The sequence below is a fragment of the Macrosteles quadrilineatus genome, unplaced genomic scaffold (genome assembly GCF_028750875.1).
Source record: "Macrosteles quadrilineatus isolate MER2022 unplaced genomic scaffold, UCM_ALF_1.0 Scaffold_17__1_contigs__length_3442018, whole genome shotgun sequence".
In the NCBI taxonomy this organism is placed as follows: Eukaryota; Metazoa; Arthropoda; class Insecta; order Hemiptera; family Cicadellidae; genus Macrosteles; species Macrosteles quadrilineatus.
The window spans coordinates 116,189-251,601 of record NW_026542610.1 but is presented as its reverse complement, the minus strand read 5'-3'; the positions used below and the strand labels follow the sequence as shown (position 1 = coordinate 251,601).

Here is a 135,413-nt window from a genome sequence, read left to right as displayed (position 1 = left end):
AAAAACAATCGAATGAGTGTAGGACGTCAAGTAAAGTGCAGCCAAATGGTAATTTTAAATTCCCATGTTATTCTTATGGAGAATATTGTAAAATTTTGTAGTTGGCTTGTTTATGGATATATTTTTATCAAACTTGGCGGATTTATTTATTTCATACTAAGCTATTGATATTTTAATAAAAAAAACACACTTTATTCGTTTAGGTACTCGTTAAACATAAATGTTAATTTAATAGATTTGAAAATCAATCCAGGCAAATGGAAATTCGCTTAGTCGACAGGTTTGCTGCAGCGGGGGTTTTTAAGTTAACAATGGTCCAGTCCACAAGGAATTCAATATAGGCACACTTATTTTTATAACGTGTGACGTGTGGGGGGCCACCAGTTGACCGACAAGATACTTGGTCGTCTTGCCACTAGACCGTCTTTTTTAATTAAATAGATAAATACTGAAAACCAGTACGTCGACAAGTTATTTCATCGTCAGTCCAGTTGACCGGCCTGTAAATCTAAATTATTATATACGAGAAACCAACTTGTCGTCAATCCTCCCGACCGACTTACCACTTGCTCGTCTTTTAGGTGGGGATGTGTTGAGCGGCAGTGCCAGCGGCGCGCGCAGCTGTGGAGGGCACTGCAGGCGTACCAACTTCTGTATCTTGTAGCGGCGGTTTTCATTCCGACGATTTTCAGCTATCACAATGCAGCGGACTAGCGAGGTTCTTATTACGTGTAATTGTTTGTTTCTCAATCGATATTTTGTTATACACAGTACAGTGAATATAAATAGGCCTATATTAGTTTACTTCAATGAAATAAATGTTTTATTTAGCTAAATAAATAAAAATACGCCGATTGAACAAATAAAATTGTTACAGACAACAGGAAGTCCTTAATATGATCAAAAAAGTGTTTATCTTTATTAAAAAATTACTGAAATTTGTAAACTTACTGCTGGCGACAAGGGTGGTGCCATACATAGGTTTATCAATAAATAAGATAAACATGGACAACCTTATGCAGCTATAAGTCAGGAAACATTTGTAGAAACATTAAAAAGCAATACCAATTTATGAAATATGATAAAATATTTACAGGAAATGTTGATTACTGTATATACATCGTGAGTATCTCCAGCAGTTACACACTGGTGATCTTTGAGTTGACTCTTTTAAACTCATTGATTATTACTTTTTTTCGTTTTGAAATAAATTCTGTATTACTTTGAAATTGCTCGAATTCGAGCAACATGTACACGAGTTTGAATATTAAATTAACTAACATATTTATGTAATAGGAGGGTCAAATATTGTTAACAGTGGTGAGGTAACTACCGTTACATTTATTCAATTGAGAGATAAATACAAATTGATAATACCGGTTATTTAAAGCTTTGTTGTCTATTTTTCCCTCTCTTAAAAAAATAAAATAAAGAATGAATTTAGACTTTTGGTGACATTAGTTTGTACTATTTCTCCTTAAATGACACTGCTGTCTTGGTAAGCAATAGTTATCTCGGTAAACTATTTATTTGCTGAAGTGCACAGTGTGCTACTTAGCCTGAGAAACATTTTTTGTTTTATGATTTTGTTGTAGGCCTATTGAAAACCTTGTCTAGAAGGAATTCCCATTGCCTGTGTTACCGGGGAGAAGTTTTTCTTAGTAAAGTCTGTAGACGTCTTCGGTTTTACACAGAAACATGTAATTATAATTGAAGAAGTACATGTTTTATCCTCTCACGTTGTTGCGTGGACAATACTATGGTGATTCAATTCTGTGTACTTCAATTGTCTAACTGGCCCTAACTGACGCATCCTTGTTTTTTTTTTTACTAAATAATGTAGTCTTTACTTCCGTGGATCTTTGCGTTTTATTGTTTAACTGTCCTCAAGTAAGTCTGTGTTCTGAGTAAGTACTTCAAATGCACGGCACTACTGTATATTCAGATTTTCTAATGAACTATCATAGATAAAAGGAGTATAGACATGTATGTATGACAGAGTATGTCTACTCCTTTTATCTATGGTACTATTTCCAAGTTCATCTGGACGACCCTGCAAATCGTTTCTATTAAAAAAATTGTATTTGGTTTATGTTTATGATCTTGTATGAGTGTTGTTAACTAAAGCTAAATTCACATCAAATTAATTAATTTAATTTATTTTAATAGTATTTCTAATTAATTTCAGTTTTAAGAACATATAGTAAATAAATCCTTCTTGAAACGGCTGTACTATCCATGCAATTATTGTCAAACTATATGTTCAAAGATTCCTGGACGGCAATGTTATAATACTAGTTGGAGCAGAGGTACTGGATCTAGGGTTAATACAGTTTTGTGACGTGTAAGGTATATCACTGCAGAAGTAGTTAGCTCAAGAATTATGACGCGGATGACAAAGATTGGTAGCTTTTGCTATAATTAAAAAAAAAAAACCAAGTACATAAAATCATTCACAGTTTTTTTTCACAGTCTATTGAATAGCCTGCAGTTAAGTTCACTCTAATGAAGAATATAGACGTGGCCAGAGTTCCAAACGATTTAACCCTTTCAGTGCTAGGCCAATAATTCATATTTTATAAGACTTTTTTGTTTGCCTTTTAATTCCATTACCCGTTGTTGAATTTTAACTGTCATGTTGTCACTATTTTATTAATTAGGCTAATTTTGAATAATAACACAATAAGAAAATATATAAAAAAGATAAATCCCGGTATTTGTAGTAAACATCAAATAAAACTTAGTTTTTGTTGTAATTTTCCTGGTTTTCCTATAAATTTTTATGTTCTGATAGCATTATTTGAAACCGAAATCTCACAAAATCAAAAGACATATAGTTTACAATTTAATATTGAATTTAACCCTGATTTAGTTGGACGAGGTTATTGTAATATAGCAATTTTAGGGAAACTAATGTTTTGCAGCAAAGTCTCAGGAACACATTTACTACTACTAAAACTAAAAGATTGCATCTAAATAGTCCGTGACTAGCTGGTGCTGCTACCTAGTAACGCATTGAACAACTATCTGCAGCGCCATCTGTTCGCAATCGGTGGCGACAGCTTAAATACCGGGTTTTGACTCCCCAGTCTTCAAGCACAGATAGCCGAGAAGGCTAGGGCGTGTGTCACTTGGCCGGTGGCATTCGTCTGCTCGGGTTCGAATCCCGTCCTGTGTGGCAAATAATTGGTGACCTGTGTGTTTGTAGCGATATACTACAACCACTGGGGCATAGTGAGGTGTTCATAATCCTTGGTTTAGACATACACCTCGAAATCATCGGATTGGGCGAATCTTTTAGCTAAGTGGTTGGTAGTGTATCCTATGAACATGCAGGTCACCAATGGCCGTTTTGCTATTTTTTTTTTAAATAACCTTCCTCTCTATATCCCTTAGGGTTTTTTTAAAACAACGATATATCGTTTCATAGCACTGAAAGGGTTAAGCAACAACTGTTTACATGAACTATCCTATATGTAAGTTTTTTTTTATAGTGTGCAATGTACTTATTGAATTTTCATTAGTAATATATCATGGCTATATCGTTTATGTAAAAGTATCAAAAGATAGTAAAACGAAAACGAAACAATCAACCAAGACCAGTGACCGAAACAAGTGTCGAGCTGGCGGCGCCGCGCCTACCTCGGGATTCCCCGAGGGCAATAATTCATCTTTGAAGTAACACCGGTAACACTGACTCACTGGCCGACACGGATACCCGCCTACCACCCCCTTTGTGTCGTCACCCTATGACCACCGGTCGGTCAGCCACCCATCCAAGGAAACTCTAGACATCGGCGGCTCTTTGTCGTTCGTTGACCAGCGTATTTTCTAGAGTTGAATGTATACCCTCACTCACACCAGGGAATAAGTAAACTGTAGTAGTTTTCTTGTTTATGAAAATATTTGCATTAAATTAGAAAAAAATCATTTATTTATTTATAAAATGTTATTATTTTACAAAAAAAAACACACTTTTACCCTCCCTGTTGCAGCAAACCTAAGTACTTGTTAAACTTATTCTATTTAAATATGGAATAACTATGATATTTTCAAAAAGTCATTTTAGTGTAAATCCAATCAGGCAAATAGAAATTAAATAGTCTGCAGGTTTGTTGCGGTGGGGGTATATTTCGTCATAAACTCTTTTGCCACTTAAGAATCTTCAATAGTAAAGTGGCAACTAAAACGCGACTCCAGCGACCCAATTCTGGCGGCGCTCTAGAACTACCCGAAGGCCTTTTCCGGTATTACGCGTGCCGCATCACACAAGTAGTTTTCCCGCGCCCCTATTCAAACGCTTGTAGGCGAAGAAAAAGAAAGCGAGTTGACGACCGAGGCTAGGTCGACCCGATCGACTTCGACAGCTGTTTTACTGTCTCTCTCCCTCTCTCTCTCTGTCTTTGGATGTGTAGGGTTGGCGAGGGTTGTAAAATTGCTGAAAGTGAAAGGGACGTGGCTAGCGCTACGTTCCTAGTTTTTGGCCTCTTGATGCTAACACTGGGTCGGCTACTCGAGATCAAACAACAGCGTGTGTTTAGTACAAAATTGGGTCCACAGTCACATCTATCTATATCTATCTATATATTAATAGGCAAGCATGTTTCTTTAAAACCTTTTTTCTCAGCTCGTGTGCATCGTAGGGAAAATCTACGCATACCGTTGGAAAGCTATTTTCCTGTAGGTGTGCAGAATCCCTTTATAAATTTAAATAGGCTCAAAGATAAGCACAAAAAATAAGTTTAAAAGTTTTAAAAAATTAACATGGATTTTATGCGTTGCTATGCTGGTTACGAAATAACAACTAAATATAAACAGAAAATCAAAACAAATGGAGGAAACTCCAATCACATGTTTTATTTACAGTGTGGGGTGAAAATAGTTAAGTGAGTACATTACATATTTTTGGTCGAGTTTCGACCACTGGACGACCTCTCGTACTTATTTAATACGCAAGCAGGTTTTTTGTGACAATTACTCCTCCGAAACTACTGAACCGATTTACATGTTCTTGGTGTCATTGGAAAGAGTGTAACGTGAAGTTGTGCAGGAAACTTTCTTTTTAGGGAAATAATTAGAGAGTGATGCCCTGGGGCCCTTTAAAGTTTCGTATTTCTCCATAAGATTAACATGGGAAACAAATATTGTTATGAAACTCCAGCTGTTGTCAGAAATTAAAAGTGAGAAGAAGAGCATATGTTAATTGTAAACAGTCAGTAAGTTTGCTAATTTTAACAGTTAAGTTTGCCAGTGCCACAAACATTTTCTCGGTTAAAATGAAATAGTTACTATTTTAATTTGGGTTGGCGTAATTATTACAATGGGAAAAAACGAGAGAGCCTGGATAAATTTATATACAGTACTAAAAAGAAAACTGGATTAACACTGTGCAGCATTTCTTAGTAATCATTGAAAGAGCCGATTTGCAAACTATGGAAACATAGGAAAGTCATAGAACATCACCAATGGGAAGAAATAGAAATAATGTGTGTTATAAACACTAAAAAACAAAATCAGCTTTCGAAAAATGATAACATATTTACAAGAAATGTGGATTATATCGATCTGTTATGTACATCTTGAGTATTCCATAATCTTTGAGTCGAATCTTTTATAGTCATAAAAAATATGACCGTTTTTCGTTTTAAAATAACGCCTGTAATACTTAGCAATTGCTCGATTTCGAGCAACAGGGACACTAGTACTTATTTAATACGCAAGCAGGATTTTTGTGACAATTATTCCTCCGAAACTACTGAACCGATTGACATGTTTTTGGTGTCATTGGAAAGAGCGTAACGTGAAGTTGTGCAGGAAACTTTCTTTTTAGGTAAATAATTAGAGAGTGAGGCCCTGGGACCCTTTAAAGTTTCGTATTTCTCCATAAGATTAACACATTGTTTTGACATTGTTTGGCATTGTTTTGAAACTCCAGCTGTTGTCAGGAATTAAATATTAATAATTAGTTGCTCCCCATGGAAGCATGAGAGTTCTGTAGAGTTTGTAGCCTACACCTTATTGTCTACAAATTGGCTAAATAACTTAGGTACAGTACATTATAAAAGCTGACAGACTTTTTATTTTGACTTAAATTGTAAGCTTACCATTTCCCGTCCATGGGCAGTTTGATAGTTAAAAAATAACCCTTTAAACTGGAATAGGACTGTTATGTAAATTGTGAGTATTTCCATTAGTTAATAATCTTTTAGTTGGCTCTTTTAAAATCATCGGAAATTATGACTGTTATTAGTTTTTTAACAAGTCATTTGTTTATATGTAACTCCTGTACTTCTTTGCAATTGCTCGATTTCGAGCAACATGTACACTAGTTAAGCTATAATTTTATACAATAGCTAAGATATTCCACATTCCAACCAAATATCTGGCCGAAAGTAGTTTTTGATTGCATTTTAATTGAATAATTTGTAACGAATCGAATTAAACCACGAATCGGACATACCATGATCCGTATGTCAAAATGTATGTTTTAATAGGTGAGGAATCCGATTATGGTATTTTTAAACTTTCGAAAATGTATGGTTTAGGCTGTAGAGATAAAATTACGGTGAAAATCAAATATATAATTTAAACGATTTTTTGTGTTGAAATTCTAAAATAAAATTCTTAACTCCTACCCCAAAATATACCGATTCATAATGTTTATTACAACTACGATCGATGATGTAGCCATAAGGTCGATACAAATTCTTATATTTCGCGCGACGAATATGAAAATATATAGATTTTTATTAAGGAACGGATTGTACAAATATATTGATCCGTATGTCAAAATGTATGTTTTAATGAAGGAATCCGATTATGGTATTTTTAAACTTTCGAAAATGTATGGTTTAAGCTGTAGAGAGAAAATTACGGAGAAAATGAAATATTGATTTTAAAAGATTTTTTGTGTTGAAATTCAAATATAAAATTCTTAACTCCTACCCCAAAATATGCCGATTCATAATGTTTATTACAACTATGATCGATAATGTAGCCATAAGGTCAATACAAATTCTTATATTTCGCGCGACGATTATGAAAATATATAGGGTTTTATTAAGGAACGGATTGTACAAATATATTGATCCGTATGTCGAAATGTATGTTTTAGTAGGTGAGGAATACGATTTTGGTATTTTCAAAGTTTCGAAAATGTATGGTTTAAGCTGTAGAGAGAAAATTACGGAGAAAATCAAATATTGATTTTAAAAGATTTTTTGCGTTGAAATTCAAATATAAAATTCTTAACTCCTACCCCAAAATATGCCGATTCATAATGTTTATTACAACTAACTATGATCGAAATTTAAACTGTGTCTATTTAAACTGTGCGTGACACAATGATGATAATATCTTACTTTTGTCATTTTTGGCTAAGCCACTACGGATGATTATTGTCATGATTGTAATACTCTGTTTATTTCTTATGTACTGTACTGTAAAATACTTATGGCTGCTTCACCGCAGGTGAAGCCTTGGGTTGTATTTACTATGCCATTAGATAAGCTAATACGATAAAAATCAATGGCAGCGTTATTAAGAAATGTAAGCATTTCAAGTTGATCGAATAGTGGAACTAATTATGTGGAATGTTTGCTGAATAGCATTAGACACTATGACGTTTGACTTATTTCCAAAGTCAACGAACACTGATAACCAGTGCAAATTTTAATCCAATATACCATGTGGTCCTATTGTGGTTTAATGTCAAATGCTCTTTCATTTTCAAGATGAGCTCGCTCGCATCAATCAAACACGTCCTGGTTGATGTTCGTTTACTACGCTCAATCCGGATATTGTGGCTACACAAATACCAATAAAAATAATCAATTATAATCAGCTATTCGCTTAGTTAATTTTGAAATATTTAAATTGTTCAGATCAGACAAATTGACAACAAAAATTGCGTTGTAAAAAGTCACTATGAGATATTGCTGATGAAGGTATGCGAAGGGGTGGCAAGGTCATCCAACGCGGCTTCTCTTTCATCTACGCAGTTCTAGGCTTCTCTGGACTTCCCCAATACTTTCGTTCTCACGCCGATGAAGGACAGGTCAGGTTGATTGGAAATGGAAAGAAGTTGTAAAAGGTGCTTGTCATATTTATGATAGTCTCTATTCATTTAGGGCTTATAAGGGTGTTGTTAAGTTAGGGAAAGCAGACGCGGTGGCGTTCTTTTGAAGATATTGACCGCCCTAGTGGCGAGTCCTGCACCCGTGGACTTTCCCCAAGACTTCGGATCTCACAGTGATGTACGTCCAGAGAATTGTAAATTAAAACTGATTTATATAAGTTCCTCGTTATTTTTACGATAGTACCTTACCTATTCGGTGAAGGTTTTTAGGGGTGTTCTTAAGTAAGAGAATAGGGATGACAGACACGGTGGCGTTCTTTAGAAGTGGTAGGTCCCGCTCCCGTCAACTTAAATATTTGAAGGGTTTGGTATTTTTTTTGTTTGGAGCGAATATAAGCATTTGTCAATTATATAAGGCAAGGACTATACAGATCTTAGCATACACAGCATATACAGCATATACAGACATTATTTTCTTCCGCGTTCTCTTCCCATTGCGATTACTTATATAGTTAAGTCTTTTTTGTTTTACTTGCGATATCAGTAATGCTCCTTATTTATTATGTTGCCAATTTATTGTTAATTTGTATTTTTCAAGTTTCTATGTTAGTTTTACCTGATATTCTCACAGCAATGGCCTTTTCGAACAGAAACAAGTAATATTGGCACGGGCTTGGAAATATGTTTCAAATCAGGCGAAAGTACTTGGAATCACACGATTAGCCGACATTTATGTTATAGAAAGGATTTCATGTGTTCTAAATAACAATCTCTCTAGACATCGCCAGAAGTTATTTTACCATCCATGCGATTCGGGCAACTTTGTCTAGCGATCCTTTAAGCTCGTGATACCCAACATCTGTTGACCGTTATTAAGTCACTGGTATCGCGGTTGGTTAGTAAGTATTCCTTTGGTTAGTAATACATCATAAAACCCAAATACATTAAATAATCAATGCTCAATAGCATTCATAGGAATGCCCTTTTCCTTTGTATTGTATTTTGTAATTTGTTACTCTAGTATAGACTAGTTGTTTCCAGTTAATATTAACTATACAGTACCTATTTAAAAATCATTAAAAAAATTTAATTACCTTTTAACTTCTCAATACAAAAAAAGGAAGAATTTTAAGCGCTTAACTTTTAACTAACCGTAAATAAAAATCTTAAGCTCAATACTGTTTTGATAAAGGTTTTAACAGAGTAGGCTTAGAATACTGACTGACAGACCAGTTAAAATGTTTATCTTACTTTTAAAATGTTAAATAAGAAACTCTTCACATACCATGTCTTTTTGTAAACACTCTAACGTCTTCAGCCAAATGACCTTGGTTTCGTTGTTCTTTAACCATTATTTTTAGATCATCAAAAGCGCGGCATCTTGAAATTGTTACGTACAATTCCCCATGCTGTAAGCAGGGGATGCAGCTCTAGCAGATAAAGACCAACTTTTCGAGGACGAATTTTAGAGGAACACTCGTTTTCCAGCTGAACTTCAAGTAATAATTTCAAGACTTCATCATTCATAACTTTCGCCATTAATCTGGTTCTATTAACCAGTCCTTTTTTGGATTTAATTTTCTTAGTAAAATTACAATTACACCTTTTTTGACATAACTTGCGAGGAGGTAAACCCTTATCGAGGAGGAAAATATGTCATTCTGAACAGTGTACAGACAAAACTCTAATTTTATTTGCAGATATTTTATATACAGCACCATTTGATTAACTGTATTTTTTCACTTCTATAACAGATTTCGTTTCTCATGACGCTTGATGAACGACTTATACACCTAATAACAACTTACTTAAATAGGCAATCCTAACGAACTACTGTTGCAGTAAACTTAACTGTTACACATGTTTGAAATTTACAACATCTTGCATAATTACAATACTTTGTGCCTGTTGGCTACTATGAATCGTTTGGATTAATTTAAGATATTAAACTTTTTTGATATAGGCCTACACAAGGTAAATTGACCTCCATGTTACCCAAAATTATACACAGGTCCTATATATATACTAGTGTACATGTTGCTCAAATTCAAGCAATTGCAAAGTATTACAGGGGTTATTTCAAAACCAATAACAGTCATATTTAAAAAAGTTTAACTCAAAGTTTAAAAAGAGTTTAAAAAGAGTCAACTCAAATATTACCATTGTGTAACTCAGACCCTGATTACCTAAATCCCTGATCTTCGTTATTGATAAACCTTAAGCATTCCGGCTGGTTTTCTCCTTCTCAAAATGCCTCGCTGTACAGGCAACACATGTCATTGATAGAGGGTCAAATTGAGAACGAAAAGTCTTTTAGGGGTAGTGTTAGCTCGCATTCGTAACCTAATAGTTGAGATTGTCCAGGGTCAGGTGCTGACGTGTACGCCTCCTTTCTATGTTTCGTTGTTGTCGCGTCGGAGGCATTTAAAAGAAAAAAAACAACAAATAAACAAATTATAGCTACACAAAACAACGATAAATGCACAAATTTAAGTTACAATCATGCTAACACGATCTGTCATAGCGACACAAAGCAACGATAAATATATAAATTCAAGATACAACCATACTGACACGGTCCGTTTTCGTTTTGGGGGTTATGTTTACACAAACTCAAATCTATATAAATAAAATTAGAGTTTTGTCTGTACATTGCTTAGAATAATGAACTTTTTGGTTATTTTTACATTTCATAGGTCAGAGAAACCGAATCAAACCTTATCTCAATTTCTGTCTGTCTGTCTGTCTGTCTGTCTGTCTGTCTATCTGTCATTCTCTTGGTAACGCTAAAATACGCACTTTATTACAACTACTCCTCAATAACTATAGCACTGTCCCGCCTGAAACTTATTTTCCAAATACTATACATATATGAGATGGTTTTAGACGTATTTCATCGAATATGAGACAGTTAGATATTTAACAGTAAACCCTTGAAAATCAAGTTTTTGTCGATTTTTGACGTGGAATTTCTGGAAGCCCATGTTAACCTTATGAGAAATGAAATTATTGAATCTTAACAGCTGTTTCAATTAAACAAGTTGGTTCTGTTCTGTGATGTTCAATAGCATTAAAGTTACAAGGATTACCAACAGGGTGCAGCACTAGCACTATTATTTCTTTTACATTTATGACAACAGCTAATTTGCAACCTGGAGGCGAGTGAGCGTAGCGAACGAGCTAACCTGAAGGCAAGTGAGCGTAGCGAACGAGCTAACCTGAAGGAAAGTGAGCGCAGCGAACGAGCTCCAACATACAGGTGAGTGAGCGTAGCGAACGAACTTCAACCAGGACGTGATTGAGCCATGCAAACGAGATCAGATAGTAAAAATAAAAGTAAGCCTACCGTTATAGGATCGACCGGCAGACACAGAGGTAATTTAACCTTTTATTTATTGTCATACCGATCCGGAACAACAAAAAACAACATAAAATGAAGCTATGTATAATAGTTTGGCCAGCATATCTTAAAATATGCAAACCAACTGCTGTTCGTTATATAAGAAGGTTTCAACTGAATATTATAAGATCCCCGTGCGTAGAACGGGTACACAGCTAGTAGTAAATAAATTTACTCAATGCGTTTCATTGAATCGAAAAATAAATAACAGTAATTAAATTATACAGCTGATCAAAATGTAAACAATTATGTTCTTCATAAGGATAACATGGGAACTTTCAAAGCCACTGGGGCAGAACCCAAGGGACTTTGTAAAAAATGTAAGGCCAGTTGGCAAATCTACGCGACACGCTCTTTCCAATGAGATGTCAATGGATAAAATCGGTTAAGAAATGGCGGAGGAGTTCAACCGACAAAGTTTCATGTAGCGTATTAATTATATATATATATATACACCATATTACCACACTACAAATGTAATTCTACAATATACGGTACGTAGTTTTATCCAAACAAACGATCAAAACCCCCTAATGATATTGTTATTTGATTCAATAGTCAATGCACATAAGCGAGTCTTATCTTTCAAAGCAGATTAAATAATACATAGGCAGAGGAATGCGCGAGAACGAGGTCACTATAGAAACGGTTGCTATAGAAACGACGAAACTATCCATTAGAATTGCGCGCCAACGTAAACTAAACTCCAGACTGTATAAACACGCCGAGTGTGTAGTGTTCGACGAAGCTAGGCTACTTTCAGTTGGCAAGACTGGCTTCTAGCCTCGAGCGACGTGGTTCAACCACGAGAAGCGCCTCAAACTCCTGGGTAATCCCCGGTTAGCTCCTCCCACTCTGCCCCCTATCCCCACCTAAAAGACGAGCAAGTGGTAAGTCGGTCGGGTCGATTGACGACAAGTAGGTTTCTCGTATATAATAATTTAGTTTTACAGGCCGGTCAACTGGAATGACGATGAAATAACTTGTCGACGTACTGGTTTTCAGTATTTATCTATTTAATTAAAAAAGACGGTCTAGTGGCCAGACGACCAAGTATCTTGTCGGTCTACTGGTAGGCTCCCGTGACGTGTATGTTTTAAAATCATTTATAAACATGTTTTATAATCATTCTAACTTAGCAATAAATTTAAAGTTAAACCAAACTCTTGTTAATTTCTTGTTCTTATTTTGTTAACACAAATAAATAAATGCTGTAAAAAATTAATAAAAACATCTGTCATATGACAGATGTTATGTTATTAAGTATTAAACAACACAGTTACTCACTTTTACATCAATCTACAACATAGAACACTTTTACATCTTGTTAAATAAATAGTTTCAATTGTATCAATCTTTCAATCATAAACTCAAACAAAATATGCGTGCACCACACAGGGCTATGGGACTAATAGGCTAATAAAGAATAAATTATAATAAAACACTCCCGAACTATATTGAAGGAAAAGCAGCCACGTGTCTGTCCATTGCTCCTAAAATCTACTTATCGCTTCCGCTGTCTGATCCTGATCGCTCGATCGCTCTCTATATATGTCATACCGATCGCCCCCAACTTTGCCGATCGTTTCCGAGTTCCAATTCTACCAAACGTGCTACTGTAATGGCTTAAAATGGAAAACCCTTACTTGGCCACTCAAACCTAAGAAGTTTTTTGGCCTCCGTCAACATCAAGCTGTCTCCACTGCTGCCGGTCTGCCGCTGAGTCCAGCCTCCAGGGAAGCACCCATTCGTTGTAAATCCCTCTGTACTTTTTCTCTCCATCGCAACTAACGGTCGAGTGCCTTGTGGTTGAAATGAAATGAGATGAAATGAAAATGCTTCTTTATGTGGTTGTCAATTTGAGACCCTTTTAAGTAAGCAATTTTTCTCTTCTTTCCACATGACATGCCCATCTTAGTCTCCTACTATTTACTTTTGCCACAATGTCAGGATCTTTACAATTCTCGGAGATCACGGTTTTTTTCTTATTCTTTATTTCTTATTCGTATTATAAAAACGCGGCATACTTAGATAGTTGTATGGTAACATTTCCCTAGCGTTCCACAAACTAGCAACGTTTTTATATTACTCAAGTACTGTCATATATAAAACATATATGCTAATTTACATTTTCCTATTTAGGTGTTAAAAGTCTCGTGTAATTGACCGCACTGCACTTTAATTAAATTACATATGCTCAATTGAATTGTATAAGCATAGTAATTGGTATGTGTAAACCACGTTTTATCTATGGTGTAAACTCAATGATAGAGTATATACAACTGTTTTAGTTGTAATTTCATTTAAAGTTGTCTACCCTGTCTGTCATCGTCATCGTCTGCTGGCTAGTGTAAGTGTAGTGTTTGTATGTTGTGTGTGTTGTGGTTGATTTTTTTTGTTTTTGATTGCAGGATAAGGAAATCTGATTCATAAATGATAAAAGAATATTGTGTCTTTTTGCGATGCAGCAGGAATTCTAGGCCAAAAGTTATTTTTCAATGATAAAAAAATGTGAAAACATGAATTAGGCCTAGGCCTAAGTCAAGTTTTTGAATATTTTTCACTAGGCTAGGCCTTGTTCATCAAAAATACACCAGGTAAATATTATCACCTATGTTATTGTTTGTGTAGAATTTGCAGTTTTTGGCATAATACTTTTTTTTACTGCTTTTATGATTTAATTTTCTCAGCCACAACATTTTCTAGGGAATGAATAAGTTTAAATGCAGTTCAATTAAGAATAAAGTTTGGTTAAGTTAAGTTATTATCTGTTATTCTTGGCCCTACCAATTGAAATATTACTGTTCAAGTGTTTTTGTGGAACAGTTTTAAAGCTTAAAGTAATATAAGGTTGGTACCTAATAAGTAAGTTATGCCTTATACAAAAATAATTAAATATAGACCATCAGCTGTGCTGCGGTTACCATAGGTTCTGGCGCACACCACTGGGAGCGCTATGTAGTTACAGACTACACACTACGTAACTACACTGTGCTACCAGCGGTGTGCGCCAGAACATATGGTAACCACAGCACGGCTGACAGTCTATATTTAATTATTTTTGTCTATGGTTATGCTATTAAAACATAGGGAAAATAGATTATAAACCTTTAGTGGAACAAGCTCAGCTGATAGAGACTAATCCAGACTACGCTCGCATCAAGTAAAATATAATGATCGTAGAGAGGCTCTGGTATTGGTGCGACAAATTTGCTGAAGCTTTCCAACAAGAGGATGAGCCTGTGACTTCGGAAAATCCCAGTCAAGAACTAGATCATGTTCTACAAGACCTGAGACGTGAATCTAACCTGCTTCAACCTGAAGTTGGGAATTCTATTTAATCTGAAATTGAAACAAACATGCGCCGTTCCACTAGAGTCAGAAGGCATCCCACCTATCTAATAGATTTAATTTCATTTCATTTATTTCCCACGGTTAAACCAATTTTACAAATTTGTCTACATCAAGATGATAATACAATAACAATAACAATAATAAACAATAACAATAACAAGAATAACAATTTACAATTCTAAAATGCATAGCAAAACAACCATAACAATATAATATTCAATGCAGTAGCAACAAATATAAATAGAAAATTGGAAATTACATAACAATAACATGACTGTATCAGCACTTGTAACTTTTGGTTGTGAATCAATCATTGTTTACAAGTAAATACAGGTGATTTACAAGTTTAATAAGCAAGCGCTACAAAAAAACATTGATAATTATTCAATACAATAGCAACAGATAATAAAGAGGATACTCAAAGATAACATAATTATTTACAGCATTATATTACATGATTAAAAATACAGTAGCAGAACAGATGGCACCAATAATAAGTAGGAGAAGTGTGTTTGGAGGAAAAGTGAGGAGACCATGCCCTCACAGACACTGGTGTAGCCCTTTAACGCAGCTACCAAAAGATAACAAACACACTACATTAAAAACTATGAAAAGTGAGGAGACCATGCCCCCACTAAAAAAAAAACAAAACACAAACACTTAGATGTGGCCCTTTAACGCAGCCACCAAACACCCAGCACTACACAGAAGCTCAATTCCACCACCAACGGACCCAGCCACTTCGTACTGTACTTGAAGAAGACTTTCCATCTATCACTGCTCCAAGTAGAGGACTGAGCGTCTAAACGTACCCAAGGAGTCCGAGAAGAAATCCACCAGATTGCAGACCTCGTTACCAGCTCTCAGCATTCTAGGAATAGGACTATGACGAAGGTAGTTAGTGCTTCTGAGTTTCAGCTCAAAAAGGCATTGTGCTCTGGTAGGTGAAGGGGTCCTGAAGTTGACCAGATGAAGCAGGTAGGGGCAATCAGTAACTCCATTTATCAGCTTAAAGAGAAATACCAAATCAGCAATCAGGCGTCTAGAAGACAGAGACGGTAAACTTAGGTTGATTTCGAGCTCGGCAATAGGAACCTCTCTGTAGGCATAGCCATTCTTCACTCCCAGTATTCTTATGAATCTTCTCTGTATTGACTGAAGCTTATCAATTTGTCCCAGCTGATATGGAGACCATATCGAGGAAGCATATTCCAGGATCGGTCTAACTAATGACTTGTATAACAATGTCATAGTCCGGGTGTTGAGGCCGAATTTTCCCAGCCTAAAGACCAAACCCATCATTCTTGATGCTCTTAAACAAATACCATCAATGTGAGTTACTGAAGTTCAGAGAGGAATCCATATACACACCAAGATCTCTCACAATATTGCACCTTTCAATGAGATCACCACCCAAGTACAGGTCCTTGGCAATTGGAGATTTTGTTCTATGAAAAGTAATGTGCTTGGACTTGGAAGGATTTATTTCCATCAGGTTTGAATCACACCAATTGGAGAGTTGGTGGAGCGAAGCCTGCAGCAAACGAAAGTCATCATCTGTTCTTATTGTCTGGTATAGCTTGACATCATCAGCAAACAATGAATATCTAACGCTCAAGTTTTTACTAATGTCGTTGATGAACAGCACAAATAAGAGTGGTCCTAGCAGTGAGCCTTGAGGAACACCTGACGTGGCAATAAAGGAAGCTGACACGTTAGAGCCATATTTTACAGCTAAAGTCCGATTCTGTAAGTAACTACCGAACCACTGCCACAGATTCCCAACAATTCCATAACCCTGCAACTTGGCAAGAAGGTAGCTATGGCTGACCTTGTCAAAGGCTTTAGCGAAATCAATGTATATAACATCCACCTGATTTCCAACGCTAAATGCTTCCAAAATGTAGTCCTGGAAAACCAGTAAATTAGAGATTGTAGATCTGCCCAATGTAAATCCATGTTGCTCTTCCACGACCACTTGCCTAAAACAGGGCTTGATAAAATCCAGCACCAGACCTTCAAAAACTTTACCCACTGCTGATTGGATGACAATGGGTCGGTAATTCCTGACGTTAGAAGGATCGCCCGACTTTAGGATGGGTACAACATAGCTGTGTTTAAGTAATGGTGGAAAGCAGCCGCCAGATAATGAAGCATTGAATAATTTAACAAGAACAGGAGCAAGCTGACTGCTGCAATGCTTCCGCTGGTGTTATACCATCCGGCCCAGCTCCTTTAGTCGGATCAAGAGAATCCAGCTTCTTCACGACTTCATCTAGTGTTACAGTGCATTTAGATATGTTTATATTAGTCTTAAAATAGATTACATTAGATTACATCTATATAAATAAAATTAGAGTTTTGTCTGTACTTTGCTCAGAATTATATACTTTTAGGTTATTTTTACGTTTTATACATTAAAGAAGCAGAAACGAGTCTTATCTGTATTTCTGTCTGTCTGTCTGTCTGTCTGTCTGTCTTTCCCTTTGTCTGTAACACTCAAGATGGCATTTTACGCAATCTTCTCCGTGAAAACCAGAGTACCTATCAAGATCCAAGTCATTTTAATGTATTCACTGGATTGGCGAAAGTGTCTTTAGTGATTTAAATATAGCCTCACTACTTTGTAAATAAAATTACGGACGTTCAAAAATGCAGTTTTGTGTGATTTTTTTCAAATTTTCGTTCAATTTTTATCACATAATCGTCTATGAAATAACGAACAGCTGTTCGGATCAAGATTATTTTTTCTAGCTGTCAATGATATGTTTACAAATATTGTTTACAAATACCGCAACCATTTCGAATCACGTTTTGAAAGCAAATCCCAACCAAGTGAGATTAAAAGTGTTTTTCTTACATAACGGATTTAATTTATCGCAAGTGCAATAATATAGTCTAATAGTGTAACCGTAAATGAAATTAAATAACTAGACATCGTCCAAATCGGAACCAGAAATTCTTTGAGTATAAAATGTTTCTTGAGTTTTGACAACCAGAAAGAAGACCTTGAATCAGTGTTGTATAGGGCTGGGACACTGAAATGATCGTCGCCAATAGCTTACAAAAAAGGTTTCCACTCATTGACGGCGGTTGTGTAAAGTGTAAAGTAAAAAATCACAACTGCAGTGGGTGATTGTAACAGAGGTTTAACAGAGGAAGTGCTAAACTCGCTTTTCCAATGTGTCACTTTCTGTTTCTACTCACTGTGTGATGCAATCGCTGGACCATACAGCCAATAGGCCCATAGCTCATATCTTGGGTACGTAAGCCTACATATTTATTTATTCATAACAACCTTTTTGACGACGATCCTTGATACCGGTACTTTTCCATAGAATACATGGCCTACCTACTTAAGAAATATAATTACAAATGACCAAAACCCCAACATTGTGTGATTTTTGTCACATTTCCTTCTAATGTTAATAGATATACTAATCATTGTTTAGAGAATGCGTAATCTATTAAATAACAAAAAGTTGTTTGGGTAAGGTTGTTTTTTTTTCAAGCTGACACCGATAAGTTTACGCTATAACTTTTTACAAGAAAATCCAAAAGCAAGAGATCAATAACCTCGGGACTAGATATTAATGTATTTAATTGGTCGGATGTACTATAGTTCTTAGGTAGGTTCTTACGTAGGTACTGGTTCTTTTCCTTAGAACCGTTAGTAGCTGCTAGAATCATTTTTACGTAGGTACCAACACATCACTGTAGTTTACAAATTAGTTATCGTTGGTGTTGCACCTTATTTATTAGAGCTGTCCGTATTCAATTTAAGTGATGTCTTAACTCTGTATAAGTTTTGCTTTTTCTGTCTGGATTCCAAATCTTAGCTTACCCGGTATGCTAAGAAAATGATAACCTATTTGAGTAAAACATTTGTTGGGCAAACCATCATGAATTGTTTACGCCTTTATATTGTTTATGTATCAATAGTTCGTGGCCTTTTTTGGATTGTTGTGTTTATGTCTGTTGGTAACGCATTAATGTCCTTATTTCTCAGTGTTTCACGGAATGGACAAGAGCACCTTTGATACTGAAAATGTCAACCGGAATAAAGTGTTAAATGGTGAGGTTGAGGTAGTACTTTAAATACGTTTAAGTTAACCGATGTGGAAAGTAACTTTCAATTATAGGCCTACTTTAGGGCTACGCTTCATGGATCTATAAAACATTTTTTAGTTTAATCATTGGACATATGGACCATAACGATCCGGGTGACATTTAATTGCGAAGCATTTATTTTGGCTTGAACTGTCAGATACTGTATTTGCGAAGGTTTATATATAATAGTTTTGCCAGCATATCTGCAAATATGCAAACTAACTGCTGTTCTTAATGTTAATATAAGAAGGTTTCAACTGACTACTATAAGATCCCCGTGCGTAGAACGGGCACACAGCTAGTTTAAAAAAAAGATGGGGTAATGTTATGTTATGTGATTTCTATTGTACTGTCAAATATTTCATCAGCTGTTTTATTTAAGATTGTTTTTGTTTATGTACCTATGTAATGTTTACACTTTTGTGTTAATTCTCTAATATAAAATGTAGCAGATTTTTAAGTTGAATAAAACCATATAAATTTGGTACACTTCCATATCTGTTGGCACAAACAACCGAATGAAAATATCAATCTATATATCGATTTAGGTAAGGTTAACATAACCTAACTAACCAAACGATATAAAATCAAATAATCAATATTACTCATTAGGTTGTTTATGCCAACAGATATGGAAGTGTACCCTTGGTCTCTAAACATTTCTTTTCATAACATTGTTGTTTTTTTATTTTTTTATGACAAAAGATCGAGAAGGAGGTAATAAGAGGTTAACTATTCTTAACATTCTTAAACATTTTACTAACTTATAGGCTACATTTGTTTAAATTGTCTTCTTCTGTTTTAGGATGAAGTGAGTAGCTTAAAAACGTCTTTTTTTAGAAGAATTAAAAGCGATTAATAACAATGGAACTGCTACTTGAAAATGCTCTAAATCCAACAGTTCACCGAATGTTAGTGAATGATTTAAACAACAATGATCGTTGGCTGAACATCGTAGAAAAACTAAGAACTTACAGGTAGGCCATAGTCATTTTTCCTCAAGATTTGTTTTCATTTATGTTTTCTGTTAAACAAATGTATGTTTCTAATAGTATTATGGTTTAGAATATAAAAACCTAAGCAGCACTGCAAAGTTTCTTGGTTTGGGTTTAGATAGGCTGCTCAACTCTTATGACCATATAGAGCTCATATCCAGAAGACTTAGCTCAGGAATTTTCGTGAAAAGAGGTCTTTCAGGTGTACCTTGAGTGCCTATTATGGATCGATTTATCCATTCTTGTCGTATTTAATGGCAGTCTGAAGCTTTGTGAGTGTTCGATCAAAGTTTGTCTTCTGTCTCCAGAAAAAAGCTCTAAGAGCAGCATTTAGAATATCCGGTTGTACTTCTTACAATCCTCTCTTCAAGGAATACAATATTCTTACATTTCTGCCATATACATAATGAGTTGTCTGTCGTTTAAAAAAATAAATTATCTTTATCAACCGCAGTACCATCCAATGCACAGTATTTACGCTCTCAGACACAAAAACAATATTAAGCTATACCTAGGCACAGGCCAATATTCTTTAAAGACACCTCTTTTACAACAGTACGGTACCGTATCAGGTTCTTCAATGGGCTACCTGAACCCCTTAAAGTGGAGCAAGTCAGCGAAAAATTTGGGAGAGCGGTGAAACTTATAGGACTACTTCTAGAACGAGCTCCCTACTCTATAAAATATTTCTTATTTTGCCCTTTGAATTGGGTTGTTACATTTTAGTTTTCATAGTATTTAGAATTTAGTTTTATTACATTTTTGTGAGGCTATTATAGCCTACAGATTTTCTGTACAAAATAAAGATGATTTGACTTGACTTAAGATTTTGTCATAAAAAGCTTAAAGTATGCTTAATTTGTATAAATATTTTAGAATCCCCGTGTTCCTTAACGTCAATAGAGCAAGAGAGCTGGAGAGAAGGGGAATTAGTGCGGCCCAATGGCTTCTCGAGGAGCTGTTTGATAGGGAATGTTCGTACAATGAGTTTTGTGCCATGCTGCGAGAATTTGATATGTTAGAAGAGTTGTCCCTACTAACTCACGCAGGTATATCATTACATTTTTAATTTCCCATTATTTACAACTAGATCTAGGCTATAAGTAACGTTTCATACTGAAGTAGGTAGATCTAACTAACGAAGGTTGAAATGGGGAATGACTAAATGATCCTTTTTTATGTACCTGTGGTGATTGTCAGAATATAAATACCTTAGTTGATGGTGGTTGCTCTTGGTAGATTACCCACTCTTTATAGTATGGGTAAAGCTTAAAACAGTTTCTTTGTAAAATCTGTATATTCCATAATCAAAATCTTTTTTATAGAAACATTGGTGGTTTACATTCATTCAGGGCCGTATTTTAAATTCCGGCGGCTCACACTAGAGATAGCCCCACAAATCTGATACTTCAGTGAGTAAAAATAAGAATAAGACATATTTATTTCCATTGATCTTTATAAATGAAATAGGACACATAATTTTTTGTTAACATATGTACAAAGTGATTCCATGTTTACAGTAATATATCTAAAATTGTAATAATTAACTCAAATAAAAACGAAAGCTTTATTTTAACTTACTCTTCAAAATGTAATATTTATTTCACAACTTATATAATCATCAATTTTGTAAAAAGGATTTTAACCATCCAGTCATATAGTTTATTTTTTTAAATACTGTAGGTAAGAAACTAATTTTGCTTCTTCAGGTAGCTTATTAAAAAACTGTATACAATTTAATTTATGTGAATTTTCTGTTTTTGCCAATCTGTATCTATTTTCTCCCTTGACCAGCCTTTACATTTTTAGATGACAGGAGTACAAAGATTACTCACAAATTCACGAAAGGTGCTATTGACTGGCTCTTTTCTTTTAAGATATTCCATTACCCTGATAGGCCTAGTTTTTTTCTGCTTAATGAGTACTACTCAATGCTTTATCTAAATTAGTTTTTGCTGTTGCTCCATATAGAGCATTTCTGTATGTGAATGAATTATAATGAGAAATAAAAACTCTTAGAGTCTCTAAACTGCATATTCTGGACGTATGTCAGAACATTTCATGGCCCTCCCAAGATAGATGTTTATCGATAATAAGTATCAAATTATCGATAATTAGATATATTATTGTCACTCCCAAACCCATATTGATTTTCACTTAACATTTTGCACTGGTGGATATAGACAACAAGTTGGTCTTTAAAAAATGTTCTCTAATATTTTAGCAATTACACTTAACAAATATACCAGACGATAGTTACTCATATCTGTAAAACCATTGGACTTGTGCAATGGAAGTATTTTGGCCAAATTCAGTTCATCTGAAAAAAACCAGTTATCAAAAATGTCAAGTTATCAATCAATCAGTGAACCAATTACTTGCGGCTTACCAATGCGGCTTGATTCAGAACAGAACGTACAGATACATTGTGTTAAGATTAACAATGTACAGGAAGGGAGCTCACAGAGAATAGATGTTTTCTTTGAGAACCAAGGCCAAGATACTATCAAAGCCCCTGGATGTAACCTACAGTGTTGAATGTTAAGTTAGTGTTGAGTGAGTAGCAGGTGTCTTTTACAACTGAAGCTCCGCCTGAATTGTTTGAGTTGGACAATTCAGAACCCACCAAATTAAAAAAATTATTAAATTAATTTGTTATTTTAATCTCATTGTTATATGCCCTTTAGTCGAGTCAAAATCAGGTTATGTTCAAAATTGTTGATTTAAAAAAATACTAACTTGTTATACTATAAACTGTTTGAACAGTTTTGCAATTGTCAGTAGGGAAATATGGTCCTGTTTACGTTAAGTAAGGATATTGGACTAACACTGCCTCAAATTGCTGAGCGCGGCTATTATTTTTCATCAATATGAATGTTTCCAGAGCCTATGATTATCCAAGTACAGCCGGGGGGAGGAGAGGACATAGTGAGAGTGGAGAGTGGCAGTGTGTTAGAGCTGACTTGTGTGGCTTCTGGGATACCTCGACCAACGTATCAGTGGTACTACCATAACAATGTGTTACCTGGCCAGAGCAACAACACGCTCACCATATCTCCCTTCAGGTACATAGATGTTATAGTTAAAAGGAAATCCAGATATATATGCTTACTCCGAGATGTGGGTATTTTGCAATGTAATGTGTGAGCTCTTTATTCAGCCCAAACTAAATTTTCAGAACGACACGAGTAGAAAATTTAAGGTACGAGCCTTTTTTTTTAAGCTGTAGGCAAAACACATTTGTGCTTAAAATTTAATACATTTAAAAATCGTGGTTTTGAGTACAAACATACATACATAGGCCTATCCTCTCCCATTCCTGTTATCTCCGGGTCTGGGTGTTTTCTAGGCCCCTCCACAATTCCTCTTCCTCCACTTACTGCCAGACTGCCACTGCACTCCTCTTGCTTCCACATCTCCTCTCACCTCATCTATCCACCTTCTTCTAGGTCCTCCTCATGGTCTTCTTCCGTGCAGGTGGAGTTCACTCATTTCTCGGGTATTTTATAATTTTCCATTCTTTTTAAGTGGCCGAACCATCTTAATCTCACTTTCTCTAATAGTTCTCTCAAACTTTCTTCAGCCATTCCTATTCTCAACTTCCCCAATTCTACCTAATCTTGTTCTTTAATATCATATACAGTTTGTTTCCATTTCATGTTTTGAGTTTAAGACAGGTTTATTTTATAAGTGTAAAAATTAGTACTTTTTTAAGCTATTCACAATGAATACCTTTTTGTCCATCTTCAGTCTTTTAATTAGTCTGGGGTCATGTCGACACATAAACTTCACAAATTTAACTTTTAAAAAACATTTAGGTAGGCCGGCCACATTTAATAGAACAACAAACGAACAAACCGACACAGATTGCACGGCAGACACAACGGAACTCTGTATTATTCATAATGTTTTCGACAACAAATTCAGATAAAAAAAAAAATGTATTATTTGTACATCCGTCTTGGTGGCAAAAATGTTTAAACTGCCTAGTTTTTAAATCTACTATAAGTTTTTAAATCTTATGTATGGTGTCTGGTCTATTGCTATTGATGTGTTTTTAAATCTAGTAGCTATCTACTAGTACTATTGTGAGTAGGCGTGGTTTGGGACAGCAAGACGTTGAGCAAATGTTATTTTGTGAGATGAATTTTCAGGATGTCCACCGAGCATTTGTCATTAATTTCTATGACTTTCCATGACCATTTATCATTGATTTCTATGACTAACAAGCTTTACTCGAAAGTTATAATATAACATACACACATGAATAATACTGCCTGGATAAGTTATTTCACAGAAAATACTGAAATATGTATTAACAGATAACAAAGGAGTACAATAGGTACAACAATGAACTAATAGAAACTCAAAACTCATAAACTAAAACATCTGTAACAAATTTAATTGCTTTACTTTTACGAAAAATCCTGAAAAATGCTGCAATAGTCAGGGTTTTAGCCGACTAGAGCATTGAAAAGCCCCCTCAAATCCTTCCACCATTGGGGATTTCCATGACTTTTTGCCTATTTCCATGACTTTCAATGACCAGAATTTTTTCCATGACTATCCCTAAATATCCAGAATGTGAACACCCTGATTTTGGTTTAGTTGTTTTGCCACTATTGATGTTGGGTTATTATGATGGCTGGAATTGTGTCCTGAAATCATACTATTGGTGTTGCCAATTCATTGTTTATTTCATGGAGAATACATCTATTTGTATATGCCTTTTTTATTTTCTATTGAATGGTCTTTTTGGAAGGCCTATTACTTTGCGCCACTCATTTACACTCATCTCCATTCATATTTGGCTTAAAATACCTACTTTGTATGGTCGCCATTTCAAAGAAAAGTATAAAAAAAGTAAAGTATAAGTAAAGTAATTTTTTGTATTGAAAATATACTTACTCTTACTCTTACTCCCAGGGCCATTTATATATATTTATACAAATATGGACACAAACCAACTCACTCCAGAAATCATCAATGCAGGACTTTCGGATCATACTGCTCAACTCTGTACTGTAAACTTCAAATCACACATCAACTCAAGTTATCCTGCCCAAATTGGACGCTGCCTAAAAAATAAAAACCTGCAAGACCTCAAGTATCTTCTCAGTCAAGAAAACTGGCTTAGTGTTACCTCAATAAACAATGCTGAAGAAGCTTTTAAAACTTTTAGTAACATAGTGAGAGTAGCTATGGATGCAGCCTGCCCCCAAAAGAAGATAAAAATACAAAGAAAACATAAACTAAAATTCTCCATGGACCCAGAAGCAGTGAGACTTAAAGCCGAATTTCTTAAAGCTCTAAGAAAGTTTGAGGTGACGGGAAATCCAGATGACAGAAGGGTTTCTATTGAAAATAAAAAGAACTATGACCTGTACTTGAAAACGATGCGGAAAAAGGTTAACTCTGACCAGTTGATGAAAGCTGAAAATAAATCTAAAGCTATCTGGGAAACAATAAACACAGTGTGGTCCAAAAAGGAAACATCCCTAAATGAAATAACCCTTCAAGTAGATGGCCAACTCATAAGTAATGTGACCCATGTTGCAGAGCATTTGAATACATTTTTTACACAAGTAGGAGAAAAAACAGTAGAGAAACAAAAACACCTAAAGACCACAGCTCAAACTCCTGACGTGACTCAAACAGGTCCACTGTTTTCCTCCTTTCAAAGCACAGACGAGAAGGAAGTTAAAATGATTATAAACAAACTTAAAGCAAAAAACTCGTCTGGAATTGATGAAATCTCGTCAAAAATACTTAAGCATTGCTGCAATGAACTAGCAGTACCATTGGCTGATTTGATAAATAAGTCCCTAAAACAAGGCATCTTTCCTTCACTACTTAAAATAACTAAAGTATACCCGAAATTTAAAAAAGGTAGCACATTAGAAGCAAGCAACTACAGACCAATTTCCCTCGTTTCCACCTTCTCCAAAATATACGAAAAAGTTGTTTTAAAAAGACTTTTAGACCACTGCACAAATCACAACCTACTAAACAACCTTCAACATGGATTTACAAAAGGGAAATCCACAACAACAGCAATAATTCAGATGGTTGAGTCCCTGATTGACAGCCTAGATGAAGGAAATCTAACAACAGGAATCTTTCTTGATTTCAGTAAGGCATTTGACTGCCTTGACCACCAGCTAATCATTAAAAAGCTGGATTCCCTGGGGGTATCAGGGATAGTAAGAGAATGGTTTCAAAGCTACCTTACAGACAGGAGTCAGTTTGTAGAACTAAGGCACAGAGATAACAACCTAATAAGAAAAACAAGATCAAATTTTCAACCAATAAATCGAGGAGTTCCCCAAGGTTCAGTTATGGGTCCGATACTGTTTATTCTTTTTACCAACGATTTGCCGCAACAAATAGGAGACGCCTGCCTTACTCTTATGTATGCTGATGACACAACCTTAGTGTTTAATGAACCACTAGCTGAAAATCTAGAAGTAAAATCCTATGTGTCACTCAGTATGGCCTACCAATACTGCTATAACAATGATCTCGCAGTAAACACGTCTAAAACAACTCAAATAGCTTTTGGCCGTAAATCTCAAGAAGTGCCACGACTCCCAGATGTAGAAGTGGAAGATGAAGCTAAGTTTTTGGGCATCACACTCGACAAGAATTTAACCTGGACCCCTCATGTGGACAATATATGTAAAAAATTAAGTTCAACCATCTATGCTCTTAAACATATAAAAAATGCAACAGATGACATGACAACAAAAGTAGCATACTTTGCACTTTTCGAGTCGCATATGAGATATGGACTTGTAGCATGGGGTGGAACCTCTGCCACTAACATGCAAAGAGTTCTCAGAAAACAAAAAAAGGCAGTCAGAATAACTGCAGGACTCCACAGACTCGACAGCTGCAGGGAAGCATTCAGGTCACTCAAAGTACTTACCCTTGTAGCACTCTACATCCAGGAAGTTGTGTTATTTGCAGTAAGAAATAACCCTACAAGGCGTGGCGAAATGCACCAACACAACCTGAGAAACACCATGCAGTACAACCTTCCACAACATCGCACGACACAGTTTGAAAAGAAACCTTCATACGCAGGAATGAAAATCTACAACAGGCTACCTCCAGATCTAAGAAGCAAGTCAGAAGATGACCTCAAACCAGCTTTGCATCAATGGCTCATTAATCGACCTTTCTATTCCTTAGAAGAATACCGTCAACAGGTCTTTGACTAAACAACACCTCAACCAAACATTTAGAAAAAATTGTAAATTGACGCTACTACTATTCTTAATGAATGTGTAAATAAAGATTATTTGTCTATTGTCTATTGTCTATATCGGAGGTGATATTTGGCCGCACCAACAAATCTTCGCCAAGTTAACCGGTCTTTCGCATCATCCTCCGTTGCCCCAATTCTCTCCAAATCTTCTTGCACTTGCTTCCACCACCTCTGCTTAGGTCTTCCCCGGGGTCGCCTTCCTGTAGTGTTTCCCTTTAAAACTCTTCCCAGTCTACAATCTTCATCTCTTCTTAATATATGACCAGCCCATCTGATTCTTCGGCACTTGATTTCTCCAATTACATCTGTGCTATTATACAGTTGCCGTAATTCCCTATTGTGTCTTATTCTCCATTCTCCTAGCTCGAATATTGGTCCAAAAATCTTCCTTAAAATTTTATTTTCGAATACTACTAGTTTCTTTTCATCTCTTTTATTTAATTTCCAGGTTTCTGATCCATATAGGAGAACTGGGCAAATTATTGTTTTGTACAGCCTGATTTTTGTTTTCCGGGACAAAGATTTTGATGAAAGTAATTTATTGCAAGCATGAAAACATTTATTTGCTGAATTTATTCGGCTTTGGATTTCTAGTTCATCAGTATTTTGGTTGGATATAATTACTCCTAGGTATTTAAAACTGTTGACTTTTTCAAATGTATGGCCATCAATTTCTATTGGTTCTTCAGTATTATCCAGGTATCTTGAAAAGTGCATGTACTTAGTTTTTGAATTGTTTGTTTTTAGGCCTACTTTTTCTGTTTCTTTCATAAATACTTCGGTTAAGGCCTTCAGATCTTCTAGTTTTTCTGTGATTATAACCACATCATCTGCAAAGGCTAAGATGTTTATTTTGGTTCCTATTTTCACTCCTATGTTCTTCTCTGCTACCTTCTGTAGAGCTTCTTCAATGGCAAAATTAAATAGGATCGGTGATAGCCCATCTCCTTGTCTGACACCAGAGTTTACTTCAAAGGTGTTACAGTTGTGGCCATCAATTCTAACTGAACATTTAGATCCTGAAATACTCATTTTAATTAAGGCTATAATTTTATTCGGTATGCCGAATTTTCTTAGCTGTGTCCACAATTTGTCCCTTCTTATGCTGTCGTAAGCCTTCTGAAAGTCGATAAATAAGGCATAAGATTCTTTATTGAACTCCCAATAATTGGCTACTATTTCTTTTAAGATAAATATTTGGTCAGTTGTCGATCTACTCTTCATAAACCCCGCTTGATGCTCACCTATCAACTCGTGTGAGTATTGTTCTAGACGGTTTAAAATAATTTTTGAGATAACTTTATATGGGATACTAAGCAGTGAGATTCCCCTATAGTTATCACAAACTTCTTTCTCACCCTTTTTATGAATAGGGATAATGACTGCTTCCTGCCACTCCATTGGCATTTCTTCTTGTTCCCATATTTTTGTAATTAAATTCCACAGCTTTTCCACTATTATGTTTCCTCCTCTCTTTATTATATCTGCTGTTATTTCATCTCTTCCAGGAGCTTTGTCATTTTTCAGGGACTTAATTGCATATTGTACTTCTTCTTTTGTTGGTGTCTCGATAAAGGGTTCAACATAAAAGTAAATGTCCTCATTGTTTTGATTTTCTTCTTCTGTCGGGGTGATTTCATCAACATTCAGCAGTTCCTCAAAATATTCGCGCCACCTTTCAAGGACCTTGACACTTTCAGTTAGTAGTTGTCCCTCCTTATTCTTTATTCCATATGTACAAGGGGTGAATCCTTTTTTAAAAAATCTTACTTTCCTGTAAAAATCTTTTGCATTGTTTGCTGTGTTTTCTTCTTCAGCCCTATCTAGTAAACTCTTAATATATTGTTGCTTTTTCCTCCTCAGGAATTTATTTGTCTCCTTATTTGACTGGTTGTACATCAACCTGTCTTCTTCATTGTTGCTATTCATCCATACATTTTCCTCCTAATCCTTTCTTCCAACATTTGTTCACATTCACAATCAAACCAAGGTTTTTTGCTTTTTTTCTTTTTCTTTCCACATACTTCTTCTGCCGAATCTAGGACTGCTTCTTTAAAATTATTCCAGGTACTGTTGACATCTTCATCTTTATCTAAGTCTTCTAGAATCTTAAACCTATTCTCTAGTTTTATTCTAAACTCATCAGCTATCGGTTTAACCTTAAGCTTTTCGGTGTCTATTCGTCTTTCTTGTATTTCTTCCTTCCTCCTTTCAACAGCTATTCTTTGGTTTACCTTGACTAGGATTAAACTGTGATCAGTCCCACATTCTGCTCCTCTAATACTCTTTACATCTGTAATGCAACTTTTATGTCGTTGATCTACAAGTACATGATCAATCTGGTTTTTGGTCACGCCATTTGGTGATGTCGAAGTGTACTTGTGTATGTCTCTTCTGGGGAACATTGTACTGGAAATTTTGTAATCATTTGCAAGTGCAAGACTTGCCAGACGGGATCCATTATCATTTGATTCTTGGTGTAGGCTCTCATTCCCAATGGCTGGTTTCCAAATTTGTTCTCTCCCTACTTTGGCATTTGCATCCCCCAAGACGATTTTTAGATCAAACCTTGGTAACTTTCCCACCACTTCATCTAATAGGGTGTAAAATTGGTCTTTATCCTCATCCTCTTGAGTCTTCGGTAGGTGCGTATATACTGACTAGAGATATATTATAAAATTTTCCTCTTAACCTAATATTGCACAACCTTTCGTTTATTGCCTCAAAATGTATCACAGCTTCTGATAGTTTCTTATTTATTGCAAAACCTACACCACCATAGTATCTATTATCATCGCAGCCGCTATAGTAAATTAAGTATTTATTTGTATTTATTCTTCCTGCAAGAGGCCATCGAATTTCCTGAAGTGCTACCACATCCATGTTGTACTTATCAAGTTCTTCTGCTAAAATGTCACTTGCTCCTGGTATAGCTAGTGTCCTTATATTCCACGTACCAAATCGAAGTTGTTTTGGGCGAATCCGGGTCTTCAACCGTTTGTTCTGTCCAGTTTCCGAGGCTGTTCTTTGTTGGTGATTCGTAACAAGGCTTTTTTACAAGGCGGGTTGTCAACCCAACGCTTAACCCCCAACCTGGAGGACCAGGGTATCCCTTTTCGTCTGGCTCCTACCTCACGAAGACCTGTCCGGCAAGGGAGGCCCTACCAGTAGCTACGCTACCGCCGGCATAGCTCTCGAGGTTGTCAGAGCACGCAAGCCCCACCGCCACACCAAGGCAAGGATACCTTCATGTTATTGAAAATATACAGTTACTCAAAATTCAGCATGAACCTATTCAAGATATGTAGGTTTTAGTAGCCTTATAAAAATAGTATTTTTAGTAAATTAAATAGAAATTGTGGACATTTTATTTCACTTTGAATTTGGCTTGTGTTTGTATTGTTTGAGTTTAACTTTTGTGTTTCAGTGAGAAAAATGTTGGTGTTTACTGGTGCCTTTTACGCCAGGAAATCAGAGGACACATCAATGAAACACATTCCTCTGAGGTTAGTTGATACTGTTGTTGTTGTGGAATCAGCAACAGCCTAAGATTTGTCTGACCCAAATTTATGCATGTTAGGCATATTTTGTGTTTCCATTCTATTCTCTAAACAATCAAAATGTATTTGACGTCTAAAATAAGTCGTGCTTTTCAAATTTAAATTCAAATTCAAATTCTTTATTCACTCATAAACATCTTAAAAAGTACAACGTACAAGGATAGGAGTGTTGTCATAATCAAAATAAAATAAAAAAATACTATAACTAATAAATTTATACAACTCAAAAATTATTACTACTGACATCAAGTAAAAGTTATTATTATACAAAACAACAAATAAGATAAAAATCCTGTTAAAATTAATTAAGCTTTTTTCAAATTTTTGGCATAATTGTTATATTAACTGGTTATCATGTAGTGATTGTTTGCAAGTAGTGGTAGACCTGATGGCGGTTCACTCTGTGTTGTTGGTAGACCTACCCCGGGTCAGGTCTGTACCTAGTAGGCAGACTCTAGTATTGACAGTCCAAGCAGAAGGTTACCCAGCACCTCACTATGAGTGGTTCCGCAGCTCTGATCATGAATTGATTGTTTGCAGGTAGTGGTAGACCTGATGGCAGTTCGTCCTGTGTTGTTGGTAGACCTACCTCGTGTCAGGTCTGTACCTAGTAGGCAGACTCTGGTATTGACAGTCCAAGCATTAGGTTACCCAGCACCTCACTATGAGTGGTTCCGCAGCTCTGATCATGTAGTGATTGTTTGCAGGTAGTGGTCGACCTGATGGCAGTTCGTCCTGTGTTGTTGGTAGACCTACCTCGTGTCAGGTCTGTACCTAGTAGGCAGACTCTAGTATTGACAGTCCAATCAGAAGGTTACCCAGCACCTCACTATGAGTGGTTCCACAGCTCTGATCATGTAGTGATTGTTTGCAGGTAGTGGTAGACCTGATGGCAGTTCGTCCTGTGTTGTTGGTAGACCTACCTCGTGTCAGGTCTGTACCTAGTAGGCAGACTCTGGTATTGACAGTCCAAGCAGAAGGTTACCCAGAACCTCACTATGAGTGGTTCCGCAGCTCTGATCATGTAGTGATTGTTTGCAGGTAGTGGTCGACCTGATGGCAGTTCGTCCTGTGTTGTTGGTAGACCTACCTCGTGTCAGGTCTGTACCTAGTAGGCAGACTCTGGTATTGACAGTCCAAGCAGAAGGTTACCCAGCACCTCACTATGAGTGGTTCCACAGCTCTGATCATGTAGTGATTGTTTGCAGGTAGTGGTAGACCTGATGGCAGTTCGTCCTGTGTTGTTGGTAGACCTACCTCGTGTCAGGTCTGTACCTAGTAGGCAGACTCTGGTATTGACAGTTCAAGCAGAAGGTTACCCAGAACCTCACTATGAGTGGTTCCGCAGCTCTGATCATGTAGTGATTGTTTGCAGGTAGTGGTAGACCTGATGGCAGTTCGTCCTGTGTTGTTGGTAGACCTACCTCGTGTCAGGTCTGTACCTAGTAGGCAGACTCTGGTATTGACAGTCCAAGCAGAAGGTTACCCAGCACCTCACTATGAGTGGTTCCACAGCTCTGATCATGTAGTGATTGTTTGCAGGTAGTGGTAGACCTGATGGCAGTTCGTCCTGTGTTGTTGGTAGACCTACCTCGTGTCAGGTCTGTACCTAGTAGGCAGACTCTAGTATTGACAGTCCAAGCAGAAGGTTACCCAGCACCACACTATGAGTGGTTCCACAGCTCTGATCATGTAGTGATTGTTTGCAGGTAGTGGTAGACCTGATGGCAGTTCGTCCTGTGTTGTTGGTAGACCTACCTCGTGTCAGGTCTGTACCTAGTAGGCAGACTCTGGTATTGACAGTCCAAGCAGAAGGTTACCCAGCACCTCACTATGAGTGGTTCCACAGCTCTGATCATGTAGTGATTGTTTGCAGGTAGTGGTAGACCTGATGGCAGTTCGTCCTGTGTTGTTGGTAGACCTACCTCGTGTCAGGTCTGTACCTAGTAGGCAGACTCTGGTATTGACAGTCCAAGCAGAAGGTTACCCAGCACCTCACTATGAGTGGTTCCACAGCTCTGATCATGTAGTGATTGTTTGCAGGTAGTGGTAGACCTGATGGCAGTTCGTCCTGTGTTGTTGGTAGACCTACCTCGTGTCAGGTCTGTACCTAGTAGGCAGACTCTGGTATTGACAGTCCAAGCAGAAGGTTACCCAGCACCTCACTATGAGTGGTTCCGCAGCTCTGATCATGTAGTGATTGTTTGCAGGTAGTGGTCGACCTGATGGCAGTTCGTCCTGTGTTGTTGGTAGACCTACCTCGTGTCAGGTCTGTACCTAGTAGGCAGACTCTGGTATTGACAGTCCAAGCAGAAGGTTACCCAGCACCTCACTATGAGTGGTTCCGCAGCTCTGATGATGACTGTGCAATGCCTAACATTGTTCTCAATGAGTCGTCCAACTTGATTGAGGTATTCTAATTAATATTTATGCTATATCTAAGAATTGTTGTATACAAGAATAATATGCTTAAAAATAGATGCAACAAAAGTAGCACAATAGATGTCTAATTTTGTGTTTTTCTGCCTTTAAATGTAAAAAAAAATGCTTGTATGGAAATAATTTAGCTAAACCTTGTGTCAGATTTAGTCCTTATTTAAATAACATTATTTTTAATGAATACTACTTAGGTTTGCTGACACATGGAAGTTAGTAATGTGTTTTTGGTGAAATGTTAATAGTTTAGTATGGAATAACTTATATTTCCAAATTCGGTCAAATAAATTCATAAGTGAGAAAACACTAATTCTTAAAAATAAATAAAATAACTTAAAAACTCTAATTTGCACTTTTTTCATTTTTTCCCTTAACTATTAGGCACATAACAATGCTTCTACAAAATGGTGTAGAAATAGATCACACACTAGATTCATATTTCTGATATATGAATCTGAACGTATGGTGTTTTTGGCCTCTGGAGACCTAAAAACAAAAAAGCAAGTCGGTTCTGGGTCCAAGTCTTACCATGAGACCAATGGTAACAGCTTACTAAGTTTTGTAACCCGTGTGGCAAGGGAGGAAACTTTGACTTTGGCATGCGCAAAACAGGTGCGTGGTGATAGGCCGCAGTTTTGGCATATGGGAAATTTGCCAAAAATGTAAGTAAATGATGAAACCGAAAACTCGTCTAAACTTCAATAGAAACAGATGTAACAAAATTATAACTTTTTTCTTAGCAATAATTGTTATTCTTTCAACATTTTTGTTTAGGTGAAGAATGCAGGACTATATGATGAAGGTCTTTACTGTTGTAGAGTTTATAATGAAGCTGGGGAAATCTTCTCCAGTACATGCAGACTCTCTGTAAGTAGTTTAAATTATTTGATATTTTATAATTAGTTTATTTCAAGGAGTAATCAGTTTTCCCTAATATTCTATTGGGCCTTTGAGTTATATATTCCATTATTTCCTCCATATCACAATGAAATATGTGTTTATACATTCTAATCAGGCACCCAATGACTGTAGGAATTGTGTATTAAAATCTTTCATTAAATTATCAAACGCACATTCCTTGATCATTCCCCCTCCTCGCCTAAATAATAAAGAAGTGCACAAGGATTAGTTTTATGAAATTGGCCAGGGTAGAATGCTTGTCAGACCTACAAGTCATTCTAAAAGTTAGGCAATCTATATATTAATAGGCAAGCATGTTTCTTTAAAACATTTTTTCTCAGCTCGTGTGCATCACAGGGAAAATCTACACATACTGTTGGAAAGATATTTTCCTGTAGATGTGCAGAATCCCTTTATAAATTAAAATAGGCTAAAAAATAAGCACAAAAAATGAGTTTACAAATTTGAAAAAATAATATGTATCTTATGGGTTGCCATGCTGGTGACGAAATAACAACAAAATGTAAACAGAAAATCAAAACAAATGGAAGAAATTCCAATCACATGTTTTTATTTACAGTGTAAGGAGAAAATAGAGAAGTCTGTACATTAATTATTTTTGGTCGAGTTTCGACCACAGGACGACCACTAGTTTTTTTAAATATATAAAATTAACACTTTGATGACTATCATTAATAAGCATCGGTAATAATTGAATTTACAGATATTTTTAGGTCTTGTATAACATGGCGTATCTTGTGGAGTTTGTAGCTCAGTCAAGATAGGCTATTATAAACAACCCGAGGAGTTATTTTGTTTTCACCACACTATGATGTTTTTGTCTGTATTACATACGTTAATTGGTGGCTGAAAGTTACGTTTTGCTGGCCATGCCAGCTGTCATCGTAATTTGGTGACCGAGCAGGTTTTTACAGGCCGGGGCCGCAAAATCAGCTGTCCGCGTACTTACTTAAAACATGAATGCATTTTAAATACACAATCAAAATCCATAGTATCTATATATCTAATTCCGTAAGCCCAAAATTTTACAATGAAATTGTGAGCGAACGGGAGGCGGTAGAAAGCTGGAAGAGGTCTCATTTTAAAGGTCTGGGCATGAAATTTTGGGGAAAATTATTCATTTTTCTTAATTATGCACAAAAAGGTTGTTACGGAATAAAAACAATTCACATTTAAATAGCATGGGAATCTAATTTTATGTATTTTTATTTAGTGCAAACACAGCTGTGATTATATAAATTGAAAAAATATAACCACAAAACTTAAAAACTGTAAACTTAAATGGCTTGCACAGTAACAATGTATAATGTCAGAAGACTACCACTCAGAGGTATTGTTCCTCGAAATGAGAACTAGAGGCGCCAGATTTGGCACGATATTAATGGAAGAAGAATAAATGAGCATCGGATAACCATGAAGTTATTCCTGTGTATAGATTACCACTTTTATGTGAGATTGCATTACACAGCGTAGGGCCAATGAACTATGGGTGCATTCATTGTAGTGCATTGCGCAATTTGATTTGGTGAAATTGTGGCGGAAGGCCGAACCTTCACAAAAGTTGGCATTAATTTGAAAATCTCAGTGTTTACCCATGGTTAACTTTATGTTGCTTTTAGATGGGTAAAGAGCGTGGATGATGTTAATAGTACCATAGATAAAACATACTCCCTTATAGTACTAACAGATCAAAATGGATACTATACAACAAATGTTTTTTCAGAGAGATTTTGTTAGATGAATTAGCATTTTACAATTTGGATGATGACATTATCTCTTTATGTGTTTTTCTAAGTGAATTTGTCTATATTTAAAGAAATCTATATATATTTATTTAATAGTCATGAAGAATGTTATTGGAAAATGTTCCTTAGTTGTATTATGATTTGAAAGTTTATATTATAAACACACCACATGTCCTTTGGAATTTTGTATTTTAAATAGAGCAGACATCAAAACGCATTTTGCAGGTATGTAATAACTATTATACATATCATAATAAAAAAAGTTAAATGATAATTCAAGGTAGGTAGGGTAACCCATGAGACTAATAATTTGTAAAAGTAATTACTATAGAATATAGGGGCTATTGCCCCTACAAGCCACTAGTTGCAATATAATTGTGTTATTGTCACCGTTGCCTAGCAACTATTTATTTTTATTTTTGCTGATTCCTCAAATTATTTCTTCACATAACCTTAAAGTTGTAGTTGTGTTGACTATCAGTGTGCATTATTATAGTGGTGAATAGTGGTAATAGGGTAAAGTGTGGTGAAAAATAGCGTTCGTACCACGGACCGAAATGGGTTTGCAGCTGTTTAAAAACTGTCTCGAGCCGGCAAAACCTCATTTTCGGCCCTAGGTACGAAATATACTATTTAACGTACAGTTTATCTTTATTTTTCCTTCTACAGGTATTCGAAAGACCTCCAGATGACTACTTAGGTAAGAGTTGTTTATCTTACATAAAATTGAAAAGCATTTGTTGTATGTAATCGTTAAAACTATATTTCTTGTTAATCAAAACCAAAGAAACAGGTGATGCCTATTTAAAACTGCCAGCTCTTGCTTTTCTTATTTTGTCATAGTATCAGTGTAGAATGTCAATTAGTCTCCATTCACTTATGAAGTATACAATATAAAAATACTATTCTCTCTTAAGGTTTTGTATACCTACTGTGTTTATTTTTACGATGCTTCAGTTCACACTAATGTGTCTTTAGATGGACATTTTTAAAGAGTTTGTCTACAAGTCAGAAACGACATTTAATGACAATAAAACATTTAAGCACAGCTAAAAATAAAAATGGTAGTTTTACTTCAGAGGAGTGCAACTATACTCAAAGATAAAATTCACTTGATAGTTGGATATTCTTGTTAAAGGGCTCTATTATGCAGGTCTGATTTAGTTTTTATTAGGCAAAGCAGGCATATCTTTGGACACAAAATTTATATGTTTCATGGTCACTGACCACTTTGTCGTCGCAAAGAAATGAAGATTGTAATAGTCTTGATATTTTGTTAAACACCTGGTGCAGTTCCATCAAAGTCCCACTAACGAACCAAAGGGAATTGTAAAAGTAAATCAACCCAATGTTCAATATAAAATGTAAATTTAAATATTTTATCCGTCCACTAGCAAGTGCCAAGGTGGCTTTGCTGATAGGCAACGAGGATTACCTCGATGCAGAACTGCAAGGGCTGCATGCTCCCAGTAACGACGTCGCAGTTCTCGCCTCAATATTGTCCCGTCTCGGCTTCCATGTTGTAGCACTGCACAACCTAACTCGGACAGAAATGTACAACGCTTTCCGCTGGTTCTGCAGCATTCTTCCAGAGAACGCCTATGGTTAGTGGAGTGAGTTATAATATCAAGAGCAACAAATTTTAAATTATCATATTCAAACATGGGTGCATGCAATAGATTTAGTCAACAAATCAGTATTAGAGTAAAAATAGTTTTTGACGTAAATTCTGAGTGGGGAATACAATAATTGTATTTACTGAACAGGCTAGGCCTACCCCTAGGACCAAGCCACACTCTAATTTCTTCCCCGGAGTACTCAGAAAGAACCGACAAAATCCAGGGATAGATACAAAGGTTGTTCCACAGTTTTGACTAATTAATTTATTAATTATTTTAATTCAAATTAAGGTTCAGAGCTTTAGAGGTGCTCAGGATATCCTGCAGAAGCTCAGGTGGAGCTTTCGTTATCCTCACCTTCGGTTTTGGAAATTTTGCCTAACTTTTAGATTGACTCTGTAGGTCCGACGAGTAGGCCTATATTGTGGGGGGGGGGGGGGAAAGGCTCAGAGAATTTGTTAAGTAGGGGTTAAATTCAAAGACCGCAGGAGACGAAGATGATGTTAACACGGGCGCGGGAGGTGTTCATGATTTTGCCGTTGTCGTGGAAGATGACGATCAAGTTTTCGTGAACACGGGAGACGATGATTATGTCTAACTGGCCACAGGAGATGTTCATGATTTCACCGTTATTGCGTAAGGTGACACTCACGTTTTCGTGACTGCGGGAGATGATGTCTACACGGCCGTGAAATATGTTAACCATTTCTCCGTGGCCGCCGCGCTCGGAAAAGACGAAGCGACGTCTCAGTACCTGAGCAAGATTCTAACTATTTCTCCGCAGCCATAGGAGACGTTCATGTTTTCACCATGAACGGAGAAGATGAAGATTATATTTTCGCGATCACGCAAGATGTTTACCATTTTTCCTCGGCCACATGAGTCGTTCATGATTCCTTCGGGATCGTAGGAAACGAAGATGACGTCTCAGCGCCCGTGCAAGATGCTAACTATTTCTCCGCGGCCATCACCTTATTTGATTTCACCGTGGTCGGAGGAGATGAAGATGATTTTATCCACGATCGCACAAGATGTTCACCACTTCTCCGTGCCCACATGAGTCGTTCGTGATTCCGCCGTGATCGGAGACTAAGACTAAGTCTAAGCGCTCGCGCAAAAAATTAATAGACTTATTTATTAGCTAGTCTCTTAGGTCTTTTTGTTTATCCAATTGTTGGAAACAAAAATGAAATTCATCAAGTTGAAGCAATATAACGTGTATTTATAAGCCTTTAAATTATAACCTTTAAAGAATCAGAATAAGGAGAGGGGACTCTCTGGTAAGAGCCGCCGGGGGCCTCATAGATTCTAAGTACGGCCCTGGTTGTAAGGGCACAGGTCTTCCTTCAGCATGAGCGCTGTAGTACGTGATGGCGAAGGTGGGAAGGGGAGCAGGAGGGGAGGACAAATAGAATTCACTCTCAACACTAGTGCCTGGTGCTAGCTAGGCACCACTTAAGTGTATTCTAATGTTTCTTACTTCTCTGTGGGTATTAGCACTTTGTTATTTAACTAACATAGACGATCACTATGGTAAAATCGAAAATGTAATTTTAATTTTAGATGACAGCTAGGCTCTTACTAGTGCATAGCCCAAGTATCTGAGGGATTGATATTATTACTGAACTAAACAACAGACATTCTTTCCAGAAAGATTACAGTCCAGTAGTCTATTAGGTCAATACCTTAAAATAGCTCTCTGTGTTTTATGTGCCTCAAAAAGTATTTTGATTCCTTCATGAAACTAGTTTTTGTCACACAGCCTTCTTCTACTTTGCTGGGCACGGGTTCTCCAAGCTAGCATCCAAGTTCATGATGCCCATAGACTGTCCCAAAGAGGAGATTCAGCTTCATGATTGTCTGTGTGATGAACAGCTGACTCAGATTTTAGCACAAGGAGAGCAACTGCAACTACTCGTCATGCTGTTTGACTGCTGTCTTGTAGAGTCAAGGTACACTGATAAATAACTATATGTTCAATTGCGTCCAATTTCAATATTGTTTTAATAAAACTCGGTTTTTGTATTTCATACATTGTTTGTTTTGGCTTCTATAAATACTATGAATGAAGATAGTATGAAACTGAAAACCGAGGATAAAGAATCAATTCTGTACAAACTCATTACCAGATTAAAATTTTTGTCAGTTACAGGTTCAATGTTTGTTTACTGGCCAAGCCATAATATCAATTTAATGAATAATTATTTTATATGAATTTGTCTGGCTGTTTTGTTTTTAATATAATACGAGAGCTTGCTCCGTGGTCAAAAACTCGACCAAAAGTATGTATTGTGCAAACTTCTCTAAACTCGTACCCCACGATGTAAATAAAACATGTGATTGGAATGTCTTCCACTTGTTTTGATTTTCTGTTTATATTTTGTTGTTATTTCGTCACTAACATGGCAACCCATTAGACCCATGTTAATTTTTTTTATATTTTAAATCCATTTTTTCTTTTTGTGATTATTTTTTAGCCTATTTTTCTGCATATTTTCTGCAAGGGATTCTGCATATCTATACGAAAATATCTCATTTGGTACCAACCGCGTGTAATTCGGTCCATTAGTATGGCCAGACAGCTGTCATATATTTTGCAAAATTTTTTTAGTATACAAGATACTTTCACCAAGATAGAGCCAGGGTTCAGTTTAGCGAAACTATACTGTGATAAGCCTACCCTTAAGGAAATTTTTAAGGAATATCCCTTAAGGAAGATTTTTTTTTACATAAAAGCATTTCAAATTATTTACTAAATTTGTTTGTTTCAGCTTTCTATTAGCACAGCACCAGCGTCCAATGGAGATGTTTTTATCTTTCGCTGCTGTTGCATAGATAGCATTTGTTAAACAGCTGTTTTATTGCAGAGATTTATCTATCGGGAGGACTGAGTTTGAGCATGACCTAGGCAACTGCAACATTGTTCTAGGAACTGCAACCAGAAACTATCAGAACGCTTACGAGAGCGATGCAGACGCCAATGGCTTGTTTGTCAACCATTTACGAGAACATCTGGAAGACAATCTACCCATCATAGAGGTGCTGCGGGCTAATCAAAGAGGCAAGTACCAGTATAAATGTATGTAAGAGTAAGAATGAGCAATTTTGGGTTTTGTTTGAGACAAAGTAATCACTTAATGCTAAAAATAATTGCTGTATCACAGGTGTTTTATTGATTTGTATCTCTGAGGAAAGTGTTCCATACATATTTATACCTTTTCACTCAAAACCCCATATGGTAAAGAATAGCATCCAATGAAAAGGCAGCCCTCCCCCAAGAAAATTTGGAAACAACTGGTACGAATTTGTTATTACTGTCTGGCCTCTAAATATTAATGCTTTGTTAGTTTTTTCATAATGTTTGGACCCATATAGACATGAAAATTTAAATTATTAGACAAGTTTAATATCGTTCATCACTCATTTATGACTCAGGTTATGTAAGGTAAAACTTGCTCACACACTTGCAGGTGTGGCTCCTCGCATCAACCATTGTGAATGCATCAACTATGTACATTCACAATCATGGTCTTGTATCAACTATCTAGCATAACAAGTGACATTATTGTAATCGTTGTGCAGGCCTCTAGGTGTGCGGCTATGTCACCCATGCTTAAATCCGGCACTGAATATTTGTTTTAAGATTTCAAGCTTATGCTATTTTATCTGTTGTCAGATTTTAGGGAAAAACAACAACAGCCAACCATCTTCTTTAGTGGAGCTGACAATTGCAGCCTCACCGATCCTGTTGTTGGTAAGATTCTAATTGTTTCCCAATAAAAATGTAGCTAATTAAATTAATATAAAATGAATGAATATATTTATTTTTGCAGCTTTTTATTTGTAATAATGATTTTACTTGTAAAAATTAACTATATTTAAATAGATAGTGTTTGTTTTTAAATTACCATTACCAGAATCAAATTTTGTTTCAGAGAATGCACAATTAGAAGAAAAACTAAGATCAGAGGTTGATTTTGAGGTAGAGAAAAAGATTTATTTCAAAAGGATCAACAAAGGATTCACCATTTACATTACCAAAAACAAGAATTGTTTCTTGAATTCAGTTGATTTGCAGTTCCCTGAGGACTTTACTTACAACTTTTCTGTTGAAATCAACTCCCAGGTAAGGTTTAATCCCAAACTATGTTAGTTATTATCGCTTGAATACTTAAACTTGCCCCTGTTAATACGTTCACTAGGCTTGTGTAGTAGCAAAAGTCAAGTAAGTCAGTTATGCCGGATAAATAATATTATAATTAATAATAATAATAATATAAATAATAAATAATGCCTCTTTGAATTGTATATACTGTTAAAAGTTATACTGAATGTGCTCTGTTGTGAAAATGATGTTAACTCGTTTTTAAACAACTTTCATGATTTTTTCAGGATGTTAAGTTGGCTGTAGAGCATAGAACAGTTACAATACACAATCTACAAAGGGTTAAGGTATGTACTGTAATATCATTATTATATTTTATTTATATATTGACTGGCAAACTAACAGCAGTTATAATAGCTGCTGTAAACTTAAATTGAATGACCCTGATTTACACATAATCAAATGGAGAACACTGCTATCCGAATTATTCATCTCTGATGTTGTATCTAAACAGTTTAAATACATTTTTTCAAATGCATTATACTACCCACAAAAATGTGTTCAATACGTCGTTGGCAGTTGTTCAGTAGTATACAATACACTGTGTTTTGGCCTCACACAATCACCATGCTTGAACATTAATCTTTTTATCAGCTTTGGCGATTCACTCTTCATTTACCCTATTCATAAACATAATATGCAATAAAGATTATGAAACAATGGAAAAACTAGATAGGCATATTATCAGTGTTATACTATGATAACCCTGGCAAACTAGACAGGCCTATTACTGACACTGGAAAACCAGACAGACCTGTTACTTACTTGATACTTGAAGATCTCCTACTGGAAGCATCACTGCGCCGTGGTAGTCAAAATAGTGGTTATTTACATTCTTCCCAAAGTACTCTGCCAGTAAGTAGTACTGCCTCTTCAATAGATACTCCCTGAATAGAATCTTGAATTTTTCTACATCTTCAATGTATATCATTTCTTTTGAGATCTTGGTCAACATCTTGGAGCACATCTTAGAGCCATTTTCTACTAAGATGAAATTTACTTGGGTTTGGTGGACGTTAGGGCATTACCTTGTACTGTAGTTTTGGAATTGAATTTTTTTTTAATAGTTTTTTTTAATACTAAGTGTTGACTCTGCTATGAAAATGTATGTCATAGTGAGAACCTTGACCTTTCCAAACAATGAATGGCTTACAATGAGCGAGAAATGGTTCTTAGAAAATTGTCCTTTTATTAATTTGTGTAAGGCAAGTTCTTGTTGTGGAAAGTATAAGATACGTCTTATAACACTTAAAACATATATTTACGCTTATACTGTTACTCACAAGACGGTAAATATACAAAAGAAAGTTCTTGTTGGGCAGCTGAGCTGTTTCCTCATGGCGAAAATATTTTCCAATGATGCTGTGATATCAGCCATGATATATATTCATTAGCACCTCTTTTTCCAGGAGTGACTGGAGCCTTCGAACCATATAGCAAACTGCCAAAAGTCTCACAGATGTATTATCGATATGTTGGTGCCATCTAAGATTATAACTGATGGTTAGGCCAAGATATTTTACAGAATTGTTAATGTTAATGCTGGACCCTCCTAAGCGCAGTAATAGGCAACAATCGGGCTCTTTTTTATGCCACTGACAAACTAGAAGACCCATTACTGACACTTGCAAACTAGGCATGCCCATTACTTGCACTTGCAAACTAGACAGACCCATTACTTGCACTTGCAAACTAGACAGACCCATTACTTGCACTTGCAAACTAGACAGATCCATTACTTGCACTTGCAAACTAGACATGCCTATGCCTATTACCAACACTGGTAAGCTAGACAGACCCATTACTGACACTGGCAAACTAGACAGACCCATCACTTGCACTTGCAAACTAGACACACCCATTACTTGCACTTGCAAACTAGACAGACCCATCACTTGCACTTGCAAACTAGACATGCCTATTACCAACACTGGTAAGCTAGACAGACCCATTACTGACACTGGCAAACTAGACAGACTCATAACTTGCACTTGCAAACTAGACACACCCATCACTTGTACTTGCAAACTAGACAGACCCATCACTTGCACTTGCAAACTATACAGGCCTATTACCAACACGGATAAGCTAGACTGGATCATACACTGACACTGGTAAACTATACACGCCTATTACTGACACTGAAACCTACTCAAAACTATAACTATGATACATATTATAAAGTCAGTGTATTTGACCACTGAAGTATTCACAGACACTGTAGAAAGTTCCGTTCAACTTCAAGGACCTTTTAGACCTCTCCTAAATTTTGTGAAATCTTTTTCAGCCTTCACTCGAGGCAGGAGACTATAGATCTGTTTAACAGAATTGTAGTGGTAGATTCTTTGGGAAAAAAGGGGAAATACTCAGGAGTGAGTAAATTTAATATGTTGCAAAATGAATACACCTGGAGTTTATTGTAGAAAAGAAAGAGAAAATACTTTTCTTGAGGATGAAAGATAAAAGTTTCTAAGATGTAAACGTATGGGAAAGCTCAAATTTTAAATGATCTGTAATTATCTCTGCATGATTGATGTTTGGGAAGAAAAAACACAATTCGGATTGCCCTTCTAAGTCCTCACGCTCGAGCATCTCCAAAGAGAAACAGCGTTTGTCAGATAAGGATAAATAAACCCATAGTAGGCTGATAATAGGTCATAAGTGGTGGCTGACTGGCTAAGGACTCTCAGCATGAAGCCATTCACAGATACTTTCTTGCTGACATACTCAATGTGGCTGTGGAATGCAAGGTTTTTGTCAAGGACTAGACCATGGAGTTTGACTTCTTCAGAACGAGGGATAGTGGTATCGTTAAGGAGAATGTTGAAGTCCTGGTGGGACTGTTTTGACTGCCGGTTAGAAATACAAAACTGGACGATTTGGGTCTTTTGAGCATTCCAGTTTAGGTTATTTTCCTCACACCACTGAAGAAGAGAATTTGATTCAATAAAGGTGACAAGTTCCTGTTCCTACATACAAGGTTTGGACATAGTTAGGCAAGTGTCGTCCGTGAATAGGCATTTATTGTCCATTCACTAGATGGTAGATGGTAGATTGATGAACAAAAGGAAAAGGATTGGTTCCAGGTCTTACCCTGTGGCAACCCCTCCTCTCCACAGCCTCAGAAGAGACATAGTTTCTTAATTGGACGTCAATAATCCGCAAACTAGACAGGACTATTACTGACAAACTAGACGGACTCATTACCTATACTGGTTCTGGAAAACTAGACAGCCCTATTACTGACACTGGCAAACCAGACCAGAAAGGGCTATTTTCTGACACCTGACAAACTAGACAGTTCCATTACTAACTGACAAACTAGACATGCCTATTACTTGCACTGGCAAACCAGACATGCCTATTACTTGCACTGGCAAACCAGACAGTACTATTTACTGACATTTGACAAACTATACAGTTCCATTACTAGCAAACTAGACAGGCCTATTACTGATTGATATGATTATTTTCTTTCCATTACACCTATTACTAACACTTACAAGATTTTTTGCTTTGTTTTAGAGTTGCTTGTACATCACTGTCTTCATCAACGGACTGAGAAGAGAAGACGAGGGATTTGTAAGTGGACCTCACGACAGTTGTGAGTTTACCCTCAACTGTCCCATCATACAGAGACAGCTGTGGCACAACCCAGGGACTTACGACCCCATACTCAACCCAACAATGCTGGGGTCATAACTCTTTGTCTCTTCCAGATTCTCATCCAATGTGATTTTATGTTTAGTGATAACATTTATAAGGTATATACACAGTAGACTCCCTCTCGTTCAGAAAAAAATCCACCTTGTCAACATTAAAAAAGTGTAAACCATCAGAAGCTAGCAAACATTTTCATAAGTACAGTACAACCAATGAATACAAGGCCTATAAGAAGCACAATGCCTTTGTTTTAAGTTCAGTCTGGTAATATTTGAATTTCGAATAGTTCCAGCGGCCAAGTCAGCTGACTGAGTGAGAGAGAATGAGACATAGAATTGGCTTTAAGAGAGAGAGGGATAAGTGCGGCCGCCACCCGAGCGGCAGTAGCGGCGGCCGCGCGAAGCTCATTTTTGCGGCAAAATTCCAGTCTGACTATTCTCTATAAGCATTTAGCTTCTTAAAGGGTTTGTATTCATTGGTACAACTGACCAAACTAAAAAAAGGAAAACCAGTGACAAGATCTGTACAACCTAATGTGCTAGACAATTGGGTTGTGAATAAAATTTTTATGGGCATAGTAGCCGTCTGTAAGAGAGTCCTTCTTGGATCATGCTTATTGTCATCCGGACCAAACAAGAGAGAGCATACTATTGTAGTTGTTTCTAAATTTTTTCTACACATCAGTAATCATGGTTTTAATGAAGTGTTGAGGTAAGATTCATCCAATTTTTTTGAATCTTTGTAATAGTAGGTGTTTTCAAATTGTTCATAGTTAAGTTGCATCAGACATATTTTTAATGTATTCTTAACTTTGCTGTTTTACCATGAAAACTATTGTTTTTGTTTTAAATATAATTATTTTTACAAACTAAATTAGATTTTTTGTCTCTCACTTTCTTGGTAGTGCCATTTCCTTTTAAATTGTTACACTATACACATTGCAAAGGTAAAGTTGACATTCTGTATGAAATTCCTTTAATCTATATATTAATACGAAGCAGTTTTCTTTTCACAGTCATAACTCAATAACGGCTTGACGGATTTTAACGTTTGAGGTGTCAAATTAAAGGTATTTTAACGTAGATGTGCAAATACGTCTCAGAATATTAAGAAAGGACATCAGTTAAGTACAGTTTAGGGCTAAAGTTTGGGAACGGTGGCGCTATCTGTTGACATTAGATCAAACCATCAAACTCAATTCCCTTTGTTTACAACTAAACATATGGACGTAGTTTGAAATAGTTTTTAGACTGCAGGACTTATTACTTCCAGAGCTAAGCCGGAATTTTATATTTTTATTTAAACATCTATTAACTAAGTCTGGTTCATAAAAAAAGAGTTTCCTAGCAAGACCTGACAACAAATTGTTTGTAATAGTTGAATCTATTTAACTTACATCGTACTTTACTGAATTCATTTAGTTTTGGTTACAGTTCGGTGTGATTAAGTGAATGTTTGAAAGTGATTATTTACAGTGCAGTTACCTGTTACATTACCATATTATCATGTAATTTACAATGTGTATCAAAATTCCTTTGTAGTGTTTTTTGTTGATTGGTTAACTTTCGTATTTTATCTAAATTTAAAATTAAATGCCCCCAAGTAGGCCTAAGACGAAGAACTGTGAGTGGCTGGAGGGAACACAAACGTGACTGCTTGCACCGAACCTCCCAATTTGACGGATACAGAGTGGCAGTACCGCCCGTGGTGATACATACAATCTCGGACAAACGAACGTTACATTTTTACATTGTGGTGGCTTACATTTTAAGCATGAAAAGATTGACCAAGACAGTTAAATTTTTACTCTTTGTTGCCTTAAATGAAAGGTTCATATGTTCGTTTACATCATTTGCGGAATTCTCCATACTTTCAGGAACTTATTGGAAACTCCCAATCTAAAAACAGGACTGTGAGGCTTGAATCCAGCAATTATATGGATAAAACTTGTCAATTCAATTCCGCCTTTGTCATGGTCAGCTCTGAAGCTCATTTTGATGAGAGGGTCACACAGGGGATCTAAAATTTTAAGATCCATGATACGTTTACCTTTTAGGTAATCTAATTCCTCAAGAAGATCATGATCCTGAATACGCACAGATCTATAAGTATCATCGGTACGACGTTGGCACTGGAACCCTACAGCGCATGTAAAACAATTCATACAAAAAGTGCAATGAAAATAAATATGCGGGAAATAGGGTCACAGTGCCAACCCATTTGCCCAATCTTTTAACTGTGGCAGAAATTTGTAGGGACGAGAGCTCCGAGGGAGGATTCAAGTTAGATTCTTATGTGCATAGTAAGAGACAAAAGAAGTTACTTTCCTCGCTACAATGATGCTACCTGTATAAATGTCGCAGCTATTTTAAAGCTGAAAACAGAGCACCACCTGGAAAAAATATTTGTTTTTACTAATAGTGTTACTTAAGTGAATCCGTTCTAGACATGTCTTTAAATTTACTCTTATGTTCCCAACCGGAGACTTGGGTTGGGGCACCTAATTTAAACACGCCTAAAACATAACATATTGTAGAAATAATTTAACAATGCTATAGTACGAGTCAAAACTGGTTGGCGTCAAGATAGGCATTTAGCTTGCTACTATAAGTCTGAAAAGCTCACTTTACAGTGTGTGGGTGACATCTACGTTTTCATAGAGGGTACCCGCCTACAGTACATAAGAGATAACCAAAGCAGTAAATATTTTTCACATAAATTCTATAATCATTCATAGAAATTACTTTAGAGCGACTCTATGATTGAGGTTTCGCTGTTTATTTTTTTTGTTCTTCATTATTTTATTACAAGTTGCAGTTTTGCTCGATTTCGAGCAACAGGTTATCTAGTATTAATTATTTTGTAAGAGAAAAAAGCATCTCATTATTAAAATTACTATTTTGATCAATTACATTTGTTACCGTTATTTTTTTTTTTTTTATTATGATTAAGTCAGATACTGAACATTAAATTTGGTATAAACGTGTAAACCCACATTTATTCGAACGAGTTCGCGAACCAGCATGATCGGACTATGGGAACTGGGTTTTATATGGGGTTTTATGGGGTAAAAATAGGTTTTTCCTATTTTTGTCCCTAAAAACAGAAAATTTTACAATTTATTTCCAAACCATTTTGTAGAGCTTAAAAAAAAACAAATAATTTAGTATATTGAAGCGTTGTAGTGCGCCTAATGGTTACAGAGAAAATTCCAAAAAATTGTAAATTAAAAATTCCCATGTTATTCTTATTGAGAATAAGTCAACTGTTGTAGTTTGCTTGTTTATGAACATATTTTGATCGAATTAGGAAAATACTTTCATTTCTTACTAAACTATAAACATTTTACAAAGATACTTTTACCCTCCCTGTTGCAGCAAACCTAAGTACTCGTTAAACTAATTCTATTTAAATAGGATATAAATGTGATATTTTTATGGAGGCATTTGAGTGTAAATCCAATCAGGTTAACGGAAATTCACTTAGTCTGCAGGTTTGCTGCGGCGGGGGTATTTTCTTTTCTTAGATCCTTCTAGGGCTTTTAGAAAAACAATCTGTAATAGCTATATAATTTATTTTACAAACTTAACTATTGCTATGGCTACATATGTACAGAAGGTTTGAAGTGATTGATGGCATTGATCGTCCAGTCGTCTTGCACTCCCTTAGTGAACTCTCGGATGAAACGGTAGTTGAGGACAAAGATTTTATCACTGAACTCTGGCTGAACCCCGATGTTTATTGGTATCTCAGTGCCTGACTCTCGTAGCTCTCTCAGTCCGAGCAACGCGTGATAGCACATTGTTATCTCCACGAATCTGCTTTGGTTTTCGCCTTCATTTTCTGTAAAATTATAACTATGAAATAATTGGCCTACGTTGAACAAATTTTTAACTTTGATCACTAAAAAGCACTCGTTTATTAAATTCTGAGTTAGAAGCAACAATATTAAGATACAAGAATTTATGTTAGGGTAGGGACATAGCTAACACAGAGTAAAGGTACCTGACCCTACTTAGTTAGCTCTATTTCATTGTTATAATTAACTTTTAACTTGTTAAGGATTCTAATAAATTTCTAAGTGAATTTATCAATAAAGTTAAAAAGGACGGTCGACTAAGTGCGCGCTGTGCTGATGACGACGATAATGGACGGATAATATATACAGGACAGCGGGAGTTGTTCATGATTTTGCCGCGATCGCAGAAGACGATGATGATGTACCATTACCGCGGGAGTAATTCAGGGTTTTCCTGTGACCGCAGGAGACAATGACGATGTGGGGGGGACTTCACCTCTTATCTCGCCCCCCTCAATCTAAAGCTGGATCCGCCACTGGCTTATACTGTGATTTTTTGTTCAACCTCTAAAACAAAAATTTTAAAAATCCAAAAAGAAATTCACATGGAAAATATATTTAAGAATCGCATAAAACTTTCTGCTCAATAATCAAGCTTACGGTGCATGATTAATATGCTTTAGCGTGAATGCATGTTTTTTCTGATCGGTGCTTAGACGACCACTTTTTAGCATCTGACAGGCAACAACAATGCAAAATGATTGAATCCTACCGACTCTTAAGTAAATAGCCACGGACCCAGGGGTGCAAGAGGTTTTAGGTTTGTTGGGGGTGCAAGGAAGGGTAGGAGGAGGCCACAATGACATAGTAGGTCTATAGTGCATCACATGTAAACTTTGGGCCTGAGCAAGCTGGTGTAGAAGTATATAATGGATCTTATCAAAGTGTTCATCAAAGTGCGATATAGATGAAAATAACAACTGGTTTTAAATCATTTATAAAAACCCTGACCACTAATGGACTTAAGAAACAACAAACTAACAATCCATATTTATAGCTCAAACTCCTTTATGACAAAATAGGCTATATTACCTCCGTCTGTAGTTCATAGTTTCCATCATCATGTGCTGACTAATTTTATTGCGAGGGCAACATTGTCAAAGCGTGCAACATGCCAAACATCAAAATAAATAAATACATAATACAACATGTTTTATATCAATTGTAGCCTGGAAGTACTACTCTGTGCGAGAGGCTTTCTGTCCGGGATGAGATCATACAACGTAGAACACACCATGATGGGAGGCTTCACCTTCCAAGGGTCACCTTGGAATTGGGAAAAAAAAGTTATCTTTGTTCAGTACAATTTAAGTTAGTTGTTTAGTGTTTTATATTTATTTATTAGTTTTGAAACATTGCAAGCTTTTTTCAACAAATCTGCTTCACAGTTTAGGCTAAACAATGAGATATTTACTGTTGTGTTTCTGATTCACTAGGTAATATTAATAAATTATCACTTAACAGCACTTAAGAATGCGGGGTTTAACTGTACAGTGTAGAACTAAACACTCACTGTCTTCATTAGGGAACATTACCCCGACCTCGTACGGAAAACAGAAAAATATGTCATCTTGTCGGATAGCAAACTCCTGTCGTTCTTTGAGTGAGAGTGTTTGCATTGTCTCTCGCACCTGCGTAATGACTTCAGGTGTAACCAGACCCACCAAGCTATCCACATCTCCTTTGGCGATGAAACCAGACACAATCTCTACCGCCTAAAACAGAAATAAGGTAAACCTTAATGTTGCAACCTTAAGTGCTTGGCCATTTTAGTGCTGATGTTTCCTTGACCCACATTTGTTTGTTTTGTTTGTGAAAAAAGAGAGACACCACCTTCCAGGTTCTTGGTTGTCAGTGATGTATTTTTTAAATACACAGAGTATTTACCTGACTGTGTGGGAATAGTTGACGAAAAGAAAACATTTTTAGAGTGGAAATACTGTTCATTTTTTTTAAATATACAAATACCGGGTAAAGGACTATTATCTAAATTATGGCTTAAGACAGCAAAAACTAAAAAGCCAAACAATTATTTAAGAATTTGTAAAGAAAAATCAGAAACTTGTTGATTTCCCTTTCAAAGAATAATATTTACTTTCACACCTGTTATTCACACCTCACTAACACACAATTGTTTGTTAGTTAGTACTCACAACTCTAAATTGACTGATTCTTTACAAATTTTGGTTTCCCCTGGGTTGGAAGAACAGAGTGAATAATAGCTATTTACATTACAAGTGTAGTAAGAGCATTTTTACATCACGCAGGTGATGTAATTCACCTAAGTGATGTAAACACGCTCTTGCGTAGGCCTAACGTGTAACGTACAAGATTTTACCTGACCCGACAATATACATAGGGTTACAATACAATATTTTTCACTATCCATTTCACTCATCTTCTAACAGTAACGTTCTTTTACAAACAAAAGCTAGGTTAGGAAAACACTTTAAAGCATAACAATAACATTCAAGTGCACAGCTGATTTCTAGCGTTGAATGTCGTTGGCTCCATAGAGGTATATTTTTTAAGTTAAGCACTCAATGTTATTTAAATGGGTTTCTTTACATCACCGAGTGAGTTTTTGATATTTTACTACACTCGAGAAGTAAGGAAGTTGTATACATCACGCTTGGGATAGCAAAGTTTAACATGGTGGGTTAGGTAAAAATATTTCAACAGAGCGTTGGCAGTGGAAGCTTGATGTTAAATAAAAATTCAGTGGACCCTGTATAGTAAAGTTATCCCCACATGTCCTTATGGGATGTCCCTGGTACTGTTTATTTCTTCCAAAAGCTGAAACAATCTTTAAACTACACTGACTCTATGTTTGCACACTACCACACTAAATATAGTGTTGTACTCAAGGTATCACTTTTGTAGTGGCTTCTTAATAACTAGCCTAAGTATTATTTATGGAAACCTGTTTCAATGAAAGTATACTAGTACCAGAACTGAGATAACAAAAGGCGAATGAGAACCAGTGGATGATTAACAAATTCAAATATGTATTTATAAAACCAATATTAAAATACGGTATATAACTTATATATATACAGCCTATACGTCTGTGAACGCAATAACTTGAGTAATTTTTTTCCGATTTTGATCAAATAAAGTTTAAAGGTGTAAGGCGGGATAGACTTGTAAGAGTTCCCGAACCAGCATGATCGGACCATGGGAACGGGGTTTTACAGGGGATTTTATGGGTTAAAAATGGTTTTTCTCATTTTCGACCCTCAAGACATAAAATTTCCCAATTTCTCATTAGAACATTAGCTTAAAAAACAAATAATTTAGTACATCAAAGTGTTATTGTATGGTTATTGGTAACGGAGAAAATTCAAAAAATTGTAAATTTAAAATTAAAATGTTATTCTTATGGAGAAATGTTGTAGTTTGCTTGTTTATGGATATATTTTTATTAAACTAAGCAAATTTATATTTTTATACTAAAGCTAATAATCTTTTTCAAAAATATATACATTATTAGTATCCTTGTGGCCGCAAACCTAGATGTACTCGTTAAACCTAATGTTATTTAAATAGATTTAATTGTATAACAACTCAGACAAATAAAAATTTGCTTAGTCGGCAGGTTTGCTGTGGCGGGGGTATTTTTTAGTGTTTATTAACGAGCTCTTAAATCTGCCTTTTAACAGAAATATTTTTGCTTTTGCTGATAAAATTGCACTTTTTTACACAACATGATAAAATTCTAAATTCTAAATTACAATGTCATGTTACCTAATAAATATGAATAAACTCATTGAAACATTACTGGATCAAGAAGCCAGTTATAGTTCTCTACATCCTAATGACACATTGTGCATCCTAGTGTTTCATTGTATGTAGTTTTTTGTGGGAGACAAACTTCACACCGGTACTTATTTATTAAATCCCAGTACCAGGTTGACTTGACAGTTTCAGTACGGTAATAGTAGTTTTCATCACCAGGAGCAAAAGTAGCTCTTTTTGTTACGCAATCATATTTTACAAGCATGGCGCAGCTGAATCGTATTTGGAAATATGATTAACTTAAGTAGGTACCAAAAAGACACTTTCACTCCATTTGATGGGCAACAATTTCCTTATACTGTGGAAATCAGTATAATTGTTAGGTAGGTACCAAATTAGACCGCATAATTTGAGATTATACAAAGGCATCATCAATGTTTACGTTTCTGTTAATTACAAACACAGCTTAAAATATTGTGTGATTAAGGCCCGATTTCATCAAACACTAAACCACCATTAAACCATGCTCTAACTGTAGGTAGCTAACTCTTAACTGACAAAATAAGATTTCAATACTCGCCGTTAGAGCTAGTTTAGATTAACTCGTCATAAGATTTAATTAACTGCCCAATTTTGACCGGTTTGGTTAAATTCTTTAATTTTTTCGTTAAGTAGGCTAAATCTCAGCTGGCTTTAGGTTTTATATGTTAAGGCCAAATGCTAGAAGAACATACAATAAGAATTAGCTTTTAAAAGGGATAGTGATGAAGAGTAGATTAAGTTGCTTGCCGAACTAGGTGGATACGAGAAAGGGTTAATGATTTTAATAATTAAAGACAAAATTTATATAAGTCTTAGATACAGTAATGAATTTTTAAAACGTTTGTTTTTTTCTTTAGGTTATCCCATAAGGTTTTTAGTAAAGGCATATCTCTAGGTGTGTGATCAGCGATCACCTTGAACTGATTGGCGATCAAGAGCCACTCTTTTATACTGGCTGAAAAAGGGTTTTTCTACCAACACTATCAAATTCTAAACTGTAGGTCCCTTAGTTGCCATTGGCTGTATGGGCTATTAATAAAAAGCTGTGTCTAAGGAAAAATGTGGGTCTTAGTCACTAACAAGACTACAATATTGCGCCACTCATTTCCATTCATAAGTTACTTAATACAGGCTACCTTAGGCCTACATTCGTATGGTCGCCATTTAAGATTAAAGTAAGGTACAGGAAAGTAGGTAAAATATCATGTGACATGACACAAAGGTGTCTTTAATTATTTAGGTAACATATTTTGCTGCACATACCTAACTTAGGTAGGCCTAACTGTAACACTTTTGGATTAGGCTACATAGGCCTACTAACAGTTTTCCACACCAGACCTGTTATTTTATAGACATAGAGGGAGAGAGAGAGACAATCACTTTCAAAAACAGGCGTCAAGGTAATGTTATTGTTATAATAAGTTAGGTGAGATTTAACAGGTGTAGGGCGTATACTTCAGGTAACAGGGTCTCTCCAGTTCATAAATTCTTTAACAGTAGGCTATAGAAAGGACGTTGGGACAGCCACTGCTTCAAATGAGATTTCACTTGGTTGGGACACACAGACTTCAGTTCTTCTGGTAGAATATTGTAGAATCTAGGCATATCATAGGTATTCTGGGAAGTTCAGTTTTAAAAGCCAGTCCCACTGACGAGGATATTATAAGTAACCCCATTCACAAAATGTATGTGGCTTTAGGTGTAGAAATACAACAGCTGAGGTTTGCCAAGCCGTAAATTAGCTGCAACATATAAGTTACATTAGCCTAAGCAAAAAAGTAGTGGAGGAACTTCCCTCGATCTGCCTAAATTATGTGAACGGACTAGGCCTATAAGCTTCCCTAGGTTTTGCCGTGGTAACTTAGTAAACACTAAAATAGGGTTGCACTTTACTTTACGTCCTACACTCAATTTGAATGAAAAATATCAATGTCAGTTATCGATTAATTTAATTGGTTAGTTAGGTTAGGTTTTAACCTAACTAACCAAACTTGATATAGGACCTATCGAATGAAATAATCTTAGATTGATGTATTCATATGAATGAGTGGAGGACGTAAAGTGCAGCCTAAAATAGCCAAATAACTTAGGACTACATTGAATCTAAATTATTAGGCCTAAAGTCCTTAGGATTATTACCCTACCTGTTTAGAGCCATTGACAAAGTTCGGTAAACTGAAGTCGCTGTCAAAATAACGCATTATTATAAAATTTGAAAGGACCCAGTTACGGATGGTTTTAAAAACACTAGGCCATACAACTTGGGGAAACTGCATGATTTTCGGCAGTTCGCGTTCTCTTTTGGAGCAATATGAGCGATTATTAACTGAAGATTCACTTAGTAAATTTAAACTGGCTATTTGTGAGGTGTCATTGTTTTTATATTGATATTGCTGCGGGACGAGTGCACTGAACTTCCTTGTGACATTACTAAGAACAAGTTTATTTGCCTCATAGTTGGTTGAGGATAGATTACAATATTTACTGAGGATTGAAAACTTGAAAGTGTTTGAATTAAGTCTAACGGCTAATTCTAACGCTGCTTTATGACACATTATAATGTGCATCTATCTAATCAATCCTGACTAGACAACAGAACAGAAAATGTCAAACTCAAACAAAACAACTATGATACTAACAACACTACACAACAACACGAACACAAGTGAAGTGAAGTCACAACTAACTAACAACATAACCTAACTTTTTTCTTTCTTTCTTTTTTTTCTAAATGTCACAAATGTGACGGCCTTGATTAAAATTCATGAGGCCCCAATGTTCACTTTTTGTGGTTATCAGTCTTTTTCTTAGTTTATTTGATATTAATCAGGAGAATGGTGTTGACACTTTAATTTTGTTATTTACATACATAAATGTTGACAATGAGCTATGATTTGTTCTGATATTTTTAGTTACTAATAAAGAAAGGATCTCTTTAAGGAATCATGTCAAACTGTTAGTCAAACATCGTCCATCGATCAATGACGAGTGATGACACATTAACTCACATTAACCTTTAACTCCGTATTTAAGGTGGCCGTGATACAGCGCAGACGGAGGTTTGGAGACTTTAAGTCAAAATACGTTACCTAGAACTAGAAAACCCATAATCAATGCTACAGCGATTAGACTGGGATCAGTAGAATAAATCTTGGCGGTTGGCATCTTCGATCTTCGATCAGCTGAATCAAAATAAATCAGCTGGGGAGCTGGTCCTCCCTCCGCGCTGAGTTGAGGTTATGTTTGTTGTTTGTTTATTTTATCTAAGTAAAATATTGAAGGGCACTTCAATCTAATCTGCATTACGTAATTTTGCATACAGCAGATACGTTACAAGACACTTCATTACTCTAATATTTTTTTAATATGTGTGACAAGAAAGGTGACTTGGAGCTAATAAAGAAAAATATCCAGCGCTTTCCAAACTTTCCTAAAGCTGGAATAACATTTATGTAAGTAGGGCCTATAACATAACCCTAGTCTCTAAGTTAGTTCCTTATTAGAATAAACTGTGCCTTCACCTTGATTGGTTTTGTTTTTGATGTTTGATCCGCCAATGAAAGGATCCACTTAATCAAATCAATTATAATCATAAAAAAATGATTAGATTAAAAATTAGATTAGGCTAGCAACTGAACATTAAGGTAGGCGGGTACACTTCCGTATCTGTTGGCACAATCAACTGAATTAAAATGTTGATATCAATTATTCGATATCGTTTGGTTAGTTAGGTAAAGCTAACCTAACCTAACGTACCAAACGATATATCAAATTTAGTTAAACAATCGAGTAGTCAATTTTAGGCCTACTCATTCTGTTGTTTGTGCCAACAGATATAGAAGTGTACCCAAATGTTTATAAAAAAACACACTTCTTATAAAAGAAACATTTTGATGTTAGAAACAATTTCTCAATGTTTACAACAGAAATTTTTTTCCCACCAGAAGTAAGTAAAGATTAAAGGGTGTTCCCCGAATCCTATACATGTAAACCTACGTTAGATATGGTAGTCAGCGTTGTCATGTGAATTGAGTGCAACAATGCCCTAAACTAAACCTTTCTCACTTCCAAGAGAGCTGAACTAGTGTTAACATATTATAAACAAGAAATTTTTGTTAGGCTACATAAAATTTTGTCCCCATAAAAGTATATTTTTAACAACAAAGTACCCGGTAGTGAACATTTTATAAAAGAAGACTCACGAGTCATATAATGTCATTTTTATAAACATCAAGAAGTATTTGACCTTTGAAGAAGACATCTAAATTGGGTGAGATTACTCCTGTAAAACCTTTATTTGGAAGCCATATTAGAAAATTTTAGGCCATAACTTAACTTTTTCTAAATTTCATACTACGTTTTAACATCAAGAAACTATTTGAAGTAACCAAATAATTACCTAAATCACAAGATTAAATTACGACGCCGAGCGATCACCCCAACCCGAGATTCAGAGTAGGCCTACAGGTAACAAACCCCAGGTCTAAATTGAGAACATTGTATTAGCCTAGTAACTTCAAGTACTGGTAAATTCTCCCTATATTGTTAACCCTGATTGTAAATCCACCTTTTATGTTTGTTACTGTGCCTATTATAAATCTTCAGTGAATAAAATTAAGTTTTTGTATTGTAAATTTGGAGTTTCCATTTTAGGCCTAAGTTAAGATTTATTGCATAAGTTTAAAAATGATTTTTATAAGAATGGTACCGGTACTAACTTTTGTGTTGATAAACTACAACTAAATATAATTTTTCAGAGATATATTTTCTGTGTTGAGAAACTACAAGGCATTCTGTGCTCTGAAAGAAATTATAATTGATCATGTGAAAACGTTAGAAAGAGTGGATGTGGTTGCTGCATTAGAATCCCGAGGATTCCTATTTGGTCCCGTCGTAGCTCTAGAACTTGGATTGCCGTTTGTGCCCATCAGGAAAAAAGGGAAACTCCCGGGAAAAGTAGAACAAGTCAGTTTTACATTAGAATATGGCCAAGTAAGTACAGCTTAAATAAATTCAGTAAATTACTATCCTTGGAAATTTTGGTAGGACCTTGGTATCACAAATCTGGCGGGGGTATGATACAAATTTAAGGCTTAGGAGTAAGTCTTTTTGGACAATAGACAATTCTTTATTCCGTTAAACGATATTACATTGCAATTGGAAAAGTCAGTAGGTATATAATTTCAACAAAGTTGTATTCCAATAAGTTATGAAGGTGCTATACCTTAAATTTGAGATACCAAGGTGTTGGATTCTGACAATGATGTTACATCACAACTTTTAAACGTGCAAAGCCTTTATAAATCTAGCTCAAGCTACTTAACACGTTCACTGCGGGTTACCGCCCGGGCGGTAGCTCCGCGCTATGCCACGCTGCGGTGCGCCACGCGGGCGGTAATGTGCACCCGCCAAACTTATTCCGTTTGAGTGCAGCCGCACTCCGGTGAAGGTCGGAGTATTTTTGTCCGTGCTTCGTGTACGACAGTGGCAGTGTTGTGGTGCAATCCATTTGTAATTATCGTTACGCGTTCCGAAACTATACCTGGTGGATTTTGACTCACTCATTACGTTTGTTAACTGTAATTTTGTGCTATATTAATTTCGTTTTATTGTAAAATAATGGCATCTACTGTGGGTGTTTAGCAAACTACGTTGATTCTTGTCATGAAACAGGACATCACCAAACGTTATTTGATATTCGTCATACCGAAATATGAAAGCCAATAGCCCGGCAATCGAGCTTGTTCGACGCTGCGGGCTGCGCCGCACTGAGGCTAGGCCTGCCATTTGATGGGCAGCAGCGAACGTGTTAAGGGTAACTGTGGAAGCAAAATAAATAAAACTAAAGCTTATTTATCATGCAAACGAAAGGCATACTGAATTACATTCTATTGAAAAAAATCGCTCTTGATATGGCAATGTTTTATCTCGACACTGTGTTAACCTTGTTAAAACACATTTTCCCACGTCTTCAAACTCGTCGTTCTTACATCCTTCTTTATTGATAAATCCACCTTTAGCCCTCATACTTTCCACAGTTTTCTAAATCCTCCATCAAGTGATAGGCAGAATCCTACAAATTCCCTGGCGATTTCAACTTTTTCTTCAACCTACTGTCAACTGCCTTAATCACTCTTCTTTTTTCGTCTTATTATGTCAATATTTTACTCTACATTTGACTAATGACATGACGTCCGATGCATACAAAATAATCCTAATACCTGGCAGACTTATTAGCCAATAACCATTGCCAAACAAACAAAGAAAGTTGGATTTTAACGTCTCAACAGGAATCAAAACACAGGGTGACTTGCACTGTACAGCTTAACTTAGAGTTATTGAAGCTCATTGTGAAAGGTTCGGCTTATAAAGGTAAACTTTGAGTTTTTAAGGCTCAACAGAAAAATTTCTGTCAAAGAGGTTGTGTTATATTGATCAAAATCCGTTTACTTGCTTTGGTTCAATGTTGAAATCCATCAACTTATTTATAGCGGTTTTTTATAACATTGTTATTCATGGGGATTTCAAGGGGATTAACAAGTTTTAGATATCTGAATTCGAGATATCAAGATTCAAGTAATTAAGTAGGGGACTGTATTAAAAAATTTAATAGGCTAGGCCTATTATTAAATTCCACACAGGTTTAACTAGTTTTCAATGTCTATTATTCCAATAAAAGTCCATTAGCATATTACAATCAATTCAATTTTTAAGTTAAATAGTAGGCCTAAACAATAAATTTATGCTACAATTTTCTTTACCTAGATCTCTGACTTTTAAAATTATTACATCTAAAAGTCATTGAGCTACTGTAGCGAGCACAACAAGTGCTTTTTGCACTTTTGTTGGGAAAAAATCACAAGCCAATCAAAATTCAATGTCTGATTTTGTTACCTATGTCTAAGGAGTGATGAGTAAATGTTGCGTGAGACTGTGGTGAATTAACTTAACTGTAAAAATTGTTGAACCAATTTAACAAAAAGGACTAAGGTGGTTGGCCTAGTTTAGTGTTTGATGAAATGGTGGACAAAATTGGTTGAACCCATGAGAATAGCTAATTCCCTTTATAGTATTTAGCTATTCTCATGGGGAAACTAATGGGGATTTACCTATTTCACAACCAGGGAACATTTTCTTAAAAGTTTTTAAGGGATTTGGTTTATTAGGTTACTGTTAAAAATAGGTTGGTCACCACAAATTTTTTGTCTGGTGGTGGATTTCAAAGATTCATTATTCATTGGCCTTTGTCGTTGACCCTCTGGTGAGGGAATAGACTGAGTCGTTGTTTAATATAAAAAAAAAAACACAAAAATAAAGACTACACGCACACATAAAATAAAACTGTGTCTTCTAATTGTGTGTAGATCTTAAGGGATGACTACAAAATTGGACTTGCTGCAGCAGGGAAAAATTATAGGGCATTGGGGCGCCAAAATGTTAGATCCTGCCCTGACTTTCTGGATGGTTCACAGAAACCATTAATTTTTATGATTGTTGTTAACAAGAGATTAAAATGTTATAGTGAAATTGCCGTATCTCTTACTGGGAATGAGAATCTTGAATAATTATGGATATATCTTAATATTGCAGAATTAATATCAATGAATATTACCAGCAATTGAAAAGTAACTATTACAAGGCGAGTTTTCCTACTTTACAAAAACGGTTACGGCATAGGAAATGGCATGCAACCTTTGTTTTTCATGTTATAGCTCGTAAGATACGAGATAAGAGCTGTATCTGACCCTTGTCTGAAGTATTGTTGCCAAAAAACGCAGCCGTATTTGGCAATTAGTAGAAAACCCCGCCTTAGGTAATTGTCATCTATCACTAGCTTGTACAGTCGTTGGATTGAAGTTATATATACAATAAATAGGTGCGTGCTAACAAAATGTTTGTCTTGCCATGACTTATAATGTTGTCACGAAATATTATTACCGGTTACTATTTTAACTAGGCTTATCCTAAGCTATATAAGTGTTAGTTGTTGCTACAAGCTCCATTGGCAATAGATTAGTGAGGTTCTCCTGGCACTTTTTATTTTTTTTAGGTTAAAGAAACTTTTAGGGGCCTACATCCATTTATTCGTTTTTCTTTTAGGATGTTTTTGAAATCCAATCCGAGAGTATTCTTCCTAACCAAGGAGTGCTGCTTCTAGATGACTTGTTAGCTACAGGAGGTGATTATTTTTTTTATTCCTTTAAAAGTTAAACAAACCGGCAAATATGAATGTAAAATAACCAGCTAATATAAATACTAGCTAATATAAATGATATACCAATGATTCCATTATTTCAAAAAGTAGTTGTCGAAGAACAATTAATTATCCTATCGACATGTGTATTTATATATGTATTTATTATAACTGTGGAGTTACAAGTTTACAGCGTGTTCGATGCGTCTGGTATAGTTATTTTAAATAGCAAACTCTTCATGGGATACTCTATTATACTAGCGGTACATTCAGAGTGCACGCCGATTCAGATTTTTGGCAGCAGGAATGGCACTTGCATTCGTATAGAAGTGGCCGTAGTGGCTGCCGGTTTCCGAGCCCGCGTGCAGGCACCTGCTTACCAGAATGAATTCTTCATTCTGGTTTCAGATTCCAATTCAGATTTTGATATAGAAAGAACTTCTATCATTTTTTGCTGTAGGAAAAGAGTTATATTATATGTTATCATGCACACCATTTTTCACTGGCTGTAACTTCACAACATTGTCAGACGCTATAATTTTACACGTTAACCCCTCATCCGACAATTCCATAACAATGAATGACTTGCTTCTTTGCTAACCGAGTTAGTACCGGCGGCATTTTTCCTGCTTCCAATGTGGCCATCAACAAAATATCTGACTCAGATTAACCAAGCGCCGAAAATCTTAATCTGAATCGGCGTGCACTCTGGACCTACCGTAGGATTGCTTTCATAGCAGTGAAAGTCAGTTGATCACGTTTCAAGGTTTTTAACAAAGCAATAAATTAAAACAAGGTTTATTATAAACTATTATGTCCATAATAGATATAATACAACTATTTCATCAATTTAACTTACCAGCTTGTCTCAGAACTATAACAAGTTTCGTAAGTAAAGATGTGGAAATTACACATATCCTTTGTATCATTATTTTTTTATGTTTGCGTGGTAATGTCATCTGGTGAACCAACAGTTATGGTTGAACCCGACCAATCGACATTATATTTTTGTATCTTGGCCAGATTTGGCAATTCAGGAAGAAATAATCCTGCATGGATCCATATGATAAGCAGATGTAATTTTTTAAAGACTTGCCTGCTTTGAAAGAATCGCGCATTTCACTATACCTTATAGGGTCTGTTTTCTTAAATTTTGTACATTTAACATATGAAAAGCATTGTTTTCAAACATATGTTCTATATTCAACTATCTCAACACATTGCCAGAAGTAGGTTGTGTAGTGCATTTATTGCTCGTCTTCATTTTCTCCAAATAGCAGGCACTCTCTGGGAATGCATTCTGAAATTGTCCTTAATATTACACTCTTATACGTTATACAAATTTAGAATTTACACATCATGTTGTCACAGTGGTAAAGTAAACCTACCTAAAGTCAGATCAAATAAATACATGCAAGAAATGTTTAATGGTAACAGCTTTAAGTCGGGAAACATTTGTAGAAAACACTAAAAAATAAGGCCGGGTCCAAAAAATGCTAAAATATTTTTACAAGAAGTGTTTATTATTTCAAAGCGCTATTAAATAGCGTTAGTATTTCAATTAGTTACATAAGCATTTAGTCGGGTCTTTTAAACTCATCGGAAATTATGACTGTTATTACTGTAGTTTTAAAATAACTTCTGTATAGGCACTTGACAATTGCTCGATTTCGAGCAACAGGCACACTAGTATGCTATGGTTCTTTGTTTACATTTAAGTTGTTATTTTGTAACCATCATGGCAACCCATAAGGCCAATGTTAGAAATTAAATAATTTAAGTTACTTTTAAATTATATAAGCATATCAAAAATTGAAATTGGTTCATCTCAAATCATCCGAACATTTTTCAAAACAACCTTGGTAAGTTTGGCTAAACTATGTTCATCCGTTATCGAGAGAAAGTGTTAGAATGAATTGAAGCCGATCCCAAAGAGCTTTGCTTGCTCCCCTCTATAAAAACTAGTGTACCTGTTGTTCGAAATCGAGGAATATTGTTAAGTAATGCTAGAGTTATTTCAAAACTAATACAGTCATAATTTTTTATGAGCTTAAGTCACTTAACTCAAAGATTATATAACTAATGGAAATACAGTACCATAAAAGCAATACCCAATCTGTTTATAAAAGTTTGATATAGGCCTAATCAACATTTCTTGTTAAAATTAGGCCTATAGTTTTTTCTACACACGTTTCCTGATTTACCCATATCCATAAGTTTGTGCTTGTGTATCTTCCATCACTGTCATTGACAATGTAGCCTACATTTGTGCATTACACAAATACTACCTGATTTCCTACATTATGTGTCTATCACAATTAATTTTTGTTTCCGTTAATTGACAATATTTTGGGTGGTTGTTGTAAAAACATCAATTATATGTTGATTTAAAAAATGTAGATTTAGAGGGCCTGACAATGTTCTTCTGGTGGTTTTTGTTTCCCTTGAATACAAATAGTTGAATCCATCAATAAAAACAAAAAAGAATCAATAATTTTTAACTTTTCATCTCGTAAACCAATTAGAAGAAGTCTAAAAATCCTCTGGCAACGTTGCAGTCAATTTTTAACATTGTAGTTTTAGTGAAAGTTTTAATATCACAATCTCACCCCCATCCCCTTACCCACCAACCATACCTCAAGCCAACATTACCAGATCAACTCAATAGTCAGACAGAGACAAATCTAACGTCTCTGGTCAGGGCATGATCTCGCAAGCTCAGGTTCCTGCTCCCGCATTGTAAATCGATCAGAGACGTTAGATTACAACAGTAGGCCTACATCGGGCTTCATTAAAACATACCTTTTTTAAGAACCTGGCAAACATAAGGTTTACCTGCATAGTTAAAAAAGTTTGATTTGAATTAATTTTGGTCCACAGGTAGTTTGGCAGCCTCTTGCCAGCTGATCTCCCAGTTGAAGGCCAAAGTTGTGGAATGTCTGGTCATCATTGAGCTGACAGATTTGAAAGGGAGGGATAAAGTCCCAGCTCCAGTACATTCCTTTATCCAAGAGACTGAAAACTGACTGCAATACTCCCAACAAATTGGCTGAACAACAACATTTCATTCCATGCCAACTGTAAAGTATACATTCCTTTTTGATGGACTACCGATATTAATTTACTTGAGATTATATTTTAAATCAAATTAGACATCTTTTTATTTATCCTTTATTCCGGATTAAAAATATATTAATTGTCTTGTACAAGAAATGAAGTTGGAAATGTGTTGGTTTTACAAAGGTTTTACCCAAATACCTAGGCTACATATTAGCCTAGACCTGGTATCAATTTTTTTTCGTTTCGATGTCCCTACAGTCCAAAGCACCATTAAATTCAAATAGAGGTTGTCCATGAACTCACTACCTACCTTGTAAGGTATCATTCCTAAAAAAAAAAAAAACACTTTTAAATTTTCCCAAACTCAAAAACTATTCGCACAGCTGCCATTTTTACACAAAACTACTTTTAACGGATTTCCCTTTAGGGAAGTAGCTATTACTGTAGGTCTCATGGAAAGACTTGAGCCCCGGACTGATTTACTTTTTTATTTTGATGTCAGCCCCAGAAAATAAAGCCAAAAACACAATTCGTTCAAATTTGTATATATGTAGAATCAGAATCAGAATTACTTTATTCTTGAACATAGAGTACAGAATAGGCGTAAAAAATTACAGAGATGTAATTATAAAATAGCATAAAGTTGTTGGGCTTTGAGGCGCTGTCGGTAGTGATGGTTATTACTATGAGGGTTGTTTGATATATGTATATACATGTATATATGTGTCCGTGAACGCGATAACTTGAGTTGAAAGTGTGAGGCGGGATAAACTTGAATGAGCTCACGACCAGCGTGATTGGACCATGGGAACGGGGTTTTACGGGGGTAAAAATTGTTTTTTCTAAAAGGCAAATTATTTAGTATAGCCTATTTAAGTGTTTTGTGCGGTTGGTTATAGAGAAAATAAAAAAAATTAAATTTAAAATTCCTACGTTATTCTTATGGAGAATATTGTAAAATGTTGTAGTTTGCTGGTTTATTGATTTTTTTTACAAACTTGGCAAATTTATATATTTTATACTAAGCTATTAATATTTTACCAAAAAACACACTTTATTTATCTCCCTGTAGCAGTTTAACCTATTGTAATAATGATATTTAAATAGATTGCATTAATTGTATGCTATATCAATTCAGGCAAAGCAAATGGAAATTCGCTTAGTTTGCAGGTTTGCTGTGGCAGGGGTATTTTATTGATAAAGGCTTTTTGTATATTGTAGATGATATGGCAACACGCATAATGGAAGGAAAACTGTTAGAGAAATATTGGATTAAAAATCTTAATTGGATTGTTACCCAATGAGAGAAAATATTGATGTAATTAAGTAACTCACAGTACTTTTAATTTGGGTTGCATTTACAAACACTTGCATATTATGTGCTTTTTTGGGGTTAGGAGGCAATTTCCTCCCAGCACTTCAGTTTTCTTATGTTATGGATAACCCTGAACTGCTAATACTATTGCTTCGTGAAACATGAAGCCAATCATAGTACATACACCTACCTAAGTTATAACATCCCTAGCTGTTACCCGCAGGTTTTGCCCCGTTTGACTTCAAGCAAATAGAAAATAAAACTTAGTTAATAAAACTATTGATTGTATCAAAATAATATAAAATAAAAGATGACTATGTCCTTTCAGCCTATGGTTATATTGGCTCTAATCATGAAAAAATCAGCTCAATTGGTCAATAAGTTTTTAATTACTTTATTGACATCATTCATATCTCTAATATTAGTCTTCTCCATCCAAGTCATTGACTTGATCAGTAATGCACTAAAATTATTAACACTCTAATCCGTTTCCCAGAAATTTCTTTGGGGTAAAACAAACTCAGTAAGTTAGGTTTAAAACGTTCTTATTAGCTTGCTTTCTTGTCCGGTACAAATTTTGCAATCTATATTAAACCAACTTCCCGATGAGCTAGAGACTTGAAACTTGAAACATAACCCACAAATGGATGACGATACAATATAAATAATTTTATTCTCATTTTTCCCTTGGTATACGCCTCATGGGCTTCCAAAGTATCAATGTTTACATTTTGAAAGAATGTAAATAGTTAAATGTATCAATTTTGAAGTCAGCTGTAAATACTTCAATTTGACAGTTCAAAGAGCAGAGATTAAGAGGTACAGGTTCTGTTCCCGAGAGATTCTAAATATAAAAAGATTTGAATAAAAACTACTTAGTTTTCCCATTCAATGCCAAAAGAATCAGTGTACCAAATTTTAGCCTCCTAGGGAAATGGGAAGTAGGAGAATTAGTGATTAGTAGTTGGAATGAGTGAGTGAGTCATTTAGTCAGTCAGTGTCGGCTTTGCATTTAATAGGTATAAGATTTATGTTGTATGTGTTCCTTTATGGGAATATAGGTTAAGTGGCATGAGAAAATTTTCACTGTGTTTGACATTAGAACTTAAAAGTAAGCTAACGGAAACAGCCGAGCACTGACGAAAACAACCAGGCATTAACAGGAAGTATCTGAGTGTTGAAGATAACAGCCAATCACCTGTTAGACTCGTGGATTATTGAGCAGTCACAGAAGTACCCAAGCAAAAATTTCTGTCCGTGGTCCTTTCCTTTTCCATTCCTGCATAAAACATATTGAAGCCATGCCACCTCTACCAAAATAACATAAAAATGAAAACAAGAAAATGTCGGTTGTATGCTATTGCGCTAGAATTCTAAAAGTGTCGTGTCGTTTTGTGTCATATATGGTGTAATGGTTTCAATTTAATAACACGGAAAGCATTTAACAAAAACTGTCCCTTCCGTTTCTATGTTTTTCTATGTTGCAGCTGTGGCAATGACACCTTAATTTTAAAAAATTGTACCATAATTATATTGGGCGAAAAAAAGGATGTTACAGAGAAACTCTTTCTGTATTAAGGGTATATAAAATGTGTATTGCTTTTTAGGTTGATGGGCCATATTGGAGTGATGTAATGAAGAGTATAAACATTAAACAGATAACAACATGCAATCGATGATTATTAAATCCATACATTTAATTGGAAAGTGGTTTTAGTCTGTCTCTAGTAAATTGAGAGAACATCTGGGCGTAGAATCATGATGATGAACAGTTTTAGCTGAATTAATTTATTACCGGACAAACACGATTTTAGGACAAACTAGTTTCGACTAGGACGATCTAGTTTTTTCTGATCGCCCTAGGATAAACTAGTTTGGCCTTATAGATTACATGCTGAACCGGGAAAGCTGAAACCCGGTAAAATTTGTTTTGAAAATTGAATAATGTTAGTCTATGGGCTAGTTGACTTTAAATACAATTTCAGCTCTCCAGCTAATGTTGACTATGAGTATTTACCAATACTAAGGCCTGTGCAGGTATTTTCCACCAGAACTTTGGACAGCCACCATTTTGTAACGGTTGAACCTTTTAAGACACGGTTTCTGGCAATGAACTCCACTTGACTAACCCTTTAAAATGATGTGCAATCAACTTATGTTTACCGGTACATTAAAGATTATGTACCTACTCCCCACGTCACCTGGTGACGGTCAAAAAATGGTAATGTTGGTAAAAAGTAGTTTTCATACATATTAGTTGATGTGAAAGGATTCAATTTTATATCAGATTTAGCTAAAAAAATATGGAGCCGTTTCCAGACATTTTTGTCACCCGGTATCTAATTCTAGTACCTGGGGACCGAGCTTTGCTCGAAAACACAGTTTACTCTGAAAGCAGTCTATTGCAGATACATTAATCAATTCCCACAATCCACAATGCTCGCCTTGACTACTTCCTTCACAACTCCCTACGTCGTGGACCTGTTTCCCTCCCTTCCCATAACATTTTAGGATTGCAGATACATTAATCTAATCATCATAAACAGCTCCCACACTACGGACAGCTCGACTTGACTACTTCCTTCACCACTTCCTACGTTGCGGGCATGTTTCCCTCCCTTCCCTTAGCATTTTGGATTGCAGATACCTCAATCTGATCTTCATAAACAGTTTGCACACTCCAGTTTACTCGCCTTTACGGCTTCCTTAACCACTTCCTACGTCTCGGACCTGTTTTCATCCCTTCCCATAGCATTTTAGAATTACAGATACCTTAATGTAATCGTCATAAACAGTTCGCACACTCCGGACTTCTCACCTTTACTACTTCCTTCACCACTTCCTATGTCGCGGACCTGTTTCCCTCCCTTCCCATTGCATTTTAAGGTTGCGTATACCTTAATCTAATCGTCATAAACAGTTTCCACACTCCACACTGCTCGCCTTTACTACTTCCTTCACCACTTCCTACGCCACGGACCTGTTTCCCTCCCTTTCCTTAGCATTTTAGGATTGTAGATAACTTAATCTAATCGTCATAAACAGTTCGCACACTCCGGACTTCTCACCTTTACTACTTCCTTCACCACTTCCTATGTCGCAGACCTGTTTCCCTCCCTTCCCATTGCATTTTAAGGTTGCGTATACCTTAATCTAATCGTCATAAACAGTTTCCACACTCCACACTGCTCGCCTTTACTACTTCCTTCACTACTTCCTACGCCACGGACCTGTTTCCCTCCTTTTCCTTAGCATTTTAGGATTGTAGATAACTTAATCTAATCGTCATAAACAGTTCCCACACCCCGGACAGCTCGCATTTACTACTTCCTTCACCACTTCCTATGTCGCGGACCTATTTCCCTCCCTTCCCATTGCATTTTAAGGTTGCGTATACCTTAATCTAATCGTCCTAAACATTTCCCACACTCCGGACTGCTCACCTTTACTACTTCCTTCACCACTTCCTACGTCGCGGTCCTGTTTCCCTCCCATCCAAAGGCATTTTTGGATTGCAGATACCATAACGTAATAGTTTTAAATAGTTTCCACACTCTGAACTGCTTGCCTTTACTACTTTCATCATTACTTCCTACGTCACGGACCTGTTTCCATCCCTGCCCATAGCATTTAAGTATTGTAGATACTATAATCTAACAGCTACAAACGGTTTCCACACGCACTGCCTGCCTTTACTACTTCCGTCACCATTCCCTACGTCGTGGAGCTGCAATACATTTTTTCAACTGCCACAAACGGCTCCCACTGCTCCCCTTAACCACTTCCTTCACCACTTCCACGTCACAGACCTGTTCCTCTCCCTTCCCATAGTATTTTAGTATTTTAGATACGTAATCCAACTGCCGCAGACGCTTTTCACACTCCGCAATGCTAACCTTAACTACAATGTATTGAGTAATCTTCAGTATTATCTTTGCTCTATAGTAACAACTGATGTTTTTTATTTTGTTCTGTTTGTAATTTGCTAGTATACTGTGGGTAGATCGCTTTTTATGAACACATGTTACAACTTACAAGTCTTTGTTTTCTTTGTCCTTGTTATTCAATTCAACCAACATGGTTACTTAGAAACCTATAAGACTAATGTTACAAAAATGTGACTTTCAGTTTCTTTTTTCTACATAATTTATTAGATTTTTGTTTTTGTTGGCAGTTCTAACTGCAGTAAACTCGTTTTTAGGCCAGAAATAAACTACTTACAACATTTGAAGAAGCCATTTTCGAGATCTTTGTGCAAACATACATACATACATACAAGCAAACATTGCTCCTATTAGAGTATAGGATTTGTCTATGGTAGGACTAAGGGAACAGCTGTTTGTATTTGTTTGATTGAAATTTAAAAAAATATTTGCATTATTTTGTAGCTTGAAAATTTGTGTTTTACTGCATAACACTTTTTTTAATCGTCAAATGAATTCATAAATCAAGATATGTTAACTATTTTGTTGAAGTTTTCAAAATCTGTTTCTCAGCAACTAAATAACAGTACAGTAGACTCTTGATCATTCGAAATTGGTGGGCCAAGCAAATCAATTTGAATTATCAAGAGTTTGATTTATCAGGGAAAAAATAATCCATTCTATTTACAGAGAGTTCTACTAAAACTTCTCACATTACTACTGCTGCAATAACTGTTTTTTTTCCGCAATTGAAAGCGGTTTGTATTTATGCTTAGGTTCCATGATAAAATAACAAATAATTTATAACGTGAAGGGAGCTCTAACTTTCAATTATAGAATGTTTTGCTGACAAATATTCGAATTACTGCGTGACTTTGAATCATTGAGTGTTTTGCTGACGAAACTTTGAATTACTGCGTGTTCCAAATTGGCCTGCCTTTAATTTGGACTTTAAAATACTGAGTGTATCAAAAAACCATGGTAAAAATTTAAAATATTGGGAGATTCTCTACGGACTGAGCTTTTATTTTGAATTATCGAAAGTTTTGATTTCTTGAGTGTATGAATTACCAAGAGTGGACTGTATATTATTTAATGTGTTCCAAACAAATGTTGAAGGAACAATTCATTTGCAATCAAGTTTCATCTAATATTTTAAGGGATAGCATCCCTTGTCTTCTATCACTACTTTTTGATTATTTAATGGGTGCTCAAGAGAGAAGATCAGAAGTGCTTGATAAGTTTAATCACTTCCATCCCTAGGTTAATAAACATTTCACAATCGTGCAATTACAGATGTTGTTTTCCTAGTTCAAGTATTTGGTGGATTATGTAAAAAGTATTAGCTTTTTATGGTTTTTTCACAGAGCAGTATGCATGATATCAAGTGTTAATTATTAATTTTACTGGAAAGGTGAGAAAAGCCACTTTTATGTGAGTACATTCCCCTTTGGTGAAAACATCATAGACTCTGTAGACCTGCAACTGTTTAGGGCCTGTTGGGGTTATAAGAAAGAACCACAATAACAGTGCAAGGTTTTTGTGTTACTTTAGGCTAAGATAAATAAAACTTTCCATTAAGTTATGGGAAATCTGACAGTACTAATGGAACAGTACTAAGCTCCTGGTAGTGGGACAGTTATTGTTGTAAATGAAGAAGTTGTCTCTTAGCGGTCACATATCTTTAACTTAAATTTTTGTGAGCCGATGAGGTACCGTAAGCTAGTAATTGATATAAAATAAATATTATCTGTATATTTAATGGGCCAACATGAATTTTGTGATAGTTGTTTTGAAGTTGCCTTAGCTGCCATGCATTTGATCACTATGTTGAAGGTGTTGCTATAGATAGGTCGGGGTACGTAGGTTTGCCATCAAACAAAACAGTTTTGAAATTCCATCAGGGCTCTGCCCCAGTGAACTTCAAAGATTTCATGTTATGTATTCTTATTGTGAAAATGTTTGTTACACTTGAACAGATTATGAATAGCCTACTTTGAAATTAACACTAATATTTGAAACAGCTGACTAGCCTATATTAAAATAAAAATAAATGGAAACATTTGAAGGTAAAATTAATTAAAAAGACAAAATACAGTAGTTACAGTATTTTTTTGTGTTTTCCAATATCTTTATGAGGGCTAAAAGGCCGTTTAGTATGAGGGCTGAAAGGGGGATGTAACAGAGAAACCCGAAACCCCCTTATCGTGTAAAGTAGTATAATATTAGATGATTGATTATTCTAAATTAGTTTGTCATCCAAAACCCTTAAACATTTTCCCCATGAAGAAATACTGCAGAAAACATTTGATTTGTATTTACATAGGTTTTGTTATTCCAGGTTATTTATCACACGTACGATTTTATATCCTGTCAAAATGATTACACATAGGATAAATTTAATCAATTAGAAAACTAGAATCTCGAATTTAAATACAATAATTAATAGAAAACTGCCTTTATGCACAATATTGATTCTTCTAGCCTTTAATTGTTATGGTAAACTGTCGTCTTTATTGACGGACTATCAACACATTTAAATCTCGAAATAAAGATAAACATTTTCAGAGTTTATAATTAGGATTCTCGTAAAACAAATCATATACAACGTCCTGCTGGTTCGCTAGTCACACCCTGCGCTACCTAGCGAACACTCGCGCAACTAGAGTAGAGTCGGTAGCGTAGATTCTAAACCCACGATTACTAATAAACAACTCATTAAAAAAGCCCAATCGACTGTTTGTGGATTTCACAACAAAATTTACACAGCAGTCATACACATTACTGGTTGAATACTCTGTATGAAATTCATATAGAGGTTTAAAACGTAACTATAAGTTTCGATTCTCACAGGGAAGTTGCGTCCTTCACTCGGCATATATACTGGTCGGTTGCTATGCACTGCCGGTGGACCGAAGCTTCTAGGTGTCAAATGAGGCAACTCATTAATACTGTCAGACATCTCTAGTTCATGTATACTGAGATGCACAGCGCTCTTCGGAGCAGTGGTCAACTCCAGATAATGGAGGTTACAATATCCAGTCAAAGTATCGGATACAAAACTTACACCTCAGAGGCAACCATTGTTCACCTTAAATTTTTCATTTTTGATAATCGGAAAATTAATCACTTTAACAATTCATCAACTATTGTGTCTAGTGATGTAGCTTTAAACAAACTACAACGGACTTCACTACGGACTTCTTTAAACTACGGACTTTCAATTTATATTACTGTATGATGGAAATTTACAGGGCCGAACTTACCTAAGGGCGGACGGGGCGAGCGCCCCCCTTGCACAGTAGTGTTTATTAATAACTTCGAAAATTAATCAGACACTTACCGAATGGCCTTCTTTTACACGAGCATAGCTGATAGGCTGTGGCTGTGACGGACCAGTTTCAGTTTCAACTTCAATGAAGCCGTTCACACAAACGTGCGGTACGACCGCGGCGATCGAGTTGAAGTGGGCCCCCCATTCGCTTGGGGCAAAAAATACAATAAATAATATAAAAACTCTTGTTCTAACGTAGAACGTAACTTGTACAATTGTGTTGGGTTAAATGCGGGGATTCAATAGCGTTCAATACTTTTGAAAAATAAAAACATTGTTCTGTTTTATGTTTTATTAAATGTTATTCTTTTACCTCTAAGTATATACCAATGATGATTTTAAGGGGCAGAAATATTATATTAACCATTCAATTAAAAGGTTTTGTAAAATAGTAATTAAGTTATACGTCGAAATTTGGATCTCCAATTTAGTAGTTAGAGTCAAAATCATACAGCACCAGTACGATTAAAAAAATAATCTATACTAGTGGCTTGTAGGGACATAAGTCCCTAAGCGCAATAATGTAAAACAAATTATTCTAATACATCTAAACAAACTCAGAAATATATTATCCATGTGTCAGAATAGATATCCCTGTACACCATATCTTTTGTGCAAAAAACAGTTTGTTGTTTGCCTTTTTTGATATTATTTTCAATAAATAATTTGAATCACTACATAGGTTCAACTCTGTTAAAAGCAGCGAACATATAATTGTTTGTGAATAAATACTGGTGCATTAAGGTAGCTTTGGTCTTGTGGTTGATGGTAATAAAAAAAGAATTCTCTGATCGGAATTTTGGAAATTGTCTTCGTCAAATATGAAAAAAAAAAACAAATAAAGGCGTGTTGAAATAAGCTTAGTTCTTGGCCAACCCCGCTAAATTAGCATCCCCTACTCAGTTAATATTTCTACATTTATACTCCTTTTGTTAAGGTTTAACAACATTAGTGTAACGTAAAGGCATCCCATTGACCAAACTTAACCCTAGATTTTTTCTGGTCAACATAAAAAAACTACAATTAAGTTAGTGTACAATTATGTGGTGGTATTCCTCAACGTGCGACTGACGTTACATATTCCATCAAATTAGGCCTAATCATCGGCTGATTCTCAACCCTTTTGCGACTGGTTAGGGTTTTATTACCCAGTTATCGAAACCAATAACGTCATTACTTTTCATCATCAAAGTGGATACGCTAATATGGGTACGCCAACTTCACGGACCTATCAATGACATGTATATTTTTGGTTCGTTTGAGAAACGAAAAGCAACGGGAACTACCTCTAGGTTTTACTGTATATGTGGATGCTCCCTTTGCTATTATATACAATCCATGCTAGGTTATATTATTTTATCCTCTTTTGCTTAGAGCAACACAGTGCCTTTTAAAAATCTCCAAACAATATTGTTTTCCTCCCATTGGAACTTGTCATAAAACTTACTTAACTAACAAATATAAATTTCCTGTACGAACCTATTTCATCTTTATTCCCAGGTTGTCTTCTAAAAGTGGCCATCGAGTTTATTCCACTTCATACAAAATATTGATTAAACACTATAAATCTCAGATTTAAAATGTAAATAAATTTACAAAGAACGTGTAGAATAAATCTTGAACATATGTTTTTAAATCAAAACAAAGCAGAAGTTTACCATTTAATCATAAATCGTTAATTATTTAGTCAATGTGGTTATTTCATTTTAAACGTAAAAATACACAAATTTAAAAAGTTTCACAGTAAAATAATTTATTTCAACATTATATAACGTAACTAAAAAGTCTTAATTATTATAGGTAAAGTTATCCCTTGTTTTTTATATAGTACTTTGCTGAATTGACTGGCAAATAAGTAATCCAAATGTTAACATTGAGTACTGGCTTGATGATAAATCACGATCAGCTGTATTAAAGTAAACAAAAATCGGCAGTAAATGGCTTCTAATGCTATTCTTATGGAGAACACTTTACGTTATATCTCGTTTTCTGGTAACTTTATGGGAATTCTGCTATTTTTCCCGAGTCCCTGGGGTCAAGACCTTTAATTTAAGACCGCTCCCACTTTTCTGCGACTTACCAGACGTCCACAATTTTCTGGTAAAAATTTGGTCTTACAGAATTATATATATAGATATACATTTTATAACTAGGGTCGTCTGATTGACAAAAAATACATTTATTGGGAGCGGGCGAGCGTTGTTGACTGAAATCGTAAACAAGCAATAAGCAGAAGCAGCTGCAACAATAAATGATAATGAGCTGATAAGGGATCCTGTCTAGTCCTGTCTGTCTCACGCACGCGCATACACATACATACAATGCCTTATCTATCGCCTATCCAAAACAATTTAAATCACTGTGTTTTTGGTTGACATTGTCGTAATTTTGTGTTGCATTTTAATTCTTAATAATTCTGCAAACACTAGAAAGCACAAAGCTGAAGTTAGTAATGTTGTATTGAAAGTTTGTGTTGTATTAATCAATGATATTGGATAGGTACATTTAAACATTTTCAGTTACTTATAAATGCTTGTGATTGGCTGGTTATTTTAGACTTGAATTGCAACATTTAACTCGTCAAGGAAAAACTCAAACTTGTTAAAGTTCTTCTTAATGGTACTTTTCATGCTAGGACTTTAACATATTATACAAATGAGACTTCCACACCAAAACCATTATGAAAATAAACATAAGTCATATTTTATGGTTTTATATTTTTAGTGCCGCCAAGAAAGGTAGGGGGAAATGGGGTTTTAATTGCCAGGCCAATGTATCAGAGTGGGTAGTGATATTTATAGGGAAAATAACTATGTTCTAAACCTTATAATGATTAATCTATAAAAAGTAAACTTTAAAATTGTTTTGACTTGTATCTTATAAACGTAGTAAAAGGTTTGTTAGTAAAATCATAGTAGTAAGTTATCAAATAGGCTAATTATTTTATTTATAGTTTTCATTATTTGTTGCAAGGGATATTACATTTTAATGTATTGCAAAAAATGTGTAAGGTACCTGCTAGGTATATTACATTTTTATAAATACAGTTACAACAACAACAAAACATAACACCGTAAATTGTAGCTATTTTCAGACTTAAAATATTACATAAAATTAGTTTATGCAAAATACAGCACACTATATATTCTAACAGGTTGTGTGCATGTAATATGGGTTATATTGTGTACCGCATGTTCTCGTATAATCATACTGGGGGCCCCATTGGCAAATTTGCCCGGGGCCTCCGAAGTCCTAAGTCCTTCCCTGCATTTTAACGTGGCAACCACAACACATTAAGGGCCCTATTACACTAGGTCACCAGGCGACGTCACCGGTGGCGTCACCGGTGACCTGACTGGTTGGTGGGCACTGGTTCTTTTGGCGCCTATTACACTAGGGTCACCGGTTGCGTCACCAGCCTTTGGTGACTGACCGGTGACTCTGCCCCGTGACCAGACGAGTAACCACTGGTGACCAAGATTTGTCGCTGGGCATTGAATCAAATGGCACATATTACACACAGTCACCGCGGTTGCGTCACCACTGTATTTTTGTGTTCTGTAAGTTCAGATTGTAATGCCAGTGTAGTGAGTGAGTGGACTTAATGTCAATGTCTCTTTAACACAATCCTCTTGGTTTTCCCTTTCTTGGTATCTTTTTCACCACTATACACTAGTCTGGCTTTCTTTCACTGAGTCGTCTTCCCTATTTCCCTTCCCACCGGTGACGTCGCCTGGTGACTTAGTGTAATAGGGCCCTTATTGTTGAATATTTATTTCACGGTTCGAACAAAGTTTGCAGACAGTTTCCGCAGTCCTTCAAAGATTAAGTTTGTGTAGGAGAGAGCCAAGTAAAATAATCAGTATTTGATTTTAATCGCAACTGTTTTCCTCTATTGAGTAGACTAAATCTTCAGTGTACTGTAATAATTTTTCAATAATAAAACTGATGTTTTTTCCTTTGTACTGTATATTGTCATTTGCAAGTACACTGTGGGTGGCTCGTTATAAACACATGTTACATGTCTTTTGTCCCCGTTTCCGTTTTCCTTGTTATTGTTTTAACAACCATAGTTATTTAGCAACCCATAAGGCCAAAGTTATTTTTTTTAATTTTAAAATTAGTTGTGCAGGCTGTCGTCAATCATGTTTTTAGGTCAGAAATAAATTATTTATAACATTTTAAGGGAATCGTCGTTTTCGAGATCTTGCAAGCATGAAAGCATTCATACATACATACATACATAAAACATTGCTCATATAAGACTCAACATTGTTCAGTATAGACAATTGTATTCGTTGGTATATGATTGTATTCGGAACTTTTTACATAAAAATAAAAATTCCACTTTTTTAAATGGCTGATATTTTTCAATATGCAGTTTCAAAAGTACGGTATTTGTGACATCTTGTATTTTTTTAAAAATTTTAGACAGTAAATTAAATTTAAACGTTTGTATCCGTTAAATGTTTCTCTAAATCTACTTGTTCAGGAGTTACAGCGTGTTTTACAATTTGCCAAAGGTCACTTTTTGTACATTCTGCATGATGTAGCTCCTCAATAAGTAAGTTTGGAGAAGAAATACAAAGAATAAATTAGTCTTAAAATTAAATCTTAATTCTAAAAAGATCATAAACACATTGAAAATATACACGTTTTAGTTTTACAAAATAGCTACCAAAATTGGAGTTTAGATTTCAAATTTCTTATGAATAAATCCCTGTATTTTAGGAGCTACAGCATGCAGAATTTATGCAAAAAACCACTCTTTCCCAAATGTAACCAACATGCTGTAACTCCTCAACTATATAGTAGTTATAGTAGCTTTATGGACGAATTAAGATCGCTTCCGCTCGTTGCAGAACATTCACCTGCGTGATGTAAAAACGCTCTTACTACACGTGTAATGTAAATAGCTATTACATTCGAAAATCATAATAAAATCCAAGTTGCGCCATAAGAAATTTTAAAGTTCACTGCCATATTGGAGGATGGCCGCGGTTTTTTTAAAAGTGGAATTCATATTTGTTCATGTCATAAAGAAAATAGTTCAGTATTTATTGTTTTCTCTATTTCTGATAGTTTCTGATATAGTAAAGTACCTAATACAATAGTAAGGTAAGTATAGCTCGGCGAGAACTACACCAAGTTAACCATGTAGTTTACACACGAAACCCACAAATATGTATGCGTTTTTGCCGTCATGTATTACTCTACTTATAGGCAGAGCGATGGATGTTAACCTATAGAAAATGTTGCAGGAGAGGTGATTGTGTGAATCATAGGTATAGGCCTTTTCACACCGGCGTACTGGACGTACTGGACGTACTGTACGTTTTGTACGTTTTTTTTTCAACAAATCGCTGCCCATGTTATCATATGAGCTCGTTCACACCGCGCGTACAGTACGTACTGTACGTACAGTACGTACGCAATGGTTTTGTGTAAATCGCTCGGAGAGCGATTTTTCTAAAACGTACATGGGCTCGCGCATGCGCAGTGAACACTTCAAAACCACGTGCTGAGCCAGTGTTACTTGTCTGACTGCAAACGAACAAGTGTACGTTTTGGAAGTTTCTGTGCGGTGTGAAAGGACCGCGTACTGTACGAACTGGCCGTACTGTACGTACAGTACGTCCAGTACGCCGGTGTGAAAAGGCCTTATACCTTGGTCCATCGGCCGGTGCCTCGAGGGGTGATGACCGACGGACAAGGGTTGGGTCCAAGTCCGCTGATGACTCACCCTAGCCAGGTATTGTTCTGTTCTTCGTGACGTTCCAATCCAGAGAGCTGAAACCCTACTGGACTGAGGCTGAGGACTTCGCCCTCTTCAGCCAGGGAAAGGATAGCAGCAGTAGCAGAGACGTGTAAATAACGAGAGAGTGTGTAACTACGAAGCGCTATTCTGCCACCGCTGCCGGTTGTGGTTGGGTTGAGTGGTTTTATGTTTTATTGAGGATGGGTGTACGGTTGGATTGTGGTTTTCTGGCTGGGTGTTTTAGTCGTGGTTGGGTTGGGTGTTGCGAGTTTATTTATTATCATGAGTTGTGAGGGGGGGGGGTTAACTGACATTTTTATTAATACAACACCATATACCAAAATCATTAATAGGGTAACACCATTCTTCGAACATACTATTCTACACAGAAACATACAACATGGACTGAGGTTTTGGGCCACGGCTAGCAATGCCCGTCGTACAGTGAAGGCAAATGACACAATTCTAGAGTGGTAGCAAGTATCAATGGTGGCAAATAACACATATTCAGGTCAAACACGCTGGTAATCAGCTGAGATGATAACTTCGGCCTCACCCGTACCTAGATTTGGAAGGAATTCTTTAACACTGATTTTAAATAAATTGAGAGAAGATGAATCGAAAATTGCTAAATCATTAAAATGAGAGCCGATGTTACGAAAGAGTATATGAGAAATGTAAAAGGAGTTAGTTGAAGAAAACAAATAATTTTTGTAATGTAGTGATATTAACTCTTGAAGAATTAAAATGTGTTGTGTGAATGTGCAATTCCATGGAAAATGTTATTGTAATTTTTCAAAATATGAATTAATATATTTTTACGTAAAGTTGGCGAATAGAAAAAAGGGACGTTTCCTCAAATAAAGCGACTGACGGGTATCGTCTGCATCTTCCAAATCCTATTTTTACTATGGGTTTTTTGGCAACATTTAAAGGTTCCATAATACTTCTATAACAGCCACCCCATGCTATGATACCGAAAGACAACAATGATTGAACACAGGCGTGGTATGTCATTCTTATTTCTTTGAATGTTAGAACGTCACTCATTTGTCTAAAAGCAAAAATGAATTTTCTTATTTTGTTTTTTAAATCATTAATGTGAACGTCCCATTTCAAACGCTCGTAAAAAAATACACCCAAGCACCCAAGTATTTGTACGGATTTACTTTTTCCATGCACTCACAATCACATGCAATGTTATATTGATCACCACACTCGTGAATAATAAGGTCATGTAGATTGTAATATGTAATCTTATTAATACAAATTGGCATGTATTTTGTTTTATTAATATTTAATGAAAGTAAGTTTTGATTTAACCATTTCTTTACAATCGTAAGATCATGCATAGCCTTATCTCGAACCTCGGACCAAGTTTTTACATGCAGGAAAATAAGACTAGCCTATTGTCTGCAAATAAGAAAACTTTTCTGAAAATATTTAACTTGGAGATGTTATTAATGTATAAAAGAACAGAATAGGCCCAAGGGTGCTGCCTTGGACCAACTAGTCTGTGCGCACGTCCACGCTTGGGCGGGGAGTGTTTATTGCTCGTTTCCAAAAACATCTGGCCCACACGGCAAGCCGTCAGTGCAGCGGCTGAAAGTTGTGGGCTGTGGGGGCGTAAATTTTAGGACGGCTAGTACTCAAGGGTATGCACGCCCAGAAAGCGAACATTCAAGTCTGCGACTGCGAAACTTGGTTAAACCCTTGGGCTCACAAAACTGTCATACCCTCGTCAAAAACCTGCTCATCATGGGAGCGCCCGCTGCATATCTGCCCTTAATTCGTTTGTCACACTGATCATAAAGTTTACCAGACCGTGAGGACGAATTTCCCGGTTTGAGCTAGAGCCCTATACAGTATTATAGATTAGAATATGCTTATATTGGATATTCTGTACCTGCAAATACCACCTCTTCAGCAAACCTGCAGACTAAACGAATTTCCATTTACCTGAATTGATTTTCAATCTAATCTATTTAAATGACATTAGGTTTAACGAGTGCCTAGGTTGGCTGCTTCAGGAAGGCTAATTAAGTGTTTTTTACTAAAATATAAATAACATAGTATAAAGTAAAATACCCCCGGCGCAGCAAACCTGCAGACTAAGCGAATTTCAACTTGTCTGATTACATTTTTACTCAAATATTTCCATAAAATAGACGTAGTACTTGGGGACCGAGCTTTGCTAGGGGAAAATCGTTAGTTTACTCTGAAAGCAGTCTTGGTATTGCAGATACATGAATCCATTCCCCACTTTCCGCATTGCTAGCCTTTACTAATTCTTTCACCATTTCCTGTTTCGTGGACATGTATCCATCTCTTCTCATAGCATTTCAGTATTGCAGATACATTATTCTAACTGCTACAAATTTTTCCAGTTCCCACACTCCACACTGCTCGCCTTTTCTACTTCCTTCACCCCTTCCTAAGTCGCGGACCTGTTTCCCTCCTATCATTGACTATACACCTCTAGAGGTGTATAGTCAATGCTCCTATCCTATAGCATTTACGGATTGCAGATACAGTACCTTAATATAATCGTCATAAACGGTTCCCACACTCCGGATAGCTCACCTTGACTACTTCCTTCACTACTTCCTATGTCACGGACCTGTTTCCCTCCTTCCCCATTGCATTTTAGGATTGCAGATACCTTACTCTAATCGTCATAAACAGTTCCCACACTCCGGACTGCTCGCCTTTACTAGGCCTACTTCCGAATGCGCGCGTACAGATTGGCCAATGGTTTAAGGGTCGTTTCTAACATACAGATTGACCAAAGGTCCTAATGAGCAGGGGCAAAAAATGAGGGCGGAGCTAACAGCAGTGATGTCCCGTGGGTGAGTAGCTAGTCTATTCAAGTAAACGGTTTGTTAACGTTTTCTAATCTTACCAGATACAGAGGTGGTCTCATAAGGTTAACATGGGAAACTATGGAGCCATTGGGGCAGATCATGAAATAATTTTTGGGATAACAATATGTCTAGATATGTTAATTGGGAATGTGAGCTATCTTCATACCAAATTTCAACCCGATCCGACCAGTAGTTAATGCGTGATTGGATATCAAACAAACGAACAAACTCACAAAATTTCACAATATTAGTACTACGATATATTGTAGTTTTTAAGGGTGAAAACATGATGTCTCATCATATATCTATTATTTTCATTGCGTGCGCCATCTCTTCAACGAAACTTCAGAAATATTAATAATACTAATGACACATACTATGAAAACAAAAAAGCTAACGTAAACCATTTTCTTCTTTACATTTTATAGAAAACTAGCTGTTGTACCCGTGCTTCGCAACGGGAAGAGGACACAAAATAGAAACATTTTAATCTTTACATCTGTTGTATATAATAGTTACACATCCGCAAAAGCTTTTAGAAACAAAATTCAACTTTTATGGCCTTAATAGAAAAGTTAAAGTTATAACTTTTAAATCTGGTAAGTAGCGGATAGCACCATTTTGGTTTTGATTAATTTTAAATCTTGTGTAGGCTGATAAGAGAAAACCTGACAAAATCTTCGAATACAACTTTGACATATATGATTTACCTTCATCTCCCTTAATTAAATATCTTTTAATTTACTATTGACATTTTAAATATCAGTTTTGAAGTTGCAAAAATACTAATTATTAAATTTAAATGAACAGTTTTTTTTTAATCACTCTTCTTTATATTAAATCACAAATCCATCTTCAGTTTCTACTGCACTAATATTTGCTAAATCATTAGCAAAACTAAGTCAGCTGTTATAAACTTTAGAAATATTGCTGTGCCTTATCAATACAGTCTTTTGAAATATTAAAGAAGCTATATCTATAGGTACTATAAAGATTTTTAAACAAATAATTCAGCATTAAAGACAGCAGACAAAACTAATATGATTATCAAAGCATCAAGGACTAAAAAATATAATAGCAAATACAGTATATGTTTCATTGCATCTCTGATTCTACTCTATGAAAAATATCAACAAACAACTTAATATACAGTACAAACCAGTTCTTTTAATCAGTTCCATCGGTCATTGCCTTTACATTTTCACACTTTCCATTAAGTAAACATAGTAACAGATATTTCATTGATTTTAGAAACAAAAGAACACTGTGTAATGCTTAGTTTTATGATATTTTCCTTGGTTTAATTTAATCATTGGTGTGGCAAAACACAAATAATAAATGTATCAAATAGACTAAATGTGAACTGAAAGCTATGTTAAGATAAAAAAGAGTATTTTGTATTACCATTTGATAATTAAATATAGTTACACATATACAACAGATTTTAGAAAACTCCACTCAAAAAATCAACGACGTACAATTTAGTTATTGATGACATTCTTTAGTTTAATTTAAGCATAGGTATAGCAAAACACAATAACTTAATTTACCTAAATATAGCCTACATATAAAAAAACAATGTGATGTGCAAGTTATGTTAAGTTAATCTAACACAAGTTAAGCAGTTTGAATTTATTTAAAGTAGCCTCCAAAATCATACAAAACATCTATACATTGTAATTTTCATACTGTTTCCATGAGAACATATCGATAACATTATTTTCATAACTTGAGACGCTTTAAAAAATCCAAAGCAGAGCCGGAGTTGATACAGCAACGGTTATAGAATTTTTTTTTCTATAATCATTAACATAGTTTTAAAATAAATAATCCATTATAAAAGGTTAAATTAAAAATAAACCTACCTCGTAGTTATGGAAACTATTATATTTAATTTCTATGTATCAGCTGTCTGAAATTGTGAAATATGCAGTTTAGCAGTTCTTCTTGTTTACATTAAAATGTCAAAGCAAATGTAAACAAACATTGTTAGTGTTCTCATTGCAGCCATGGAGACCAATCAATATTTACTTTTAAAATGTTCACCTCAGAACTTTTAAAGCCAAAGGGGCAATGCCTACGGTCAGTATAGAAATGTGAATAGTCCTATAATGGTCCTTGTTGTGGTAGCTATAATTTTGTAAAATTTAAGCCCAGTTGGTTCAGTAGTTTTTGCACCTATTAGCAACACACATACAGACAGACACCATTAGATTTTTATATAATACTGTAGTATAGATAATACAACATTTTCTTAATTTAACTTAAACATCACCGACTTACAGATAACCCAATTTTCGTATGGATGTAAACAAAATTGTACTATTGACATATGTTTTGATGTAAACAAAATGTCATTGTAAACTTAAACAAGTTCAGACGATTGACAACAGAATTCAGCACAAACTATGCAATTTGAAAAGCTAATATGACGAGGTTATATTATGCTTTCATGGGATATCATCCAAACGGAATAATACCTCCAATTTTGAGTTATTATTTTCTTTTAGCGGCAACTGAAAATGTAGCTGACTGAATATTATTAACAAATTATTATTTATTTCAGGATTTTAAGGCAAAATGTAAAAAATTATTTGAAGTTTAGAATTTTAATTTTTGGTTTACGTAAATGTTGAATACGGTAAAAGAGTAGATTTTTATACTCTGTTGTAGAACATTTTATTCAGGTTATTTCACTTCCAATGGAATATCTTTTTCTTTTTTTAACTTTTGTTAAAATGCTACTCCTATAATGAATATTGCTAGATTGGTTTTGTGAACTTAAAAATGAACATCGTGTGCGAAATACTAAGACAGATATTCAAGGTAATTTTCAAACAACGGGTAAACACATAAAAACGAGAATGCTTATGCTTTGAATTTTGAAAGAATACTTCAGGGCTTTTAAATGGTAACATTATCCCTATTGCTATAACTAGGGCAAACAAACTAACAATTTCGTAGCCAACTCGACCTCCCAAAAAATGTACTTTGTGTACTTAAAAAAAATGATAGTGAGTTAATAAGCAATTAGTTAGATTTTATAGCCTATTATTTGTATTAGAATACCGCACTGTTAAGCTACAGTTGAGTTTAAAAACCTTATTTGTTTACTTAACAGTTTACATAAAACTTAGTGTTTTAAAAAGTAAAATTCGTCTCTTGAGCTTGGCCTCCTCTGTGACAGGATAGATTAGAAAAAGTTAACAAACACTTGACTTGAATAGACAAGCTCCTCCCCCACGGGACATTAATGCTGTAAGCTCCGCCCCCATTTTTTGCCCCTGCTCATTAGGACCTTTGGTCAATCTGTATGTTAGAAACGACCCTTAAACCATTGGCCAATCTGTATGTGGCCCTTCCGAATGGTTGAGTAGTATTTGCGCCGAGTAGTATTTGCGCCGCGTAGCACCAGCGCCGTGCCAGCTAATTAAATGAGGGTTAGCAGTTTTGACAGGTTAACAATGGCGGAACCAATCATCTGCACTAATAGGATTATTGAGGACTTATGTTCCTACCACATTTTACTTTCAGCGTAAAGTGGTTGCATGCAGTCACCTCGTGACCCATGCTAATGGTTACACATAATTTTAAATCTACAGGGTTGCCACCATAGTGAGATGACAAAATTCATGCAGAATTCATGGTTTTCATTGATAGTTTGAAAAAATTCATAGTCAATACGCTCATACAAGTTGCGGCAAAAAAACGATCTATTTTATACTGTTCAGCAACATGTCGTCTGAGAGTGGTGGGGTTAGGCTCGTTGGAAAGCCTACACGATGTTATTATCTGTGGTCATAGAGCAGTAGTCACCTGAGCATCGTGCGTTTGTTCTCGAGTCAAATTTAAAAAAATAATGATTCATAATGAGTCCTTGCAACTCAGCTGCGGTTTGGTGATTTTTTTTTATTAGGGCGACATTGATTCCGTCATGTGGTACAATCATGTGGTAGACAATCAACTATAAAACAATGGTTTCTGCGTTCAAAAAGAAGCTGACAAACCGTCCAAAGTCAGATCGGACGTCAGACAACTAACATTCGATAGAGTCCGTGCTGCTGTGGAAAACAGTCCTCGAATGCCCGCTTGAAAACGAACATTATCTTTAAGCATGTTTGACCGCTTGGTTACACTAATTTTGAGTTTGATCTCGTTCACTCGGCCAAAAAGTCCTGTTTTCCCCCAATATGAATGTCATGAAATATCCTGTGTTCTGGTTTATCTTATTACACAATGTACTTATTGGTTTTATCACAGATTATAGACACAATTAATGGTTTATTGCCTATGGTTTTATCCACAAAGCTAAAAACATCAGGCGTGAGAGCCAGAAATTCGATTTTATTGTTTTATTATGTGCCCCGTTTCAATTTCGTGCTTGGTCTAAAACTTCTATTTTTGTGATTAAAGTCCCCATACCCCTGTACCCATACGCGGGGGTAGGCCACCTAATGATTTTTCGAACCATATACAGTCAAAGATCTCATACATCGGAAGACTTAGCTGACATCAGCATCTACCTAACACAAAATGAATTGGAATGAACTAAGCAATTGTTTCTGAACGTGGAAAATTTTAAATACTCGTCTCCAAATGGTATTCTCTCTTGGTGTTCGTTTTACTTAACTGTTTTTAAATATGAAATTTTGGCAAATTTAATGATACTAGTAGAACAATTTTTCCTGATTTTGAAAATTCATGGTCCAATGGAGAAATTCATGCATAATCCATGCCTTTTTTCATGGTCACAAGAATTCATGCATAATTCAAGCTTTTCAAGGTTTTAATGGTTGGTGGCAACCATGATCTAATAGGCCTAACTGCAAAATTGATGCCACCAAAAATATCGTTCACTGGTTGACAACAATACACAGTACACTCCGCCGTTTCAGTATAAGGGTTACCTAAAACCAATTAACTACCAATAACTCAAAAGAGAGGAAATTCCGAAAAAAAATAGTTTGTTTCTGTACCACGTTTGGTAGTAACATCGCGCTTCGTGAAGCCTGGGAGTTGAGACAGGCCTTATATCAATTTAAGTTTATCTTAAGTCTAGAAATACAAGTACATATTAAGTTTACAAAATAACTCTCTAAAACGTGTAGTGGCAATACCACAAAGATACCCCACTTTAGGCGTTTTTCACCATAAAAATAACATGGGGATCATTTGTTTGTCACTAATTCCAAAAATCCTGATCTTTGCCTACATATCCCTACATATAATCCTCATATACTATATTCGAAATCAAGCTAAAAAAGCTAATTCTTTCATTTACTGACCCATTATATGTAAAGTACAGTAGGTATAATATAGTAATATGACCTCACTTTAGGCACTTTTTCTCTATAAGAATAACATGGGTGAGTTTTTAGCCATTTTCTGATGACCCTACTTTCGGCCTATACAAGCCCATGCAAATGTTAAATACTATTGTACAACTCAATAAACATTACAAATCCCCATCCATTCCCACGAATATTTTAAAAATCATCAACTTGACAGTGCGAGGTTTGCACGTGAACTCGGGCGCGCTCCCGGCCTATGCTCTTATCGCTTCTCGTGCGATTTTGATTAAATTTGGCATGAATGTGTAAGGTTGAATCGCCTTGATTAAGTTTACGAACCACCGATATCGGAATGAACCCTGTTGTTATTTACCTACACATATAGGTATAATATAAATAAATTAACGATACTTACGTCTTCTGTACCATAATGTTAAATACGCCAAAAATGGATGTTTTTAGCGAATTCCCTATAGGGAAGTAGCTATTACCGTAGGTGGCACCGTAGACCTATTAATAGGCCCGTGACCAATTTACTTTTTCATTTTGTATAGATTTATATACGTCCGTGAACGCGATAACTTGAGTAATTTTAGTTTGCTTGTTTATGGATATATTTTGATCAAACTTGGCAAATTTATCTATTTTATACTAAGCTTTCCACATTTTACTAAAACTCCACTTTAATAGTTTCCTCGCAGCAGCTAACCTAGGTACTCGTTCAGACAATTGGAAGTTCGCTTAGTCGGCAGGTTTGCTGCGGCGGGGGTATTGTCTGTTTAGTTTAGCTAAGGGTTAACACACAATGAAACTGTGTACCTGATACCATAAGGTTTTTTGTGAAATAACTTTTCACCCGTTTTGATTAGCCAATGTTTTCGATGTAGGTGTCCTTGTACATCTTATGATATAGCAGAGGGACGAATGGTAGCTAAAAGTGTCATTTTGGGCTTGCCCCCCCCCTCAAGTTATTGATTTATTTACATGGTTAACTTTTTTAGAGCCTGTAATTATGAGAAACCATTTTATAATGGGGTTTTATGTATGAACCCGTGATCCTTCACTTCGATGTATAACCTTTACATAGCAAACAAAAGACAAAACCATATGGGTCTAAACTATATAACGTTTTAATCACCAGTGGTAAAAAGCCTTTTTAGTCCCTAGGGAGTACAAGTCAACTGTTGTGAACAGTTGTAAATGTCGATTGTAAGCAATTGCATGGTTCGAAATTATTTATCGATTCATTTATTCGGTTAGAGGTTTCAGAAAGGTTTTATTGTAGCTTATTGTTGCATTCTTATCAATTGTGCGACATATCGATGATATAATGTACAGTAGGTCAATTGCAGTAGACGAAATGATTGACAATTGAGCCCTTCTTTGTGGATTCTACGATGTTCATTCTGCTAAATTCTACTCGAAACTGACAATGACAACATCATAGGAAAACAAAAGCCCCCTTTCTCCTAAATTAGTAATGTGATAAGTAGAAAATGTCTACTGGTTATAATAATTATAGTTCAGGAAAAATATCTATTCTAACTCAATACTGCATGTGGGGATATACAAGTGTTTAATCATTTTTTATGTGCAATAGTGCACAACTAGTTCAAGTTAATTAGGAGTATGGAAAACGACACTATTTACAAGCAACTCAGTCAAGTAAAGTGTAAGTAATAATGACCCTCGTCACTTCTGCATCATTGAACTAATCAAACTCCGCGGCGCTGGAAGCACGATTTAATCCGCGGCGCAAATGCTACTCGGCGCAACTGCTACTACACGCTTCCGAATGCCGGGCAAATGCGGACACGGAATATTGGGGACACATCATTAAAGAGGGCATAAGCGGACACTAGAGATTACTGCTACCTGACAAGGGGTTGACAGGTCTCTGCAAATATTTCAAGGGCGGAACATTGCGGACACATGTATCTACGATGGGGAAAAAGGTGCGAGGGAGAAAGGCCACGGGTATTTGGCAGTTTAAATCTTTATCTTTCTATTTATAGCTAGACTCTCCCTATACTATTATACGCGTTACGTTTGTGCTTACAATGTTTCTAAAAATTGCTCCAATGATTTCCAAAACTGGGACTAATAGCCTTCAACAAATGTTCAGACATTGATTTTAAAGCTGTTGATAATTATATTTTATTAGAGATCGCTCGCCAGATTGACATTTGGTTTTCTAACTTTATTAGTCCGGCCATGCTGGTTTTCGATCTCCTTTGAAAAAACGTAGATTTTTACACGTTTGTTTCAAATGTTGCCAAAATCGTATTTTTCTTACTTGAGTTATAGTGGTAATGGACGCATGTACAAATATCTCTATATTGCCATAGACAAATAGATTGCACATACATATTTGAACGAACTGTTTTGGCCTCTGGGGAGCTTAAAACAAAAAAAATAAAATCTGTTTCGGTTCCGGGTCTAGGTCTTGCCATGAGACATATGTTTAGCGAATTTCTATTTGTGCTATTCCTATATGCCTATCCTGTTGTGCCGCATCACGGTAAACGATTATTCCCTATATACACAATCTAAACAATTTTTTATAACTTCCATACCGAACGATGCGTACACTGTGACGGTAAGAAGCAAACTGACATCTAATAGTTACCCAGGTAAACTCGCCCTGTACGTTTGCAAAACTCCAAACGAAAAATACCAGTAACACCCCTACTCTGGCATTCGCGCCCCGTGAATTGTACGTTTGCAAAATTCCAAACAGAAAAATACCAGTGAACTTAATCAATTTACTTGAAACTAAGTTTTTATAACTAACGTATTGATAATATTGTTCAGAAGTATATTTGATATGTTTCGCTTTAGTTCTACATGTATATTAGGTTTACAAATCTATCTATATATTAATAGGCAAGCATGTTTCTTTAAAACCTTTTTTCTCAGCTTGTGTGCATCGTGGGGTAAATCTGCGCATGCCATTAGAAAGCAATTTTCCTGTAGGTGTGCAGAATCCCTTTATAAATTTAAATAGGCTCAAAGATAAGCACAACAAATGAGTTTAAACATTTGAAAAAATTAACATGGATCTTATGCGTTGCCATGCTGGTGACGAAATAACAACGAAATATAAACAGAAAATCAAAACAAATGGAAGAAACTCCAATCACATGTTTTATTTACAGTGTGGGGTGAAAATAAAGGGGTGTAGGCTTTCTGCCCATACGATAATCCTATTAGTGACGCTCGGCTGACCTGTCACCGCTACCCGTCCCTGCGTTGGGGTTGAAGATGAATAAGCGTAGGGCAGTGGAGGGGGTGAGACGCCAATGTAGGGGAAGTTAGTGCGAGTTGGAGAGAGTGAAAGTGATGTAGGGTGAAGAGAAGGAAAGAGGTAAAAATTCAGCCATAAGGATCGAACTGATCAACAACTCACCCCATTACATTGTGATCCAATGGTGTTTATAATTTTTTATGTGTTCAGTGGCGTCATTCGCCTATTAGGCGGCCTGATGATTGGAGTGTTCAATCTAAATCAATAACCACTTGCCTCCATTTATGTAGGCAAATAGTACCTAATATCTACTGTAAAAGGAAAAAAAGAACTGTTGCGGAGGACCTTTGCGGTAATATTTATTTACCGTATTGTGAGTTAACAGTATATTGTGTAAATAGCCTAAATGTATCAATAGTGTTTTAGACCTCCCAGTACATACATTCTGTGCTTTAAGTAAACTGTTGATTCTTTATGCACAAATTATTACTAATATAATGGTTAAATTATGGTCAAATTTGAAAAAGAAGTATTTTATTCATAAAAAAGCCAAATATTTTATTATTTAATACGAACTTTTGTTTAAATGGTTACGTTTGTAAATCTTATAAAACAACTAATATAATATATATATTTAAGTGTTTTTGTAGGGTTATTAGTGACGATTTGTAAATTTAAAATTGCTATTTTATTTGTATGGAGAATAATACAGTAGACTCATAGTTGGCTTGCCTTGATGATGGTTGTTAATTGATAGTTTAATTAATATTGGCAAATTTGTTACATTTATACTAAACAATTAATATTTCACAAAAAATCTATATATTAATTTGAAACTGTTTTTCTTTGTGACAGCTATTTTGAGAGAACCGCTGGGCGTAGAAACCCGGTAGAGGTGTCTAAAGAAAGGTCCTGGTCTGTAGATGAGCCATCAAAAGAGAAACATGGAAAATTCCCTCGGGGCTCTGCCCCAGTGGCCTTTAAATTCCCATCCCATGTTATTCTTATGGAGGAAACGAGGTTTTTGTCACAGCTAATTTGAGAGAACGGCTGGGCGTAGAAACTTGGTAGGGGTGTCTAAAGAAAGGTATTAGTCTGTAGGTGAGCCCTCAAAAGAGAAACGATAAAGTAAAGTTTAAAGTTCACTCTGCAATTTTGTTTACATTTCAACCATATGGATAATTTTACACTACTTTTAATGAACCAGCTGTTAATATTAAAATTGTATTCAAAGGTCTACTGAAACTGTCAAAATTAAATGTTTACATTACTATTTATGATTTTAAATGGATTCTCCACTGCATGGCAAGTTTTTTATAACTTCAACAAAATGATGAATTTATGATACGTTTGAAATGTTTTGTTCAAAAATCAATGCTTTATTGCTCTTAGAAAATTTTAAATTATGAAATAAGTGTGACTTATAAATTTCAAAGGAACATATAACTATTCCTTATCGGGTTAGCTTATACATATTGTAAGGTTGGCACTTGCCTTTTTTTCCTACTTTCAATCACCATTTATTTTTAAATTCAAGAAAGAACGCCTGAGATTAATTTATTGGTATAACAGTTTTTTATAATCGGGTTGAAAATTGTATCATAGATGAGTGCGATGAGGATGAGAGCTGTGATCAAGTTTTGGAATAGACTAACTACGGAGTCTATGGTTTTGATAAAGTAGATGAACTATGTCAATTTAGGTATTAAAAAAAATGTGTACACAGTTTTTACTTTGATGTACACATGTAGCTAGGTTGAACAACGCATCTAAACCTCACTACATACATAACATTCGGAAACACAACAGTGTCATCACATCTCATCGCATTTGCATAATGTGTTACCAATGCTGGACTAGGTTATGGATTTGGTTCCGCAAATGTTCAAGATTTGTGATAAAATTTCTTACAATTATGGTTCATTCGTATCCACGAAATACATGCACAGCTTTATGTGATCTATATGGCCAAGGCAAAACTACCCCATAAGCTAATGAACTATAAAGTAAGAACAGGATAATTAAATACATAGGTCGATGTGGCAAGAGAAGGATTTAAAATTGCTGAGATCGAAGTAAGAATGTTACTGCTTTCTGGAGAATCAGATATTTTTATAAAAAAAAGTGATGAAGATTTACTTATAAATCCGGATACAATCTGAATGATTTTCCTAAAGCAGATTGAATTAATGGTCAGTAATAAATATTGACTCTTTCCGTAACATGATAGACTAATTATATGAACTCATTCTCCCATATAGTGAAAGTGGCTTTGGTATGAAACAAACTCATGAAGAAACAATTATAAGACTCCTAAAAAACCTTTTAGGCAACCTAAAGCCGATAAAAAGAAAGGTAGGAAATATTGTGTTAAACGAATTCATCAATCACGTTTTTTAGGGAACACAATCGCCATACTTATTATTGCTTATCGTCCCTTCATATAACTAAGATTTTAATGACTTCACTCTATCCAACGCAGTTAGCTGAATTTACATAAAACCTCAAGATTAACCGTCGATTTCGACGGGGTTCCACTAGTACCTTATTACCTTCAAGACAAACGCAATAACATATAAAGATAGAAAACCTGATAAAAAATAACACTGGTATGACTGTTTTTGTGTCGCGTAGTATATATTTAGTTCTTATGATTCTATCATATTGGTTTGTTGGTCACATAGTTGCAGACAAGTACTTATACCACACGCACTATCATAGTTTTTTAGACACAGACCACAAAAATGCCATATCTCGGTCATTTTTAATTGGATTTTCTACGTCGATGTGTCATTACGTTTGTGTCAGAATTTACAGTAAAAAGCATTCTTGTGTTTATTTTAAGATTTACTGGTATAACGTTACTACTGTTAAAAATGTTTAAATGGCTGCCATATTAAATTTTAAATTTATAAATTGTAATATATTCTTGCAAAACTAATTAAACTAGCATTAACATTTATTTACAATTTAAAATTTTAAGTAACATGGATATAAAAAAAAACAAAATGGTGGCTCTGTGTGTAACCATTGATTTACAGGTGCTTTAAATGTGATACTGTATTTATACATTCGTTATTAACACAGAAATTATATTCTAAAAGGTTGGTACAGAGTTACTTAACACCCTATAGTTCGACAGAATTGTTATAACAAACTCACTACTAGATCATAAATGACCAGAAATATATTTTCATCAACATCATTAGGAGTACTGGTTAGATGACGTATTTTCTCGTCACACAATTGGTATTTGGAATGTGACGTTTGCAGTAAAGATTTGAATAAAACTTGTTCAATATCGTACAAAACTGTGATTTTATTATTTTGTATAAACAAATCTTTCAATAAGTCTTAATTTACGACTCAACGAAATAAACTATGACCAATAGTTGTATCACCAGCGTTGCCTTAGTTTTTGTGTTAAAGATGTTCGCTTATGAGGCTACCACGTAAAATCAAAACAATTGTTAGGTTGCAATTGAGGTCAATCACACTCTCGCAGTTACTTCCCTGCAAAGTGACCCGAGTGACCCTACGTAAGGAATATCTAAGAAATAGCAAATTAAATCCTTGTACGCTAATCACTTATATTTCCTTTACCTTTCCTAGTACTAAACACTGATTCCCTTCATTGCATTATTTGTTAACGGAAGTCCATTCAAATTCTTGCGTCGAATTGGTCAACCCTATCCTTCTGGGAACGTCAGACGTCCGGTGTCGCTGGGGCAACAAACTCCATCTTCTATCTCGCTCTACCCCCACTCTAGCGCTTGCTACCCCTCAACTGCCAGGAAAGGCCATAAATCAGGCGATTAGCTTCAACAATACCCGGGTAGGATTATGGGACGACCTCCGTCTCCCAAAATAAAGAAGTGAGTAAATTACATATTTTTGGTCGAGTTTCGACCACTGGACGACCTCTCGTACTTATTTAATACGCAAGCAAGTTTTTTGTGACAATTACTCCTCCGAAACTACTGAACCGATTGACATGTTTTAGGTGTCATTGGAAAGAGCGTAACGTGAAGTTTTGCAGGAAATTGTCTTTTTAGGGAAATAATTAGAGAGTGAGGCCCTTGGGCCCTTTTAAATTTCGTATTTCTCCATAAGATTAACATGGGAAACAAAAACTGTTATGAAACTCCAGCTGTTGTCAGAAATTAGAAGTGAGAAGAAGAACATATGTTAATTAATTGTAAATAGGCAATAAGTTTGCTAATTTAACAGTTTGCTACAAACATTTACTGACTTGGTTGAAATGAAGTATTTACTATTTAAATTTTGGTTGGCGTAAATATTACAATGGAAAAAAGCGAGAGAGCCTGGATAATTTAATATTAAAAAGAAATCTGAATTGACACTTTGCTCCATTTCTTAGTAATCATTGAAAGAGCCGATTTGCAAACTATGGAAACATAGGGGAAGAAATAGAAATAATTTTTTTTAGAATTTATAATAGTTATTATGGACAAAATAATGCGGCTATGAGTAAGGATATTTGTAGAAAACACTAAAAAACAAGATCAGCTTTTGAAAAATGATACCTTATTTACAAGAAATGTTGATTATATCGATCTGTTATGTACATCTTGAGTATTTCCATAATCTTTAAATCGAATCTTTTAAAGTCATCAGAAATTATGACTGTTATTCGTTTTAAAATAACGCCTGTAACACTTAGCAATTGCTCGAATTCGAGCAACAAGTACACTAGTGTAAACTAATTTCTCTACCATTTTTAATGTTTATATAGCCTACATCGACCCCCAATATATCTGACATTATAAATATCACTTAAGTTTAATGTATTATTTATAAAAAGACCTATTGTTTGTATTTTAATTACTTATTGAAAGCTGGAATATAAGTTGAACATCATTCTATTATCGAGTTCTATAGGATTAGTTATAACAAGTAGATAGAGTGTTGTCCATTATCATTTGTCAATTATTCATTACAAATTATTGTCAATAAACATGCATCAAATAAAAATGCCAAATTTTATATATATATCGCGCTTTTTGAAGCTGGACAACATTAAAACTATACAAGGCTTAATGTTATAAAAGTTCTCATACCATATATCATAGTTTATAGGCTCATATTTGACATCGGGTTACCTTTGTCAATTGATTGCCAAGCCGATAGACACGTTGTACAGTTCTGACAGGCCTACAGGAATAGTATATTACACTACTAGCCTGGTAAGTGGTGTTTTACCGTGCAAGCACGACGGTTTGCGGATTTTCACAGGATTTTCGTGCGAGAACAGTGAAGCTTATCGGGCGAGTAACGTACGATACCTGACATCATACTACACAGAAACATTAGTACATTTTATACTCAATAAAGAAAACCAATATCTCTTAGCGATGCCCTGTCTCTATTCTTTATTTAACTAACAAACATTGTCAATCTGGCAAGCGATCTCTAATGAAAATTTAATTATTAACAGTAAACTCCACAAAATATTCATAATAAATTACAACATTTTTTGAAGGCTATTAGTTCCAGTTTTGGAAATCCTTGGAGCATTTTTTTAAAACATTGTAAGCACAAACGTAACGCGTATAATAGTATAGGGAGAGTCTAGCTATAAATAGAAAGATAAAGATTTAAACTGCCAAATACCCGTGGCCTTTCTCCCTCGCACCTTTTTCCCCATCGTAGATACATGTGTCCGCAATGTTCCAACCTTGAAATATTTGCAGAGACCTGTCAACCCCTTGTCAGGTAGCAGTAATCTCTAGTGTCCGCTTATGCCCTCTTTAATTATGTGTCCCCAATATTCCGTGTCCGCATTTGCCCGGACACCCCTACTTCCTTCATCACTTTCTACGTCGCGGACCTGTTTCCTTCCCTTCCCATAGCATTAACCTACAAATAATACAAATCAAAAACCCTAGCAGTGGCCAATGGTCCTGGCGGGACCATTTCACCGTGCACCCTTAGAATGGCCATGGTCCCGCCGGGACCATTTATGTCCAAACATTTTTTAACGCTAAAAACTAATTGATAATTATCTTTAAAGTGGATAATTCATATACCATTCGAAAGATGACATTCTAAACTTTCATTTTATTATATAAACGAACCTTCTAGCGTCAATATGTCAACGTAATTGCAATTGAAATTTGAATGAAAATTTACGCGCGAATCTACTTCCACTTGTAGTGTTGCGTAAGCGCTAAACTCATAAAGTTTAGAAAATCATAGCAAGGTTAGTTTATTCCCTATCTGGATGCGAGTTATACCACTAGATAGCAGTAGGGTTGCTGAATATTTTGGTATAGATTATTTTATCAATACATCGATAGCAAAGAACATATGATTTTTAGAAAACACGTAATTTTACAAAAATTAACAAATGGCCAATGGTCCCGCAAGGACCATTTCTAAAGTCGAGATATATACAGGGTGTCCCGGAACTCTCTACCAATATTTTAGGGCATTGCTCCTGGGTAAGAAACATAACTAAATATTATATTTAAACTGTCCGGAAGTTCTTAGTTACTCACACAGCCGTCATTTTGTTTTTTTCTGTTATTAATTTTTTTTTTCTTAAGAATGGTTAAAGATATGAAATGGGAACTTTGCACAAACATTTATGACAGCTAGACAAAGCTACAAAAAAATTATGACGATTTTTCAAATTTAAAAACAAAATGGCGGCCATTTAAAATTTTTGTCAAATCAATGGTTTTTTAGTTATTTAAGAAAGAAAGTTTAAATGGCCGCCATTTTGTTTTATGAATTTGAAAAATCTTCATAATTTTTTTGTAGTTTTGTCTACTTGTCATAAATGATTGTGCAAAGTTTCCATTTCGTATGTTTAACCATTCTTTAGAAAAAAATTAATAACTGAAAAAAAACAAAATGGCGGCTGTGTGAGTAACTAAGGACTTCTGGACAATTTAAATGTGATATTTAGGTACGTTTCTTACCCAGGATCAATGCCCTAAAATATTGGTAGAGAGTTCCGGGACACCCTGTATATAATGGAATATTCATAACTATTCAAATATAATATCCTTTTGTAGCGTAGGAAACGTAGAATAATTTAGTGTTGAGAAATGGCAGCCCTGCTCACTGTAATTTCTGTGTTCTGTCAGCAACAAAAGACATTGCCATCTGACCAAGTTACTCTGTTTGTTTTGTGCGGATCAGCTGACTTACGTTTTGAAAGTAAATATTGCTCGGCGAATATCTTGGGAATCATTCTAATTTCGGATTTTGTAGTTATGTAGTGTTTTTGTTAGTAATGTTTTTGTGTTTTAGGCCTAACAGTAATCTTTATGCATGAATATAAACTGGAAAGTCTAATATCTGAATTTCTTTTTACGTAAACGGTAAATTTTTATTTTTTAGCGAATTTCCCTATAGGGAAGTAGATATTACCGTAGGTGGCACGGTAAGACCTAGGCCCGAGACCGATTTACTTTTTCATTTTGATGTCCCCAGAGGCCAAAAACACTATTCGTTCAAATTTTTATATATGTATATATATATATATATATATATATATATATATATATATATATACGTCCGTGAACGCGATAACTTGAGTAATTTTTGTCCGATTTTGATGAAATTTGGTTTAAAGGTGTAAAGCGGGATAAACTTGAATGAGTTCGCGAACCAGCACGATTGGACCATGGGAACGGGGCTTTATGGGGGGTTTTATGGGGTAAAAATTGGTTTTTCTCACTTTTGACCCTCAAAACACAAAATTTCCCAATTTCTCTTTAGACCTTTTTAAAGAGCTTAAAAAAACAAATAATTTAGTATATAAAAGTATTTTTGTTCGATTATTAGTAACGGAGAAAATTTAAAAAATTGTAAATTCAAAATTCCCATGTTATTCTTATGGAGAATATTGTCAAATGTTGTAGTTTGCTTGTTTATGAATATATTTTGATCAAACTTGGCAAATTTATTTATTTTGTACTAAGCTATCAATATTATACTCAAAAACACACTTAAGTTAGTTTCCTTGTAGCAGCAAACCTAGGTACTCGTTAAACCTAATGTTATTAAAATATATTTAACTGAAAATCAATTCAGACGAATGGAAATTCGCTTAGTCAGCAGGTTTGCTGCGGCGGGGGTATTTTTAATTATAAACGGGTAATCAAAAATTTATTACTGCCTACAATGTGACATTATTTGTATTCCTTAGTTTATAACTTACAAGAATATGTGTACTATATTATTATCACTAATTACCTTACATGAGTTATCTCCGAGTTACTAATTATTCGTCTTACGTGACAAACCTTGCGATTTTTCGTATTTTCTTACATAACATAACACATGTAAATAAAAATATTTCCCCCATGTGTTATACCTACATTTCTATAAAGAGAATTGAATGTACTATAACATTTTTATAATATGTTTGGCCTACAAAAATCTGTACAAAATTTTTTTACAAAATGTCTTTGAATTTTTTTTCTATGTAAACGGTAAATTTTTGGTTTTTTGTATCAAAAACGGGTAATCAAAAATTTTTTGCTGCCTACAATGTGACATATTTGTATTCCTTAGTTTATAACCTACAAGAATATGTGTACTATATTATTATCACTAATTACCTTACATGAGTTATCTCCGAGTTACTAATTATTCGTCTTATGCGACAAAATTTGAATTTTCTTCATTTTCTTACATAACATTTGTAAAAAAAATATTTCCTCCATGTGTTATACATTTCTATGTAGGGAATTGAATTTACTACAAAATGTATATAATGGTTTTGGTCTAAAAATTATACTGTAATAATAACAAGACTTTACTTTTGAAATTTCAAACATAATTTTTTTATTTTTTTTATTTTGCAAAAAAGTTACCAACTCAGATTCAATTTTTATTTATATATTCAGATTCTCCTGCTTTTTCTGAATAAAATGAATACAAACATTGATAGGTTGAGTCCATATTTGTAATTTTTACAGATTTTTAAAAAAAGTCTGCAAAATCGCCAAAATGGGTTGGCCATTCCCCACTTCTAACATTGGCCACTGCTAGGGTTGGATTGCAGATACCTTAATCTAATCGTCATAAACAGTTCCCATCCCACACACCAGACTGCTCGCCTTTACTATTTCCTTCACCGCTTCCTGCGTCGCGGACCTGTTTCCCTACCTTCCCATAGCATTTAAGGATTGCAGATACCTTAATCTAATCGTCATAAACAGTTCCCACACTCCGGACAGCTCGCCTTGACTACTTTCTTCACCATTTCCTACGTCGCGGACCTGTTTTCCTCCCTTTCCATAGCATTTTTGGATTGCAGATACCTTAATCTAATCGTCATAAACAGTTCCCAGACTCCGGACAGCTCGCCTTGACTACTTTCTTCGCCATTTCCTACGTCGCGGACCTGTTTTCCTTCCTTCGTGCCTATTCACACCGGGCCACCATGGTGGCGACACCGGTGGTGACACTGGTGGCCAGTCAAAATGCGCATGGACCACCAGCTCAGCCACCAGTGCAGCTGCAGCCACAAAGCTCACAGTTGGACGTCGAAGAGGCAGGTGCTTAGCGTATATATATTTTTTTTATTGCAAAAACATAAGAAAAAACATAGTTTTTTGGTTCATCCGTTTTTATGAGATACTAGCCGCTATACCCGTGCCTTGCAACGGGGTCAAGATGCGGAAGAGACAATTTTGGTCCCTTTAAAATAATGCAAGCAGCTTGAGAACGCTAAATAAAACAATTATTATGTTCCCTAGATCTGCTGTATGTGGATAGACCTTTATATTAATTTACTATTAGTATTACCTAGCTACTTAAACGTAACTGTAAAAAAATCCATCCATTCCATGTATCACAGCTTTTTGTTTCTGCTTGGTACAAATTAGCTGTTGTCATTAATTTAAAAACATAATAGTGCTGCACCCTGTTGGTACACCTATCAACTTTTTAATGCTATTGAACATCACATAATCAAATTGTTTAGTTGAAACAGTTGTTAAGATTCTTTAATTCCGTTTAAATATACGTACTCATAAGGTTAACATGGGGCAACTCTAGAGCCATTAGGGCGAGCCGATTGGACGGATCACGAAATTGAAGGTGTATAAACGTACTCCATGAAATTCTACACTTATGTACCAAGTTTCGTGGCAATCGGTCCAATGGTGTCTGAGCTCATAACGTTCAAATATATATATATATATATACATACAAACTTCCTCTTTTATAAATATAGATAAGTACCGGTACCAGAAAGACTTTTTTCATTCACTACCAAGACCTTAGAAATAACCCTGACACGTTTCACACTTACTCAATAATGAGTGTTTTAAGTTTTGATGAGCTTCTGGGACGTCTGAAAGATCAAATATCAGGACAATCTACGAAACTGTGGGGCAGCATATCTCCAGAAGAGAAACTGATACTAACGTTGTGGAAAATTAAATAAAAACATAGTTAATATACCATTTATTAATATGTAACACTGTAATACCTTGACTCAATGTATACATTGCAATGACGAAAAGATGTTAATGAAAAAGAGTATAAATTTTGTTATATCAATCGTTTCCCCATATTTATTACCTTAACAACTTCAAAAGATAAGTAAACTAGTATATTGAGTAATGCCCACTGGTAGTGATGGGTGGCGCTGCCAGTCGCTCCAATGTGAACAGTCCGATAAGAAACCATGGTGCGACGTGGTGGCGCCACCAGACTGGTGTCTTTGAAAATCGCAACCCCGAGCCACCGCACGTCTGGCCGCGCGGCCAGACGTGCCACCAAAGCTCAGTGTGAAGATGTCCCATTTAAATCAATGCTAATGTAACGTAGCCACCATGGTGTCGCCACCGGTGTCGTGACACCACCATGGTGGCCCAGTGTGAAGGGGGCCTTCCCCCCACACTCCGGACTGCTCACCTTTACTACATTGTATTACAGAAAACGTACTACTATAACCAACCAAGGTTATAGTATACTGTAACCAAGGTTATAGTAGTACGTTTTCTGTGATTGTATTGAGTAATCCGTGTCGTAACACTTCGGCCCAAGTAACACTTCGGCCCAGTAACATTTCGGCCCGAAACCCTCAGATGTGGCCTACGGTTCAACTCTCTACCTGCCCACTAGTAACACTTCGTCCCAACAAAATATTTGACAGGTTAGGTTAGGTTAGGTTAGGTAAGATTCCACCGATTCTCCGTCATGTGAGGTCAGAGGATGGAAGGGGTGACGGTTGGGCGACATTCCACCAGAGGGTTGTTGCAAAGTATACAGGTCATGTACCTCTTACTACCTGAACTGCGTTCCTCAACCCTTGTCAATTTTTCGTCGGGCCGAAATGTTACTCCATTAGCTTATTTAATCATCTGTAAAAGCGAGTGGGACGAAGTGTTACTGTTTTTCTAAGAAATTTGAGTTTGGCCGAAATGTTAGCCAGGCGCACACAGGCGATTTTGAGTTGCGCAACAGTTGCCCGACTAATCGGGGGACTGTTGCGCAACTCTCTCGGAGACTCTGAAGTCTAGCGACAGTTGAGCTGGAGTGCGCACACAGGCAACTTTTTAGTCGCGGATCTAGTCTTGAGACGTGTTGGAAATACATTCGTTACAGCGTTCCGAATGGATTTCAATGATACAGCCGTAGTATGTGCTTTGTTGCTGAAGTTTCGCGCGCGAAAGAAAAAGAGAAGATACTGGGTTCATCCCATATATATAGTGAGCGACTTGTGAAAGGACAGAGTCAATGACTTTAAATATAGTCGGCCTCTTCTCAACTTCATCAACTAATTGTTCGACATCCTCACCACGCACACTCATACTTGCAATTTTCTAAAATCTTCACACAACAAGAGAGCAAACACTAGTGACAGTTCTGGCCACGAGTAGTTGAATTCCTGGGGTGAGACTGAGCGACACAGCAACTATTTAGTTGCATGTGTGCGCATCTACACTTGTTTCAATGGATACCAAACCTGGAGCGACAGTCCCGCAACAATTCAGTCGCAGAGCAGTCGCTGGCAAATTGGGTCCGGGAACATCGGTTGCAACAGTTGCGCGACTGTCCCCAGACTGTTTCCTTCGTGTGCGCACTCCAATTTAAAACAATGTTGAACATTTTAGTCGGGCAACTGTTGCGCGACTCAAAATCGCCTGTGTGCGCCTGACTGGGCCGAAGTGTTACTACATCGAGTAATCTCCAGTATAATCTTTGCTCAATACTGTAGTAACAACAAACTGATGTTTTCCTTTTGTACTGTATTTTTAATTTGCTAGTATCATAGATTAAAAGAAGTAGACATACTCCTTTTATCTATCCTAGTATACTGCGGATAGACAATTTACGAGTCTTTTGTTTACTTTTTCCTTTTTATTTAATTCAGCCAAGTTGGTTACTTTAGCAACCCATAAGACTAATGTTAAAAAAAATTGACTTTCAGATTCATTTTTTCTACGTAATTAGATTTTTGTTGGCAGTTCTAACTGCAGTAAACTCGTTTTTAGGGCAGGAATAAACTATTTACAACATTTGAAGGAAGTCGTCGGAGCCGTTTTCGAGATCTTGGTGCAAGCTAGCAAGCATACATACCTACATACATACAAGCAAACAGCGGCGACCATAAGCTATTAATATTTTACTAACCAACACACTAGTCCAAGCATGTACAGTAACTTTACCAGTGTACTTTACAGTGCAGTAGCAGTAGGCAGCTGTAATTTTTTTTATAACCCTCAACAAATTAATGAAAAGCGTATTTAGCTATAATTTATTGTTCTTTTTTGACCATAGTTTTTAGTAAAATCGCCATACCAGTTTGCACGTCTTGGGGAGTATGCATTGCAAAGAAGAGGACCTTAGGTTGTGTTTGAATGGTTTGTATAAGAAAAGTAGTTTTCTAGAATGACGCTTGGCGCGCCACCACCTCCGTGCCAGCGACTTTGCCAAACGGCCCGATCAGCAATCAGCAGAGCAGCAGCAGAGAGTATCTAGTGGCGAAAACGAAACGAACTGAACTTGAACTGACGACGGTCGGGTCGACGAGTGTAGTGAGTGAAGTGACAGGGAACGTGCGCGCTCGTGAGTGTTGACAGGGCGACAGGGGTTGACTGTGGTAGTGTGGTGTGGTACAGTAGTGACAGTGGGAAGAAGTAGAGACACTATTCCGGGCGGGTTAATGTGCGTAGTGTGGTAGTGTTTAGCGCGAATTATACATCGATGGTTAAGCGTAGCGATTTAAAGTAGTGAGAGACGTTGGCTCTTGGCTGGCACCATTAGGTGAGTGTCATCGATGATATTATTGTCATATATACCAAGATATACCGTATACAATACCTAACAATAAACACAAGTACACCAAACAATATTCAGCGTACAGACATCCTAATTTCTTAATCACCTGCGCAGTTGCACCGTGTCCCTTTAAAATAGTCTTATTTTGGTAGATAAGGTAAAAAATGCAATATAATATAAGTAGTATCATAGATAAAACGTACTCCCTTAGTAGATTTTCCATCCTTCCTTATGCTTATGGAAGTATGGAACAGCTGAAGCCAATTTTATCGTTAGTTCCGTCCGGTGGACTGTAGCCTATATGTCGTGTTTTGTTTACAATTTGTTTCTTGTTATTTCAGCCATTCAAACCCCCGTTTAACCAAATAAAGCGATATAATCATAAACAATAACTTAAGCACAAACCATGAAACTAATTCTAACATAATGGCATAATGGAAACAAAATTTTGTCGACACTAGCCACCAGTGTCACCGGACATGAACTAGACACGAAAAGCGAGCTTCAAAATTTACAACTCACTGTTGTTAATTATTCATTGTTATTTGTTATTTATTTTTTTTTAGAGTATTAACTTATTGAACAGCCGTCCACTATATTTACTCTTGATCTATACGGTAGTTGATTTGTTACTAAGCATGCACAACAATATGTACTTTCACTGTATTGGCTATAACCGTTGAATAAATGAACAATAGATGGGAAGTCTACTTGTGTTGGTTTAAGTCTATAGCCGTATAAGTTCAGTATTACCACAGAAAACATATTGGTACTGTATTACCCTCCGCTCAATTGGCGGACCTGAGGCCGCATATACCTAGTTTATAATCTGAGTAGGTAGTTTTACATTCAACTGTTAGGCTGGGCGCACACTGATCCAGCATTTCACCTGAAGCAAAATGTTGCACAACGATTTGCTTGAAGCGTTTTGTTTAGCGATTTGCTTCTCCAGTGTGCGGGAGGTTCAAGCATGATTCAGCATTTGGTTTCAAGCAAAATTAAGAAAAATAAATATTAGAATTACATATTATGTTAACTGGTCTCATACTACAGTATTGTTTTAACATATGTGACGAGGAAGTCAACTATTGCTGTAATGTCAGTTTTTGCAAAATGCTGGACTAAATAGAAATACAATCATAGTCGATAATTGCTATACTATTTAATATGAAGGGATTTAAATACCGTAAGAAATTATTATTATAGTTCGGCCGCGTAGAAAGCGACCTCCTCCAGCATTGGTTTAGCATTAGCTCGCAGGTCGTTTTCTAAGGCGTCGTTTTTTGCGGCCGAACTATAGATAATGTTGTGATGATTATATAAATAATGATTAATGAACTGAGTAACCTTAGTAATTTCTTAACTATTTTACAACTTTGCATGGGCTGTATGACTACCAAAATGGTAGCAAGAAAAATAAAAAAACAATATTGTTTAATAGAAATTCAAAATATAATTGTTTTAAGTTTTAACGCAACTTCAAAATTCATTTTTCAAAGAAGAGTTATTTTTTAAACAACAAACGGTCAATTGAATTTTGAAAGCTAATAAGCTAGAAGGGGTTTGGCGCATGCGCAGAACGTTTTGCTCCTTGAAACATCAAACATCGTGCTGTATGGGATTCATTCGTCGAGCAACTGCTCAAATGTTTCAAGACGTTGCGAGGCGCCTCGCAACGTTTGATTGATCAGTGTGCGGCGTCCCATTGAAATACATGGGGAGCTCGTACCCAGCAAAACATTTTGCCTCGCAACACTTGCTTCAGGTGAAATGCTTGATCTGTGTGCGTCCGGCCTTACTGTTCGAAGGAACAGCAGCTGTTAAACAGTTCGCATTTTAAACCGTCATAAAGCAAGTTTTTGTCAGTATAAATCGATCTTTGGGCATGGACTCTAGGTGAGTTGTGGAAACTGAACAATAACCTTGTATACTGAACTGTTATCAGTTATCAGCAGACACTTATGTGTCTCAGACTGATCGAGCCCAATCTCCGACAGCCAACTGCTTACCGAACGTTTATAAACTGGAAGAGATACCTGTAGATCTCTAATCTCTGATGATGGTATATTCCTATAAAAAAACTCGCAATATAAAAAGCATTGCTAAAGTTTGCAGACTTGAAAACTCGGGGTACCTGCATACCTACATTTACAGCTACTCTGGTGGGATAGTTATGCGTGATTGGCGGCACTATCAAATCTTGATTGGAGTAGGTATATACAAGTAAAGTTTTGATAAAAAGTTGACGCACCGAAAGTAATTGAGTGTTTTTGAACAATAAATTTGTAGAGAAACGCCTGTTGAATTGAAAAGCTATTTTAATAATTAATTAGTGTTTGTATGACAAACAGTGGCTTTAAAATATTACTACTAGCTCCTCCCCATACTATAATTCCATATTGAAGTACTGATTGGAAAAATGCATAGTATAACATTTTTATATAATTAATGAAAATAACTTCGCTTACGTTTCTATAAACATAAATTAATTTTCTAAGTTTTGTCTTCAAATATTCAATATGGGGTCCCATCTTAACCTACTATCCAATATCACTCCCAAGTAATGTACTTGTAATAATCTACTCTCTCCAAATGTAAACAACCACAGGTAGAGTTACCTGGATCTCCACAAACATGCATCACTAGCCTGAGGTTGGCCGGAGGCTCACTACTTTGTCTGAGGAAAATTGGCATATATTTTGTTTTTATTTAAAACATTCATTGATAATACGTTTTGGGAGAAGCATTTTTCAATAAGGAACATATCTGTTTGCGCTACATTGAATGTTTGGTCCCAACTATTACCTTTGAATATAACTGCAGTGTCGTCGGCAAATAAAAAGAGCTTTCCTGTGATTGGAAATTTGTCTAAATTATTTATGTAAATAAAAAAAAGGATGGTCCCAGCGTACTGCCCTGGACAACTCCATAGTCTATTTCACGTATATCGCTAAAATTGTTGTTAATAGAAACTAACTGGCTTCGTTTAAATTCAAATAACTAGTAATCCATTTTAGGGCCAAACCACGAATTCCGATGCATTCCATTTTATTTAAAAGAATAGTTCTGTCAATGGAATCAAATGCCTTTAGGTCAATGAACATGGTCAATGCCTTTTCATTTCCGTTAATACACTCCGAAATATATTTATTCATAGCGAAGAGAGCATCACTAGTATTTTTACTCTTCCTAAAACCATACTGGAATTCTGATAACAAATTATTATCTTCCAAATAACAGTGCAATTGTATTTTGACACATTTTTTCTAAAATCTTAGATATAACATTCAACAGGGATATTGGGCGATAATTGTTAAACTCTTGCTTTGTGCCAGATTTATACAAAGGAACTACTTTCGCTATCTTAAAACAATCAGGAAATTGTCCAGACAGAATGCTTAGATTAACTAGGTGTTTGAGTAGAGGTATCAGTGCCGGAATATAATTTTTTTAATAAAATCGCCGAAATTCCAATAATTCCATCAATACCAGGAGCAGATCCACCACGCAAATCCCTAATGCATTTAAAGTTAGGTTATAAAGGGTTTGTGTGATACACCATGTACAGTACGGTACATACGTTGTGTGGATTTTTCATAGACTTTGTCAATGCGATCGTAATTGTTAATCTGCCTCAAAAATTAACTTTTATTCGTTGCTTTGACCAAGGGACCTACGTATTTTTGACTGCAAGCCCTGAATAATTGAGCCAGCTTTTTGCGAGTTTCCCATGTAGGGAATAAGCTATTACCGTAGTACTCATTGTAAGACCTGGACCCGGGACCGATTTACTTTTTCGTTCTAAGATCCCTAGAGGCCAAAAACACCATCCGTTCAAATTCATATATAATCTAGCCTATACTATTATTTAAAAATCTAATGGTGTCTGTCTGTATGTGTATGCCGGCCGCACATTGATCCAGCATTTCACCTGAAGCAAGTGTTGCTGTTGCTAGGCAAAATGTTTCGCTGGGTACGAGCGTCCCATGTAATTTTATGTTCTATTGAAAGTTGTAAAACAGTCACACCGTGTGCGCTGGGCCTTACGGAGCAAAACGTTCTGCACATGCGCCAAATCCCTTTTAACTAGTATAGCTTGGTGGTTTTCAAAATGCAATTGATCATTTGTTGTTTAAAAAATAACTCTTTGAAAAATTAATTTCGAAGATTCGTTAAAACTTCGTTGAAACAATTATATTTTAAGTTTTATTTCCATTGAACAATTTCCACGTACAATATTGTTGTTTAATTTTTCTTGCTACCACTTTAGTAATCATACAGCCCATGCAAAGTAGTAAAATAATTAAGAAATTACCAAGGTTAGGTACTCATTTCATTAACACATTCACTACCAGGTCGCACAAGAATGCTCACACAGAGGAGTGTGACGGCTGGTAGGTAACGTGTTAATCATTATTTTATATCACGACATTATCTAATAATATTTTTTACGGTATTTAAAATTCGTCAATAAAATAGTATAGGAATTTGGCAATAATTGTAAAATTACCCTGGATATGATTTAATTTCCGAGAGGAAAGCTGTCTATCATCAGATTGATTGCCAACCCAATGTTTTCTTTCTATTTAGTCCAGAATTTTGCAAAAACTGACATAATATACAGCACGTTGACTTCCTCGTTACACATGTTAAAACAATACTATTAGTACAGGAAAAATACTAAATAAAAATGAAAAAGAAAAAAAATAGTTCAGGAATGAAACTTTAGTTTTCACTTAGTTTTACCAATAGAAGTCAAGATCCGATGAGTCCCTAAGAGTCCCGATGGGGGAACATGGTTTTTAATGGGTGGGGAGGGGAAACTTTGATATAATTCATGCTTCACGATTTGAAGTCATTTAGGAAGTCGTTTTCAAGGTTTGTATACACGGTGAATCGATAGGAACCATATTTAGGTCAATATAACCACATCCATAAGAGATTTAACATATTGGTACAGGTTTTTGTTATAATTTACTAATTACATTACTATTTATCAACAATTCCTATGATTTTTTAGAAAGTTAGCTGCATAATGTAGATTTTGTGAAACATATTTTTGTTATAACTTTTTTATTACTTAAGATACAACTTTGTACCTCATAACCTTTTCTATTTGCCATATTTTTTGGATTAAAACGACGTTTTGACTGATGTCCCATCTCGTACCGTTCTCGACATGAGAGTCGTTTCAATGAATAGCACGATCCACCATCTTTGTCCCCCTATCCCAAGTTCTCGACCACCTGAGTAGGCGACAATCGACATGTGAATTTTTATCACTACAGTCCGTATTACAACTATCAGCAAAGATATTTGATATTACTTCTTTGCGACACTCACAAATAATTAAACTTTCGGTTACGAAACAAAAACTACACGAATAGTCCATTTACATATTTTATACAATAACTTTTTGATTGGATACGACCTCGGACCTAATAACCATTATTGTAGGTAATAATATTAGGACTACAAAGACGTTTTAACCAATGTTCTATCTTTTACCGTTTTCGAAATATCAGCGTTTTAACGCATAGTGCAACCCGCCATGTTTGCCCCCTCCCCCCCACCTTATCGACCACTTTTGAAATAGGCGACAAGGCGACATACGTAATTTTGATCACCACAGTCCATGTTACATTAATCAGCAATAACATTGCGTACTACTTTCATGCATGCTCAAACCCCCTCAGCTCCTGGACTATGGGGCTGGCCGTTGAAGCCGGGCGATGATGCTAGTAGCGAGCGCTCACACCACACACTGTGTTCACCACATCACATCCACTTGACACTCCTGCAGTAGGGATGTACATGGACATTTAGCCACCGATTGACAATGCTTTATGTGATCACTGCACTACAATGCCAATGACTTGCATAGCTTGGTCATTTCTGTTTTGAATAAGTGTATTGTAGTAAACTTGTTCCCAGGTGGACATTGCTTTGAACAAGAGCCTGAGCTTTTACGTAATTGTATTGATTAAAGCTATTTGTAAAAATATTTTAATGTTAGACATCATCATTATTGTAAAACCGTCAGAGTGCTTCATCGCACAAAAGCAAAATTAGAAATCACTTACTTAAAACTATTACATTTCTGGTCCAGTAAAAATGTAGGCTACACCATGTTACTGAAACATTTTTTATGTTGATACATGTCGTTTTTATCTAGATCCTAAGTGGGCTAATTGACGATGTATTTGAAGCACGAACAGTGCAATTTTTGGTGTTTCTAGACATATCCAAGATGGCTGACATGGCTTCACAACTCGTAATGCTATGCTAGTAGGTATATAGGAGTGCTCCATCTATTGGTCTTTTGTGATCGCTGGGTGAGTAAGACCATTGACTATGAATCCTTAAGGATTCATAGTCAATGGTAAGACTATCAAAGTGGGAGCAAGAAAAATGAAACAGCAATATTGTTCAATGGAAATTCAAAATATAATAATTGTTGGTTTAATGAATCTTCAAAATTCATATTCAAATAGCCTATGAGTTATTTTTTAAACAACATAAGGTCAATTTATTTTTTTAAGCCACTAAGCTTTCTTTACTAGTTATAAAGGATAACCCCAGCACCAAAATCGTAGTAAGGATCGCTTGATGTTCAAGGCCGCTTGGGAGAGTCAATAATACGTAATCGCATGTTCAACCATAGACTAACCATCACAAGGGAGTGTGTTTTATCTATGGTTCAGCATATTTCTGCATTTTTAGCTTTGGATGTGTTAAAACTACCTTTTATGGGGACGTGTTGTCCAATTCGCCAAGTATGCTGGATTTCTGGAGACCGCTTTAATATTATTTAATCAGCGTAATTCACAAGCCTTAACTGATCGACGAATATTACTGTCAATCCCTAGCTTGGACTTTGAACCTTGTAAAGAAGCTGGTAATTCCAAGTGACAGGGTGCACCGACCCCTTTGCCACCATACTGCAGGTATTCAGGGTTGGGATATTGGGACTTGAAAATATGTACTGTAAGACAACAGCAATTCCAAACTACCGCAGGGTATTCTAGGGATTGCATTTGGAAGGAAGTGCTAGGTCCTTCCTGGAAATATGGATGGACCCCACGAGAGCTGCACTGTACGAACAGGCGCTGAAATAGCACGACAACGACACCATTACGATGGTTTGTGCAAACCAGGTTTGCGCAAATAAATTGGAGCGTGTAAACGGGGCTTCAGTCATAAAATGAAAATATTCATTTTACGATTTGCATCCGCAATACAACAACTATTTCATTTTACGATCTGCACGCGCATCCGCAATAACAACGATAAGGCTTGTTTTATTGTGTTCACTTTTGATTGTTAATAAAATTGCCAGCATATTAAAGTAAAAATATGGACTCTCATAAAATACAATAGTTATGTCTTTTACTTACGTCTATATCTATATATTTAACTAGCTGTGTGCCCGTTCTACGCACGGGGATCTTTTCGTAATCAGTTGAAACATTCTTATATAAAGAACAGCAGTTGGTTTGCATATTTTCAGATATGCTGGCAAAACTAATATATATAAACCTTCGTAAATACTATATAAATGCTTAGCAAACTATTTTCAAATATTTTTAAAGTTTTAAGCCAAAACAAATGCTTCGAAATTAAAAGTAACCCGGATCGTGTTGGTCCATATGTTAAATCCAATGACTAAACTAAAAATGCTTTATAGATCTTTGATGCATAGCCCTTGGGTAGGCATATAATTGAAAGTTACTTTACGCAATGGTTAAAATTATTTAAGGTACTACCTCAACCTCACAATTTAACACTTCATTCGGGTTGACATTTCCACCATCCTTGCTCTTGTCCTTTCCGTGAAACACTAAGAAATAAGGACATTAAAGCGTTACCAACAGACATACACACAAAAATACAGTACTTAATTAGGCAATTTGCTACGCTTTAAGCATAACAAAGTACATATAAAATTAGTATTTGACATCTTTGTTAATGTCATAAAACTTTATCATAACAATTTATAATTGCTTGGACCGAAGATGACCCGAAATGCTGTCGAAATGACGGCTTACTATATGAAATGAAGTACTACAGACGATTTAGATTGGTAATTTAAAATAAAAATTACCAAAATAGGCCACGAACTATTGATACATAAACAACGTAAAGTGTAAACAATTCATGGTGGTTTGCTGAATAAATGTTTTACTAAAATGCGTTAGCTTATCGTTTTCTTAGCATAAACTAACATTTTGGAATCCAGACAGAAAAAACAAAACTTCAACAGTTAAGACATCAATTAAATTGAATACGCCTGTAATAAATAAGTTGCAACAGCAACGATAACTAATTTGTAAATTACAGTGATGTGTTGGTACGTAAATATGATTCTTGCTGCTACCAACGGTTCTAAAAGAACCAGTACCAAAAACCAAATACAAACAACTTTTTGTTATTTAAAGATTACGTATCCTCTAAACAATGATTATTAGAAAAAAAAGGTCTATAGGCTATCTATTAACATTAGAAGGAAATGTGACAAAAATCACACAACGTTGGGTTTTTGGACGTTTGTACTGTAATTTTATTTCTTAAGTGGTAGGCCGCGTATTCTAGGGAAAAGTACCGGTATCAAGGATCGTCGTCGAAAAGTTTGTTATGAATAATTGGGTAGGTGAGTAGGAACTATTGACTATATACTGTATAGTCAATGGTAGCAACAGAAAAAAAGCGAGTTTAGCATCATCCGTAAACCTCTTGTTACAATCACCCCACTGCAGTTATGATTTTTTACTTTACACTTTACACAACCGCCATTGAAGCGCCGTCAATGAGTGGATACCTTGTTAGTAAGCTATTGGCGACGATCATTATTAAATTTTAGTTTCCCAGCCATATACAACACTGATTCAAGGTCTTATTTCTGGTTATCAAAACTCAAGAACAATTTTATACACAAAGAAATTCTGGTTCCTGACCTGGATGATGCCTAGTTATTTAATTTCATTTACGGGTACATCATTACACTATATTATTGCACTTGCAATTTATCAAATCTGTTATGTAAGAAAAACATTTTTGATCTCACTTGGTTAGGATTTGCTTTCAAAACGTAACCGAAAATGGTTGCGGTTTTTGTAAACAACATTTGTAAACATATCAGTGACAGCTAGAAAAAAATATCTTGATTTGAACAGCTGTTTCATAGATGATTATGTGATAAAGGTTGAAATTTTATCTACAAAGTAGTGAGGCCATATTTTAGTGGCTAAAGACACTCTCGCCAATCCAGTGAATACATTAAAATGACTTGGTACTCTCGTTTTCCTGGACAAGATAGCGTAAAATGCCATTTTTAGTGTTACAGACAGACAGGAAGAAAGACAGACAGACAGAAATAGAGATAGGACTCGTTTCGCTTCTATAATGTATAAAACGTAAAAATAACCTAAAAATATATAATTCTGAGCATTGTACAGACAACACTCTAATTTTATTTATATAGATAGGCCAACATGAACTTTTTGATTCTTTTAAAGCTGCTACGCGCCAGATCACCAAATCGCATCAGATCACCGTTGTATAGTTCGTGGCATGGTGGAAGTAAATATTTACTTCCATATACTTATACTTATATTTACTTCCACCATGGGTCGTGGCACGTAGATTTGACATAAAACAAAACATTTTTGAAATTCTATCAGGGCTTTGCTCCAGTGGCCTTTAAAGTTAACATTATTGTTTGTAAGGGAGAAAACGTTTAAATTTGAACAGATTAATAACTTTTAAATCTACACTAATATTTGAAACAGCTGATAATATTAAAATTGAAATCAATGGCTACATGACTAAAAAAACAGGACGTAATGCTCGCCAATCATGACGTCACAATAGAAGACGGCGATGACGTAGGTATTTATTTATTTACCAAGAAAATATTAAAACAAGCAGCTGATCACAAACGCAATCATTACGTTTGTCTGAATTGAATTTCTTTTTGTCTATGATGATATGAAAAAGCATTAAAAAGTTATAAGATTTACACACAGGGTGCAACACTATAATTTTTTTGGCATTTATGTAAACAGCTCATTTGAACCATAGATAAAAGATAAAAATATATGTTTTATCTATGTTTGAACTAAGCAGCTAAAAAAACTGTGATACGCAATGAGAACTGTCAAAGTAGGATTTTTTATAGTTACTAGTGAACCTGTGCGGCTCAACACCCCGCAAAATTACATATGAATTTAGAAAACAAATTCATCGTGTTATATATTGGTTCAACGTCAAAAATTAAATACTGTAATAATAAATCCTTATAAGAGAAGCAGTCCAGCCATTTTCTAGCTGTATGTGCATTTTATTTTGTAAATTAATAAGTGTTCAAGTATGTTATAGGGTAGTTATTTTTAAAGATTTTTAAAAACATATTAAAAAAAAAACTTTTTATCATATCAAACCAATAGGCCTATTTAGCATGTTTTGAGGGTCAAAAAAATGCTGCTTGAAGAAAACACTTAAACAAATAAACACTAAAAAAAACAATATTTTAACCACAAAAGCACTTCCATGAATACTACGATTTTAGTCATGAAGTTACCTTACCTTCAGGAAGGTGTTAAGTTACTTGGCTTGGTGCTAACTGCAAACTCAAAATGCACCCACAAGTAAAAGAATAATCAAGTTATTGGTTGTGTAACCTATTTTTGTGTAACAACATTATTCACATAAAGTAGACGATTTTTTGTTTGATTTGTCGATCACCTGTTTTGTTTAAAATGAATTGATAATGTCAAAGATTTGTAATTTTAAATACATAAATAATTATTATAGTAAAGTTTTCTAAATCGTGTTAACTTAATCTCAACTAAATACTAAATTTTACTATTCGTAGAATTGAAATAAAGTAGTAAGATCCAATATGAGTAAACTTTAAGGTATACAATCCTTGATTGAAATGTAGTATACATTAACAGTCATAATACACAGCAATTATTTTGTAGTAGACTTTGACTATGTTAAAGTAAGAAACATATGTTTCTGTAAATAAAGATCATCTCCTATGTTATCCTTATGGAGAAATATGAAACTTTAAAGGGTGCCAGGGCCTCACTCTCTAATTATTTCCCTAAAAAGAAAGTTTCCTGCACAACTTCACGTTACGCTCTTTCCAATGACACCAAAAACATGTCAATCGGTTCAGTAGTTTCGGAGGAGTAATTGTCCCAAAAACTGCTTGCGTATTAAATAAGTATAGATGTTTATGTTTTTAATGTAATGAATAGTTTGTGATTTTTGCGAATTTTTGATATTTTCTTTATTGTTTAGGTCAAGTGGTAGAACATCATGGCTATGGTAGATGTGTAATACCATAGTATACCGTAAATTTTGTTAAAGATGCAAATTTGTATCAAACTGTGTCCTCCCCCATTGCAAATGTAAAGCTTAACTGAAATAAGCATTTTAAACTTATATGCCAACCCCGTACGAAGGAATAGGTCGTGCCATTCCTTTACGATAGGATATTCGAGATATTGGAGTATTCCTTTACGAAGGAATACTCTGCTATATTTATAGTATGAAATAAAGTACTAAACACAGTTTAGATTTGTACTAGTGTGCCTGTTGCTCGAAATTGAGCAATTGTCAAGTACCGTTATTATACAGGCGTTATTTAAAACTGCAGTAATAACAGTCATAATTTTTTATTTCGAAAAGTTTAAAAGACTCCAAGCTTATGTAACTAATTGAAATACTCACTCTATTAATAACGGGTTGAAATAATAAACACTTATTAATTGTAAAAATAATTAATTATACAAAATATTTTTTTAGAAGCCGGCCTTATTTTTTTATGTTTTACACACATTTTTACCGACTTATAGATGATACCAGTAAACATTTCCTGCTTGTATTCATTTGATCTTACATTAGTTAGGTTTTCTTTACCACTGTGACAACATGATTTGTATATTCTTCATGAATTTTTACTTGCAAAATAAGTTGCATAGCAGAGCTGATAAAAATTATTCATCTCTCCAAGTGATTGTGTATCTAGATTCCTTACTGTTAGACCAAGCCTCTCTTCTACTCTTCTCGTACATATAAGATTTCCTCTTAACCTCCTCTTGTTTTCAATATTTATTCTTTAAACTTTAAGCTCAAGAAATTGTTTGTTCTTCCAACAAAACTGATTAACTGTTTGGATTGGTCTATAACCTCCTGAATATTACCATATTACAAACTGATAATTTTTACTCTCAAGAAGCTGGTGAGTTTCTTTTTATATAGCCTACAGCTGTTTTTGTTTTAAAATGTGTTCAATGTAATTCTTAAGATGAAAACCCGACCTTTGAAAGGGTCTCCCGCCCTTAAGGGTAGGAACTTTTAAGTTATAAAACCTTAATGCAAAACTACGAATTGGGCCGAATCTTTTGACACCTTAAACGTTGAAATTGGTCCACAAATAGAAATAAGGGAGGAGTAGTGTTCACAAAAAACAGCCCTCACGTATTAATATAAGAGATTGGTAATATACAATAAACAGGCCACGAACTATTGATAGCTTACGTAAACAACGTAGTGTAAATAATTCATGATGGTTTGCTAAAAAAATGTTTCACTCAAATGTGTTAAAGATTGTCATAGCATACACCAACATTTTTGAGTCCAGACAGAATACGCAAAACGTATTAAATATTACTTTAAAAACCAACAGAGAAGTAAATACTTCTCTGTGCTTAACCCAGATTTGTGTATAAGGGGACTACTATCGCTAACTTTAAACGTACAGGAAATTGCCATAATTATTTAAATAAAAAAAATAAATAAAAAGCAAATCCCTTGTAGAATTATATTTTCTTTCCAATGACACATCAAACGTTATTTCTAAAATACGTAGGCTAATTCAACCATATCAATCTGTTGTTGATTGTAGTAAGATTTTATATTTTGATTTATTAGTCTGTTCTATCTTCATGTATGACATGTATAAGCCTGAAATTTGACGTTTTGCCATCTTTGTATGCATATGTAAACTGGAGTTTTCCGTTAATAAATAAATACATTCTATGTAAAAAATAAAGGTGCTATATGGTTCAAGTTCAAGAGATTACATGGTTGAATGTATATTGAGTGATAACGGTAGTCGAGTCAAATAAATGGTATGAGGGCCTAGATAAATTGAAAATAAAATACATCCATTAATCTGTTTATAATCCACAAAGTAACCCAGTAGAAAGATATGGGGATCAATTCAATATGGGCTATGGCCGACTGCTACTGCCCACTCGGCGACTGTTCAATGTCAGTTCAGTGTTCACTGCAGAGGGCCTACAGCACAGTCGCGGTTGTTGACGGAGGGTTGTCATGTTGGCAAAACTGTGTATTGTGTCTTTTTGGCGTTGGCTGTTGAGTGTTGGTTGAGGGTAGTGTGATGACAGAAGATGTGATTGGCGCTGCGGCAGGTCACGTGACGCGGGTGTCGAAGCGCAGTGGCAGTCGCGCACTGTTCTTCTTCTCTTCAGTTCGTTTCGGTAGTAACTAGTCAGACGTCAGTCCAAACAAAACAAACTGCTTGACAGCTGCCCGGACGATACGCGTGCCGCTCCGTTCTGTTCCCAAAATATTGTGCGACGTTTGTTTAGTGAAATATACTTTGGTAACCTCGTTCAGTGATTGTGACAATTTAATTTACTTTAAATTCACTTATGTGGTGTTAATCGTGAATCGTGATCAGAAGTTAAGGCGTTTTGTGATTCTCAGAGACTTTGTTGCCAGAATGTATACTTCGCTTGATCCCCTACACTACGAGACCTGCCTGCCAAAGATGGGAAAAAGGTACTGTACAACCATTTACATATTATTATGGCGGGGGGAGGTTTAAGTTCTTAATTTATTTTGCTAGTCCTTAAGGTTTCAATTGTTTTCTAAATGGATTTGGTTCCAAGTTCCAAGCTAGTTTAATGTTGGTGGTCCACAAAGTATTAGGCTGAATGTGTTCTCATTTTTAGAGTGATTAGGTAAACGTATAATATATGTACCGGTAATGGATTAATTTAAAATCCTACCTTAATGTTTATATTACGGGATGTTAAAAACATACAACACAAATTACAAGCATATGCTAGCCTACTGTAAAACACTGTTTATAAAGGCAAAACAAGCGTATGGTAATGCTGGTATCCCTATTATCATTAGCCTACTTCATTGTCGATCAGATGTTAAAAGCATTGTTGCATGATAAATATCTATAAGGTATAGTGTTTTAGCGAATTTCCCTATAGGTCCAAGTCCAAGTCTTGTTGACTGTGGCGACTTGCGCCTTGCGCCACTTCTCTTGTGAAGTCCAAGTCCAAGTGTATATGACTGTGGCGACTAGCGCCACGTCTGGGGAAGTGCTTGCTCGCTAGGAGCATATACTTCCGGTCTGCTGTGGGTCTTGTCCTGGTAGCTCAGCTACCTGTAGACGTCAACGTCGTTCCTGGGGGTTACTCGTTGATCTGGGGGAGGAGCTGTGGAACATCCTCAGCGACCAGGTCCCTGATGTGTTCCCAGGGAGAAACATCCGCCGTCTCCGATCCGATCCGATTGTTGACTGTGGGGAGTTCCCCACTACTTGAAGAGCTTCGACGTCTTTTGATGTCATGGCTCATGGACTAGTTGGGCCATCTGCCCTGGTAGCTCAGCTACCTGTCAGTGGTTGATTTGTTTCTAAAACGCTTACCGACAGGTGGCATGGTGAGACCTAGGCCCGGGAACGATTTACTTGTTCATTTTGATGTCACCAGAGACCAAAAACACCATTCGTTCAAATTTGTATATGTTTATATGTGTGTGTGTGTCCGTGAATTCAATAACTTTTGTAATTTTTGTCCGATTTTGATGACATTTGGTTTGAAGGTATGTGTGTTTGTATGAGATAATCTAAAAAAAACTACTGAACTGACTGGGCTCAAATTGCACACAAATGAAGCTACAACAGCTCCGAGGATACATATAACTTAGAATAGAATAGTATTACTGATAGTACTCAGTAATATCAGTAAATCTGTATGTAAATGTAAATATCCATCTCCCTTTTACAATGTATGAGCGGCTGTTATATCTACAAATCTACACATACTTATTTATCTACATAGTAATTTCAAAGCTCGATACTTTTTTATCAGTTTTATGTAATCGGTAAGAACTTATCTGTTACTTAAGTCAAATGTTTATAGTCAACACCTAGCCGAGGTTCTTGGTGGTGTTCGCAAACTTTGCATGTCAAATTACACTTCCTCAAAGGTCAGGCCTTGTCTCACCCTCGTCAAACATCAACTTGGCGGGTTGTACGCAGTCTTCGTTAAATTCCAACTGTACGCAAATTTCGCTGTACGCAAACTTCGCGACACCGGTTGGTTGGCTGGTTTGGTTGGTGGGTTGGCGGTTGGTGGGACTTGTCAAATTAGAGGCGATGGCATCATCCTGTTGTTTTTAAATAGTAAACAAAAATATGTCAACATATGATATATGATGAATATGATTGCAATATAAGTTTATTTATTTACTTTACGAGCAACCCATTTTAACAAGATCATAAATACAACCGCGATGGTTCAATATAAGTTAAGTAGGTGGGCCTAGTAGGGCATTGACAAAAATAATTACGCTAGGCGTAGTAAAAATAATTACAGTACCAGGAAACTTAACTATTTTCACCATTAATCATTACTTGAAAATAAATTAGTATAACAAACAATTGATAATGTTTCGAAACAACTTTAAATACACAGGTTTTAACGTTCAATAACTTAAATAAGTTGAAGTCCATCAAATAATGGATGACCCCAAATAAATAGCATGGTTAGGTTAGCGTTAGAATGAATTGAATTTGCCAGCATCCCACCAATCGATCACACGGCCAACCTAACAATACGAAACAACGAAAACAAACCAGCAAAAACAGTGGCACGGTTTTCTCTAATGTTCAACCAGAGAGTAGTGATTCCAGTTACCTATAATCTATTTATCTCAATGTGGGTCACGCGCTTGGGGTAGTTAGAGCTCGTGTTTTTCCTGGTGTGGTGAAGCCCTTTGGGGTAGGGGGGGAGGGTGGGTAGGTAGAGTGCAGAGCGCACAGAGTGCTTTCTGATAGAGTGGCTCTGGACCGGTTTTGTAGGGGTGGGGGTACGCCGAAAATCAGTCTGCGCTCTCACCATGTCCGAGCAACATCGCGGATACACTCTTTTTCAAAAACATTCGGGATGCCAGTTCGATTCTCTTCAAACTTAATTAGTTAGTGGTGTGAAAATACATTTCAAAGGTATGTTTAAGCCATAGTTTCGTATAATAGTAATGCATTATTTGTAGGCCTACTTGTTTTAGCCCACGAAAAATCGGCTAATTAAAGAGTTATTTTTGAAGTAGCCTATTAAAATAGCATACTCTTAATAGTAATATAGTGAATTTTATAAATATGCTATCCTCCGTTCATAAACATTTTAATATTCCTCTTTATGAGGTAAAAAATTAGATATTTATTGAAAATACTCATTTTTGTTATGGAACTAGTGCCGGATTTAGGGTACTTGCAGCCCTAGGCCAAATTACTTGAGCGCCCCCCCCCCCCCCCCGTGGTGGAAAGTCCTTGCGATTGCGGGAGTAATCGTGAATATCTCATATTCATCAAGGGGACATCATCATTGACACACGTGATCGTGGATGAAATCGTGGGCATCTCTCCTAAACCAAGTCAAAGCTATCATAGGTATCCGTGACCGCGGCAAAATCGTAAAGATCCCCCGCGGGCTGCAACAAAAGGAGATCACCCTCGACACTCGTGACCACGGCGAAATCGTGATCATATCCCGTGAGCTGTGACCTTGAGGACATCATCGTCAGCATCACCTGCGACCGCAGTAAAATCGTGAAAATCTCCCGTGGGCCGCAATCATGGGAACATCATCATTGACAACTCGCGACAGCGGCTGATTCTTGAATGTCTTCAGCGGGCTGCGATTATGAGGACACATCACCGTCACCCGCGGCCGCGGCTAAATCGTGAACGTCTCCCGCGGGCTGCAATCACGGGGACATCATCATTGGCAACTCGCGACAGCGGCTAATTCTTGAATGTCTCCCGCGGGCCGCAATCATGGGGACATCATCATTGACAACTCGCGACAGCGGCTAATTCTTGAATGTCTTCAGCGGGCTGCGATTATGAGGACACATCACCGTCACCCGCGGCCGCGGCTAAATCGTGAACGTCTCCCGCGGGCCGCAATCACGGGGACATAATCATTGACAACTCGCGACAGCGGCTAATTCTTGAATGTCTCCCGCGGGCCGCAATCACAGGGACATCATCATTGACAACTCGCGACAGCGGCTAATTCTTGAATGTCTCCCGCGGGCCGCAATCACAGGGACATCATCATTGACAACTCGCGACAGCGGCTAATTCTTGAATGTCTCCCGCGGGCCGCAATCACAGGGACATCATCATTGACAACTCGCGACAGCGGCTAATTCTTGAATGTCTCCCGCGGGCCGCAATCACAGGGACATCATCATTGACAACTCGCGACAGCGGCTAATTCTTGAATGTCTTCAGCGGGCTGCGATTATGAGGACACATCACCGTCACCCGCGGCCGCGGCTAAATCGTGAACGTCTCCCGCGGGCTGCAATCACGGGGACATCATCATTGACAACTCGCGACAGCGGCTAATTCTTTAATGTCTTCAGCGTCCAAGTCCAAGTGTATATGATTGTGGCGACTAGCGCCACGTCTGGCCGGGCTACGATCATGAGGACACATCACAGTTACCCGCGGCCGCGGCTAAATCGTGAACGTCTCCCGCAGGCCACAATCACGGGGACATCATCATTGACAACTTGCGACAGCGGCTTATCTTAAATGTCTTCCGCGGGCTGCGATCATAAGGACACATCACCGTCAAATCCGGTACTGTATGGAACCCTTAATTAGCCTACATTAACATGATCACACAGCTCGTGCGATAATGATAATTTTAATGATAATATTAATGATAATAATGATGGGGACGATTTGTAAGATCATTTACAATATTGTAATTTATAATTATTCATACACCAGTTATCGTATTACTTTGTTATTATAAACAAATAAAAATAAAATTAATTAAATAAAATCCTTTGCGCACAATGAAAGTTAAATATTTACGTACAAGTATTCAGTACGAGTTTATGTTTCTTGATTCATAATTCAACAAGTAGGTTTACTACAAAGTATTGAATTAGCTCATATTGAATTTGAGACATATTACATAAAAAATATATAATTGTCTATAATTTATTGACCACGTTTTTAAAAGACTAGCATCGAACCCCACGATGCCCATATCAAAATATAATGGTGATTATTAATTTATTAGTGTGAGGTATATTTTATACTGTTCAAGACCGACATACCTACCTTGTTTGGTGTGTATATCTTATCTTACTACATATAATATTATAATTAATGTGAAAGTGTGTGTGTTTGTTTGTTTAAAATCCATTTTTAGCCCCTGAGCTGAGATATTAATTAAAAATAGGTATTTACCTTCGTCTACAGCTTAATTTTTTGTAACTTGAGTTACGGCCGTTTCGGCATTATAATGCCATCGTCAGACGTTGAACATTCAGCTGAAGTAGCGTCGTCATAGTTGAAACACATAACACGAACACGAATAACATTTTACAATTACTAACGAAGACACAACGAACAGGCCTGTCGCACACACGGTACCGGTTGAAATTGCCACGATCTGAACTGGATGCCGACTAGAGGTTAATCCTGCATCGTTCTTTGCGTAGTGGTGTTATCAGCTGACCTTTGTACTCCTGCCTTTTGTCTCTTGTCTCTTGTCCTGGTCTAAAATACCATTGAAAATGATGTGTGATTTATATTGTAGTTTGTCATTTAATATTGTGTCATCAAAATCATTTTCTGTATAGGCTCTGTAAATTTCGTATTCTTCTAATGTGTCCAATTTATTTCCTTTCTTGCTTGTGTGGAGTATATCGAGGCCAGTGTTCAGATCATACATGTCATGGTTTTTATCAACCAGGTGTTGAGCAAAGGATGATTTTTGTTTGTCGGCTCTTGGACATGAGTGATGTTCTTTGTACCTGGTTCCGAATGTCCGTCCAGTTTTTCCTATATAAAAGCTCGGGCAACTAGCACATTTAATTTTGTATACACCTGACTTCTCACTTTTGTCGATTACACGATCAGAAACGTTTAATTTATTAATTGTCTTGTTGTTGGTCTTGAACGCCAATTCGATACCATGTTTTTTCAATTCTTTCGTAAGTGAGTACTGAATTGAATGTGAGTACTCTACACATACCTACTTCTTCTTTTGTGGTTGGACGTCTCCAGACTTTTTGTTTTTCATCTTACTTAATAACCTGTCAATCATATTGCTGTTGTACCCATTAGATAGCGCTATGTGTTTTATCAAATTGAGTTCTTTATTAAAATTGTTGTCTGACATTGGAACATTTAACAATCTATATAACATACTATTATAAGCGGCATATTTCTGTGATGGTGGATGGTATGACGTGTTATGGATGGTTTGGTTTGACGTGGTTGGCTTACGATAAATGCTGAAATCCAATCTATTGTCCAATTTTTCTATTGTCAGGTCTAGAGAATTCATTTTGTTTGACTCCTCAATTTCCATCGTGAATTTCAAATTTGGGGCAATATTGTTTAGATATTTGTGTAATAATTCCAGTTGTTACCGTTAAACAAAAGAATAGTGTCATCTACATATCGGTGGTACTGCAGTATTTTTTGTTTCTGTTTGTTACGATCTAATAGTATAATAGTATATTACGTTACTAGTCCTGAAAATAAGTGTTTACCGGACGAGTATGGTCGTTCCCGTGCGAGACGAAGTCGAGTACGTGATTACCATACGAGTCCGGTATACACATTTTGGACGAGTTACGTACGATAATTTACGCCATACTACTTAATTCGTATAAATCCTTATATATTTCCACCAAACTAAAGGACTAAACATCACCAGTCATAACCTGTAAGAGAGGTTATGTTTTTGTTTATAACCAATCATTGCCACGCAAATACAGTATAATCAGCTGATTGGTGTCCGGTAAAACTCATTGCAGAACAGTATTACGCAATGAAACCCCATTTGAATAAGCTGGCGGCAAACAGCTGTTTTCTGGACTAAATCCTTGCGTGGGAAGTTCGTCAAAATAATGTAGTGTGCCGTAAATTCATTTACGCCATACTACACTGTTTTAACGAACTTCCCACGCAAGTATTTAGTCCAGAAAACAGCTGTTTGCCGCCAGCTTAATCAAATGGGGTTTCATTGCGTACTACTGTTATGCAATGAGTTTTACCGGACACCAATCAGCTGATTATACTGTATTTGGGTGGCAATGAGTGGTTTGGTTGTAGACAAAAACATAACCTCGCTTAGAGGTTATGACTAGTGATTTTTAGTCCTTTAGTTGGTGGTAATATATAAGGATTTGTAGAGATTTAGTAGTATGGCGTAAACTATCGTACGTAACTCGTCCAAAATGTGTTTACCGGACTCGTATGGTAATCCCGTACTCGACTTCGTCTTGCACGGGAACGACCACACTCGTCCGGTAAACACTTATTTTCAGGACTAGTAACGTAATATACTATTTCGATATAATTCAAATAAATGTCGGCGAGTATGCAAGATAGAGGGGAGCCCATTGCTAGGCCCTCAGATTGTGAGTAGAATTTTTCTTCAAACTTAAAATAATTCTGTTGAATTACTTCTTTCAGAAGGGCTAAAAATTCATCGACTGCTTCTGGCAACATATTTGAACTGGAAGTCAGGTGACCTTGGACTAATTCCAAAGTTTTCTCCACCGGTACATTGGTGTACAAATTAACGATGTCAAATGAAACCAATAAATCATGCATCCTTATGTTTAAATCTTTAGTTTTTTCAATAAAATCATAGATGTTTTTTAGACTAAAATTATTCTGGAATTGGATCTGGTTTCTTAAAATTTGTTCTAGCTTTTTAGCGAGTGAGTAAGTTGGTGCAGAGGTGTGGTCCACCAACGGTCTTATTGGGACGCCTTCCTTGTGCACTTTAGGCAATCCTCGCAACACTGGTGCAGTGGGGTTGGTAACCATCAGGCGCTTTATTTCCTCGTCGCTAAAAAGTACCTTACTATTATTTACAAGTTTCCTAATTTTCCTTTGCTACACTTTGGTGGGGTCTTTTTTCAATTCTACAACGTTTTGAATGTTCAACTTCTGACGATGGCATTATAATGCCGAAACGGCCGTAACTCAAGTTACAACAGATTGAGCTGTAGACGAAGGTAAATACCTATTTCTAATTTGTTTGTTTGTTTGTTTGTGTGTTTGAAGTTCAATCACGCATAAACCACTGGACGGATTGGGCTGAAATTTGGCATGATGATACCTTACATTCCCGATTAACATATAGGCATATTCTTATCTCAAAAATCCTTTCGGGCTCCGCCCCAGTGGCTCTGTAATTCCCCATGTTACCTTATGAGTATTCATATTTAAAAGGAATTAATGAATGTCAGCTGTTTCAACTAAAAAAGTTGGTTTTATGATGTGGAAAAGCATTAAAAAGTTATAAGATTTACCAACAGAGTGCAGCACTAAATTTTTTTTGCATTTATGAAAACAGCTAATCTATATAATTAATACGCTACATGAAACTTTGTCGGTTGAACTCCTCCGTCATTTCTTAGCCGATTTTATCCATTGACGTCTCATTGGAAAGAGCGTGTCGCGTAGATTTGCAAACTGGCCTTACATTTTTGAAAAAGTCCCTTGGCCTCTGCCCCATTGGCTTTGAAAGTTCCCATGTTATCCTTATGGAGAACACAATTGTTTACATTTTGATCAGCTGTATAATTTAATTGCTGTTATTTATTTTTCAATACAAAGTCTTTTAAACTCATCGGAAATGATGATGGCTTTTATTTGTTTTAAAATAACTACTTTACGGCTTTGGAATTGCTCGATTTCGAGCAACGTGTTTACTAGTTTGAATTAAGCAGCAACAAAAAACTTTGATTCGCAATGAGAACTAGGATTGTTTACAGTTATGTTTATGTTTTTCATTTTATAAATAATAATTTGTGATATTTTGCAAATTGTTGATAATTTATTTTTCTCTATTGTTAAGGTAAAGTGGTGGAACATTATGGCTATGGTAAATTAAAAAGAAAATTATCAAACTGTGTCCTCCCTTATTGCAAACGCAAAGCTTGAGTATAACTGCAATAAGCATTTTATACTTATACTCCAACCCCGTATGAAGGACGGGTACTCTGCTAGTATTATAAAAATGTGAAAGTTGGTGTGTTTGTTTGTTTGAAGTTCAATTACGCATAAACCGCTGGACGGATTGGGCTGAAATTTGACATAATGATAGCTCACATTCCCGATTAACATATAGGCATATTCTTATCTCAAAGATCCTTTCGGGCTCCGCCCTAGTGGCTCTGTAGTTCCCCATGTTAACCTTATGAGTATCTGTAATATTAAAACGAAACAGTGTTTTTTAATTTCACGATTCTGAATCAACCACTCGACGGATTTTCTGGATTTTTGTATTGAAAGAAAGATAATTTTGAGAACTAGGGAATGTCGAAGCCATAATTTTAGTTTAGGGTCCCAGTTTTTTAGAAATTAAGTTTTAATTCTTGAAAAGTCTAGCAGCCGGCGCTAAGATTCTAAACTAGCTTTTGGCATAAAATAATTTGCTTAACATAACAGCTGTAAACATTCAGCTTTTGTGTCACAAATTCAGCATTTGGATAAAAATGTAAAGACATACTTAGGGTTGACTTATTTATACTATGTGTAATGCTAATTATTGATACGTTCAATTCTTCTGTAAGAGGATGACAGATTAATTTAATATACATAGTAAAATACAAGGATGTTCAAATTATTTTTTAAAGCAATCTTTGTAATCTTCGATTTGTTTTAGAGCAATATAATTTGTTTTAACTAACAGCTGGTTTATAAAAATGTCCAATAGAACTATGAGGTTATTTACTCTGATTTTGTCATTGATTATAGAAAATAAGTAAGATTAGTAGACCACCGAGATAAGTAACACCATCGATGTGTACAAGTCGAGGCTCTGTACACGAGTTAAATAAAAAAAATATGCAAATTTTTTCACTGCTCAACTTTTTTGGAAAGGGTAGGAAAATCACAATTTTTACATGTTTTAATTTATCTTGGCAGCTTTTTGTTTACAATCAATGTTTTTGAATGCTTGAACTTTGTTTGGATTAGGCCCGGAAATATTGATGTCATAAAGATGGAGATAAGAATCCTCAGGAATACGATTTTAAATTACCACCACAACCTCAGACGGGTGTTATCCAAAGATATACAGATGAATGACATAGATTGAACACAACGTCATCATTGACCTAGGATACTGCAATTAGACTAACCATCCTTTTTTTATGAAATCGGAAAAAGTTGCTTGGCGTGTGTTTAGTTGTGGTTACGTTTGGTGGCGCTGAATATTTTATAGTTTAAATAAATGAATATGGGGAATTATGATGTACATTGATTCAATGAGGGTGGTTTAATTATCCCAATATTGGAACTGATAACGGAATGGATAATAAACATAGACAATTAATTACGTCACTAGCTTTACTAGCGTTTTTACTTTTTAAATTCCTTCAACATGTGACCAGTTCTTTTGTTCAAATGAATATTATTTTTAACTCAGCTGTTTACAAAACAAACTAATATGTTGTTGTGTTTACACTTATTTATTTAGCAATTGATGCAGTGAAATTGACATAAAGGATGTGTGTGGACGATTCGTTCAATGATGTCAGGACGCCAACGTTAGAATTATGTGTACTGTGAATTTTATTGGATGTTTTCGTTTTATTTTAGGGAGTTTCAATTCAGACCTACTGGAAATTGTGTATAGTATGATTAATTGTATTGTGGTGATATTGATTATGGAAGAGGTAGGTATGCGATGGAAGGTGATATCATTGACTAGGCCTATACACTTCTCAATTGATTTACCTTACTCTTTCTACTGTAGGCTTCAATAAAATTTGTCTTTATACGTGTAAACTAGCTGTTCTGAATTATAGGCCTACACCGTTTGACACAGAATCGGTGGTTCAGTTAGTTGGTCTGACCAATGAATACAAACCAGTAACCACTATAGTGGTTTGTATTCATTGGTCTGACCCTCTGAAAGAGCGCAGCGCTCGGTCTTAGTTCGTTTCTTCGCTACAAGATAGCGCGCTCTACGGCTCTCACTCCCTTCCCGTGACGTCAGCCGCTGCCACTGCCACTGCGCCCGTCCGCCGCCCGCCGGCGCCGTACACGTCGGCGAGGGGCCATAGTCAATGCCACTATAGTTACTAGATCCGACTCCGATGCGAGTACTGAATGCAGCTGTGTGGCCACAACACGTTGTTGGAACAGAGGCAAATTGTTAGTACACCAAACTCCTAACGGGTTTCAAACAATAATTCTTTTTGGAATTGTTTGAAACCAACATTAAATTAATGTTGCAGTAAATTCATTATATTTTTCTAAACTTCTTAACATATAAAAACCATTTATCAGTATCCTAGTAATAACGATGTGGGCAAAATAAAAAATTTTGGTTTTGTTAGGCTTATATAAAAATAATTAGACAATAAATATTTTAAGCATGGAATTTCCAGTAGATTTATTACGTTAGTGGGCAACGTATTAGATCAGATAACCTTACTAAAATTATACATGATTATAATACCAAAAGAGGTTGGGTCGTTAATTGACAATTAGGCCTAATCCTAGATATGTTATGATATTTGTACGTGGGTTTACGGGTTCGTCGTCGATGGATATTTACAGCAATTGACAAAATAATACTCGATTCACAAAAGAAAATACGATAATTTGTATGAAACATAATATAGAGAAAATCATTTTCAAAGAAACTTATCATAGATTGAATGCTTAACTATATATATATCTATACTGCATATCTAAACGATTACCAAGAAGAGGTTGTGTCTGTCTGGCTGTGTGTTTGTATGAGCTAAAACTACTGAAACAACTGCGCTCAAACTGCACAAAAACAAAGCTACAGCTCCGAGGATACATAGCCATATTCCCGCTTCAATGTTAACCTATGGGCCAGGACTCTGCTGCCCCGCGGGTTTTCAAAGTTCTGAGGCGAGAGTTTCAATAGTAAATATCGATTGGTCTTCTTGGTAACAAAGAACAAACCTCCAAAGCTGTTGTTGAGGTAATTTTTTCTATGAGTTTCACCGTCTGAAATGAAAGTACCTAATTTGTTTAAGAGGAAGTATAATAATAATCAAGTTCATTTACATGTTATAATTTATTAATTTATTAGTGTGGCAAGGACTCTGTATACAGTCTTGTAATTATAAACACATAACGAAAACAGCCCAACTCATAGTAGTGTAGTAAAAATGTAATTTGATCATATTGTTACTTACTTTATAACATCTAAGGAATTTGTAACACCTAAAATATAATGATCTTAAAATGAAACTACAGTACGTTCTCAATGCTTTTTTAAAGGGAAGCAAAGAACATTTAGCATTGATACAATCATTAGGAAAATCTGTAAAACAATCATCATTTGCTTCATATATTTTATGTAACATCAAATACCGTATGACGCAGAAAATAAGTTATAAGTAGCAAATTGTAAGTGTTTAAAAACTTGTATATCTATTAAATAATTTGATGAAGTAATAATCATTACGATAATTAATTATTAGGCCACCTTCTAAAGAATAGGCCTTAAGAGTGGGCAGTAGCAGTCGGCCATATTGGATTGATGCCCCATAAGAACAATGTAATCTTTTGAACCATATAGCGCCGTTGTTTTTTAACATAGAACTACGTTTGATGTGTCATTGGAAAGAGAATACAATTCTACAGGGGGTTTGCTTTTTATTTTTTTGATTAAAGAAATATTAAAATAATTATAGAAAAAATACGCTTGTTTAAGTTTACAAATTTGTGGAGGTTTTTCTAAGGGAATATTTGAAATTCGAAAAAGCAAACCCCCTACAAAATTTAATTATCTATCGAATAAAATTTGTTTCAAGAAGATCCGACGTAAACTGTGCACGTGATATGGTTTAAGAAAATGCATGTTTTTGCTGCTCATCGCGGCGGTAATTCGGCGTAGTAGTCTGGCAGATCTCCGTGAGATAGCAGCACGCTCGCGCATTTGGCGGGAGTTCAAATCAGGTTATTATGGTTCTACATTCATCCTGCGCTGCTAATTTTATAACTTTTTTTATTTAATGTGGAACAAATATCGTTACGAAATACTATTATGATTATTGTTGTCATAGTTATAGTTATTGAAAGAAAGGAAATAAACTGGGGACAGTGAGAAATGGTGTGGTGTTGAATATTGTACATTTTAAATATGAATACACGTATAAAATATGTTGTCAATTTATAAAATAGTATTTCTCAGTTATATACTGTTATAATAAGTACAAAACCAACATGTGTACAATCAATATAAATTAAATGCCAGAGCCTTTCTGTCCCACGCAATGATTGGAAACGAGATACAGTTTAGTAGAAATATAAAATGTTTTAATACAATATAGACATTTAAGGCATTAAATTTTCATGTGATAACGGGAAAATTTCATAATTTAACTAATATTTACATATGTATTAGAACGAATAAGTCTGCTGGTATAAAAATTGTTCTGTTTATAAAATCTATACTTATTTAATACGTGTAAGTTGTTTGAAGATAAAATAAAACCAAGATAAGATCAACCCTGTTTTAATACCAATTTCCAAAAACTCATCACATAAACAAAAACAAACAAAAAGTCAGCTGATAAATATTACAATTAAATATGGTATTTAAAGACAGTACAACACTTCCCCCTTAAAATTAACCTGAGCTCTATTAATTATTTTGTTGTACTGTATATCGTCCCTGTCATCAGTGTAGAACTCATGCAGCTCTCCCTTTCATTAACTCTAACTTGAGTCCTCGTAGCTCATCCAACAACCCATTACATTCTTCTAGGACTCGCTTCAATCGAATATCTACAGACCCATATTTATGTTGTAGGACACCTTCTAGTTCTTCTAGAGTTTTCTGCTCTTCACCTAGTTGTTCTTGAACTTTCTTCAGAGGTTTGGCATCCTTGTGTTCTTTCAACACTTGAAGATGTTTCTCAAAATCCTTGTATTTTTCCTTGGAAATATCACTCTGGTACTCTACTCTAGCCTTCTTCACACTGTCCAGATGTGCTTTGGTTACCACAGCTTTGCTGAACTTCTACTCACATTCCCTTGGATTAATACTGGCAACTTGCATGCTGTTGACCTCCTCCGTAGAGTCCTCAGAAGTACAATTTGACGATTTATAGCTGTTCTTTGAGCACAGCTGAGATCTACTATTGGTGGCAGAGCTAGCTCTATTTGGAGTGGAGTATACATCGTGGTTTTTAAAGTTATATTTGCTGTAAAGCTGGTGACTTTCTAGTTCCTTCGTCCTGATTTCTCTAGCTTCATCTCTCGCCTGTCTCTTGGTGGCCAATCGAGTCTCAGGCTATTTGGATATCTGGTCTAGTGCCGGGTGATTAAATCCCTTCCTATCATGGTACCGGCCTCCTGTCAATGACTTATTGTATTCCACTATGTTTCCATCCTTCTTAGTTCTGTGGTCATTCTCTTTCTGAAGCTCAATGTTGAATAGTTTCAACCATTCCCTTCCAAATACACTGTCTACATGTCCCCGAATAACGTATAGGTTGCCCACAGACATCTGATCTTTATAACAAATTTTGACTGTTGCAAAACCTACGGGGCGAATCATTTCTCCTGTATATGTCCCTAACCGTATTCTTGTTCTATTTAGAATCTTTTCTGGAAATAATTTTCGAAACAGATGTAAAGGTATTGTACTGACCGCAGCACCAGTATCCAACTCAAAATAGTTACGCTTGTCATCAATGGTGCATTCTAACATAATTTTCCTCGGCCTGTTGACAGCTTCTGGTTGATAAATACTATCACACAGTTTAGATAGTTTACTACTTTTTTTCTGCCTATCTACAATGGATAACATAGACATGAATGGTACATTTTGACACTCACCGTCATCGTCATATTCATTATCTGGTGAAGCGTCGTCGGTTTGTAGCATGTTTTGCTTCTTTCTCCAACAAACTTTGCTGAGATGTCCCTTTCTGTCGCAATTCCAACAATTTATGTCTTTAGGAATTTCACAGATACTAACGTGATGGTTTCCTCCACACCTGAAACAAGCTGTAGTACCCTTTCTTCCTTGCGAATATCCAGTGTTCCTCCTTCCTTGAATTTGAAATTGTTCTTCCACTTTTGAATACAAATTTGATTCTTGGATTTTTGCAGTTTCACTTTTGATCTGTTCAAAGTTACTAGCTATTTCAATACACTGGTTAAAGTTTTTATTTTCATGAATTTCCATTAATCTTGACAACAACTTTTCATCATGAAGCCCCGAAATAAACTGCTGCCGCAAGTGGACGTCAGTTGTCGAAGATAAACATTGTGGACATTTGAAATCACATTTACTGGCTAAGTTTTTTAGGTCTTTGGCAAAACTACTCACAGATTCACAAGGTTTCTGGACTCGTTTAGTGAATTTGTGTTGCTCCGCGATAATACTACCTTTAGGCTCAAGTAATATTTGTAAAGTTTCACACAATTCATTGTAACTTTTATCTTCTGTGTTCGATGGGCTTAGGCTAATCCTTAGATCATGGAATACTTTAGGTGTTAACAAATTTATCAGATACTGCTTTTTCTTTACTTCTGATGTAATTTCATTTAAGTCAAAAAAATTTTCTATTCTCACCATGTAGGATGTCCATGTCTCATTGTCTTCATCGAATTTATCAAAATTAGAACAAAACATTGGTTTGTTCGGTATCACTATGCGTTCCTCCTCTAGTTCCTGATGTTTTCTACCGTTCTTCCTCATCCTCGTCGCCATTGTAAATTGTTTGAAGATAAAATAAAACCAAGATAAGATCAACCCTGTTTTAATACCAATTTCCAAAAACTCATCACATAAACAAAAACAAACAAAAAGTCAGCTGATAAATATTACAATTAAATATGGTATTTAAAGACAGTACAATACGCAAGCAGGTTTTTTGTGACAATTACTCCTCCGAAACTACTGAACCGATTGACATGTTTTTGGTGTCATTGGAAAGAGCATAACGTGAAATTGTGCAGGAAACTTTCTTTTTAGGGAAATAATTAGAGAGTGAGGCCCTGCTGGCGCCCCCTAAAATTTCGCATTTCCCGATAAGGATAACATAGGATATAATTTGTATTTACAGAAACATATGTTTGTTACTTGAACATAGTCAAAGTCTAATACATAATAATTGCTGTGTATTATGACAGTTAATGTATACTACATTTCAATTTAAGGATTGTATACCTTAAAGTTTACTCATAATGGAACTTACTACTTTTTTTAAAATCCTGAGAATAGTAAAATTTAGTTGAGATTAAGTTACCGGTACCATGATTTAGAAAACTTTGCTATAATAATCTATGTATTTAAAATCACAAATCTTTGACATTATTAATTCATTTGAAACAAAACGTCAAAACAGATGATCGACAAATCAAACAAATCATCTACTTCACGGGTATTTACTCAGGGGAGGTAAATTCTTATGTATTTTTGCGGGGCATTGAGCCACACAGGTTCACTAGTAAAATTTTAAATGCCTCAAATTCAATTTTATAATTTAAAATTATAAAATCAAACCGTCATAACCTAACCAAACTATAAGCTATAACGATAATATTAAGAAATCGAATCAAAAAGTTTGTGTCGCCAGAGGTTTCGAACCGGAACCTGTAAAACAAAGCTCCGATGCGCTAACCACTACACCACCGAGACAACTGCGGGAGTGGGAATCTCCTAAGCCTCTAGGTCGATCACAGCATAGATAGCTACCCCCTCCCACCTTGGCCGACGTCTCTGCCCTGCCGTAGCTATGGTTCCACACTAAAACTAAAAACTAGGAAATAATTTATAAATAGAAAAATCTTTTTTAAAACAAAACGTTTTTAGACACACTAAAAAATAGAAAATAATTTATAAATATGTGGAGAGAATAAATACTCGTAAGATTTAAAACGAAAAACGTGGGGTGCGTGCAATTGATAATAATACATTAGTTCAATAGGTAAAGTTTTGTAAAATATCCATTGCATGGACCCCACGTTTTCCGTTTTAAATCTTACAAGTATTTATTCTCTCCACATATTTATAAATTATTTTCTACTTTTTAGTGCGTTTAAAAACGTTTTGTTTTAAAAAAGTTTTTTATTTATAAATTATTACAGCACAAGACATAATGAAACTGCACGGTCACAATATTTGATGGCTCTTCTCCGCTGGCGGAATCCGCACTGCTACTGCTCTCAGACCAGTATGATTTCTCCGCCATGCGGAACGGAAATTTCGGGATGCGGAATCGCAAGTCAGTGGAACCGCATACATGGGAACTCCATTAAACCAGTGTCGTTTTAATTCCGCAGCGGAAAAAATCGCACCGCATGGCGGAGATTCCGCATCCTGTGGAACCAGACCTGCGCCTACAGTGTACACTGTACACTGTACAACCACGAGGCGTTGCCATGTTGCACTCGCCCCACACCTACATCTCTACGCCTTGTATTTCTTATTTTCGCAAGTCACGTGATAATGTTGAAAAGACGCGCCAATTCCATCCTAGACATTATTGTGAACTGTGAGGTTATGTTGTAGGCTAGCAACCTATTTAGTCTGCTGTATCCACAAGTCCAGTGACGTTTAGAGTTCCCCAGTAATAATTCGTAGTGCTATTTACTTACAAATGTAAGAATTGTAGAGGTAAAGTGTCCATCAAGCGCAGAAAATATTACGCCTGAGGAAGTGATTAGAAATAGTGTTGGCTTGATAGGTAACGTGTTTCAAAAGAGTAAAAGTCATGTAAGTTTTGATATTAAATCAAACCACCCCTATTTATATCAAATCCAAGGACAGCTGCATATAACGAAACGAAAATACTGCATCCTTGCCATTTGGACACCAAAAGGTCTGAAAACTGTAAAACTTGATCGGGACGATGACTTTTGGGAAGTAAACATGAAAGAAAATCTTGAAACCTTTTATATGAAACTAGCTTATGTACCCGTGCTTTGCAACGGGAAGAGGACCTGAAATACACCTCAGGGACCCTCAAGGACCCTCAACACATAAATTACTACACATTATTTAATTTACAAATAAAATTGAGCATTTAAGATGGCAGACAAAACTAATGATTATCAAAACATAAAGGACGAAAAACAAATAATAGTAATACGGTATATATTTCATTGCATGTATGATTTTACTCTACAAAAATATCAAATAACAAAATAATATACAAATCAGTTCTTTTATTTAGTTCCATAGTCCATTGCCTTTACATTTTCACACACTTACCAGTAAACAGAGTAACTCATAAGATATTTCATTGATTTTAGAAACAAAAGAACACTGTGTAGGCCTACAGCTATAAGTTTTATGGTGTTTTCCTTAGTTTGATTTAATCAGTGGTGTAGCAAAACACAATTTACTAAATTAACCTAAATATAAAAAAAAAAAAACAATGTGAAGTGCATCAAGTTATTTTAAGTGAATCCACCATATTTTAAGCAGTTCGAATTTATAAAAAAAAATGCCTCCAAATTCATACAAACCATCTAACTTATACATTGTAATTTTCATACTGTTACCATGAAAACATTTCAATAACATTATTTTATAACTAAGACGCTTCAAAAAATTCAAAGCAGAGCTGGAGTTGATACAGCAACGGTTATAGAATCTTATTTTTTTCTATAATCATTGACATAGTTTTAGGATAAATAATGCATGATAAATATTTAGATTAAAATAAACCTACCTCAGTTATGGAAAATATTATATTTAATTTCTTTGATCAGCTGTCTGAAATTGTGAAATATGTAATTTAACATTTCTTCTTGTTTACATTGAAATGTCAAAGCAAATGTAAACAAACATTATTAGTGTTCTCATCGCAGCCATGGAGAGAGACAAATCAATATTTACTTTTAAAATCCT

At 35.8% G+C, this 135,413-nt stretch overlaps 3 protein-coding genes across 3 annotated transcripts; 2 read left to right on the top strand and 1 right to left on the bottom strand.

Annotated features, from left to right (window-relative positions):
- The first annotated feature begins 13,856 nt into the window (after positions 1-13,856).
- LOC129005202 (uncharacterized) lies at positions 13,857-46,178 on the top strand. Its single transcript, XM_054434035.1, has 22 exons — positions 13,857-14,074; positions 19,747-19,918; positions 20,813-20,985; positions 22,821-23,001; positions 30,634-30,712; positions 31,307-31,456; positions 31,641-31,790; positions 31,975-32,058; positions 32,142-32,291; positions 32,476-32,559; positions 32,643-32,726; positions 32,810-32,893; positions 32,977-33,177; positions 33,977-34,069; positions 36,538-36,568; positions 37,263-37,472; positions 39,250-39,439; positions 40,355-40,548; positions 41,164-41,241; positions 41,423-41,613; positions 41,880-41,939; positions 45,178-46,178. The coding sequence occupies exons 2-22, from the start codon at positions 19,806-19,808 to the stop codon at positions 45,352-45,354; spliced, it is 2,757 nt and encodes a 918-aa protein (XP_054290010.1). The 5' UTR covers positions 13,857-14,074; positions 19,747-19,805; the 3' UTR covers positions 45,355-46,178.
- Positions 46,179-48,872: 2,694 nt separating this feature from the next.
- On the bottom strand, positions 48,873-55,602 carry LOC129005170 (m-AAA protease-interacting protein 1, mitochondrial-like). The gene is made up of 3 exons (XM_054433989.1): positions 55,099-55,602; positions 50,688-50,889; positions 48,873-49,158 (listed from the first exon to the last, which is right to left on the bottom strand). The coding sequence occupies exons 1-3, from the start codon at positions 55,519-55,521 to the stop codon at positions 48,917-48,919; spliced, it is 867 nt and encodes a 288-aa protein (XP_054289964.1). The 5' UTR covers positions 55,522-55,602; the 3' UTR covers positions 48,873-48,916.
- A 591-nt stretch (positions 55,603-56,193) lies between these two features.
- LOC129005184 (adenine phosphoribosyltransferase-like) lies at positions 56,194-64,296 on the top strand. Its single transcript, XM_054434015.1, has 4 exons — positions 56,194-56,406; positions 57,712-57,946; positions 61,055-61,133; positions 64,029-64,296. Exons 1-4 carry the CDS (start codon positions 56,321-56,323, stop codon positions 64,172-64,174), a joined length of 546 nt encoding a protein of 181 aa, XP_054289990.1. The 5' UTR covers positions 56,194-56,320; the 3' UTR covers positions 64,175-64,296.
- Positions 64,297-135,413: the final 71,117 nt, after the last annotated feature.

Excerpts from the sequence above, each read along its gene's own strand:
- LOC129005202 (XM_054434035.1), top strand. The coding sequence starts at position 19,806 with ATGGAACTGCTACTTGAAAATGCTCTAAATCCAACAGTTCACCGAATG. Across the intron at positions 32,292-32,475 it reads GGTTCCACAGCTCTGATCAT|GTAGTGGTAGACCTGATGGC; the intron begins GTAGTGATTGTT and ends GATTGTTTGCAG. Across the intron at positions 34,070-36,537 it reads CCAGTACATGCAGACTCTCT|GTATTCGAAAGACCTCCAGA; the intron begins GTAAGTAGTTTA and ends TTCCTTCTACAG.
- LOC129005170 (XM_054433989.1), bottom strand. The coding sequence starts at position 55,521 with ATGCACATTATAATGTGTCATAAAGCAGCGTTAGAATTAGCCGTTAGA. Across the intron at positions 50,890-55,098 it reads TTGTCAATGGCTCTAAACAG|GCGGTAGAGATTGTGTCTGG; the intron begins GTAGGGTAATAA and ends TTTCTGTTTTAG. Across the intron at positions 49,159-50,687 it reads AATGTTCCCTAATGAAGACA|AAAATGAAGGCGAAAACCAA; the intron begins GTGAGTGTTTAG and ends ATAATTTTACAG.
- LOC129005184 (XM_054434015.1), top strand. The coding sequence starts at position 56,321 with ATGTGTGACAAGAAAGGTGACTTGGAGCTAATAAAGAAAAATATCCAG. Across the intron at positions 57,947-61,054 it reads TTACATTAGAATATGGCCAA|GATGTTTTTGAAATCCAATC; the intron begins GTAAGTACAGCT and ends TTTTTCTTTTAG. Across the intron at positions 61,134-64,028 it reads TGACTTGTTAGCTACAGGAG|GTAGTTTGGCAGCCTCTTGC; the intron begins GTGATTATTTTT and ends TTTGGTCCACAG.